Raw genomic sequence first — 139,147 nt, 5'->3', positions numbered from 1 at the left:
TTTTAGCCCTTCAAACTTAATTTTCTTCATATAAAACCATACATAATTTTTTTACTCAAAGAAAACCTAGTGACCAGGATCCACATAAGCGAATTCATTAATTTCATATGACTTCACACATTTTACATTTTTCACATGTCTAAAATACCCGTATTACATATTTGATGTAGACAATTAGAGAGTAAATGATTCTGTAATAATAAAAAACAAGACATTAATGTTAAAAATTTATTGCATATTAATTTTTTAGAAAGGCTTTAAATTTTCATAAAATTATTCGATTAAGTTTTTATTAGAACACCGTAATTCATTATCTGCATGCACATTAATTTACCTACAACAATAATACCATGGGTGTAATATAATATCTTAGTTTTACAATGATGCAAAATAATGTTTATACCGAAAACAAAACGTGCCTAACATGTGTACTAATACATGGAAAATAATTTACCTATATTAAGAAGAAATGTAGTTTGATGCATAGTATTAAAAATACTATGTTACACCCATGTTTATACAACAATAAAACGTGCCTAACATATCTAACAATACATGGAAAATAATTTACCTACAAGTTAGAGAAATGTTATTTGGTTGGTTGTGGTATAAATTTTTGTAATAATTGGAAAAATTAAATATAACTAGTTGTAGTGTAATTTCTTTTAATATAATTAGAACAAATTAATTTACCTACCTACTATTTGAAATGTTCATTTCCAATGATGCAAAATGTTCATTACCTAACTACGAATTAATTTCCAATAATTTACCTAAAACAATTATACCATGGGTGTAGTGTAATATCTTTCTTTACAATGATACAAAATATTGTATGTACCAACAACAAAACATGCCTAACATAAGTAATTGTACATGAAAAATAATTTACCTATAACAAAAGAAATGCAGTTTGACGTATAAAATCAACAATATTATGTTCCACTCATGTTTATACAACAATAAAACGTGTCTAACATATATAATAATACATAGAAAACAATTTACCTACAAGTTAGAGTAATCTTATTTGATTCAAAATATATAATATAGGTGTAGTATTTTTTTTTAAATAATTGGAACAAACTAATTTACCAACCAATTAATATGGATAAAATTGCTACAAAGTATATCACAAAAAAAAAAAACTACTTTTATAGTTTGACATAGATACAATTAATGCAAACAGTTTGTACATTTTATTTCACTTTTTTCTACTACTTTTAATTTGGCATAAATTTAGGAATTTGAAAAAGGGACCATAAAGTATGAGTGGCATGGGTGTAAATAAATTGTATTAATAGGTCAATAGTGTTCCCATATGTTTGCAAATTTTAAATTTGAGTTTAAACTGGATCTTTAAAGACAGAAAAATTTTTATCTAGAAATAATGAGTTGCAAGGGTCAAAATCTAACCTGCACTTTTTATCAAACCTACACATTTGAAAAATAGTCTTTCATTTGACTAAATGTTTTAACCGCTCCTTATTCAGATGTGTAACTTAAATGTGCATTAGAGAAAACCTTATCTCAACGCCAGTTGCTCTCACTCACGTGCCCAATTAAATGTGTATATTAAAGCTTAATGAGCCCACATGATCGCGAGGAAAGAGGCAAAAACTAAAGGTTGATGGGCCCGACCCGATGTTGTTCTCAAAGGTTTCACCACCCGACCCACAAATAATAATAAGAAGAATATCATAATTTCAGAATCAAATATCTGCCAATATGCAAAAGTGACTGTCTAGTGGAACGAAACACAAGCAAAACACGAATTTATTGCTTTTTCCCCATAAAAAATTCGAGAAGTAACTGAATTATCCTACCATTTTTTGTTTGGATTTTCTTGATACCTTTCGTATTTGTACAAAATGTTTAAAAACTTATAATTCACACTGCATGTCTTGAATTTGATTTCTATTACTGATGAATCACTTGATGATCGCTAAAGAGATTGAAATACCTCTGTGAGCAATTCCAATTCTCGAAATGGTAGACTGCCGTGGCAAAGCGACTAGTTGGTATTTAAAAAAAAATAATATTAATGTTAATAACTAACGACATGTCAGTAATGAAAGCGAAACATATTTCAAATTTGAAATCCAATAGATAATAGGGGAGTAAGTGGCCCAACTCCCCTAATTTTTTGATGTGCGAATCTCTTCACATCATGATATTAGATCTTGATACCGTCTACGTGTGAGCCTAAGGATTGTACGTGCCCAATGTCACTTTATTTGTATTGTGAACGTGTTTGACTTAACCAACCACATTATTCAACTTGAAGTCTTGAACAGACCACCGGTATCTGAAGCCATGAATTGGAAACTTCAAATATTGAGCTCAAGGCCACTATCCCACCTGTAAGCAAGCATCTAACAGGATCTATGTCAAATTGTATCCGAAATAGTCTTACATCGATTATACCAGGCAATGACAGACGAGATAAAATTTGAACGTCGCTATATAATTTGTTTGTGTTGTCCAGGTGTTTTATTTTGAGTGCCACTGTGAGAATGTAGAGGATTTTGCAACATCCAAAATAGGTCAGGCGATTTCTTGCACGATCGGTTAATTTGACATGAAAATAACAAGTTTCAAGTCAATTTGTAAATGAGCTGAATCGTTATCGGGTCACATATTAAGAACTCGTTAACAAGTCGGGTCGTTATAAGGTCATCCGATAAGATATCATTTGCAAGATCTAGACACTAGACATGACAATTTCTTGCATGATTTGTTAACCCGATATGAAATAACACGGCCCTTAACAAATTGGGTCGTTATTGGCTCATTTGTCAAGAACCTGTTAAGGTAACGGGTTTGACATGACACAACCCTTTAAGATAACATGTATGACATAAAAAAGACACGACATACAATGCCCGTTTGCCAGGTCTATCCGAAAGTTAAGAAATCTTGTATGAAAAGAGTTGCACTACTTCCCTCACTGCTAACTAAAGAGGTCTATAACTGAGTTCATCCTCTGCATTAATTGAAAAAAGAAAAAGAAAAAAAAAACTAGGCACGTTACAATGAGTGATATTGGTTTCATAAGGAGGAGAGATATTTTAGTGTGCTCACAACAAAGGCACATACACTATATGTCATCATGCAAGTAGAGGGACATTTGGAAAAAAAATAAAAAATCCTTCCCTCCACTTGTATAATTACAAAAGACGCACTGCTTATGTTTAGTTCTGCATACATTGAAATATCTCTCCATGAGGAGGGGACCTGGAACTTCAATGAGCTTTAAAGTTGGGAGTACTTTCTTGTTCATAGTTTTTGGTTTTAGACAATGCCCAAGTCCCAGTCTGCGTCCCCCCTCTGCATGCTGGCTATGTTTCAACTAAATAATTTAGTGAGTTTTTGGCTGGTGGAACATGTCAACTATCAACCAAGACATCGAAAATCAATACAAAACGATGATAATTCACCCCAAATTATTAATTAGGAAAAGAAAATAATAAATCATCCGAAAAAAAATACTTTGACTCCTACACTTAAGTCGTGAAGAGATTAATTGTACGTATAATTAATAATGGTGATGTAAGGAGTTAACCAAAGTTAGTTCGACTACAGGTAATTGGCAAGCACGATAGCTGAGATGTGTAACTTGTAGCCAACCCGAGAACTGAAACGAGGGACATGGTTAATATTTCTTTCTCGGGTGTGCTATAATTCTAAGCGACATATCTGTTGATAGAGCCTTCTAAGCGACATATCTGTTGACAGAGCCTTCTATATGGTTTACGTAGAATTATGATTCCCTTGTATTACTCTGTGTATAGATTACAATAGTAAGGGAATAAAGTTGATAAAGCCAAGATTGATGTTATTGCCAATATGTCCCCCCCCCCCCCATATTGTAAAAGGTGTGAGATCATTTCTTGAGCATGCAGGATTCTACAGATGATTCATCAAGGATTTCTCCAACAAGTTGAAGATGCTTTTGACCACTGCACCAATCATCGCCGCACCTGATTGGAGCCTACTTTCGAAATGATGTGTATGCATCATATTATGCTATTAGAGCAGTTCATGAACAACAAAAAAAACAAGTTTCCGCAAGTAATTTAAACTGATCATGTTGCCTTGAAGTATTTGTTGTCTAAGACTGATGCAAAACCAAGGTTAATTCGTTGGTTCTTCTACTTCAAGCATTCAATTTAGAGATTAATGATAAGAAAGGTAGTGCGAACGTGGTGGGTGATCATTTATCATGATTAATTCTTCCAACTAAGTGAAAGCTTTCCAAATGAACAACTTTTTGCTGCCCATAGCCACCTTGGTTTTATGACATTGTGAATTATTTGCAAGGGGAGTTGTACATCCAGACTTAACGTTTCAGCAAAGGAAAAATTGTAAGGTTAACGTTCAAAATTGTAAGGTGTTAATACTTAATTAAATCGCTTGTGATGGGCTTAGGATATGGACCCAAAAATATAAGTGTTTCATCTCTCAAAACTGGTTTACATCCACTATATTGGTTATAATCTATTGACTTTAAGACTAAATAGTGCTCGGCTCATACAATCACTTTTTTCTCTCCTATTCATCTGACCTCCATATTGGAAGACTTCATCTATTTATATAGGCATCTCAGTCTTGGAGCCTCTTAAACTGGCATTTAATATGCCAACAACTTATACTAACTCACTAACACCTTTCCACCTACTCGGACCTTGGTTACTTTGCTCTGTCTCGCCGAGCACTATCGCGACTACCTTTATGTTTCTTCCTAGCTTTCTGTTGCTGACTGCGAGACACCATATAGCCCAAATGATACTCGAGTAGTTATGCCCTTAGAGACTTGTGCCACAAAGTTGTTAGTTTGCCCATATGTTCTATGCGGTCGGGCAACTCCTTTTTTATCTCGGCCACCTCGAGTGCTCGAGCCAACCTTCTATGACCCATTTGGGCCTTGGGCTCCTAGGTATTTCCTTTGGCTTGCGCCATTGGTTGGGCCTAAAAGTGCCCAACGTTAGCAAGTCTCACAACTCTTTGGTCAAAGGTTCATTCTTGGACATAGAGTTGTAATGCTCGGATCGGCAATGGTCGATCGGCTTGTGGCTTGTTGTCGTGCTAGTCGGCCTGTATTAGGCAACAGTTAAGAGACGGTTAAGTCCCTATTGAACGTGTAGCTGATAGGTGTTGCCTCGAGTACCGTGATGTCACTTCACGTCTCTTCGACCTAGATAAATAAATGAATTATCACACGTTGCTATCTTTGCATCCATGCATTTCGTTATCAACAACTGAGATCATACGTTCAGGGCTATATAAACCCTTGTTTTGATTGATTTTCTTCCACAACTTCTCCAATGATATGAAGTGCTATTTCCTCAAGACTTCTTTATTTGACGTTGTTTTTCAAGTAAGATTTCCTCTTCTCACGCTCTTTGCATTTCGTAAATTATAGAAATCACTTTATTCTGTTTGCTAACTTTAGTAGTAGAATTTTCTGTTTTCGGTATCCGCCAATGTACTCTTATGCAGGTGAGACTAACTCTGATACCCTTGATGGTAGGGTTGAGTAGGTTACAATGACAATTAGGTCATGTGGTTTCATAATTTTCTACCATACCGAAAAACAGCTTGCTTCGGCTTATCATTAAGCTCGAGCGCTTGCACCTTAAATTGTAATGATTCCTCATCTTTCCAATTCTGAGATAGTGACACTACTTGTGGACATCCAAGTGTGTGCGCTATGTCGACTGCCTCAGGCTTGAAAAGTGACGAATGCAAAACGTACGACTATGAACAGTCAGCTGGTGATGACACGACCATCTTTACCTACCAAGTCAGCTCTTCTGAGACGTTCGATATACCTTTGATCGGGTCATCCATTATTCCTCCGCATCAGCCACACACTTGACCACCAATAGTGGACTTAATGAATTCTCCTATGTCATTTGTAACTAGGAAGGGTTTACCTTTGGCTATAGTGAATAAGAGCAATATGTCGACCATGTAACCCTCAGCAAGATGAGAGATGAAGGCTTTCCTAATGCATCCGAGTGCTACGTATTACAAGTCCCCTAGGTTCGGTCGCAGGTGCCTAAAAGACGTTCTTCTTCCAGCACCGACTCCCACTATAACACTCGTGATCACAGTGCCGATCATACCCCCAACATCATGAGTCAACTGCTGTTAGAATAGCTCGGGTGTTCAGCTTAGTAATCATGGTTTTCCTCATTGGTTGGTTTAGTGCACCCCCTAAAGAGCTAACATGAGCAAATCATCGGGAAATTGCTCGGCTACAAATGAGCCAGAAGCCCCGGTTCCTAAAAGACTGGTGGTCAACGGCTCTGCTCATCTGAGAATGGAAGGGTCGGGTCCGACCACTATAACAGTAGTTCACTCGAAGGATACCTTTCCCGAAGAGATCTCGGCTCCTTCTTGAAGATTTGCAAGGGGATCATTCGCGGAGCGAGCTTTGTATATGATATCTGAGGGGAATACCCATGAGCAAGTAGTTCTTGCCTTTGATATGCAGACTGGAGTAAGTTATTCTTCAAATTTCACTTCCCTATGCTACGAAACGTCTTTTCTTGGTTAATTTTCAGTATTTTTCCTGTGCAGGCTTTCTTTGATCAGTATTGGGGGCTCCGACAATTAAAGAAGGTCGTACCCAGTGCACAAGGCTTCCGCTTTACGCAGGATCTGGGAGAGGTGAATGTCGGCTAGCCTTACCCCCATTTATGAAGAGGTTGCTCCCAAGTCTCGAACCCGAGACCTACCGCTCATGGGCGAAGGCACTTGCCATCACACCAACATGCAGATCTTCCAAATTTTGGCGCCGTTGCCGGGGATTAGCAACTTTGCTAATCTCCCGTTCTTTTTATTTAGGAGTAATTAGGTTTTCATCCTTATTTTTACTACTCTATTGATTAAAACTTTATTACTTTTCAATTTTTGATCAAGGTCCATTGTATTAATAATATCATTAATTATTTCAATAATAAAATATTTTTTATTTCTAAATATATTCATTTAATATTAAAAATGTTACAATTAGTATATTTATATTTATGGCTAAATTTTTTATCATATATTTTTATTTTTAGTTTGTACCCATTTTTAATTTGCAACCCTTTTTTAATTTGTACCAATTTTCCTTTCAGTTTTAATTTGTACCCATATATTAATTTCTTTTTGTGCCCATATTTTTTAAAGTTTTATTTGTATTGTACCCATATTTTTTTATTTATGTGTACCCATTTTTATTTTTGCTAAATGTACCCATTTTGAAGAATGTACCCATGTTTTGATACAATAATTTTTTGGTTATTTTTTATGAATGTACCCATGTTTACACACACACACACACAATAGTATATTTATATTTTAATATTTTTAATCCCACAAATTATGGTTTTTTATTTAAAATCTCATTACTATAAACAACTATAAATTTTAATTTTTAATTTAAAAAATATAGTAACGTACATAGAAATAAATTATCAATTAATTTTAGGGACTTGGATCAAAAATTGAAAATCAACAAGGTTTCAGTCAAAGACTGTTCATAACTAGGGACCGCATCCAAAGTCTCCCTTTTATTTATTTGTTATTTTCGTTTGTTTTCTATTGCAGATTGCTAACTTGTTTTGTTTCTTTGTTTTTAGGTACTAGAGCATGACTCGAAGTTCCAAACCTGTTCGTGAGCATATTTTGGACTTCGACGACGATTTTGAGAGAACTTTGAGAAGAAGGAGGAACCAACAAGAGTCCAACCCACCTAGCCCGGAATCTGACCTTGAAGAACAAGTTCTAGAAGAAGAGGAGGATCCCACGGCACAAGTGGGTGAAGGAGAGCAAGGCATGGCCATGGATAACCGTACACTCAAGGAGCTGTCCGCCTCGGGTTTGGATAATGCCGCACCATTGTGTATCCAATATCCCATGGCTGCCCAAGGTAAAACCGAAGAGTTCGAGCTAAAGTCAAGTTTGCTCCACCACATTCCAAAGTTCCATGGGCTGTCCATGGAGGATCCGAACAAACATTTGAAAGAATTTGAAGTGGTGTGCTCAAGTATGACTCCGGTTAACGTTGACGGAAGTATTTTAAAGATGAAGGCTTTTCCATTCTCTTTAATGGACAAGGCCAAGGATTGGTTATACGAGTTGGCTCCCGGAACAGTTACGTCTTGGGAGAGTATGAAGAGGGCGTTTCTAGAGAAGTTTTTCCCAACTTCTCGCATCATTCTTCTTCGTAAAAAAATAAGTGGAATTCAACAAGATGAAGGTGAGTCTTTTCCTACATATTATGAACGATTTAAATCACTTGTTGCTTCTTGTCCACAGCATCAGATGAAAGAGGAGTTGCTTTTGCAATACTTCTACGAAGGGCTCCTACCACTAGAACGTCAAATGCTCGATGCTTCGGCGGGTGGAGCATTGGTGGACAAAACGCCCATTGCTGCAAAAATCTTGATTGCTAATCGAGCGTTGAACGCTCAACAGTACGAGGGTGTAGGCCAAAGAGGACCCCCACGGCAACAAGTTCATGAGGTAAGTTCCACATCCAATATTCAATCTCAGTTAGCTAATCTTACTTCTATTGTTTCACAGATGGCCGAGGGATTGAAGATTCAAGGACCCTTGGTGTGTGGCGTATGTTCTATCCAAGGACATGTTTTCGAAAAGTGTCCTTAACTCATCGAGAATGGTGGATGTGAGAGTGCTAATGCCATTGGGTTTCAAAGCCAAAATCAGCCAAGACATTATCCATACTCCAACACGTATAATCCGGGGTGGAGAGACCATCCAAACTTCAAATGGAGAGAGCCACAACAAGCCCAACCACAAGGAGGCTTTAGGCAACAACCCCCGGGTTTCTACACCAAACCATACGCACCCCCTCAAGTCCAACCACAATCTGCCCCAAATACTTCAGGTAATGCTTTGGATAATGATACACTTGTTAAGTTACTAACCACTTTGACTAATGGGCAGGAAAATCAAAACAAAAGGGTGGACCAACTAGAGAAACAAATGGGACAGATTGCCGAGGTTGTTGGGCAGATTAGAGACCAAGGAAGGCTTCCTAGTTCTACCATTCCAAATCCAAAAGGAGGGTTTGAATCAGCCAAATCAATCACCTTAAGAAGTGGTAAGGAAGTTGGGGCAGATTCTTCATCAAAAACAGGTCATAACGAGGATGAAATTTTGCAAATGGAAGAGGAGGAATCAAGGCCACCCATGGCAAAGGTGGTTCCACCTTTGCCGCAGGCTCCTAGTGCTCCAAATCTGTCCAATTCATCCAATAAAGGTAAGAATGTGTCAAATTCGGTTTCTACTAATGTTGTGCCTTCGAATGCTCATTTTCCTAGAAGGTTTGTGCAAACAAAGAAGGAAGAAGCTGAAAAGGACATCCTTGAGACACTTAGGAAAGTTCAAGTCAACATACCCTTGTTGGATGCCATTAAGCAAGTCCCAAGATACGCTAAGTTTTTAAAGGAGCTATGCACCACTAGGAAGAGGATTTCAACCAAGGAGGTTGTGAAGGTAGGTGAAAATGTCTCCGCCATCTTGCAACGTAAACTACCCCCCAAATGCAAAGATCCGGGTAGCTTTACAATTCCGTGCGTCATTGGTAACACTCGTTTCAAATCTGCCATGCTAGATTTAGGAGCTTCTATAAATGTTATGCCATACTCCATTTATGTATCTATGAACTTAGGTGAGTTGAAACATGATGGTGTAATCATACAATTGGCCGATAGATCTAACGCTTATCCAAAAGGAGTGTTGGAAGACGTTTTGGTGCAGGTTGATCATTTAGTCTTCCCAGCAGATTTTTATGTGCTCGAAATGGATGAATCGGATCATGCTCCTTCATTGCCCATCCTCCTTGGAAGGCCATTCATGAAGACGGCCCGGACGAAGATTGACGTGTATAGTGGAACGTTGTCCATGGAATTTGATGGGGAAGTTGTTAATTTTAATCTTTCTGATTCCATTAAGTACCCTAGTGAGGACCATTCATGTTTCTCTATTGATATACTTGACTCTTTAGCGCAGGGATATCTTGAAGATTTGAATGACGATGCGCTTGAAAAAGTCATTACACGAGGAATGGAACTCACAACCAAGGGGGCAGATTCTAGTGTAACCCACGGCATACATGGACTAGGCCATGCCGTGCCTCCTAATGATGAAATTTTTGAGTTGGTTGCTGCCCTTGAGTCACTACCTAAGCATGGTGGTAAGTCTCCTAACTTTGATTCCATTCCAATTTCGATTAACAAGTTGCTTCCATCCATCGTTTAGGCACCCATACTTGATCTCAAACCCCTACCAAGCCATTTGAAGTACATCTTTTTGGGGGAAAACGAGACACTACCTGCCATCATCTCCTCATCCCTTACGGCACAAGAGGAGGAGAAGCTAGTGCGTGTGTTGAAGGAATTCAAATCTGCCCTAGGATGGACATTGGCCGATATTAAAGGTATAAGCCCTACGACTTGTATGCATCACATATTTCTTGAGGAGGGGGCCAAACCAACTAGAGAGGCTCAACGCCGTCTTAACCCTCCGATGATGGAAGTGGTGAAAAAGGAGATAATCAAACTTCTAGATTGTGGGGTGATTTATCCCATCTCCGATAGTCGTTGGGTTTCACCTATCCAATGTGTGCCCAAGAAATCTGGAGTGACGGTTGTCGAGAATGCGGAGAATGAGCTTGTGCCCACCCAAATTCAAACCGGTTGGCGAGTGTGCATTGATTATAGGAAGCTAAATGCAACCACAAGGAAAGATCACTTCCCATTACCGTTCCTAGATCAAATGCTCGAAAGGTTAGCAGGTCATTCCTTTTATTGCTTTCTTGATGGATACTCTGGTTATAATCAAATTGTTATTGCCCCGGATGATCAAGAAAAGACCACTTTTACTTGTCCCTTTGGAACGTTTGCATATCAACGCATGCCATTCGGTTTGTGCAACGCTCCTGCCACGTTTCAAAGTTGTATGGTTAGCATCTTTTCTGATTATGTTGAGAGGATTATTGAGATATTCATGGATGATTTTAGTGTGTTTGGTAATTCCTTTGATAATTGCTTGGATAATCTCACTTTAATCTTGAAACGTTGTGTTGAAACAAACCTTGTGTTAAATTGGGAGAAATGCCATTTTATGGTTAAACAAGGTATTGTTTTGGGTCATATAATCTCTGAACGTGGAATTGAAGTTGATAAGTCTAAAATAGATCTTGTACGCTACTTACCCTCTCCCACTTCGGTGAGAGAGGTTCGTTTTTTCCTTGGTCATGCAGGATTCTACCGACGATTTATCAAGGACTTTTCCAAGATTGCACAACCCCTATGCCGTCTCCTACAAAAGGAAGTGCCTTTCGAGTTCAACGAGGCGTGTGAGCAAGCATTCAACCATCTCAAGGGCCTTCTCATCACGGCACCCATCATAACTCCCCCGGATTGGTCCATTCCCTTTGAATTGATGTGTGATGCATCAGATTATGCACTTGGCGCTGTTTTGGGTCAAAGAAAAAATAAACAGCCACATGTTATTTATTATGCTTCACGCACTTTGAATGATGCTCAGTTGAATTATTCTACAACCGAAAAAGAACTTTTGGCGGTTGTATTTGCTTTAGATAAATTTAGATCATATCTAATTGGTACTAAAGTCATTGTTTTCACTGACCATGCAGCCTTGAAGTACTTGTTCACCAAGAAAGAAGCTAAACCTAGACTCATTCGTTGGATGCTTCTACTTCAAGAGTTTGACATCGAAATCAAGGACAAGAAGGGGAGTGACAATGTTGTTGCCGACCACCTAAGCAGATTGGTGCGTGAGGAAGAGGTTCTTCCCATCTTCGAAACGTTTCCAGATGAACAACTCTTGTCCATTCAGGTAAGTGCTCCTTGGTACGAAGATTTGGTGAATTACTTGGTGACTAAACAAGTTCCTAGCACCCTAAACAAATTCCAACGTGATAAACTTAAAAAGGATGCTAGATTTTATGTTTGGGATGACCCATACTTGTGGAAATAATGTTCAGATCAGGTTGTAAGAAGATGTGTGCATGAATCAGATTTTCACTCAATTTTAAGTTTTTGTCACACATATGCATGTGGGGGTCACTTTGGCACCCAAATGACGGCTTTTAAGGTTCTTGAATGTGGTTTTTATTGGCCTACTTTGTTTAAAGATGCTAGAACCTTTTTGTTTAACATGTGATCGATGCCAAAGGACAGGTAATATTGGCCAAAAAGATCAAATGCCGCAGGTACCCATCTTTGTTGTTGAAATCTTTGATGTTTGGGGTATCGATTTTATGGGTCATTTTCCTTCATCTTTTGGTTTCACTTACATATTACTTGCCGTTGATTATATTTCCAAGTGGGTGGAAGCGAAAGCCACTCGAACTAACGATTCTAAAGTTGTGGCAGATTTTGTGAAAACTAATATCTTTTCTAGGTTTGGGATGCCTAGGGTGCTAATCAGTGATGGAGGGTCTCATTTTTGCAACCGTACCATTGAGGCATTACTCAAGAAGTACCATGTGACGCATAAGGTCTCCACACCTTACCACCCCCAAACCAATGGCCAAGCCGAGGTGTCGAATCGTGAGATCAAACAGATTTTGGAGAAGACCGTTGGGCCAAATAGAAAAGATTGGAGCTTACTGTTGGATGATGCATTATGGGCGTATCGAACGGCTTACAAAACCCCTATTGGTATGTCTCATTTTCGCCTTGTGTATGGCAAGCCTTGCCATTTTCCCGTGGAATTAGAACATAGAGCTCATTGGGCCATCAAGACTTTCAATTTGAATGTGGACCAAGCTGGAATTCATCGAAAGCTTCAATTGAGTGTGTTGATGCACAAAATCAGCGAAGACTTTGGTACAACAGAAAGTGTCAGGTTTTGTGACCTTCGCTTGGTTGCTTCGGTCACTAGTGAGGATAAGTACGTAAATGAATAGAGACAGAGAAGCAAACACAGGATGTACGTGGTTCACCCAGATTGGCTACGTCCACGGAGTAGAGGAGTTCTCATTAATTGTGAAGGGTTTACACAAATACATAGGTTCAAGCTCTGGTTTAGTGAGTTCTAGTGAATAGTTTAGTACAAAATGACATTAGAGATTGTTGTGGGAGAATGATCCCTATTTATAGAAGAGAGTTTCTAGTTTTGTTCTAATATTGACACATGTCGTGTTGTGATTGGCTTCTGATGTTGACACGTGTCGTGCTGTGATTGGCTTCTGATGTCGACACGTGTCGCATTGTGATTGGCCTTCTGGTTGAAGGGAAACTCTTCTGGGTCCTTGACGGTATAACGTTGACCGGTGCTCAGTAGTTTCGGGATTAGTCAAGTATGGTACAAACAGTGCTCCCCTAAGTTCCCGAATGAGGGAAGCTCCTCGGTTGGGGACTTGCAAGATCCAAGCCGCTGAGTAATCACGAAACTTCTAAGTACCGAGGTGTGGTATCGTCTTCACTTGCCTTATCTTTCTCATAGGTAGATGTGGCATCTTCTCTGGAAGTACGCTTCCTCCATCCAGGGGTGGTATCTTTAACCGATGAAGATGCACAAGGTAATATATCAATTTCACTTGAAGCTTACTTGTAGTTTCGGGCTTGGTCAAGTGCGATACAAACCCTATAGTAGGAGTCCCCCAAGTCGCCGAGCTAGGAGATCTGCCGAAAGAGGTGACAGACAAGGTAAGCAGTCAAACTTCCAAGTAAGCAACACAGGATCAGAGGTTTGACTTCGGCTTCCGGTTGATTGTTCTCCTTCTCCTTGTCTCTCATTCAACTGCCAGGATAAGGAGAAGCAAATGGATAAGAGATGATATGAGATACTTTTGCTTTTGAAGAAGTAACTTTCCACAGGCTTATTCTTGAACTGTGCTGGAGGGTTTTCTGGTGCCCGAGTATAAGGCCGACTCAAGAATTTGAGGGTCAAAACAAGTCCATCAAATCTAGAGTACGTTCGACCTTGATGATATGGGATACTTTTGCTGTTGACGGAATAATGAATGTGGTATGGAAAGGTGTCGTGCTGTAGTGATCTGTTTCAGCTCACCGTTGAACCTTCTGCTTCAATCTTTTGCATGGCAGAAGTGGTGTGCAACCTTTGCATTTAAATGGTCCTTCAGAACATTCCTTCATAGTGACTCATCCACGCTTGGCAGCTTCAGTGTAAAGAGCCAATATCTGATCAACTGTCATGAGGTATTTGCCGGTGGAATTCGTGACCTTGACAGCAGTTGAGGATGAGTACTCGAGAGCAATGCTAAGTAAGCAACCAGGCAAAGGCTCCAGGCAGTCAGTTCCAAATTGGAGGTTTGATTTCAGGTTCCGACTGACTGCTCTCTTTCTCCTTGTCCTGCATGTGTGGACAAGGACAAAGACAAAGACAGGGAGAAAGCATGATATGGGATACTCTTGCTTTCGACCCTGATGATATGAGATACTCTTGTTCTTGGTGTGGCTTATTTGCTGAGGTATTATCGGGGGGAAATAAAGCTGAGTATTTCGAGAGGTTATGTTGAGGGTGCCTTCTCGAATGCGAGAAAGGGTTAAGCATTTTTGCAGGTTTGCCTGTCCGTTGAGGAGGGAGGTCAATGTATATAGGGATTTCCCAATAACAAGTAGTAATGCTATTCCTTTACCCTTCTTGGTCACAGCAATGTAGTGGGAGCTGCCAGCTTCACATGTTTTAATTTTGTCAGAGCACTTTGAAAAAGTGGTATGTGGTATCTGGAAAGCTGATGTTACGTGTGAAGATTACAGACAAGCTTTATCTAAGGAAATCTGGCTCTCGAAGTTCTGAGAGTTGTGCCTCTTCGGTTTTCGAACAAGCAATCCCGTCGAGGATCTGACTCTCGAGATTCGGAAAGCGGTGCTACTCCGGTTTTTGAGAAAGTAATTATGTTGGGAGTCTTTTCTCGAATGTGAGTAAAGGTTGGACGTTCTTGCCAACCTGTCTTGCCGCAAAACACGGAGGTCGACACACATAGGGACTTTCCAGTTGTCAAGCAGTGGTGCTGTTCCTTTACCCTTATGGGTAATAGTAGGGTAGCTGGAACTTCGAAATTCTCGTGCCTAAACTTTGTCAGAGATCTTTGACAAAGTTATATGTGGTACCCGAGGAGTTGATGGTGCATATGGAGAGCGGTGATTGAACAGTAAGATTCACGTGCTTTCTACTTCACCAGAAATCTTCGACAGATTACCCGTAATTTCTGCAAAGCTGAGTGCGCATGTGACAGGTGCTGACGAGGCTGAAAAAGCAGGTGCTTCTTCGATTTCTGAGATCGGCCCTCGTGGTCTCTGAGCAGCCCAGCTTTTGAGAAAGCAAACGCCTCTTCGATTTCTGAAGCTCCGTCGAGTGCAGATTTTTATAGAGGCTGGCATTAAGTTCCACAGCACACTTGAATCTCTACCAGTAGAAGCTCATTTCTTGCACTTCTAAGATCTTGATTTGTCTGACCTCTTCCCTCTTCAACACATTTGAAAATGTCTGGACCCTCTGACCGTCGTTTTGACTTGAACCTTGGAGAAGAGACAGCCACGCATTCTCCAGACAACATATGGCGCCCATCCTTCATATCCCCTACTGGTCCTCTTACCGTTGGGGATTCTGTGATGAAGAATGATATGACCGCTGCAGTGGTGGCCAGGAACCTTCTCACTCCCAAAGATAACAGACTACTTTCCAAACGGTCTGATGAGTTGGCTGTTAAGGACTCTCTGGCTCTTAGTGTTCAGTGTGCAGGTTCTGTGTCTAATATGGCCCAACGCCTATTTGCTAGAACCCGCCAAGTTGAATCATTGGCTGCTGAAGTGATGAGTCTCAAACAGGAGATTAGAGGGCTCAAGCATGAGAATAAGCAGTTGCACCGGCTCGCCCATGACTATGCTACAAACATGAAGAGGAAGCTTGACCAGATGAAGGAATCTGATGGTAAGGTTTTACTTCATCATCAGCGGTTTGTGGGTTTGTTCCAAAGGCATTTATTGCCTTCGTCCTCTGGGGCTGTACCTGGTAATGAAGCTTCAAATGATGAACCTCCAATGCCTCCTCCTTCTGGGGTTTTGTCAAGTACTGAGGCTCCGGATAACCACCCTCCGGTGCTTTCTCTTTCTGGGGCTCTACCGACTGCTGAGACTTCCCCTAAGCAACCTTTGTGAAGACTCCCTTTTGTTTGTTTATTTTGACTCATGTATATGTACATATTTGTGGCTTATCGAAAATATTAATAAATAAGCTTTGCTTCATTTCAACATATTATGTTAAATACACCAAAGCCTTCTTCATAAAGTTCTTTGAATTTTTGCTTTTGTTGAAACCTGTATTGTTGAAGCTTTGTGAGTGAAGCATGTAGTTTGAGGTAGTGTTCCCTTAATTTCCCGAGTGAGGAAAACTTCTCGGTTGGAGACTTGAAAAATCCAAGTCACTGAGTGGTTGTGAGACTGCTGAGTATCAAGGTGCAGTAGCATATGGTGGGAGTCCCCCAAGTCTTCAGGCGAAGAGAGTTGCCGAATGAGGTGTCTCGCGTGTTACTAATTTGTCAAAGTAACGAATCCTTGTTTCGATGTCACACATTCGTATATGCTTTATCTAAAAATATTTCCAACTTTTGTGTGTTTGATGCTGCATGCTATTGACTAGACAAGATCAAGTGCAATTAGTAGCTTTTCTCTCTTTTTCATCTTTTCTTTGGTGGAATTGCTTTTCGTTTCCACTAATCAGCCTGAGTGGATGCAAGATAACACCATTCTCTATAGCTCAGATTGCAAAGTCGTCTTCATGAAAGTTGTTCCTTATCTTGTGAACTACAACATATCCAAATTTGAGATCCATCGGAGTAGTACAACTTCAGAAATTCAAGTATGATGAGTAACTGTTCATCAATGTTCTGTTAATCCGTCAGACTTGTTGTGAGCTTCGAAACTCCATTTTCTCTTGTTCAGATCAACATACTTTCTTCATGGAAGTTGTTCCTCATCATCTCTTCCATAACATATCAAAAATTCAGAACAAACTAACGGTTGAATATTTCCAGATCTTCGAAACACCGCAGCAGCTTTGAAGCTTGCAGAAATCTGACCGTCATGTTTGGAGCTTCAACACTCTAACTTCCGTCACTCAAATAGAAAAATTTCCTTCGTGAAAGTTGTTCATCTGCTCAAGAACTATAAGATGTCCAAAATTCAGCTCCACTGGAATTAGCTTCGCACTATCTTGATGAAGAGTGTGTGAAGCTTTTATGTGTTTTGGTGTTGAAATTTGGTATTGTAGGTGAAGCTTTGGGGTTGAAGCTTGATAGGTGAAGCTTTGGTGTTGAAGCTTTATAGGTGAAGCTTTGTGTTTGAAGCTTTATAGGTGAAGCTTTGGGGTTGAAGCTTGATAGGTGAAGCTTTGTGTTTGAAGCTTTATAGGTGAAGCTTTGGTGTTGAAGCTTGATAGGTGAAGCTTTGTGTTGAAGCTTTATAGGTGAAGCTTTGGGGTTGAAGCTTTATAGGTGAAGCTTTTGTTGGCACCATAAATTGATTGTGCTTCGCACTATCTTGATGAACATAGTGCGAAGCTTGGGAGATTGATACTTGTCCTCCATTGATGAAGATTTTGTTGGCACCATAAATTGATTGTGCTTCGCACTATCTTGATGAACATAGTGCGAAGCTTTGGAGATTGATACTTGTCCTCCATTGATGAAGCTTTTGTTGGCACCATAAATTGATTGTGCTTCGCACTATCTTGATGAACATAGTGCGAAGCTTTGGAGATTTATACTTATCCTCCATTGATGAAGATTTTGTTGGCACCATAAATTGATTGTGCTTCGCACTATCTTGATGAACATAGTGCGAAGCTTTGGAGATTGATACTTGTCCTCCATTGATGAAGCTTTTGTTGGCACCATAAATTGATTGTGCTTCGCACTATCTTGATGAACATAGTACGAAGCTTTTGAGATTGATATTTGTCCTCCATTGATGAAGCTTTTGTTGAATTTCCCAATTTCCAATTTCCTCTTTTTTTTTTTTTTTTTTTTGGGAAAACTAGAAATTTGAAAATGTGGGAGAGACAACGTATACAAATTTTGCTTCCATACTGTTAAGTGAGAGATTGTGATGCAAGCCACATCTTGTAGTAGTCGAAGGTTTGGATGAACCATATAAATTGAATTTGCTTCGAACAGTCTTGATCAAAAGCGTTTGAAGCGTTCTATGAGTTGTAGTGTTTGCATTGTTACAGAGGAGAAATGTCTGAAGCAGATGCAAGAGGGCTGAAGAGCTTGATCTTCGTATACCATGCATTGAAGCCATTGTTGGCTTGCAATAAGACTTTGTTGGTGACTATAGCTCTTGTTAGGCATAAGTGCTCCCCTAGTTGAGTTGTAAAGCTTGATGGTTTTTGATTATTTGTGAATGCTAGGAGTTCACATGTACAAGTTGTACCACTCGTCTTCTGGTTAATGGAATGAATGGTAGGTTGCTTTCATCACGTGGTTGGTGGTACGAATGTGAATTCCTTAATCACCTTTCATCACATTTCATCACCTGGTTGGTGACATGAAGGAGAGTACGTGTTGTACATTTCATCACCTGGTTGGTGGCATGAAGATGAGTTCCTTCTTCACCTGATTGGTGATAAGGGTGGCAAGTTTCCAAATAATATTAGAGTACGGGTTGTACATTTCATCACCTAGTTGGTGGTACGAAGGTGAGTTCCTTCATCACCTAGTTGGTGAGAATAAGGGCAAGGTGTCGAGGCACATTGTGGCAAATGTCGAATGACACAAAGTGTGTTGAACCCTTTCGAAGCACAGTTGGCTTATGTATGGATGTGTTGGAATGTATGATGTTTATGCATGAATGTGTTGGAATGTATGATGTTTATGTATGAATGTATTGGAATGTATGATGTTTATGTATGAATGTGTTGGAATGTATGATGTTTATGTATGAATGTGTTGGAATGTATGAATGTGTTGGAATGTATGATGTAGATCCTTTGTATAGTCTTATTGACACATACTTAGATTTTGTTTTGTATTGGAAACATTTGCGTTGAAGCTTCAACACTTGAGTGTTTCATTGCTCAGAATGGAAAAGAGTTTATGGCCGAGTTGGCTAAATCACCTCTTTATTGAATTCATACCAAATGGTCTTTGTTACATAGGATGCCGAACGGCTGTAGCTTAACACTTGTACAATGTGAGTCTTATTTGTAATAGTACTTCAAGTGGTCAGCATTCCATAGATGGCCAAGGGTCTTGCCGTCGGAGTTTCTGAGCTTGTAGGAGCCAGGGCGACTGATGCCGACGACCTCGAACGGTCCGTCCCAGTTAGGACTGAGTGTTCCTTCACTCGGGACTCTATCACAGAGTAATCTTTTCTTCAGTACCCAGTCTCCCACTTTGAAAGAGCGAGGTTTGACCCTTGAGTCGTAGTAGTTGGAGATGCGCTGCTTGTAGGCGACATTCCTCAGGTGAGCCTGATTTCTGTGTTCCTCGACTAGATCCAGGTTGAGGGTGAGTTGCTTGTCGTTCTCACTCTGTATGTAGTTCTGGATTCGGTATGTTGCTTGCTCAAGCTCAACTGGGACAACTGCTTCTGTACCAAAAGCAAGTGAGAATTGAGTTTCTCCTGTGGAAGTCCGATATGAAGTGCGGTATGACCAAAGGACTTGGGGTACGAATTCTGGCCAACAACCTTTAGCTTTGTCCAAGCTAGTTTTCAGAGTGCGCTTGATTATTTTGTTAACGGCCTCGACTTGTCCGTTAGACTGAGGATGGGCTGGAGAGGCAAAACATAAGTTGATGTTGAACTTAGAGCAGAACATCTTGAACTTCTTGTTGTCGAACTGCCGCCCATTGTCCGTGACTATCGCATTGGGAATGCCGAATCTGCAGAGGATGTTCTTCCATACGAATTCTTCTATTTTTCCCTCAGTAATGGTTGCCAAGGGTTCTACTTCAGCCCACTTTGTGAAGTAGTCAACTGCAACGATTGCATAGCGGACCTTGCCTTTCCCTGCAGGCATTGGGCCGATCAAATCAAGTCCCCATTGGGCGAAGGGCCAAGGGCTGATCATAGGAGTGAGCGGCTCGGGAGGGGAGTGAGGGATAGTTGCGTAGCGTTGACACTTATCACATGAGCGAGATATTCTGATGGCATCTTGGTGGAGTGTTGGCCAATAGTATCCTTGGCGAAAAGTCTTGTGAGCTAGGGATCGAGACCCAGCATGATCTCCGCAGACTCCTTCATGTATTTCCCGAAGGACAATTTCCGCCTCCGCAGGTGTAAGGCATCTTAGGTATGGCAGGGTGAAACCGCGCTTGTAGAGTTGGTCATTAATGATCAGGTAGCGGGCAGACTTGTATCGAATCTGCTTAGCTTGGACTTTGTCAATTGGGAGGGTGCCATGAGCAAGGAATTTATAAATTGGGGTGATCCAACTATCTTCTTGTTGTAAATTGTACACCTCCGCGACCATGGTGCTTGGTTCTGCCAACAATTCGACATGAATTTTTCTCCCAATCTTGTCTTCCACTGCCGAGGCGAGGCGAGCCAAAGCGTCTGCATGACTGTTTGCCGCTCGAGGAACTTGGGTGATCTGGTAGTGGAAGTGCTTGAGCAAAAGTCGCGTTTGCGCAAGATATGCTGCCATGGAGCTATCCTTAGCATCAAAGTTGTTTGTGACTTGGTTGACCACTAATTGGGAGTCACTGAAGATATCAATTCGTTTAACCCCAAGGTGTTTGGCCAAACGCAAGCCTGCTAGAAGGGCTTCGTATTCGGCCTCGTTGTTCGATGCCTTGAATTTGAAACGAAGAGCGTATTCCATCGCCACTTTGTCGGGGGTAGTGAGGACTAATCCTGCTCCGCAGCCCTGTTGGTTGGATGAGCCATCAACATACAGACTCCATGCTGGGGTCGTTGATTCTACTTTCTGAGCTTCCGATGGTAATGAAGCTACTGCTTCAGGTGTAGAAGCAATGTCAACAGGATATGTGAAGTCGGCGATGAAATCTGCTACTGCTTGACCTTTTTCGGCTGGTTTTGGTTGGTAGGAGATGTCAAACTCACCCAATGCTATCGCCCATTTGATCATTCGTCCAAACGTGTCAGGACTCTGGAGTATCTGTCGAAGAGGGTGATTGGTAAGCACGATGATGGCGTGTGCTTGGAAATAAGGGCGAAGTTTCCGAGCAGACATAACCAATGCTAGAGCTAATTTCTCAATGTTGGAGTATCGTGTCTCCGCATCTTGTAGGGCTTTGCTAGCGTAGTAGACGGGCCGTTCGACACCACTGTCCATTCGAATAAGAACAGAACTGACTGCTGAAGCCGAAACCGATAGATAGATGATGAGAGTGTCACCAACTTCTGGTTTGGAGAGCAGAGGGGCTTTACTCATGTACTCTTTGAGGTTCCTGAATGCCTTGGCACATTCCTCCGTCCATGTAATGTACTTCTTATTTCCCTTGAGTGCTTTGAAGAAAGGAGCACATCTGTCTGTGGCCTTAGAGATGAATCTGGTTAAGGCTGCCACCTTGCCAGTAAGGCTTTGGATGTCTTTTGAAGTTATTGGCTCTTTCATGTCGAGGATTGCTTTGATCTTTTCAGGGTTAGCTTCAATGCCTCGTTGGCTAATCATGAAGCCTAAGAATTTGCCAGAGCCCACGCCGAAGGCACATTTGTTGGGGTTCAACCTCATTCGATACCTCTTTAGAATGGTGAAAGTTTCAGATAGGTTGGTGATGTGTTGGTCAGCATGTTTGCTTTTGACTAGCATATCATCAACGTAAACTTCCATGTTTTTCCCAATTTGTTCGGCGAACATTGAATTGACCAGTCTCTGATAAGTTGCTCCTGCATTCTTTAGGCCGAAAGGCATGACTTTATAGCAATATAGTCCCCTGTCAGTAGTGAAGGCCGTGTGTTCTTGGTCTGAGGGGTTCATGAGGATTTGGTTGTATCCTGAATAAGCGTCCATGAAGCTCAAGAGCTCACACCCTGCCGTAGAGTCTATAAGTCTATCAATGAGAGGAAGGGGGAAACTATCATTCGGGCATCCTTTGTTTAGGTCGGTGTAGTCGACACACATTCTCCACAAGACCTTTTGAAGCAGGAGACTTTCCTTGGTCGGATTTTTCTTAACAAGGACAACATTTGCTACCCATGTTGGGTAATTGACTTCACGGACGAAGCTTATGTCCTTGAGTTTTTCAACTTCTGCTTTCATCGCCTCGTATTGTTCAACATCATAAGATCTTCGCTTCTGTTTTACTGGTTTGGTCTTGGGATCAATACTCAAGTGGTGACAGATGATATCGGGAGAGATACCCGGCATATCTTTATATGACCAAGCGAAGACCTCGGCGTTCTCTTGCAAAAAGGAGATCAGCGACAACCGAAGGGGTGGTGACAAAGTGGTGCCAATATTCACCATGCAGTCTAGATGGTCTTTGGAGATAGAGATCTTCTCTAACTCTTCAGCGGGTTATGCTTGCTGGGTGAATGAGTCATCTCGAGGGTCGTCGGGTTAACTGTTGCCATCCTGAAGACCCGAGTTGGATTCATCTGGACTGGTCTTTACGACTTGGTTATGTATAAAGAGAGTCTCCTTGGGGACAGGCAGGTGTTGTTGTTTGACTGAAGTGTTGTAACATGATCGAGCACTAAGTTGATCTCCCCTGATGTACCCATTGCCGAAAGGGGTTGGAAACTTCATCAACAACATATGTGTGGATACCATGGCCTTGAGATCATTGATGCCTGTGCGCCCAAAGATGACATTGTATGCCGTCGGGCAGTTGACCACTAGGAAGTTAGTGGTAATAGTAGATGTGTAGGGGCCTGTACCAATGGTGAAGGGTAAGTGTATACTCCCTAAAGGTTGCACGATATCGCCAGAGAAGCTTATCAGAGGAGAAATCGAGCGATCGAGCAAGTGTTCAGCTACATTAAGTGCCTTGAAAGCTTCAACAAACATGATATTGACTGAAGCACCTGTGTCTATCAGGATTCGTTTCACATCAAAATTTGCTATGTGAGCTTCCACGATCAGCGGGTCATTGTGAGGGTAGATGATACCTCTTTCTTCCTCAGGGTAGAAACATATTGGATCCCAATTAGGCTTTTGATACTTGCCTCCTCTGATGTCTTCCACGTGAAACACTTGATGGCCAGGTCTCAAAGTTCGTTCACTGCTTTTCATGGCCCTATTGGAAGATTCAGACATGGGTGTGCCGCCGCTTATGGAATATATCACATTCACCTGGCGTTGGTTACGGTTATCCCTTGGAGGGTGAAGGAGGAACTGATCAATTTTTCCTTCACGTGCCAAAGCTTCAATATGGTCATGGAGGATAATGCACTTCTCACTATCATGGCCATTATACTCGTGGTAGCAGCAAAACATGCCCGTGTTCTTCGTGGACTTGTAATCTGGCTGTTTTGGCTTTGGCTTTGGTATCAGGTGAGCTATACTGGGGTAGATGGCAGCACATGTAGCATTCAAAGAGGTGTATGTCTCATACCTCGGGGTAGGGCCTGTCTTGACACGTGATTGGCCCACTGCGTTGACTGCCTGGGGGCGGGCATTATTGTGACGATATCCTGAGTTATCGCGATAGTGCCCCTTGTTCTTTTTATTAAAATGAGATTGGTGAGGATGGAAGTCCTTCCTTTTGCCCTGAGATTGATATGTCTGCTGACTTGGCGAAGCATTAAATGAGGCAGGGGGTGTGCTGCTACCATTTGGAAGGTTGAGGTCTTTTCATTCGGTTGGATCTGGCCTCCACTCCCTACTTGCTGATAAGGGGTGACTGTAGGGGGTTTCCCTTGATATGTCCTTGCCTCGGCGGAGGCATGGTTGTAAGCTTGTGTCATCACCTCAGAGTAAGTTTTCCAAGTGTTGGCATTGATCATGTACTTGAAGAAACAGTCACGTAAGCCTGCAGTGAAAGCCTTGAGGACGGTCTTGTCATCTGCCTCAGCGCAGCGAGAATACTCATGGCTGAAGAGGCCAGCGTACTTTCGTAATGACTCGTCCGGCTTCTGGTGAATAGTGTACAAGTCATCTGCGGAATGCAAGCGATCGGTCTGGAAGATGTGTTGAGAGACAAACAGCTTTCTCAACTCTTCAAATGAGTCTACTGTCTCAGGTGGAAGACGGCAATACCAGTTTAAAGCTCCGCCAGAGAGGGTGGAGGGGAAGAGAAGGCACCGTTCTTCGTCGGTGTGTCCCCGGTATACCATGGTGGACTCAAAGAGGTTAAGGTGTTCAATCGGGTCTTCCCTTCCAGTATAGAGCTGTAAGTCAAGCTTCTGCTTTGTCTTCGCTTGGAGGGGAGTGTTGAGGATCCTTCTTGTGAGAGGGCCAGGCCTGGGTTGGTTCCAGTCAGGTATCTCGGCTTGACGTTCAGCCTTAAGCTTGTTTACTTCCTTAAGGAGCTGCAGGACAAGGGGGTCCTGAGTGGAGTCGTGCACCACTGAAGTTTTCTTCTTTAAGTCCCCATCACCTCTTGGAAGTAGGAAAGTTTGATCAAGATAGCGTGATCTTTCTCTGGACTCGCCACACTGACTTCTAGAGTAAGTATGTCGGAATGTTTCCGAGTCCCCAGTACCTTCATATTCTTCTGGGACTTGTTGCCCCTTATCTAGATTGGCGGCTGGCCTGGGTCGTGGAAGAGGACCGAGTCTTTCAGAAACCCTTGGGTCATTGATATTCGAGCTTATGTGGATGGGATTCTCTCGATGTTGCTTTAGGAAGTCTCGACAATCGCGATAGACAGCTTTTGATCCTTCCACATCCTCTGTGAGGAGGTGTTTTCCTCTACTTCTCCTGCTTCGGGTTGAAGCAGCTGGGTTGAGAGAAGTCTCATGTTGATTATCACATTGATGTGTAGCTCGATCCCTATCAGGGATGTCCGTGTCGGATATCGGCGACCCTCCGTGTTGGGGGGCATTCAGTTGATTGTTGACCTCGACAGGGGCGACGAGCTTGTGTGTTTGAGCCTGCCTAGCCTCGTGAAGCATCTCGAAAAGTTTTTCATATTATTCCTGGAGGACTTCATTCTTCATCGCTATCTTGTTGTTCTGAACCTCTAGCTCATCGACTTTAGCTTGAAGAGTAACTCTATTTCCTTCCTGCTTTCGTTGCTTCATACTAGGTCCAGCAGGGGTGTCATTCTGTGTGCTGTGGCTTCTTTCGCTCCCCATATCGGCGAGAGATGCTTGGCCAAAAGAAAGTGTACGAGCGGTGGAAACCAGCTTGACAAAGTTGAAGAGAGTGGGAATAAGTGTCGTTTCCCACAGACGGCGCCAAATGTTGATGCACAAAATCAGCGAAGACTTTGGTACAACAGAAAGTGTCAGGTTTTGTGACCTTCGCTTGGTTGCTTCGGTCACTAGTGAGGATAAATACGTAAATGAATAGAGACAGAGAAGCAAACATAGGATGTACGTGGTTCACCCAGATTGGCTACGTCCACGGAGTAGAGGAGTTCTCATTAATTGTGAAGGGTTTACACAAATACATAGGTTCAAGCTCTGGTTTAGTGAGTTCTAGTGAATAGTTTATTACAAAATGACATTAGAGATTGTTGTGGGAGAATGATCCCTATTTATAGAAGAGAGTTTCTAGTTTTGTTCTAATATTGACACATGTCGTGTTGTGATTGGCTTCTGATGTTGACACGTGTCGTGCTGTGATTGGCTTCTGATGTCGACACGTGTCGCATTGTGATTGGCCTTCTGGTTGAAGGGAAACTCTTCTGGGTCCTTGACGGTATAACGTTGACCGGTGCTCAGTAGTTTCAGGATTAGTCAAGTATGGTACAAACAGAGTGAACTTGAGGAGATAAGGCATGAAGCTTATGAGAATGCTAGAATTTACAAAGAGAAGACCACGGCATTCCATGATAAGATGCTTAGAGGCAAGACTTTCGAAATTGGGCAGAAAGTGTTGTTGTTCAACTCCCGTCTTCGTCTATTCCCTGGTAAGTTACGTTCCAAGTGGGTTGGCCCGTTTGTTATTACTAATCTTTTTGTGCATGGTGCAGTCCAAATTAGGAGCTTGAGAACCGGGCAAGAATTCAAGGTGAATGGACATCGCTTGAAGCCGTACTACGAGAACTTTGTGGAGCATGTTGTGGAGGAGATCCCACTGCATGCCGTGGGTTCCAAGGAGGAGTGAAGGTGTTCTTCGTCCGGCTGCAAGACGTAAAAGAATGCGCTACGTGGGAGGCAACCCATGCATACAACAAAGGAAGCCCTAGGAATCACTCAAATTCCAGATTTGCGTTCCTAAAACCCTTCTCTTTGTTGTTGTTTATAATCTGCCAGTTTATTTGTTTACTTGCTGTTTGTGTGTTTAATTTTATTTGGTGTGATTTTATGCTTGAAACATTGAGGACAATGTTTGATTTAAGTGTGGGGGGGTAACTAAGTGTTTTTTATGCAAATTCGTGGGATTGTACCACCCATTACTTAGAGACTTGTTCCTTGCTGTTTTTACGTGTTTTTAAGCAGTTTTGGTGTGTTTTAGAGTGTGTTAACATAAAACTCCGAAAATCACATAAAAATTTGAAAAAAAAAAAGTGTTTTGAAAAAGCCTAAAAAGAGTGTTTTGAGTCGTTTTTGTGTGTTTGTGTCTAGGGTACCTTCCAACACAATGACGAGGATTCGGTTTGTAATTGCATGGCTGTTAAAGAAAGTTATTAACATGATGAAAGTTTGAATTACTCTTTGCTTATGCTTGGTTGTGGTTATAGCTTATGAATTCACATGCAATCACAAAGGATAAAAATTAGTTTTTGTAACATGCTTGAAGGAAGAAACTCAAACAAACGCTACAACCTTGTGAGACTTGAGCCTAAACGTTTATTTGGAGAGTTATAATCTGTGCATTATTGTTTTCTAAGTCGTTGCATGATCTCATTATTCCTTGCTTGGTTGCTACTTAGAAGGTGTTTCATCATTTAGTTCCAAATGCTAGAACTCATGCCCATTTCATTCAAAGCATGTTATTGATTTGCATAACACATATTCAAGATGAAGTTGTGTAGTTACCACCACCTTAGCCAAAAAGCCGTGAATCCCCTATGTCATTATGTTTTGTAGGTTTTAACCTCATTGAGTCTTGTTTAGCCTTTTCTTTGTTAACCCACATTAACCTCACCTAGCCTAGATTATGACCATCCTTACCCTTGTTCTTGAAGCATAGTAAAGCATGATTCAAATTGAATTCCTTTTGATTTATATATGGCAGAAAACAAGTGTGGGGGAAAGGTTTCAATTTGGGTATTTTGGGTGCCATAGAACACGGCAAGAAAAGAAAAGAAGAAAAAAAATGAAATTCGTGGAAAGAGAAAAAGAAAAAGAAAAAGTGTGTGGAAAGAATGAAAAAGAGTTGAAAATATGTGAAAAAGAGTCCCAAAGTATTGTTTGTTGAAGAAAGGGTCCAAAACTTTGAATTCGGCCCTTAATATTGCTTGAATCTTCCCCTTATGTCTAAAAGTGATTTCTGCATTCTAAAGTGAATTCTAAGTCTTGATTTCATTACTTTGCTTACTATTGCTTTAAGAACGTTTGTTTTCCCTTACCTTTCTTTGTTAACCAACACCCCAAGCCCCGTTACAACCTTTGACTTCAATCTTGAGTGTTATGTGTTTCAATTTGTGGAGTTTGAATTTGGTATGAGCATATGGTGTCACTGGTTCTCGCATCTAAGTAGTAGCATTCCATTCATGAGATCATATCTTAACATGCTTATTAACTCCAGAAATTGCGTTCTTTGTTATACATATATGTGAGTGTTCGTTTCCATATCTACATCAATCTTCTCACATATAACTAGTATAGGGTGTGTAGTTAGAAAATCTGAGTGAAAATTGAGTGCATATCTTGTAAGGAATTGAGTGATTTCTCTAAGGCATGTTACTACATCAAAAACATTGTTTTAATTGCTTAAATGTGAACTAGTAAGTAGTGACTATGATTAAGCATGTGCTTAAGTGTAAAGATGACTAAAATCTGTGGGGAATAACGATTTTTAACATGTCATGTGCATTGGAAATCCCTGAGGCAATTGTTGGAAGGTTTAGGTTATGTTTTATTTTGTTTCGTTTTATTTCTTTGTTTTGCTCGAGGACTAGCAAAAGCTAAGTGTGGGGGAATTTGATAGGAGCATATTTATGCGACTTAATTGGCTTGTTCTCGTGCATTTATGTTATGTTTCGTTAGCTATTTTAGTGTTTAAAGTTACTTTTGTGTGTTTTCAGATTCCAAAGTCGAAGTGTGCAAAATGATGTAATTTGGAGCCTTTTGGAGCAAAAGGAATGGATGAATTGAAGACTTGAAGAAATTAGGATTCCTAATCAACCAAGGATTCCTAATCAACGAAGGATTCCTAATCAATGAAGGATTCCTAATTGACGAAGGATTCCTAATTGAAGATGGATTCCTAATCACATGAGGATTCCTAGAAGAACAAGGATTCCTACTCCAACAAGGATTCCTACTTGAAGTAGGAAAGTTAAGCCAAAGTTTCTTATTTTGGTTTGACCTTTCCTAATCCTAATTGTCCCTATGTTCCAACAACTTTGAAGGCCTTTTAAGCATTCTAGGACACAAATTACACATTCCTTGCATAATCCTCATTAGTGCCGCACCTTTCCCACCTTCCCTCTTCCTTGCCGTGCAAGGGAGGGAGTTGTTTCCTGTTTCCTTGCTTGTAAACACCTTCCTAATCTGTTTTAGGTTAGTGCCGCACCTTTTGGCTAATTTCCCTTAAGTTTCTGATTTAATTTCCTATTTCTAGAAGCTTTTGACTTAATTTCTGTTTACCAAAATAGTCTAGGGTTTTTAATTTCCTAATCCCTTTAAATAAACATCTTTGTGCAGCCACAAAAATCCCCATTCATCCAGAAAATAATCATTCACGCCAGAAACAATTCTCCATCTTCAACAGCCCCATTCCTTCACCATTCACCCAAATTTTTGCCACAAAACCACCCTAGCCGCACCACCCATCAACCCTAAACACTTCCATACATCCTCCATCCATTCTACATCATTCAAATACCCAAGAATCTGCCCATAGTCCCTGTGCCGCAGCAAAGGAGAGGAAGAAGAAGTACTTGAAGTTTCTAGCCGTTCAACATCGAATCGTTGGAATATTTAGGTGTTCTCTTTCTTATATTTAGAATGTATGAATCTGTTTTCCTTTGTTTTGTGAACATGAGGAACTAAGCCTTTTGGCTAGGGGGTTATTCAATACCATGATTATGCTTGCAAGATGAATTGATTACGTCTAATTGTTATTTCATGAATCGTGAATGCAATTCGCTTAACCGTTTGATTGATGACTTATTTTTGTGTGTTAATTAAGATGGCCAACTTAGTTTTCATGAAGGAATTTGAAGCTAAAACATAAGGAAGTTTCACCTAATAGTTACAACTTTATGTTTGCAAGTAATGGAGGTCGCTTATAAACGATCGCGTTAAGTGAATTCTTGGCAAACGTTTCATGCTTTTCATAGTAACAATTGCCTCGTCAATGCTTATAGTTTTCATGAAGCTTAATGATCTTTGATTGTATCTTTATTGTGCTTTTCACGTAAGGAACTTTTAGAGAATGTTTTGAGTTGTTGCATGTGCATTCCCATCCAATTCACTAATTTTAGGAAAACTTGAAGGTTAAAAAAGTGCTATCACAGTTAACCTAGGGCGTTGAGATTCATAATTCATTGAAAGAAACAATTGGAAATCAAAGTTGAATGCAAGTGTATCATGTGTGGAGAAGAACCCTCTAGTTAATCTATCACCCATCAATTTACTTAACTTTGTCTTAAAATCTGTTTACTTTGTTCTTGCTTTGTTTTAATTAATTTCGTCCAAAATCAACCCCACCATATTTCTTTGAGTCATATTACTTAGAACTTGTCTTAGAATATGTTTTTAGGTGTTTTAGGTCATTAGGAAACCAAAATTCGTCCAAGTTGTGTTAGAGTCCCAAAACTGCCCAGAAAGTGGTTTTTAGGCAGTTTTGAGTGTTTGGTTGCTGTTTTGATTCTTTTGGTTCGTTTTAGTGTTTTAGAATTTAGTTTTGCATTCTTTGAGTCTAGTTACGTATTTTAAACTTTGTTTTACAGATTTGAGTCAGTTTAGAGTGTTTTAGCAATCCCTCCTAATCCCCGGTTTAAGAACGATCCCTACTTATCCATACTACAATTGTCAACAAGAGGGTTAATTTGTGTGTTTAGTTAATTTACGCACCGGTTTAAGAATGGCACCAAAATTTGATGCGTAAAATAACTAAACACACAAATTAACCCTCTTGTTGACAATTGTAGTATGGATAAGTAGGGATCGTTCTTAAACCGGGGATTAGGAGGGATTGCTAAAACACTCTAAACTGACTCAAATCTGTAAAACAAAGTTTAAAATACGAAACTAGACTCAAAGAATGCAAAACTAAACTCTAAAACACTAAAACGAACCAAAAGAATCAAAACAGCAACCAAACACTCAAAATTGCCTAAAAACCACTTTCTGGGCAGTTTTGGGACTCTAACACAAATTGGACGAATTTTGGTTTCCTAATGACCGAAAACACCTAAAAACAAATTCTAAGACAAGTTCTAAGTAATATGACTCAAAGAAATAAGGTGGGTTTGATTTTGGACGAAATTAATTAAAACAAAGCAAGAACAAAGTAAACAGATTTTAAGACAAAGTTAAGTAAATTGATGGGTGATAGATCAACTAGAGGGTTCTTCTCCACACATGATACACTTGCATTCAACTTTGATTTCCAATTGTTTCTTTCAATGAATTATGAATCTCAACGCCCTAGGTTAACTGTGATAACACTTTTTTAACCTTCAAGTTTTCCTAAAATTAGTGAATTGGATGGGAATGCACATGCAACAACTCAAAACATTCTCTAAAAGTTCCTTACGTGAAAAGCACAATAAAGATACAATCAAAGATCATTAAGCTTCATGAAAACTATAAGCATTGACAAGACAATTGTTACTATGAAAAGTATGAAACGTTTGCCAAGAATTCACTTAACGCGATCGTTTATAAGCGACCTCCACTACTTTCAAACATAAAGTTGTAACTATTAGGTGAAACTTCCTTATGTTTTAGCTTCAAATTCCTGCATGAAAACTAAGTTGGCCATCTTAATTAACACACAAAAATAAGTCATCAATCAAACGGTTAAGCAAATTGCATTCACAATTCATGAAATAACAATTAGACGTAATCAATTCATCTTGCAAGCATAATCATGGTATTGAATAACCCCCTAGCCAAAAGGCTTAGTTCCTCATGTTCACAAAACAAAGGAAAACAGATTCATACATTCTAAATATAAGAAAGAGAACACCTAAATATTCCAATGATTCGATGTTGAACGGCTAGAAACTTAAAGTATTTGTTCTTCCTCTCCTTTGCTGCGGCACATGGACTATGGGCAGGTTCTTGGGTATTTGGATGATGTAGAATGGATGGAGGATGTATGGAAGTGTTTAGGGTTGATGGGTGGTGCGGCTAGGGTGGTTTTGTGGCAGAAATTTGGGTGAATGGTGAAGGAATGGGGCTGTTGAAGGTGGTGTTCAGTTTCTGGCGTGAATGATTATTTTCTAGATGAATGGGGATGTTTGTGGCTGCACAAACATGTTTATTTAAAGGGATTAGGAAATTAAAAACCCTAGGCTAATTAGGTAAACAGAAATTTAAGTCAAAAGCTTCTAGAAATAGGAAACAAAAGCAGAAAATTAAAGGAAAGGGCAAGGGAAATTCGGCTAGGGTTTAAAACACAAAAGGAAGGTGTTTTAAAGCTTAGAATCAGGAAATAACCCTCTCCCTTGCACGGCAAGGAAGAGGAAATACCAATGGGGGTGCGGCAAGGGTTCAAAAGGTGCAAGAGATGTGTATTTGATGTCCTAGAATGCTTAGGAAGTCTTCATAATTGCTGGAACTTTTAGGGACATTTAGGAAAAATCAAACCAAAGTAGGAAACTTTGGCTTAACTTTCCTATTTCAAGTAGGAATCCTTGTTGGAGTAGGAATCCTTGTTCTTCTAGGAATCCTCATGTGATTAGGAATCCATCTTCCATTAGGAATCCTTCTTGGAGTAGGAATCCTTCGTCGATTATGAATCCTTCTTCAATTAGGAATCCTTCTTCAATTAGGAATCCTTCGTTGATTAGGAATCCTAACTTCTTCAAGTCTTCAATTCATCCATTCCTTTTGCTCCAAAAGGCTCCAAATTACATCATTTTGCACACTTCGGCTTTGGAATCTGAAAACACACAAAAGTAACTTTAAACACTAAAATAGCTAACGAAACATAACATAAATGCACGAGAACAAGCCAATTAAGTCGCATAAATATGCTCCTATCAAATTCCCCCACACTTAGCTTTTGCTAGTCCTCGAGCAAAACAAAGAAATAAAACAAAACAAAACAAATAAAACACAACCTAAACCTTCCAACATTTGCCTCAGGGATTTCCAATGCACATGACATGTTAAAAATCGTTATTCCCCACAGATTTTAGTCATCTTTACACTTAAGCACATACTTAATCATAGTTACCACTTACTAGTTCACAATTAATCAATTAAAACAATGTTTTTGATGTAGTAACATGCCTTAGAGAAATCACTCAATTCCTTACAAGATATGCACTCAATTTTCACTCAGATTTTCTAACTACACACCCTATACTAGTTATATGTGAGAAGATTGATGTAGATATAGAAACGAACGCTCACATATATGTATAACAAAGAACGCAATTTCTGGAGTTAATAAACATATTTAGATATGATCTCATGAATGGAATGCTACTACTTAGACGCGAGAACCAGTGACACCATATGCTCATACCAAATTCAAACTCCACAAATTGAAACACATAACACTCAAGATTGAAGTTCAAGGTTGTAACGGGGCTTGGGGTATTGGCTAACAAAGAAAGGTAAGGGAAAACAAACGTTCTTAAAGCAATAGCAAGCAAAGTAATGAAATTGAAACTTAGAATTCACTTAGATTGCAGAAATCAACTTTTAAACACGAAGGGAGGATTCAAGCAATATTTAGGGCCGAATTCAAAGTTTTGGATCCCTTTCTTCAACAAACAATACTTTGGGACTCTTTTTCACATCTTTTCAACTCCTTTTCATTCTTTTCACACACTTTTTCTTTTTCTTTTTCTTTTTCCACGAATTTCATTTTTTTTTTCTTTTCTTTTCTTGCCGTGTTCTATGGCACCCAAAATACCCAAATTGAAACCTTTCCCCCACACTTGTTTTCTGCCATATATAAATCAAAAGGAATTCAATTTGAATTATGCTTTACTATGCTTTAAGAACAAGGGTAAGGATGGTCCTAATCTAGGCTAGGTGAGGGTAATGTGGGTTAACAAAGAAAAGGCTAAACAAGGCTCAATGGGGTTAAAACCTACAAAACATAATGACATAGGGGAATCACGGCTCTTTGGTTATGGTGGTGGTCACTACACAACTTTATCTTGAATATGTGTTATGCAAATCAATAACATGCTTTGAATGAAATGGGCATGAGTTCTAGCATTTGGAACTAAATGATGAAATGCCTTCTAAGTAGTAACCAAGCAAGGAATAATGAGATCATGCAACGACTTAGAAAACAATAATGCACAGATTTTAATTCTCCAAATAAATGTTTAGGCTCAAGTCTCACAAGGTTGTAGCGTTTGTTTGAGTTCATTCCTTCAAGCATGTTACAAAAACTAATTTTTATCCTTTGTGATTGCATGTGAATTCATAAGCTATAACCACAACCAAGCATAACCAAATAGTAATTCAAACTTTCATCATGTTAATAACTTTCTTTAACAGCCATGCAATTACAAACCGAATCCTCATCATTGTGTTGGAAGGTACCCTAGACACAAACACACAAAAACGACTCAAAACACTCTTTTTAGGCTTTTCAAAACACTTTTTTTTTTCAAATTTTTATGTGATTTTCGGAGTTTTATGTTAACACACACTAAAACACACCAAAACTGCTTAAAAACACTTAAAAACAGCAAGGAACAAGTCTCTAAGTAATGGGTGATAAATTTTTATGTGATTTTCGGAGTTTTATGTTAACACACACTAAAACACACCAAAACTGCTTAAAAATACTTAAAAACAACAATGAACAAGTCTCTAAGTAATGGGTGATAAAATCCCACGAATTTGCATAAAAAACACTTAGTTACGCCCCCACACTTAAATCAAACATTGTCCTCAATGTTTCAAGCATAAAATCACACTAAACAAAATTAAACATACAAACAGCAACTTAATCAACTAAACTGGGCAGATTAGAAACAACAACAAAGAGAAGGGTTTTAGGAACGCAAATCTGGAATTGGAGTGCTCTCTAGGTTTTCCTTTGTCGAATGCATGGGTTGCCTCCCAAGTAGCGCTTTATTTTACGTCTTGCAGCCGGACGATGCCTCATTGATCAACCTTCATGGGAACCCATGGCATAGTGGGTTGTCTCCTCCACATCATGTTCTACAAGGCTCTCATACATTGCATCCTTGAACGGAAATGGATAGTGATGTTTGTTGATGGGTGCGTTATGTTGCCTAAGGTTCACGTTCATGCTCCCATCATCGGGGATTTGCTTGGGTAGCTGCACCAAAGAAGGGAACCACCTATCAACTTTAATGGGAATTGGAATTGGATTAGGTGGCTTACCTATGTGATGTGATGAAGTGGCAGCAATGTGAACATTCTTCCCCATGGTGCTTTCGGCCAATTTGAGCATTGTGAGGGCAGTGGCCGTATAGTCCTTGTACTCCACTCCAATTCCTTCGTCTTGCATGGTTGTTGATGCATCCTTTGTGCTTGGTGCTGAACGGTCCAGTCCTATCTTTTCAATTTTATAAATGGCACAACAAGAATGAACAACATTAGGAGTCTCAATGGATTCAGAAATTTTAAAACTAATCATGTCACCACCAAATGCCATAGTGACTAATCCTTTGGCCACATCAATCTTTGTTTGAGCCGTTTTCATGAATGGCCTTCCAAGGAGGATTGGCAATGAAGGGGCATAGTCTGATTCATCCATTTCGAGGACATAGAAATCCACCGGGAAGATTAAATGATCAACCTGCACTAAAACGTCTTCCAAAACTCCATTTGGATAAGCGTTAGATCTATCGGCCAATTGTATGATTACACCATCATTTTTCAATGCTCCTAAGTTCATAGATGCATAAATGGAATATGGCATAACATTTATAGAAGCACCTAAATCAAGCATGGCAGATTTGAAATAGGAATTACCAATGACACATGGAATTGTGAAGCTACCCGGATCTTTACATTTTAGTGGTAGCTTTCTTTGCAACATTGCGGAGACATTCTCGCTTACATGTACCACTTCTTTCTCCCGGGCACGTTTCTTTGTTGTACAAAGCTTCTTTAAACACTTGGCATACTTCGGGATTTGCTTTATGGCATCAAGGAGGGGAATGTTGACATGCACATTTCTAAACGTCTCTAGAACATCTTTTTCTTCCTCTTCATTCTTGGATTGCAAAAATCTGCTAGGAAAGGGGACATTCAAAGGAAAAACATTAGTAGGAATTGAATTTAACACATTCTTACCCTTATTGGACAGATTTGACCGTTTAGGGGCCATGGGCACTTACGGCAAAGGTACTTCCACCTTTACCATGGGTTGATTTGATTCCTCCTCTTCCATTTGCATCATTTCATCCTCTTTGTGACCTGTTTTTTATGAAGAACCTGCCCCAACCTCCTTACCACTTCTTAGGGTGATTGCTTTGGCTGATTCAAACCCTCCTTTTGGATTTGGAATGGTAGAACTAGGAAGCCTTCCTTGGTCTCTAATCTGCCCAACAACTTCGGCAATCTGCCCCATTTGTTTCTCTAGTTGGTCCACCCTTTTGTTTTGATTTTCTTGCCCCTGAGTCAAAGTGCTTAGTAACTTAACAAGTGTATCATTATCCAAAGCATTACCTGAAGTATTTGGGGCAGATTGTGGTTGGATTTAAGGGGGTGCGTATGGTTTGGTGTAGAAGCCCGGGGGTTGTTGCCTAAAGCCTCCTTGTGGTTGGGATTGTTGTGGCTCTCTCAATTTGAAGTTTGGATGGTCTCTCCACCCCGGATTATACTTGTTGGAGTATGGATCATGTCTTGGCTGATTTTGGCTTTGAAACCCAATGGCATTAGCGCTCTCCCATCCACCATTCTCGATGAGTTGATGACACTTTTCAGAAACAAGTCATTGGATAGAACATACGCCACACACCAAGGGTCCTTGAATCTTCATTCCCTCGGCCATCTGTGAAACAAGAGAAGTAAGATTAGCTAACTGAGATTGAATATTGGATGTGGAACTTACCTCATGAACTTGTTGCCGTGGGGGTCCTCTTTGGCCTACACCCTTGTATTGTTGAGCGTTCAACGCTCGATTAGTAATCAAGATTTTTGCAGCCATGGGCGTTTTGTCCACCAATGCTTCACCCGCCGAAGCATCGAGCATTTGACGTTCTAGTGGTAGGAGCCCTTCGTAGAAGTATTGCAAAAGCAATTCCTCCTTCATCTGATGCTGTGGACAAGAAGCAACAAGTGATTTAAATCGTTCATAATATGTAGGAAAAGACTCACATTCATCTTGTTGAATTCCACTTATTTTTTTACGAAGAAGAATGATGCGAGAAGTTGGGAAAAACTTCTCCAGAAACGCCCTCTTCATACTCTCCCAAGACGTAATTGTTCTGGGAGCCAACTCGTATAACCAATCCTTGGCCTTGTCCACTAAAGAGAATGGAAAAGCCTTCATCTTTAAGATACTTCCGTCAACGTTAACCGGAGTCATACTTGAGCACACCACTTCAAATTCTTTCAAATGTTTGTTCGGATCCTCCATGGACAGCCCATGGAACTTTGGAATGTGGTGGAGCAAACTTGACTTTAGCTCGAACTCTTCGGTTTTACCTTGGGCAGCCATGGGATATTGGATACACAATGGTGCGGCATTATCCAAACCCGAGGCGGAAAGCTCCTTGAGTGTACGGTTGTCCATGGCCATGCCTTGCTCTTGTTCACCCTCTGGTGCCGTGGGATCCTCCCCTTCTTCTAGAACTTGTTCTTCAAGGTCAGGTTCCGGGCTAGGTGGGTTAGACCCTTGTTAGTTCTTCATTCTTCTCAAAGTTCGCTCGAAATCGTCGTCGAAGTCCAAAATATGCTCACGAACAGGTTTGGAACTTCGAGTCATGCACTAGTACCTAAAAACAAAAAAAAATAAAACAAGTTAGCAATCTGCAATAGAAAACAAACGAAAATAACAAATAAACAAAAAGAATGATGGATTAGCAAAGTTGCTAATCCCCGGCAACGATTTTGAGAGAACTTTGAGAAGAAGGAGGAACCAACAAGAGTCCAACCCACCTAGCCCGGAACCTGACCTTGAAGAACAAGTTCTAGAAGAAGAGGAGGATCCCACGACACAAGTGGGTGAAGGAGAGCAAGGCATGGCCATGGACAACCGTACACTCAATGAGCTGTCCGCCTCGGGTTTGGATAATGCCGCACCATTGTGTATCCAATATCCCATGGCTGCCCAAGGTAAAACCGAAGAGTTCGAGCTAAAGTCAAGTTTGTTCCACCACATTCCAAAGTTTCATGGGCTGTCCATGGAGGATCCGAACAAACATTTGAAAGAATTTGAAGTGGTGTGCTCAAGTATGACTCCGGTTAACGTTGACGGAAGTATTTTAAAGATGAAGGCTTTTCCATTCTCTTTAATGGACAAGGCCAAGGATTGGTTATACGAGTTGGCTCCCGGAACAGTTACGTCTTGGGAGAGTATGAAGAGGGCGTTTCTGGAGAAGTTTTTCCCAACTTCTCGCATCATTCTTCTTCGTAAAAAAATAAGTGGAATTCAACAAGATGAAGGTGAGTCTTTTCCTACATATTATGAACGATTTAAATCACTTGTTGCTTCTTGTCCACAGCATCAGATGAAGGATGAGTTGCTTTTGCAATACTTCTATGAAGAGCTCCTACCACTAGAACGTCAAATGCTCGATGCTTCGGCGAGTGAAGCATTGGTGGACAAAACGCCCATTGCTGCAAAAATCTTGATTGCTAATCGAGCGTTGAACGCTCAACAGTACGAGGGTGTAGGCCAAAGAGGACCCCCACGGCAACAAGTTCATGAGGTAAGTTCCACATCCAATATTCAATATCAGTTAGCTAATCTTACTTCTATTGTTTCACAGATGGCCGAGGGATTGAAGATTCAAGGACCCTTGGTGTGTGGCGTATGTTCTATCCAAGGACATGTTTCCGAAAAGTGTCATTAACTCATCGAGAATGGTGGATGGGAGAGTGCTAATGCCATTGGGTTTCAAAGCAAAAATCAGCCAAGACATTATCCATACTCCAACACGTATAATCCGGGGTGGAGAGACCATCCAAACTTCAAATAGAGAGAGCCACAACAAGCCCAACCATAAGGAGGCTTTAGGCAACAACCCCCGGGTTTCTACACCAAACCATACGCACCCCCTCAAGTCCAACCACAATCTGCCCCAAATACTTCAGGTAATGCTTTGGATAATGATACACTTGTTAAGTTACTAACCACTTTGACTAATGGGCAGGAAAATCAAAACAAAAGGGTGGACCAACTAGAGAAACAAATGGGGCAGATTGCCAAGGTTGTTGGGCAGATTAGAGACCAAGGAAGGCTTCTTAGTTCTACCATTCCAAATCCAAAATGAGGGTTTGAATCAGCCAAAGCAATCACCTTAAGAAGTGGTAAGGAAGTTGGGGCAGATTCTTCATCAAAAACAGGTCATAACGAGGATGAAATTTTGCAAATGGAAGAGGAGGAATCAAGGCCACCCACGGCAAAGGTGGTTCCACCTTTGCCGCAGGCTCCTAGTGCTCCAAATCTGTCCAATTCATCCAATAAAGGTAAGAATGTGTCAAATTCGGTTTCTACTAATGTTGTGCCTTCGAATGCTCATTTTCCTAGCAGGTTTGTGCAAACAAAGAAGGAAGAAGCTGAAAATGACATCCTTGAGACACTTAGGAAAGTTCAAGTCAACATACCCTTGTTGGATGCCATTAAGCAAGTCCCGAGATACGCTAAGTTTTTAAAGGAGCTATGCACCACTAGGAAGAGGATTTCAACCAAGGAGGTTGTGAAGGTAGGTGAAAATGTCTCCGCCATCTTGCAACGTAAACTACCCCCCAAATGCAAAGATCCGGGTAGCTTTACAATTCCGTGCGTCATTGGTAACACTCGTTTCAAATCTGCCATGCTAGATTTAAGAGCTTCTATAAATGTTATGCCATACTCCATTTATGTATCTATGAACTTAGGTGAGTTGAAACATGATGGTGTAATCATACAATTGGCCGATAGATCTAACGCTTATCCAAAATGAGTGTTGGAAGACGTTTTGGTGCAGGTTGATCATTTAGTCTTCCCAGCAGATTTTTATGTGCTCGAAATGGATGAATCGGATCATGCTCCTTCATTGCCCATCCTCCTTGGAAGGCCATTCATGAAGACGGCCCGGACGAAGATTGACGTGTATATTGGAACGTTGTCCATGGAATTTGATGGGGAAGTTGTTAATTTTAATCTTTCTGATTCCATTAAGTACCCTAGTGAGGACCATTCATGTTTCTCTATTGATATACTTGACTCTTTGGCGCAGGGATATCTTGAAGATTTGAATGACGATGCGCTTGAAAAAGTCATTACACGAGGAATGGAACTCACAACCAAGGGGGCAGATTCTAGTGTAACCCACGGCATACATGGATTAGGCCATGCCGTGCCTCCTAGTGATGAAATTTTTGAGTTGGTTGCTGCCCTTGAGTCACTACCTAAGCATGGTGGTAAGTTTCCTAACTTTGATTCCATTCCAATTTCGACTAACAAGTTGCTTCCATCCATCGTTCAGGCACCCATACTTGATCTCAAACCCCTACCAAGCCATTTGAAGTACATCTTTTTGGGGGAAAACGAGACACTACCTGCCATCATCTCCTCATCCCTCACGGCACAAGAGGAGGAGAAGCTAGTGCGTGTGTTGAAGGAATTCAAATCTGCCCTAGGATGGACATTGGCCGATATTAAAGGTATAAGCCCTACGATTTGTATGCATCACATATTTCTTGAGGAGGGGGCCAAACCAACTAGAGAGGCTCAACGCCGTCTTAACCCTCTGATGATGGAAGTGGTGAAAAAGGAGATAATCAAACTTCTAGATTGTGGGGTGATTTATCCCATCTCCGATAGTCGTTGGGTTTCACCTATCCAATGTGTGCCCAAGAAATCTGGAGTGACGGTTGTCGAGAATGCGGAGAATGAGCTTGTGCCCACCCGAATTCAAACCAGTTGGCGAGTGTGCATTAATTATAGGAAGCTAAATGCAACCACAAGGAAAGATCACTTCCCATTACCGTTCCTAGATCAAATGCTCGAAAGGTTAGCAGGTCATTCCTTTTATTGCTTTCTTGATGGATACTCCGGTTATAATCAAATTGTTATTGCCCCGGATGATCAAGAAAAGACCACTTTTACTTGTCCCTTTGGAACGTTTGCATATCGACGCATGCCAAAATACTAGATGCTCCGTTTTATGACGAAGATTATTACATACGTAATTCTAGCAGCTCGGAATCATCGCAGAGCCAAAATACTTTCAAACCTCCCGAACCTCGAGATCAGCGTTGGTATACATATCACTCTTCGAAATGCGTCTACATTGCACTGTCCAAATCCCAGAAACGTCGGCACCAAAGAATAGATTGCATGGCCCGCCAACGGGCAGCCCAAGAAACTTCGGTCCCTAAATGACGGTCGAAGGAAACAGTTGCCAATGACGATGAACGACCATCTCCAACGATTATGACAGAGCTAGTTCAAGGGAAACAACTGGTCAATCGAGATGTCAAAACCACATTTGATGAGGCTGATAAACGAATCAAACTTCTTCTTCGGCCTGGGGAAATGAAAGCACGCTTCGAGCATTTCAGGCAATAAGCTGAAAGCAAACTGCCCCCGCCAACCACACAAAAACCTTTGATCAAAATTCGACGAAATTTACATCCACCATTCCTCGGGGAGGCCTTGGAATATATGCGAGCGTTTCATAAAAAAATTCGGCCAACAATCTATATGGTTTGCCAAAAGCATGTCAAGATATAATCGATTTCGTCCTAACTTACCCGGATACCGAGCGAATCATTCAGAAGACCTCAGACCCAGGATTGAAAGCTAGGTTCCAGCATATACGAGAAGCTCGAGTCCTTGGCTTTGAAGTCGACCCATACACTGATATCGATGCAGCCGACCTTCCTTTCTCAATGGAGAACCTTCAGTTTTTACGATACCACTTCGAAGTCTTTTCGGCTGTTTCTCTCTTCGGCCTTACGACCGATGAAATAACACGAGTCGCACAGTTGGATGCCTATCTAGACACCAGGGATGCCCGTATAATGTACCAAGAGCAAGCTCGTATCCTGGCACCAATCCCAAGCATAATTCCGATTTCAGACACAACTGAGGCACCTACGCAGAACCAACAGGCTGCCGAAAAGACACCGCGGGAACAAACCATTGAAGAAGGAGCAGATGAGTCTCTTAGTACAACTCTAACGGAAGCAGATGCCGCAATCGGTGATCAGGAAAGAGAAGAGGCTGAGGAAGATGATCGTAACCCGATGGGCCCGTCGGTCCTAGATAACATGGAAATCAATATGGTCCATGTTTTGCCCGCTGATTTTCAATTGAGCACAGCTCAACCGAATTTCCTCGATGGCGACGTAGTTGCCGAGGAAGCCGGTCACTTTGATTTTGTAACTGTTAGTGAAGTCGAGTCGACAACAAAAGATGACAACCTCAAGGTAGCTTTGGCCGAATTGTTTCCTCGCTCATCATCGGCCAAACTTCATAATTTGAAGCCATTGTATGTAACGGCCCATATCGAAGGGTATCCAGTCTCCAAAGTTTTTGTCGACTGTGGAGCCACTGTCAATATCATGCATGTAAACGTCATGAAGGCATTACGTCGCTCCAAGGACGAACTTATTCCTTCTGGGATCACAATGACCAGTTTCGTCGGAGACAAATCCCAAACCAAAGAGGTGTTTCCTTTAACGGTAAACATTACCGGTCGTAATCACATGACCGCCTTTTTCATTGTCGATTCCAAGATTGAGTATAATGCACTGCTCGGTCGAGACTAGATTCATCAAACCAGCTGTATTCCTTCATCATTATATCAAGTGCTCGTCTTTTGGGACGGCAAATCGGTCATTGTTCACCCGGCCGATAGCCAACCCTTCGAAGCTAACATGATCCAAGCATGGTATTATGATAACCATGTCGGCTACATCACACTACAAGGTTTCAATGATGAAGGACGACCGACTCGGATTTCTGTTTAGAAAGCTATCGAGGTTGGCGCCGAAACTGTCCACCAGGATTCGGCGAGACTCGGGTTAGCTAACTTCATCCCCGACCCTGATGTTTGACACCGATCGGGAAAAACGTCGGGCCGCGATTTCATCTACCATGGAATGACTGCTGGCTCATTGGTATACTATATCTAAGCAACCAAATTCAGACGTTAACCTCGTAGAGTTCCTCGTCGAATGAGATAATGGTCCTGTCTTATCTCTTGACAAAGTTCAAGCTGCCCCGGCCGAGCTCGAAGGCAATCGGCCCCAAGTCAAGGACCCATTGGAAGAAATTAATGTTGGGACGGCCGATGATCCATGACCTTTATTTATTAGTGCTTTGCTTCCCCAACGTATGAAAACTGAACTTCGTGCCCTACTTGAGGAATTCAAAGATTGTTTTGCTTGGAGCTACCACGAGATGCCTGGCTTAGATCGCACTCTTGTCGAGCATGAGTTACGTATTAAACCTGGGTGTAAACCCTTCCGTTAACCACTTTGAAGATTCTCGATCGAAGTGCAACTCGGCATCAAGGATGAACTGGTTCGTCTCTTGAAAACAGGTTTCATTTGCATAGCTCGATATGTTGAATGGTTGGCCAATATCGTTCATGTTTTAAAGAAAAGTGGTGCATTACTCATTTGCATCGACTTCAGAAATCTGAATCTGGCAACTCCCAAAGATGAGTATACGATGCCGATTTTGGATTTGTTAATCGACGCTGCGGCAAATCATGCGACCTTATCTTTTATGGATGGACATGCCGGGTACAACCAAATTTTCATTACCAAAGCCGATGTGCACAAGACTGCTTTTCGCTGCCCGGGGGCACTCGGCACATACGAATGGGTTGTCATGCCATTCGGCCTCAAGAACGCCAGTGTCACGTACCAATGAGCAATGAACACCATATTTCATGATTTAATTGGAACCATTGTCGAAGTCTACATCGACGATGTTGTAATCAAGTCTAAACGCCAGCAAACACATCTGGATGATCTCCGACAGGCATTTCTCCGCATACGTCAACACAACCTCAAAATGAATCCTGCCAAATGTGCTTTCGGTGTGTTAGCTGGTAACTTTCTCAGTTTCCTCGTGTATCACCGTGTGATTGAAATGGATGAAAATAAAGCACGCGCCGTCATCAATGCCCCACCCCCGACGACGAAGAAACAACTACAGTCCTTACTCGGTAAGATAAATTTTCTCTGTCGATTTATAGCTAACTCGGCGGGTAAAATGAGAGCATTCTCTACGCTATTAAAACTCAATGACTTAGATAAATTTGAGTGGAAAGACGAGCATCAGGCGGTGTTTACGCAAATTAAAGTCTCCCTCACGACATCACCTGTCCTCGTCCCACCTCGACGCGGTAAGCCTATTAAGTTATATATCTCGGCGGCCGAAGAGTCCATCGGCTGCCTCCTCGCGCAAGACAACGACTCCGGTCGAGAGCAGGCTATTTTTTATCTGAGTCGAAATCTCAACCAACCAGAGATCAATTATTTTGCCGTCGAGAAGCTTTGCCTCGCTTTATTTTTCATCGCATCAAAACTTAGGCATTACATGCTCCCATCGGTCACCCAGGTCATTGCCCAGACCGACGTCATCCACTACATGCTCACTCGGCCAATAGTAAAAGGTCGAATTGGGAAATGGACAATGGCGCTATCCGAATTCAGCTTACAATACGTGCCCCAGAAAGCTGTTAAAGGCCAGGCACTGACTGATTTCCTTGCTCAACACCCTTCCCCATATGATTTTGGGGGCAACGACGTCGAAATCGGCATGGTTGACACGCGCGATAACTACTGGACGATGTACTTTGATGGCTCAAGTACTTCATCTTCGTCTGGCGTGGGAGTCGTCATTCAATCCCCAAACCACGATCGTTGGTATTTTTCGCTCAAGCTGGATTTTGATTGCACAAATAATCAGGCCGAATACGAAGCCCTTATCATCGGCCTTGAAATCCTTCACGACTTGCGAGCGACCCGTGCCCTTATCCTCGGCGATTCCGAACTTGTGATTAACCAACTTAATGGTTCTTTTCGATGCATGAGTTGTACCCTGGCACCCTACCATATGGTTGCCAGCTATTTGGCCGAATCCTTCGACGGTATTACATTTAAACATATTTCCTGGATTCATAATACCGCCGCAGACGAGTTGGCTTAAATCACCTCCAGGGCACAACTCCTGGGGGGCAAGCTAGGCTGAGAAATACCCGTGTTACGACAGCTCCAGCGCACAAATTAAAGTCCTCCGACGCGACAACGTGATACGCACAAGAGTCATGTCCTTACCTTCGTTGTTAGACCGACAAGACCTTATAGATGTTTGCGCTGTCGAGGCAATACCAGATGATTGGAGAAAGCCCAATATGCAGTATCTTAACAATCCCAATGGCAAACACGATCACAAAACAAGAGTTCATGCCACAAACTATGTCATGTATCAAAACGAGTTATACCGAAAAGGCGATGATGGTTTACTACTGCTATGCCTCGGCCCCCAAGAGAATGCTCATGCAATCACAAAAGTTCATGAAGGGGTTTGTGGAGCTCATCAGTTTGGACGTAAAATGCGATGGTTGCTTCGACGACACGACTATTTTTGGCCAAGAATACTAAATGATTGTATCGAGTTCGCACGAGGGTGCATACAATGTCAGATTCACGGTCCTATACAAAGGGTCCCGGCCGAATCATTACATTTAGTCACTAAACCATGGCCGTTTAGAAGATGGGCCATGGACGTAATCGACAAAATCACACCATCCTCCGGGGTCGCTAAGCACGCATGGATACTGGTAGCAACCGATTACTTCACTAAATGGGTCGAAGCAAAATCATATGCCGAGCTAACGTCTAAAGAAGTTTGCGACTTTGTGGAAGAACACATTGTGACCAGATTCGGCGTACCAGAAACGATCATAACTGACAATGACACAATCTTCACAGCCGAGAGGTTTAAAGAGTATACGGCAAGATTAAAATTTGGCTTGAACAGTCTACACCGTATTATCCATAAGCAAATGGGCAGGCCGAGGCAAGTAACAAAGTGTTGATCGGCATTTTAGAGAAAATAATAAAGGAAAGGCTTGGCATGTGGCATTTAAAGTTAAATGAGGCTTTATGGGCATATCGAACATCGCTTAGATCGACGACAGGGACAACCCCATATGCACTAACCTCCGGACATGATGCAATGTTACCAGTCGAGTTAAGCATAAATTCGTTGCGAATAATTGAACAAAGTAGTTTGTTTAGTGCCGAATATAATCAGTCCATGAGACAGGAGTTAGAAGATTTGGAAGAAGCACGACTTGATGCTTATAACTTGCTGATGGCATAAAAACAAATTACCGAGCGAGCCTATAATAAAAAGGTCCGACAGAAAACATTTGGCGAGGGAGAGTTGGTTTGGCAAACGGTGTTGCCTGTAGGACTTAAAGACCCCAGGTTCGGCAAATGGTCGCCAAATTGGGAAGGGCCATTTGTTGTACATAAAGTATACGACAAGGGGGCATATCATCTTAGAGACCGGATTGGCTTAGATCACAAATTGCCAATAAATGGGAAGTTTTTGAAAAAGTACTATCCGGTCACATGGGAAATGTGGGAATAGAAATTCAGTTCATTAAGATCGATAAAAGAATACACAGATTAAGTAGGTCGATCAGTTTACATCTAAATAAATTCAGGGCGAAGAAGGAAGAAGAGTGCCAAGAAGGGCATTCAGCTCCAACCACCGCACCTCGCCCATGATAACCTTGGCCTGCCGGTTCTTCTTGCCCATCTTCAATTGCTAGATTCGTTTCGCGCTCACCGCATACTCGGTTAAACAATCTTTGTTGCCCGACTCAAAGTCCTTCGCAAGCTCAGAAGCAATAATCGACCTTCGTTTTGCCAATTCAGCTATTTGACGGTCGAGGTCGGCCAAGGCTTCTCCTTTAGCCTTTAGAGCATCGATCTTCGGTCGTAGAGCGTTTTGGACGGCTATGGCCGTTTTTAGATCTTGTTCAGCCTTCAGAGCGTTCTCGAGGACACTAAAGGTTTCCCGAACGCGCTCCAAGGCGGACGACGCCTAAACGATAGCCTCGACGTTCATTTGACCATCGGCTCCGAGATCGTTCAGGCATACACCCAACAAATCAAGACATTTGCGCTCAAGGACTTGTGATGACGAGAGAGACAAGATTTCTTGCAACCGAACTAGAGCAGTTAAATCAGCAGGTTCAGTTGAGGTGGCCGAAGGACCAGCCGCTCCGGTAGTGCTTGATAAGAGAGCTTTGAACTCGACTTCCCATGAAGGCTGCACACAAAAATCAATTTAAGCTCAAAGACATCACGAAAAAGATAGCAAGAAGGTTTTGTTTTAAACCTGCCGAGAGGAGACTTCGGCCATATCTTCAGGTTCATTGCTCGAACCTAAAGAACTTAAGGGCTGAGCCTAGTGTCTTAGACTGCTCCTCAGTTCACGCGGTCGATGGAGGTTATCTACGTTCGATGGCCACTGAGGCGGCCAAGAAATATAGATAACACCCTTCGGCGCGTAGAATTTTTGATGAAAAGAGTGGGCAGGCACTTGACATTTAATATTTTCCTGGTTTAGAGCTATAAGACAGAAAAGTACGAAGGTCGATGTGGCTTCTTGGGGAGGAATGGTGAAGTCCTGGTCCTGTGGATGAACGGGCGTTTCCGTCGTCGCTTCTGGCTCTACGACAGGTCATTTGCCACGATTGGCTGCAGAATGGCCGATTTGGACAGTTGCCTTGGACGCAGGGGGAGGTTGACTGCGGGGTTGAGGACGACCCACCAGCGAAATCTCGTCACTCCCATCACTCTCCTCTGGTTCGACGACAGGTCGTTTGCCACAGTCGGCCGCAGAAGGGCCGACTTAGACAGCTGCCTCAGACACAGGAGAAGGTTGATTGCATGGTTGGAGGCGACCTGCCAGCGGAATCTCGTCGCTCCCGTCGCTCTCTTCTAGAACGATTGCCGCGTGTTTTGGATTTTTAGAGGGAGTTCTCTCGGCCAAGGGGGCCGCCTCTTTCACGATAGGTGCAGCGGCCAACCCCTAAACAACAAAGGGCTCGACCAATGGAGCAGTCCTTGGCCCGATCATGACTGGAGGGTCAGGACGAGCTTTGGGAGCCTGATTCTTCAGGGATGGCTGCACGATCGTCGATATGCGTATAGCTGGGGCGGAATGAGAAACGTCGGGAGTGGCCGTTCCTGACGTTTGGCTAGAGATGACGTGAATTTCTCGTTGCCCTTTGTTTGCCAATTTCTTGATGCGTTTTGTAGGACGAGAGACTGCGGCGGTCGTCTCAGTCTCATGTCGGGGTCGTTTGCTCAGCTAGGAAGAGGGGATTGCTTTTTTCTTGGCTGCAATTGCAGCCACCACTGTTACCTTTTTCGACGCTCGGCCGCCTGAGAATTGAAAGCCGAGTCAATAACAATAAGGATATATATATATATCTAAATATATAAAGCAAGCTATATATACCTTGGGTAACCTCTTTGGGTCGGGTAGCAGAAGCCTTGTGGGGACGATCGTCGAAAATCTTTTTAATGACATCTTCGACCGATGCGCTGAAGAAGCTATGAGTATATTCTTCTCACCAATCGCCGAAGGTATAGGTGCTAAGGGATTTTGGAGTGACCGGTCGAAGACGAAATTTTCAGCATCGCTCTTGGAATTCTTTTTTGGCGTCGTGGCATTCATTCTCTGAAGAACCGGGTTCGCGTCCACGGCTTAAAACAGACCGTGAAGAGAGAAGGGGGACCGGGCAACCTCGGAGGTAGCCAAGCTGTCGAGCGAGGAAGTTGGGATGACACACCTCCCAACCCGCTCGGCGACCATCGCAGCCGAGGGGTAGGTCGTGGGTAAGCACGAAGGACCCCCAAGATTGACGAAGGTCAGCATCATCATCCGCGCCCCACGTTGATGTAGGAAGCCTGATCGACGAAGGGTATTCTTGATGACGACAGATCAAGAACTCGTCATTAGAAAGATTGTCGAGAGCGAAAAGGTATCTGAATACCTCTTCAGCTTGGTGAGGGGGTGTTGGCCGAGAAGCCAGCTGAGGGTCGAGCGCTTCCGTAGGTGAGAAATCGGTAATCTCTGGCCGAAAAGGTGCAAAGTAAACTTGAAGCCAGAATTGAAATATCCAGAGGGGACCGCTCTGGTACGGGTCGATCTTGTGTTGGGTCGTCTCGGCCAAGCATTGTAGGAGATGGGCGAGAATGGCCGGGTTGAGTGCCAGAGTGTGATCGCTAGCTAGGGTTTCGACCACTGGCATGTTCTCGACCAGACACTTATTGGATTTGGTACAACAGATAAATTTGTTGTACCAAATGGAGATAGAAGAGGAAGGCCTCGTGTTCTCATTCTTGTAGAGCCTCTTCTCTTTGGCCAGGAAAATAGAGATAAAGGGTGTTATAGTTGAAGAAGTTCTTGTGAAGTTTGTGAACCTCTTCTTTTGAGGGTGCTTGGCCTTCACCACTCAGCGTTTCAAGGGCCCATTTGTCAAAAAACACCTTCAAGTCAAGGTTCGACGGGTACCCAAAGAGGGCGGCATTGACTGGAATTCCAGTCGGGAAAGTCCCCAGGATGACAGTAATGTCAATGATGATGGGACCTATGGGGCCGAGAGGGAGGACCATGGTGTTGATGGCTAAACACCAGAAGCATAAGGCCGCTAGGAGGAGCTCTTGGTCCAGGATGACTTCCATGAATGAGAGGTGAATGCGTTGTAAATGCCTAGGGCTTTCCATTGCTCACCGAAGAGTTTTTCCATTCGTACGACCCAAGTTGCCCAGGCTGTAGTGGTCGAGGGCCATGAACCTTGAGGCCTTGCCAAGTCCCACTTTGCCCATTCAAACCCTTGCAGCAAGGGTGATATGCAGTGCTTTTTGAGAAGTCCAATGATGGTTGGTGGTACTGCCGCTTTGAAGAGAGGACCCATGATTTGATAAGGGGTGCTTATGTCACTTTCAAAACGTATAGTTTTGATCGAACTTCGATCAATAATTTTTTGGCATTGGTCACATTCCTTGGAAAGCTTAGAGAAATGGTCATCCCAAGATAACATTGTAAGATGAAGGGCAATCTATACTTATGAACCTGGTCGTTAGGTTAACCTTTCTAGGATGAACCCTGATCTCTTCAACCAGGTGTACTAGAATGTCACCTAACACTATAAGGGTGTTTGGGCCCAAAATATTAGTTTGGGCCGAGTATAGAATTATTCTCGGCCCGGAAGGTACATTACTACTATAAATACAAGGCGATGTGCAGCGTGAGAGCCCCCTCAAATTCAACATACAACTGCCTTGCGCAAACTCTCTCAACAACTTTGAGATTTTTATTTTCTCTTTTCGCTGACACATCTTCCGTTGGCATCAACAGCACTGTGAAAGCAACCGGTGACATCTTCAGTCGGCATAAATAGCTCTGTCGCCGTAAAATCAGCCGATCTCGCAGTATCTTCCGTTGGCATCAACAGCACTGCGACGAGGACGATTGGTTACCTATCCAAGTCTCGATCGAGAAGGATTTCTGGATCCTTATCGATTGAGGTCATCTCGTTAGCCTTCTCGGTGAAGCGAAGTGTTACAGCCTACTGAGCTCGGCGCATTGCACGCTGAGTTATTTTATGATTGGATACTCTTAAATAAGATTCAGAGTTCGGCATTCAGACGGCCGAACCACGTTCATTATTAAGACTCATATCTGCTTTGAGTATTTGTGCCCTTACACTTTGGTGTCGATTCGGCGTGAGTTTACTTTGACGAATACCATCACTGTGACCGAATCCAACGACGACGATTCGCGAACTTCGTAAGAATAGTACCCTTGTCTTTAGGTTCGAGAACTTAAGAGGTTGAGACACGTTCCTTCCTCGGTTGCAATCGCGAGACGCAGAAGTCAGCCGCACACCTAACGCAACATCAACAAATTTACTTCTCGACGGAGCTTGGTCGACGAGTTGGCACGCCCTGCATTCACCGAAGGACGTAGTTAGCTTATACATTACTTGGCCTGCGTGCCACGTAGGTTGGTAGTTTTTAGGGTCAACAAAGGGGTTCCACGTTTTCGCACAAGAGATCCCTATTGTAACGTCCTGAAAAGTTAATTCGGAAGCCAAATCCTAAGGTAGGCCCAAATAATTCTTGGTTAATAAATAGACTCTTAACCACCATAAATTAAATTCATCCTATTATGACTCTAACCATCTTGTTAGACTGCCTACGTACCCTGCGAAAGGATCAAGCCGTTTGTAGTTCACATTATGCTTCCAGAACAATATACTAAAATTTCATCAAGATCCAACGGTCGAATCTCCGCCAATCAAGAATCAAGTGGCGGTTGACATTTTATTTTACAAACTTACAAATCCAATTCAGGAAGATCCGTTCATTGGATTCCCGATCTGTAAGATCCCAAGGTCCTCAAATATTACGTATTATAAGATCTCAAAGTTTGGTGACGATCCAACGGTCGGATCGTCGATTCCTAAATTAATCTAGCACTGTATCATAGTAAATTTAGGTTCAAATGATCAATCTACATCATATGATTATCAAATATAAAATTAAGACATCTAATTTGGCTTAAAATAATATTGACGGCCCTCTGGCCATGCGCCGCAGGTGGCAGTCGGCCGTCCCGACTTGCCGGAAAATTTAACTATTTAAAAAAATCACCAAATTTTACAGGCAAGTAGGTCTCAATAAGGGGAACAAGTTTCATACCTGTGGCCAAGTCCAATTTGTCCGGGAAAAGCCTCAAATCGCCATGAACTCGCCGAAACCTTAAAATTTGGGTAGTTGTCGATTTGCCACCAAAATGAACTCCGACGCCTCATCCAAGGCTTGGGCCTTGTTCCTAGGGTTGAGGGAAGTCTTTTGGTGGTGAAGACGATGGGATACCCTTGGGTTTTGAGCATTCGATTTGTGAATTTGGGTTAGAAACCTAGAAATCTAACACCACAGGAATGTTGGGCATATGATTATCAAATATAAAATTAAGACATCTAATTTGGCTTAAAATAATATTGACGGCCCTCTGGCCATGCGCCGCAGGTGGCAGTCGGCCGTCCCGACTTGCCGGAAAATTTAACTATTTAAAAAAATCACCAAATTTTACAGGCAAGTAGGTCTCAATAAGGGGAACAAGTTTCATACCTGTGGCCAAGTCCAATTTGTCCGGGAAAAGCCTCAAATCGCCATGAACTCGCCGAAACCTTAAAATTTGGGTAGTTGTCGATTTGCCACCAAAATGAACTCCGACGCCTCATCCAAGGCTTGGGCCTTGTTCCTAGGGTTGAGGGAAGTCTTTTGGTGGTGAAGACGATGGGATACCCTTGGGTTTTGAGCATTCGATTTGTGAATTTGGGTTAGAAACCTAGAAATCTAACACCACAGGAATGTTGGGCTTGATGAGAGCTTTCCATAAACACCGGAATCACCTCAAACTGAGGTTGGACAAAGAAGTTAGGATCGGGTTAAGGAACCGGGTTGGGTGGATGAACCAGGTTGGCCAGTTTCCTCTTTCTCCCTTCCCTCATTTCCCTCCTTGCTTTCCCTTCTGATTTGTCCTTCCCCTTCTTATTTTCTCTCCCGTATCCCTTATTTCCTCTCTCTTTTGCTGCCACCTAGCAGCGTCCAACCTTTTTTTTATTCTTCGCCAACAACGAAAACATCTCTAATTTCTTCGTTATAACTCCATTTCACGAACGGTTTTCGCCTACGCGTACATAGGATCGAACTCTATCTAAATATGTCAGGAAATATGACTACGTCCTCATAAAATTACGTTTAATCAACTAGGCGCATTTTCTACTTATCGATAAATTTTCTAAATTTTCATATATTTTAAATTTTCTAGGGTATTACACCTATTGACCCCTAATTGATCAAATGTCAAGAGGAATATGACATTTACAGAGCTACCATTGTTGACAAAGACTCGCGTAACCTTACCGGTGGTTATCTCTATTGAGATGACCGGGGGGTCATTATTTGGTTGTAGAATTTGAATCCATTTCTTGATTAAACACGACCGGCTCTTTTGACAATCTTTCTAGCTTCGAGGTTGGCCTACCTTTCTGACTAAGTAGTATTGTGAAACTGCCTGGCACAACGCTTGGGTATAAACCCTCATGATAGTGAAGATTGTGAGGCCCAAAATACCATATTCCCGGAGTGATGATAACATACACTCACTCCTTGGGGCTAAACCCTTGACGTACCCTTTCAACCACACCAAGTGTCAGATTGTGCCTACTAGCATGGCTGTGCCTTCCACCCATGATGAGGAAGAGACAAATTGTCCTTCCCTGATGTGGCATACGTACGTCAGAATGGTTCATTTGTTGGTCTTCAATGTCCTCGACAACTCAAAGGAATGTCGAATGACATGGACCAACTCCGCAAGGTCATGGTGACTCATTAACCAAAGTTAGATACTTAGAACCCCAGAAATACATTATAGCAATTTCCTCTTAAACTTTCCTAACTTAATCATCGGAGCCTCCACGCCAAGAACCACCTCTTGGTGCTTGGACTCATGGTATTTACTTGTTTGGCATACGACAATGCGTCGACACCCCATATGGCATGCTTGAGAAAAGGATCCCAATTACCCTCACAACACTGCTGGGATCCCAGTACTGGTATTGGATACCTAAACACCTTCGAAGGTTTGGCTCCAATGTCGTTCCCAACTTATGTTCCAGCCTCAGCAACCGTAGAAGCTCCTTCCCGAGCGAGGAAAGCCCTCCCATCCCTAGTCATGTAGTCCCGGGGTGCGCAGAGCCAAACCTGGGCCCCCTGTCAACCCAAGACGACTGAACTTTAACCTCAATGACCTAAGCCAAGTACAGTTAGAGGGTGGTAGTAGACATGCTACGAGGATGACCATTTCTCCTATGCCTTGGCATAGGGCCCCACCGGACAAATTCACATATTGTCATACAAGAACGTCATTGCCTTGTACAACCATAATGACTCCTTGATGTGCAAAATGTTCCCTTCCACATTTGAGGGGAAAACCATAAAGTGGTATGCGGGGCTCCTATCTCAATGTATAAGGAGGTATTCCTGATTCGCCAAAATGACGATGAGACCCTCAAGGACTACATCAAGCGATTTCGCACTGAATACGCGAAGGTAGATAGACCCGATGATAAAAAAGAGACTACATCACTTTCGCTTTCTAGCTCAAAATGGACTCTCCACCGAGTTTTAGCTTAATAGAAAGCTCCATAAACCCAAATATGAGTACATCACCATCATAGAGTGCTTCGACAAGGCAATTGAAATAGTCGAGTAGGACAAAGAGTATAGGCAGAATGGAAAGTCGTCCAAGTTAGGCCCCACCTCAAGACTACAGTCGATGGACAGAAAACCAAGCAAACCCCGGTAGAAACGCAAAGGAGGCAAGAACAGGCACCCAAGGCACGCGGATCCCTCGGACCCACACGCAAGGAACCTCGTAGGGATTTACCCTCTTTCACCTTGCTAAATTGTTCCCTCAACAACGTCTTGAATGAGATTAAGGAGAATACTTCCCTCATAATCTCGTTCAAGACGTTGTTGAAGAAAGTATTTAGCAGGGTGAAATAAGAAAAATCCGAACCCAAACTACCTGCGAGGGTAAAGAAAGACTTATCATATGAGGCTTGCTGCGTGGTTCCGAGTGATACACATGCCTTGGGTGCCTATTCTTACCTCACTTACGTTCATACCGGGGTTCACTTGTTTTTCTGTTTGTCGGTTGCGGTCTTGGGATAGGGCCTGGCTTGGATGGCTTTTCATTCCGCCTATACTCCTCGTCTCACGCAATTATTTCTTCCGCTTTGTCAAAGCACTCTGCGAGGGTGATGTACTCATATTTGGGCTAATGAAGCTTCGTACTGACTCGAACTCAATGAGTAGTCCATTTTTAATGCGGTGATGACTATGAGATCATCTAGTCTATCTACCTCTGCGTAGTTAGTGTAGAATCACTTAATCTAGTCCCTGAGGCTTTCATCGTCCCTTTGGCTGATCAGGAATAAGGTATCCACTCCACGTTTTACCTCTTTATATGCGGATAAGGCTTTCATGAACTCATCACTCAGAGTTTTAAAATCTGTGATGGATCCAGATATGAGCTCTGCATACCACTTCATTGTGTATTCTTAATGTGGAAAGGAACATTTTGCACATCAAGGAGTTACCATGGTTGTACAAGGCCATGATGTTTCGGTATGACATTATAAGGCTCAAGGGGTCGGAGTCTCCCTTGAAATACCTTACTGAGGTTATGTGAATTTGTTCGACGATGCTTCCTATGCCAAGCTGTTGGAGATAGGGTCATCCTCGTAGCATGACTGGGTACTACCTTCTGATGGTACATTGCTCTGGCCATTAAGGTCGAAGTTCAGTCGCCTCGGGTTGATAAAAGGGCCCTGGTTTAGCTCTGCGTGCCATGGAAATGCATGACTGATGGTGGCTCCATAGTGGCCTCCGTTGTTCAAGAAGGTGTTTCTATAGTTATTGGGGTTGGAACAAGAGTTGGGAACGACATTGGAGCCGAACCTTACAAGGTGTTCATATTTCCCATGTCGGTAACTGGGATCTCAACAGCGTCGTGAGGGTAATTGGGATCCCTTGCTCGAGGAGGTGTTTCTATGGTTGTTGGGGATGCGTCAAACGTTTTCCACTTCGAAGCTTATTTTCTCAAGCATGCCTCGAATAGGGTCTAGCAGTGTTTGCAGTGTTAAAGGGGTGTCGACGCTTGGCCTTCTGCTGCTAACGCATGAGGTGTGTGATCGATGCATGGCCTTCTATAAACCTTTGGGCCTTGGGCTCCTAGGTATTTTCTTAGGCCTGCGCCATTGCCCTAGATTAGATCATTTGAAGTGTATTCCAAAAGATAAGCAAGAAAGTGTTTTGAAGTTTGCCCATCACTATAAGTGTGAACACTTTGGGTCGAAGATGACATCAGCAAAGATTTTGCAAAGTGGGTTGTTTTGGCCTTCACTTTTCAGCGATGCAAACAATTGGTGTCAAGCTTGTAATTGTTATCAACGAGTGGTCAACCAGTCCAAGTGGAATGAGATGACGCAACTGGGTATTCTTGTTGTTGAATTACTCCCATGATCCCATGAGAACCAATACATTCTTGTGGTTGTGGAATACGTTTCTAAGTGGGTTGAGGTAATTTCAGGACCTTGAGGGTCAGTGGTCTTCGATTTCCTCTAACATACAATTTTTTCGCGTTTCGGTATTCCGGTATTCCAAGAGCTTTTATCTACCGCACTTCTTGAATAATCCCTTTACTGCATTCCTTGCAAAATATGGGATCACCCATCTTGTAGCCATTATAGGTTGAAGCCTTCAACATATAGATAAAACGCGTCCTAGAGAAAACAGTCAGCTCCACTTACAAAGACTGGAGTCTGAAATTAAACAATGCTCTATGAGAGTACAGAACAACATATAAAACTCTGATTAGGATGTCTCCCTTTCAGCTCGTTTATGGGAAAACATGGCATGTACCCGCTCGTTTATGGAGCTAGAGCAGAAGGCATATTGGGCTATTAAACAGCTAAATTTTGCCTATGATTTGTGGGTGCTAACCGTAAATTGTAGTTTAACGAGCTGGACGAAATACATAATGAGGTTGAAGTCCTGCTGGAACGGGCCATACCGGCTTATTAACATCTATCCTCATGGGGTTGTCGACATTATTAATGAGTAAAGTGGTAACACATTCAAGGTGAATGATCACAAGATGAAACCATACTTGGATTCATCCTACGATAGCGCACGCGAGTTAGTGGCTCTGAAGGAATAAGTGATTTGACCACCGAACTTCTACTACGTCTAGCTATAAACGTTAACTAAAGCGCTTGAAAAAAATTTGACCACCAATTTTCTAACCCTAACTTGAAAAAAATCCAAAACATATGTTTTTCTTTCAGTAATACTAGTTTAAAGTTTTGTATTTTCAACTTTCTATCTTGTTTCGTGTGTACAAATTGTTAGATGTGAAAATCCTTGTTTGCAATAAAATTCTTGTTTGCTGTGTGTTTTTAATTCGAAAAAAGCATTTATTTTGTTGGATAAAATTCTCATCTTTTCAAAACAAATTCAAACTTCTATTGTGAAAATAAACCGGCTTTTGATTGAAAAACTTTGGACTTTCGTAGGTTGCAATTAAGACGTACAAGGCGGCCCCCCTATCTCATCTTAAGACGTGTAAGGAAAATAAAGTAAAACTGGATCCTGCATCCAGCAGCAATTCATTCATATCGTAGAAAATTTAAGCAGTTCAAAGCAATCGAATTTCACGCAAAGGACAGTCAAAGCAGACAAGCATGTATATGATCCTAGCCTATCATTGAATTGCTAAGTCTCTAAGGTCATTCCTAATCTGGTTTATCTAGCAGTTAAGTCCTATGCATGTTTCTAAGCACAGTCATAGCAAGCAGCAGTTATAAAATGGGTATTTAGAAATCATACCAGGACAATTCTGATGAAGCTTCTGCATGTGGACCGATTCACTCCACTCAAATCACTCCCACCCCATGAATCAACTACTTCATTGTAACGTCTCTATTGTTCTTGTTTAAAAGTTCATGTTCAATACCTAGACATCCAGAAACAACCAATTACAATCAAAGAGAGAAGGAAAGTTAGAAAATAATCGTGAGTGATCAAATATAAAAGGGCTCACTTGGCAGCTGAATGGTGTTTAGAACTGCAGGGTCCGGAAAGGGATTCATTGTGAGCTTGGCTTCATCAGACAAGGCAAGGCAGTATGCTCTCCAAAACTGGAAGGACTGACATGGAGAACCTTCTTGAGTTCCGGTGCTACTCTCACCAATCAACTATGAATCTCCCTCGACGGAAAAACTCAATTGAAATTCACAATGTAACAGTTCCATTGAAAAAGTTCCCAATTTTTATTAACAAATTAAAGATTAAAAAAGCCAAGAATTGCAGAAATTACCCACCTTTGCCGCTCAAGTCACCGTCCAACAGGTTCCGTGGTTTAAGTATAAAAATGTGAAGAACCTCGTAAGCTTGTTTACGAGATCGTAGAATTACTTGTGATAGTTTGTTTCCGAGAAGTATTATAGAAGCAGCATTTGAAGCTGAAGGGCAATCCCAACGTCTGCAACTGCAGCAGCAATTCTTCATAGTTGAAAGATGCAATACCAGAAACTGCGGGTTTTCCTTCTGTAAGGTTGAGGTTCAGATTGAGATTTCAGATTCACATATAAAAGAGCTTGAAAACCAGTTTATGTGTGTGATCATGATGTTCTGCAATGTAAATCTACCTTATCTAAAGCAATCTAATCTACACCGGCTAAGCGTTCAAGCACATCTGCTCCTCTCACAAGGAGCCCTTGCCTTGCTCCTGCTCATTTTTCAGTGCAGTAAAAGTAAAATCAGAACCTTCCAGAACTACATTAATGTCATAACGAGTCATAATTGTAAGCATGTTCGAAGGGGCCAGCAACTAAGTGCAGCTTTCCTTCGAATAAGCTGTCACATTCAAAAGCTTTTGGTATATGAGGAACAATATGCAACATCAAAGAAAATTTTAGGTGGTGCACAAGGGCAAGAAACAACCTGCAAAAGAAACATACGTACTTGTTTGAAAAAACATTAAGGACAGGTTTTCCATATGAGATGTATTCTCCAAAAAGCAGAAATACGTCAAGTAATTGGCAGATAGTTCGGAGTGCAATGAAACAATACTGGGGTTGCTAAATACAATGAAGAGGCAAGCGCCTTTGTATTTTAAGAGCAGTGCTACCGGCACCAAAATAAACCCAAATTCTACATGTAACCGGAATTCACAGTATAATTGGTGACGCCTGACTCGCGTCTGATACCAACTCCCACATATTTGGTGACTGAAATTTGGGAAAACAATGGTGCCTCTAGTATGCTTTGCAAAACTGGAGGGACCATCTGACATGGAGAACCTTCTTGAGTTCCGTTCGACGTGCTACTCTCACCAATCAACTCAGAATCTCCCTCGACGGAACAACTCAATTGAAATTCACAATGTAACAGTTCAATTGAAAGAGTTCCCAATTTTTATTACAAAATTAGAGTTTAAAAAAGCCAATAATTGCAGATGTAATCGTCTCCAGGGCTTTAACTCAAGTAAAAGAGGGATGAAATCGAATCAGAAAATTTCCCACTTCAACATTTTCTTCGACCGGAAATAAAATTCAAATTATAAGAAGCAGTAATAATCGAATCTGAACCTCAAATTTAACATTTATTGTAATTCAAAAAAATTAAAAGGGGGGGGAATTGAATAAAATAGAACAAAAACACAGACCTGCTTCAGAGGTCGAAGAGGGCTTGGAGTCGAGATCTGGAATGAGGTCTTTGCAGTTCCGGGGGAACATTTCCGCCGTTTGATCTGATTAAAGCGGAAACATTCGTGACTATTACACCGCTCGCTCAACGATTTAACAGAAATTTAATAACAAAACAAGAAATAATTGGAGAGAGAGAGAGAGAGTACCTTCCATGGATTCGGATCACAGCAAGAATGCGAGTTCTAGAGAGAGAGAGAGAGTTGTGAATTTTAGACGAAGATCAGAGAGAGAGAGAGAGAGAGAGAGAGAGTTTATATAGACCGGAGGGATTGTGAGGGGAGGGTTGTGATTGAATTGAAGTTTGAATTGGGTGAATCTGAGCCGTCGGTTTAAATGGAATGTAGCAGGGAGCTCTTTCTTTCTAACGGCTATAAAAAAATTCTCTGTGGACCACTTCGAAATGGCCCAATAGGCCCAGTCAGTGAGAATCCCACTCCAGAGTAAAAAGGGCAAAAACTAAAAGTTGATGGGCCCGACCGAGAAATTTACTCAATTATCCTACCATTTTTTGCATGGATTTTTCTTGATATCAATACCTTTTTGTAATTGTACAAAATGTTTAAAAACCTACACCTCCTCTTAATTATGCCCTTTTTATATATATATATATATATATATATATATATATATATATAAATTTATTGTTATTAACGAGAATGGGAAGGGTTCGAAATTATTACAATAATCTTGAAAGGAAAAGTTTTGAACGCTGGATACATGGGTAGAAACTTAACATCCTATTCACAAGGATATTAGATAACATCAAATAAAAGGAAGGACAACTCTGCTGGAAATCGAATCTTAATCATGCCCCTTAATGCTTCTTTTATTTATTTGGTCTAATGAATAAAAATGAAAAAAGTGAGTGTGACAACTAAATGAATGTATAAATAACTAACGGCATGTCAGTATTGAAAGTGAAGTAAGATAAAGTTTCAAAATCGAGATTCGATACATAACAGGGGAGTAGTCCAACTCTCCTAACTTTTGGATGTGCGAAACTCTCCACATTATAATATTAGATCTTGGTTCCGCCTGAGTGTGAACCTAACGTTTATTTGTGTTCAAAATAGTCCTAGATCACTTATAATAGGCAACATGTTTCACGAGATAAAATTCAAACATCGCTCTATAGATTATTTGTGTCGTCCAAGTGTTTTATTTTGCGTTCCGCTACAAGTGAGAATATCGAGAGTGTTCCAACATCCGAGAGTTAAGAAATCTTGTATGAAAAGAGCTGCCCTACTTCCTCCATTGCCAACTAAAGAGGCCTCCAACTGAGTTCATCCTCTCGATAAATCGAAAAAAAAAAAAAAACAGGAAAAAAGAACTGGGCATGTTACAGTGAGTGATACTGGTTTCATAGGGCCGGAGAGGACCTGGATCGTCAGTGAGCTTCAAAGTTGGGAGTACTTTCTTGTTCGTAGTTTTTGGTTTAGACAATGTCCGAGTCCAGTCTACGTCCCCCCCTGCATGCCGGCTATGCTTCGACTAAATCATTTAGTGAGTTTTTGGCTGGTGGAACATGTCAACTATGAACCAGGACATGAAAAAATAATGCAAAACGATGATACTTCACCACAAATTACTAATTCGGAAAAGAAATAATAAATCATATACCCCGTCGTGAGGAAAAAAGCATCTGCCACCAGGTGAATTAATTTCAGTATCGATACACTTTACAGTCTCGCCGTAGCGGTTAATGGTTGGACTCCTTAAAATTGTTAAAAAGTTAGCCCAACCATCAACCGCTATGTCACATGGTCTACAAAAGGTAGTCTAAAAATGGTTGAGTTCAGATTGGGTGCAGAAATCATAGGCAGGTGAAGACATTAGCGGCTCACAATTTTGCGGCGGTGTTGCCGGGAGATTTGGTGGTGGGGCTTGTGGTGGCGAACGGCATCTCCAACTTCTTGAACTTGTACAACACTCTTTTGGTCGTTAGGCTTGTCCTCGCCTGGTTCCCCAACTCCCCTCCTGCCATTGTTGCACCCCTCAGGTATTGTCATGATTTGATTTTGGTTATCAATGTTCGATATTTTACTTGAACAAACTGTGAATTAGGATCCCAGAATTCTACTTTTCGTAATTTACAGTCTGACAACATAATATAACTAATTGTCAGGGTAAAAAAACATCGAAATGATTATGATGTGGACGTGGATATGATGTGCAGCACGATAAGTGATCCGTACTTGAACATATTTCGGGGTTTAATCCCACCACTTGGAGGCACATTGGATCTCTCTCCCATTCTGGCATTCCTGGTTTTGAATGCCTTGACAAGCACAGCTGCCGCTCTACCGGCGGAGCTTCCATCGTCACCGGCGTCAGGAGCTTCCCAACAACTCGTTGCTTCCCCCTACTGGAATTACCAACCTCTCTACACCTCAGAAGAAATGGTTGACGAGGCTCCAGGGCAGCAACAACAACACCACGAAGAGCTCCGGCGGTGTCAGTTAGGTTTACACTGTATTCTCTTGCAATATCGAGTACCAAACACTAATCTTCCGGCTAGTCCCTTGTTTGTTTTGTACTTGGCTGAGATTGAAGAAATTTTTTGCCTGGCATAAAGATAGTGGTTCTATTGATGCTTTCATTTGTTGCTTACTATAAATAGTGTGGAGTAATGAACTTGTTCGTCTTGAGGAATATCCAGTGAGACCGTTTCCTGGCCAACGAGTACACAGCTCCCCGAGAGGTTGACGCCGGTTGATATCGTCTGTCGAGCTTCTGCTTATTGGCGGGCTATAAGAGAATGACAGAGTTAATTCTGAAAGATGCCTTTGTAAGGCCTTAGGTGTAGGCCTTGAGGCTCAAAATCAAAATTAACTTTAAGTACCCAGGCGTGCCACTGCCATCTTTAGCATGACAGATGTAAAACCAATGTTAAGTTTTATTATATATATATATATATATGTCCGAGAGACCAAGTTAGTTATGAAAGGTGCCTTTGTGGGGCCTTAGGTGTAGGCCTTGAGGCTTCCCGTCAAAACTAACCATATACTTAAACATATATTAGTTGTTTCATTGTTGCAGAAGTATCACAACCGTTATACTTTAATCGCCCGAGCCCGCAGAGCAGAACAAACTTAGATAGGTGCCTTTATCGGGCCTTAGATATAGGCCTTGAGGCTTCCTATCATAATTAATTCTATACTCAAGCGTTCTGTAGCAATCATGATATAACAGAAGTAAAACTAGAAAATAGGCCAATTACTTGCGACCTAAGTAACTTCAGACTTTTTGTTATCAAGGATTGTCGTGGATGGGTTAAGTCCACATAGGATTCTTTTTTTATGCCTTGAGACCAATGACTTTTAATTGATCAATCTTGTCTGCCCGAATGGTTAGAACTTAGAAGTCTTTTAGTCATAAACTGGCTAGAAATAACTTGGATGCAGATGGAAATATACATCATATTACTAGATTTATGAATGAAAGACAAAAACAAAGGAGGTCGGGCAAGGTTTCACTTTGTTAGGCAAGGCTGATCGTCTTGCAACTTCCTCTCTTTGTGATTTACAAAGGGTTTGAATGCTAGAAGGGGAGATTGGAAGATGAGTTTACATGAGGGAATCGATACTACAACAATATTTAAACAGGGTAGCAGAGCTTTTACAAAGGCTTTCTGGTGAAGGTTGATCCCGAAAGAGATGAAGGCTTGGGGGCTGACTACAGCTTCGTGAAGGCAAATTTGGTTTGAGCAGAGTTTGTGATTGTATTTGTTTGTTTGATTGAGTGTATTTGTCTCTGATTTTTCTTCCTCCTTTTATAGAAGATTTGGCTTGGCTACCTGCAGTATTGATTTTGCCCGAATGCATTTGAAGGGCAGTGATTCATCAACTTTTCACTTGTACTGCCATTGTAAAGTACTTTCTTCTGGGCTTCGGCTGGGCCTTGGACTCTTCCTCCTTCTGGACCTTCTTTTGGGCTAACCCCCTTTTAACCCAAAGTTCAAGTTTTATCCCAAACAGAACTTGAGGAGGGAAACCTACTTGTAACCGAGACGCCATTATGGCGCTATCGTCAACCAATCAAACATGGTCATGTGAATGTAGTTTAAGCACACGACGGTGCTTGATTGATGTGGAATACCATCACAATGACATCATCATAAGAAAGATGATGCAGATAAAAAGCCATGCCAAGAGAAAAGTTTGAACTGTGAAGTCCCCCCTCTCTTCTTTGTTGGGTTTATTCATTAGACCTAAGTTGATTTTGGTAGTTTTGCCTGTACCTGTATTCCTTCTCTTGATAAATTAATCAACTTTAGTAATATTTTCAAGGGAATCTTAACGAAACACTCATGATACTATTCACTTTTAACATTAAGGACATTTTTACTCTAAAAAGTCACTCTTGATACTATTCACTTACAACACATTTTTGTCATTTTTGTTAAAACTCAAAGTTTTCAAGCCCTTTTCACACTACTACAAAAGAGGCTATCACAGGCGGTGTAAAAATCGACAAGAAACCCCAATTACTGTCGGATTTTTACCAAAAATCCGACATCAAATCTTGCAATGTCGGATAGGGGAACCGACACCATTGCTAGTGTCACGAAAAGGGTATCGACGTCGGTTAGTCCCCTTAATCCGCCACGAAGAAGGAAAGCAATATAAAATAAAAAAGGACAGTAGCATCAGTTAAAAATGACATCAAGGCTCAGGTCAGATAAAGGCGACATTAAATACTGACAATGAATGTCGGATGGAGACACCACCTAATAATTTGATAATAAAATAACAATTATATTGTCGTCCATAAGCGACACCACAAACCATTAATAATAAAAATAAAAATAAAGTCTGTCTCAGTTTTTAACTGCTTCGTTCCATCTCCTAACAGACCGAAATCACTAGCTCCTGAACAATTGCTTACACATTCTAGTTATCTAATGCACATAAACCAAACACAATTTATAATTACTTGATTAAATTAAAAAATGGAAGAATTGAAATTTATAAAAAAATAAAACAATAAAATAAAAAAGATGAAGCTTAATTACCCCAAGTGAAAAGCAACCCATCTGAGGCAGCAAAGGCGGTATGCTAGCGGTCACAAGCAATGTCTAGCCACCGTCAATTAGCCCTCGTCGGGCACCCAAAAAGCTTCGGAGAGCTGCTTCGGGATCTTCAACTGCTACTTCTTCCCATTCTGACCCGTCTGCTCGGACTTGCTATATCTCCACAAGTAAATCGCCCTCTTCGTCGGAATGCTCATAAGCCGGTTGCGACCCAGAAGCTCATCAATGTCCATTTCCATAAATTCCCTTCACAAACTAAACCACAAAGTTTCAAGTCAACATTTGACACAAAATTAACAAATTTTAATCCAATTGAAGGAGAAAGTTGGGAGCTTTACAAAATGGGTTATGTGTTTGGTTACCGAGGAAATAGAAGAGTGGTGAATTGGGATTTTATCGGTAGCCAACCTAAGAGGGGGAGAGAGCGAGAGAGAGAGAGAGAGTGGTGGAGATACTTGAGGACTCAATGTGGACGAGGAAGAAAGAAGCAAGAAAATTGAAAAAATTTCTCATGATTTAGGGAGGGGGAGTTTTGCAGTTACTAGCTAATGGGACGAGATAAACCAATAAATAAAATTTGAACTTTCCTTTTATTTTGAGAAGTGTGCCGAAGTGTTGTGAAATTTTTAAATTTCAAAGATGTTTGAAATTTTGCAAAATTCTTGTCCCACGCCTTCTCTAAATTTTGTAGTTAAGTGTGTGTGATTTCACCACTTCCTTTATAAAAATAATTATTAGTGTCGGCTGCAACTGACACTAGGTTTTAAAATATTTAAATATAATTATTAGTGTCGTTAGAAGTGACACGATTCTTTTTTTAATTGACACTAACTTTATGTTGGTCGAAAGCGACACGGTTTTCTTTTCATACGACACCACTATTTAAAAACAGTCTATGCCAGTTATAAGCGACATAAACCGTTTATGTCGGTTATACCCAACATTAATTCCAACACCATGTAAGGAGGGTGTCGGAAATGTCTTATTCGCTAGTATATTATATAAAACCGACACAATAAGCCACTTTTGTAGTAGTGTCATTAGTTTTCCTTATTTTCAACTAGGCCGAAGATTTTAATGCTCGTCCTTTAGCCTATTGCATGTTTCTGAGCGTGCAGAAAAAATATAAAATATTCAATTTAGAGTGCAAATAATTAAAATATGAATATCAAATTTGCTACCATTTTAACGATTTTTTAAGAAAGCTGAGGTTTCACCATAAAATCAATTGGCATATCGTGAGGAGCAGAACTACTTATAAGCACATGCAAGGCCCCTCATTTTCTCGATGTGGGTTTGGTATTCTCAATACACACCCATACGTGTAGCGAATTTTCAAGCCTATCATGTGGACAACACGAATCGGGAGGCGTAGGGTACGTGTGATCGCTAGTCTTCACACGCGGACAACTTGCTCTGATACCATAAAGAAAGTTGAGGTTCTATCATAAAATCAATTGGCAACGTGGGGAATAGCTCAACTACTTATAAGCACATTGAAGATTCCTCATTTTTCTGATATGGAATTGATACTCTCAACAGATTCAACTCAGTAAGACGAGAGTGAAAAATTCATGGGAAGCATGTGGAATCCGATTCCAAATTATTATTCAGCCACAGCCAGTACAAATTATTCATAAATTTTTGTTAATGGAGAATAATCTTTCCCACTCTATCTTGCACTTGAGCCTTCATGTTTATCTTTCCCACTCTATCTTGCACTTGAGCCTTCATGTTTAAGCTGCTAACTTCTACTCTTTCAAAAAGCATCCAAGTCAGAAAACAGCAGGTGGTTTCTCCTGCCGCTCCTGTGTTGGTAGCTTAAAATGGAGCTCGGAGCTACGAGGAGGACGAGCAGGTTTTCGTCATACGATAAGCTGGTGGCGATAGGGTTGGCCCTTCTAGCCGTGCTTTCTCCTCTCTATATCGACCGAAGAACTATAGATGATTCAGAGCTTGATCCAGATGAGCCCATCAACTTTGCTTCTTGGCTGCCTCTTCTTCTCTTGGTGTTGATCTTGGCCATTGCTTTGTCGCTTTACTTAGACCGAAGCTTTTCCAGGTTTGATCCTTATTGGATTCACAGAGTTGGCGGTTCTTCGTGTGGTATAACGATAATTCTCATGGTTCTGGCTTTGATTTTGAAGTGTAAATCTTCCATTAGGAACTGGGAGCCTTAAGCTCAAATCGTTTGCAGTACTTGTTCGTTTCGCTGTGTAATTTTCTCATCGTTGTACCGAACAAAGTTCATGTATCTGCTTATATAAATAAGAGTAAGCAGCTTCTTATCTCCATTATCTTTCCAATCGTACCAAATTAGGAAAACATTTGAACCGAACAGATCGTTCATTGTTCATATGTAATATGGAACAAATGCTTCTAGCCAGCCATTAGCCAATAATGTACTAGTTTACAACTGAAGAAAATGAATGCCATTGATCGCGCCGTTAGACTCTACAGACAACAAATGCGATAGACAAAACTCAAATTACAACAAATCAAAAGGGTCCCCAAAATTAAGTAGAAAACAAATCCAGCTTTTTTCATAAAAAACATGATCATGATCACAATCCAAAGGCATACGACATTGCAATCAGAGCCGTGGTGAAAAATGGCCACAGACGACTGCTTCTAGACCAATCATTGGCACCACTGGCTGGGTGATTAGATTCACTGCAATCGTCATTAGCACCACTAAAGCATCCGGGCCTTGTTATTTTAGCCTCACCTCCCTCTGTTACAAAGGTGCTGTTAGTTTTTCCGCTGCTGAACAACACGCACCAGAAATACGGAGCTCCACCATCACTGCCACTCGCAGCAGCTCCCACTTCAGTGTGGTTCTTATCGTAGAGAATGTCCAAGGCCTTGCTGTTTTCAATCAAAATTTTCGAAAATGCATCGTCAGCGTGGACATATTTGGACTGGCAGCCAATTAAACGACCAGTGATTGGAGCTAGGGTTGAGGTTTGAACACCACAGTTGGGAGCAAATGTTTCGGCAAATGCAGAATCAGGAGGCTTCTTGGCGTTGGACCCTCCTACAGCATCGCAGTCACCTTGGTACGCTTTTATGTACTGCAGGGCAATGCACGCCAAACCCTGGTTGTCGTAGAGGGATGATGCTTTGTGTGCAGTTCTGTTGCTGTTAATTATATCAACTAGCTTATCCGCCGGGTTATTAGTAACTTTGACTGCAATTTTCATCCATGGTCTCATAAGTAGGAGTTTATAAGTTTTTGTGAGCCGCAAATACAATAATACCGACACAATGAATAACCATTAAGGAGAAATGTTTTGATCCTTACAAGAATACACTATCCGAGAGCATGTAACTGATAAAGTCAAACAGAACCCCAATGAAGCGAAAAACTGAACCCAATGAAGCAAAACCGAACCCTAATGGAGCGAAAACTGCACCCAATGCAGCTAAAAAAATGAATCCAATGAAGCAAAACAACTGAACCTAACAAGAGTTGTGGTGAAAAGCGGGAAGCGAAAAACTAAACCATGTAGATTCTAAAATGTATCGAATTCGTATAAGCACAGCATCAAATTAGGGGGAAAATGAATCACCTTAGGATGTAAAAGGTCCAACGCCAAATTTAGAAATCAAAATCTGGCAATGTTATTAGTTGCATTGCATCCCAACTCACAGGCCACCTCTTAAATCTAATCTGCTGTTTTGGTCCCCAGAAAACAAACCTTCAACGGAAGAAAATATTGTAATTGGTTCAAACCCACCCTTTTCTTTTATTCGAGCGATACTCAAATCCAATCAAAATTACGAGAAGGGTGATTCGAACTTGGGTGCATAGTGGAGATCACACCGCTCTACCCAACTTGGCTATGCTAAAATTCAAGCATACCCTTAAACATAAAAAAATCCAAGATCCATAATTGTAAGCTCTGATCTTTGACCCAAAGATCCAAGTCCACAACAAACTCTCAACCAATAAATTCAGACTTTTATGGAAATGCAGAGATGAAAAGTTCATCCACATTTGAGAAAGTACATCAAAGACGAGACATTCGTAGTTCAAACTAAAGAAACAGAAACCCAACAACCTTAAAGCAGCAGATCCAACAATTAGTATCAGTACCAATTAGACATATATGTTCCAAATCTAAGACAGGCATCACAAAGTTCCAACATTTTGTACTTGCATTGTTCTCTTGCAATAAAATATATGCAGAAAGATGGAAACTTTGAATATATTTTTATTGCAGGACTTGATGGGGACTTACTTTGGGTGCCAGCTGAAGCTGAAACGATGAGTACAGAAGCTACAAGAAAGAGAAACCATGTACTGTTTGCCGCCATCGTTGCTGAAGCTCGGGAGAGAGAGAGAGAGAATAAGGGGAGGAGAGGATGAGTAAGGAATGCGCCGGCTTCACTTCGGGTCCGGGATTTACTAGAACTGGACAGCTATTATTTGCTGGGCAGGCAGGACCCTTTATTCTTAATTTTTTTTTTTTAATTTGATTAATTTTTTTATAAATTTGATTAATTTTATAAAGAAAGAAAGGAGAAAACTTGTGTTTGTGGGCCTTGTGGGGATGCTGTAGGCCACCAACCGGGTCATCGAATTCAATCCGTGTTTCGGGCTCGTTTAGAAGTCTTTTAAAATATGTAAAAACTCTTTTAGTAAAAATATTTTTAGGACTAATTATTGGTAAATATGTAAGTAAATTTAAAAAAAAAAAAACACTTAACGTGCATCTTGTAAGATGCTCATACGAAGTGTTTTTGAAACCCAAAAATATTTCTCTAAAAACACTTTCAATCATTTTAAAAACACTTTTAAATGAACTATTGGACAATGGATAAATGTTCCTTCAAAGTTCAGCCCCTTCACATTTGATGCCAATCATTGGCAGTTTGGTACACAACATGGCTTAACTGAATGTTGCTATGCAGTTATTGACAGTTAAGACATTGATGATTGTGGTGGCCTAGGGAGAGAATATAAGAGCATTTAATTACAGAGGTTGGTTAGTTAATTAGTTGTTAGACTTTTCAGCCAAGATATCTATGAGATTATCATAACTTTTTATTTTGATATTTGGTAATGAAAATCGAAAGAAGTAGTCCTTAGTTCATCATTCGTTAAGTGGAGGGGTCATTTCGTGAAAATCGATAGAAGTGATAATTTCGTAAAAAAATATGTCAATATTCTTGTTAAGAGGAAGGGTTAGTTTGACTAAAGCACCCTTAAAAAAACATGGTCATGCGACAAATAACGAGGATACTAATAAATTTTTACGAAATGACAAAAATGATTTATGATGGACAAACTTAACTTAAAACCACTTCTATCAATTTTCATTATTAGGGACCAACTCAAATGTACAAACGGATAAAACTCGCAGAGTTCTTTACATCTAATCTGTTTAAGACAGCTTTGGTGGCATGGCCACACTGAGCGGCACTGCGCACGTTAGCACCTAGGGCCGGCCCTAAGAAAATGGGGGCCTTAGGCGAGCCTTCGAGTGGGGGTCCTAAAGTTCTTACCCAACTCATTGTACATTTATATGTATAAAAAAATGTTTCACTAAATACATGAAAAAGTTCATTTCTACATAAAAAATCATTAGAATTCATATCCAAAGAAAAAAGATATGCAAACATTACTTAAATATTATACGTCTCGTGTTTTTAGACGCAAATGTATTAATTAAGTTTACATAATCTAACTTTTCAACCAATTCTTTTTCAATTGACAAAATAGCTAACCTATTCAATCTTTCTTGTGACATAGTTGATCGAAGATACGATTTAATCAACTTTAATTTTGAGAAACTTCTTTCTGCAGAGGCAACTGTAACTGGTATGGTTAACAAAATACGATAAGCAACCCATGCATTCGGGAAACAACCATGCATTCGGGAAACAACCATGCATTCGGGAATCAACTCAATATTCTGTAAACAACAAATTGACAAAGAAACAAACTAAAATTCAAATTTTACCCACTACCCAACACAAAAGTTTGATACAAATGACACAACACAAAACGAGGCGCATAAAAAATACGGTAAAATTCAACATTGAAAATTCGAATTATCTTGAACCAAAACTAGTTAGGAAGCAAAAGTAACCAACCTTGTTAAGTGCACCCATAATCCATTTATCTTCTTGAAGGGATTTAACCACTTTATTAAGTGCATCCACAAGTTCGAATTTTATAACTGCAATATAGACACTTGACAAGTGAATACTTTGATTTCACATAAGCAATATGCATTAAAATAAACAAATCATAAACCCTAGAATCGAAAATCCTAATTATATTTACAAACACAACGCTCACAAATTAAATTATAGAAAAAGAAGCAGAAGAGAAGAGGGGCATTGATCGGGTACTTGACCTCTATAAACGGAGTGAGAAAGAACCGATTCGCAAGCGCAGACTTGCTACCAGTATGTTGTGCGTTAAATTCCCAAAAAACAGTTGAATTGTTGCTAAAGTTTCACCCCACCCAAGACACTTTGTACTCCAAGTTTCAAGACAATTATATGATTTTATATTTAAATATTTTATTAAATTCAAACTCTAAAAATATATTTATATATATATTATATATATATATTATATATACACACACATATTTAAAAAGAAATATTTTGGACCCTCCCCCACCCAAAACGTTGCACGGCAAGTTCCAAAAAAATATTTATAATTTCATATTTAGATATTTTACTCAAACGACAAAATTATATATATAAATATATATAGAAAATTATGATTGGAACTCCAAAATTCTTATTATACATTACAAACTTTCTATATTTAGAAAGAAAAATACACTTGTGAAGAGTGTATGATGAGATTTTTAGAATGTCAATAACACTTCCCTATATATAAAAAAAATTAAAAAATTTGGGAGCCCCCCGAAGTGGGGCCCTAGGCTGGCGCCTAGTCTGGCTACCCTTCATCTCCTCAACTGTCCCTCTCTCATAGCCCGTAAAGCTCGCCGCAGCGTCGAAAAACTCGCGGCTGCGGCGAGTAAGGCGCGCATCGCCACCATCGAATTGGCGGGAGATTTGTCTCCATCTTCTGTCTTTGCCGTCTCTAATTTGCTCCTTGTCCCTAACCGTACGCCTCGTAGATCCTTATTATCTGTTTGGCAGGAAAGAAAATTAAACATTTTCTAATCAAAACTTAAACTTGTATTGTTGGGTTTAATGCAGATGCTGTTGCCGGCAGCGGATTCGATAAGTATGTGATAAGGTCGTTGCAATTTACTTTATTTAATTAGTGCTTGGCTATTATTGCATCATCTTTCGGATGCTTTAAGCTTTAGCTTTGGGAGGGGGCTAAAAGCGCCTTTTGAAAGGCGCAACTGATTGCTTTTGGTTGAAAAATTTAGAAGAAAGAAGTATTTTGATTTTTAACAAAAAGTTGAACTTGTTTATTAGAAAAGCAGTTTTGTAGCTTATAAGCATAAGTGCTTTTTAGAGAAGCCATTCCAAACGAGTCTCAACATGACCATTTCAGAATACATGATGTACACTTGTGGTCACAAATGCTTTTGATAGAAGTGTTTTTGTTAGAATTACAGTCTTCTCTTTTTTTTCAACCCAAGTGCTTCTAGCTATAGAAAGCTATTTTATGACCTAAAAGTACTTTTAAATTTTTCCGCTACAGGCTGAAAAAGGGTTTTACCCCATGGAATGCCTAAATATGATAAACTCAGGAAAAAACTCGACCCTCTCGAGGCTTATGTATCGCCAGTCATATTAACCCAATTACAAATCAAGGACTTTGGTAATATCCTTTGCTTTTGCTTTCCTTGATCGTCAATTTCTCTCTTGTAATTTTCGACGATTTATTGTTACTTTATCCGAACGCAATGACATTCTAAGATTCATACAGCCAATCTCACTTAATGGAATAAGATTTTGTTGTTGGTGTATCGTCACTTCGTTAAAGTGGTAGAAATTTGTTGTAATGTTTCAACAACTGCAGAGAAATCTCTGGAAGGTGACCAACCCCAGTTTGCTACTTGCCGGTCTCTGCTGCGTTCAGGCCCGGCAGCGTCACTTCGCGTAAATATTCGAGCTGTAAGTTGAGAGGTTTCCTGGAGTAGCATCAGTCTACATGCTTTATGTAAGTTGGCAGTTTTTTGTGTACATTATGAATTCCTAAGAGCTTCGGAAATGTTTACCGGAACTATAGGTGGTGCGGTATGCTTCAGACGATGATGGCAATGGGAAAACCGCTTCAAGCGATGTTGATCAATGTCTCAGGTACCATCACTGTCCCGGCGAAAACATGGCTCTTCTGAACTGGATACAAGAGAGCAGTAACAAGCTTATGACCGATGTCAATCTTGAGACCCGGATTTTTTGAGTTTTGAAGGGCCTTGGAGGAGCTGGATTCTTTGCTTTGGCACGCAACGAGGAATGAACGAGCTCCGGTCAGTTCTATGAAGGCACAGATTGATACTGCCCTTAATGCACTGGACAGGTGAATCTTTATCTTCATCTCCTTTCGTATACACAACAAAGCTACAATTTCTGATAACCGTCTTCTTTGCAGCCTCCTCAAAACTGTACCTTCAGTAGTGCTAGCAAGGGGAAGATCGCGGCCGATTCCTACAGGAACTCGTTAGAAAATGCAGATCTTGATATTTCAGACCCGGACCTGAAGCAATTGGAATCAATACTGTAAACTCATGAGCTATGAAAATCTTCCAACACATACCTGATTTGTATATTTTTCGCCCGCATGTCGAAGCATCTCTCGTACAAGAAGACCTGAAACCAAATCCTTCCAAGACGATCATCAAAGTGTTTTTCATGATGGACCTGAAGCAAACTGGTCAGCAAAACATTTACATCGACTACATACATCTTTTGAAATTACGGTAAAGAAATGGCGAATCCTTATGAAAATTCCAGGAAATCGAAAACAGGAACTAAGGAAAATTAATCCAGAAAAACAATTTATTGTATACATAAAGGCAGTACCAAATTCAGTACCCTATACACACAGAATTCAAATGGTCTAGAATTCCACTCGTCACGGAAAAATCAAATTCAAGACGAACACTAGGTCAACATAAAAGCAAACATTACTCATTGTATGGATTACATATGAAGCCTATGTCTGCTACCTATATAATACCTAAATTAAATACAAGCACAATATGATTTACATACAAATTCTGGGATGGACGACCAAATCTGCTTGCTGGACTAAAAGCCGAGTCAAATAAGCCCCGCGGAAGAAAAGATGCATTTCTTGCTATAATCAAGACTGTTGCAGGCTGCTGAATATGCGCTTCAAATTAGGGCATGCAGCACGTAATCTCCCCATGCTCGTCGGGCTTATCTGTCAATCACCATAAAAGACAGTATTAGGTTGTATTATAAGAGGCAGGTTTTCTTACAACGATATAGCGGGGGAGTGTAGAAGATTGTACTAACCTTGGGACAAAAACGAACATCAAGAGTCTCCAGCATGCTACATTTCGATATGGCAGCTTCCACCACTGTTTCATCGATGTTGCAAGACTAATACAAAATCCCAGCAAGAAAATGAAATTAGGGACCAGCAGTAAACTAAATTAAAATGATTTTATAGAAAGCAAAAAATATATTAAAAAAGTCTAAATGCATGTCACTTAAAAAAATAAATAAATCCCAGGTTCCATGCCTTTCAACATTTTGTTGGTATGGTCAAACATGAATTTTACATGGAGTTAAATATATTTTTTTAAGGTGATAATCCGTATAAATATAACAACATAAGAGGCAGAATGCGTACCTGAAGAAAGAGAATAGTCAATTTCGGACAGTCAAGCTTCAAAACTTCCAAAGAAGTACAATTGCTGAATAAAAAGACAGAAATGTTAGTGGCAAGACAAAACATCATGAAAATCTAGAACTAAATATACAAAGAGATGTTCAAACTAAATAAACGAATTACCTCAAATTAAGAAAGCAGAGGTTGAAACAAGCAACATCAACGTCCTTTAAATTTGCAGAAAGAGAAAGGTTTAAAGATGACATGTGGAAACAACGTGCTGCTGGTGGAATGACAACTTTCCTAATATTTGGACAACCTACACAGTTGAGGTTCTGCAGTAACCGGATTGGCTGCTCAATTGGCACCTGGACATTCTCAGGTAAAAACATGCCAGATAGGGAAGGTTGCCCGGCACTGCTACCCCAATTCAGGTCATGCATGTTCACACAGCCATTCAAGCTCACATGAGTCAAGTGCATACAAAAAGAAAGAAGCTCCTCGATAGCAGACTGACAGAGGGTTCCATAAGACAAATCCAGTTCTTGGAGAGCTGGAAGAGCCCCATCCTTGTAAAGAGGCTCCAATGATGAGTCAGATAAGTACTTGCAGGCTTGTAACTTCAACACCTGGGAAAAGATAAGAAAAGATACGATCCAAAAAATCATGTCAAAAAATCTGCCCAAGATTCTTCTAATTTTAGTTCAAATAAAGAAACATCCACATTCTGCTCAAAGTACATGAAATATCAATATCCTATGGTAGGAGGATCACCATGCTAAATTTAACAACAAATCAACAAAGTATGAGCTGTAAAAATCACCTTAAGTTTCATACAAGACTCGAAAACTGGCTTCAAGTTTGTCAAGAAAGTGTAGGACAAATCAAGCAGAATCAAATTTGGAAGCCAGCGCAATGAGTAGAGTCCATCAGAACCAACAGAGGGGCATGACATTAGAATTAAAGACTCTATCATTGGGCATGAAGCAGCTGTTGCAGACAAGCAATCGTCCCTAAGCTGACTGCATGTGCAAATTATGAGCGATTTGAGTTTAATTGAGACTGAAACAGTAGGGATCATAGCAGGCTGGTAGGTAAAGTACTAAAAAGTAATGAAAATAACCTGCAAAAGGAAGCGTCTAGAGATGTTAATAGTGGACAATTGATGGATGCTTCAGCTAACACACCACATCCCTTCAACTCCAGCAGCACCATATTTGGCGCTTCGATACTGAGCACATTCAATTTGGGACATATTCCCAAATTTAGTGACCTAAGACCAACCTGAAGAAAGGAATGAAAAGATTCAGTTTTCTATTGACTGCTTAATGTCAGAATTGACATGTAGTGAAAAAAGTGTGATAAGAGTCTGCGCATCTCATGGCTTTATATAAGAGCAACATAATTCACATTGTAAAACTCATAAATTATCATAAAATCTTTTTACTTTACAATCATTCTCACTTACTGGACAAAATGCTGCTCTTTCAAGATGATCACAACCATCTAAAGAAACTTGTTCAAGATAGGGGCAAGTCAGTTCGAGAGATGTAATTGCCCGGCAACCAACAAGTGAGAGGCTGACTAAAGAAGTGCTACAGAATCGAACCGCGGTTAAGCTCTGGGTGAAGTAAGAGATTATGTCAGCCAAAGGAAGTATACATAAGATCAGCCAGCAGATAAGATCAGCCAGCAGATATCTCAATTGACCAAACAAGTAATTAAGAATGAGTTCAACCCTCCCTGAATAACAGTCCAAGTATCAGGGAACAAATAATAATCAAAGAGTTTTTCACAACCCCCAATATGCTTCAGGGGAATGACCAACAGGTCATGCATTTATTGACAACATGGTTTAAACTCACAAGTTTATTGCATCAATTTACAGAGTCACATAAGAATACATAAATAATTCCAAACGGCAAAATTTATCCCATCCCATAAGCTAGCGTAATCAAATCTCAAACAGTATTAACTCAGGTAATGAGAAGAGATAAATTGACAAACCTCACAGTTTTCAAGAACTAACGTTTTGAGCAAAGGACACCCACCACCATCGCTGAAAACATCACATATAGAATTTGTTAAAGATTCACAATCTGTAAGGTCCACTTCTTGCAAACTTTGGCATTGCAGTGCCAGCGTGGTTAAGCTCTCTTGCTTTTGCAATGCTAGTTTCTGCAAATTCCAAAGACCACTTGTTCAGATTTCATGTGTCTAATAAAATCAACACTAAAAGAATATAAATGGTTCTTCAAAAGACTTACCTGAAGTGAATTTGAAGTGATGTTGATACGATGGAGCACAGGACAGTTAGAGACCATTATTGATGACAGCATGATGCATCGTAGATTCAAATCAGCAAATCTGCAGAAGAAACATGCAAGGTGAAAATTTTATAAACAAATAAGAGAAATTCTCCTCTCCAATTGGGAAGCTCTCCACCGGGGGGGGTGTGTTGGGTACTGGAAGAACATGAGCTTACTTGCGACAATGTACTAGTCTAATATTCTGCAAGCGTGGAAGGTCCAAGTTCACAGCGGTAAGTAGACTGCAATTGTCAAGCTCCAAAACCTACAATGAGTAATAATCAGATTAATATGTTTAAAGGCATTCAATGAGACAGACAAACAATACTGATATTTGAGACCAGATTCATACCTCAAGCATGTAACTATGAGATATTGCAACCATTGAAGCCGAGGTGATGCCCTCACAACTGTGAAGCTTAAGAACTGTCAACATTGGCAGTCTTACAGACTTCAAAACAAAAACAAGGCACAGAAGCATGTCAAATAAAATAAAACAAATATTGGTACTAAAAAAAGGATGGCGAAAACCACTACAAACTAACCTCAAGAGATATATTTGGACAGTACGACGCATTGAGAACATGGAGATTAGCACAAGCAAGAGCAATCTCACGTAGAGTTTCATCAGTAACACATGAACAATTTGACATATCCAATGACTCTAATTGAGGACATGAGATTGCCGCTGAACGAATTGCAGCATCTGAAAGCTTGTGGCAAGAGCCTATATCAAGATCATGCAAAAGAGGGCTATTAAGAACAGCCTGCGCCATGTTACTGCGTTTCAATGACAGAGTTTCAAGTTGAGGACACCTGCAAAAAATCCGATTTAGCACAAAAATGTAGCCAAGTAGACAGCATGTGACAATTCAATTTTAATTAAAAAAAAAAAAAAAAAAACACCTGATGGATATCCGCATAACACGACATTTTGTTAATTGAAGCTGACGCAGTCTATCATGGTTTATAGGTATCTCCTGGATACCATTACCAAGAGTAGCATCATTGATGATCAAACTTTTCAACATTTGACAGTCTGCCAAGGAATGGAAAAAGATGTCCCCTAGTTGCCCTTTCCCTAGGGTTAAAACCTCGAGATTCCTAAGAAAAAAAAAACAAAAATGTAAGTTACTTGAACTGAAAACTATATCAAAGAATAAATACAATAGCATAAATATTTAGAAAAGCAATTTACCTCAATGAAGAGAGAGCTTTCATAACAAGCGAGTGAATAGCAGGGGTACCAGAAATATTCAATTCTGTGGCATTGGGATACCGCCAACATATGTCCTCAACTGTAATTCCATATAAAATGAGTGATAAGCATACAATTTGACATGTTAAAAAAATAATTTTTTATTTTAACTTTTCTGATTCAGTTATATAATATCAAATTGACCCCATATAGTATTTTTAGTCAAAGAATAAATTTAGACTTTTATTAAAATTTACACTTTCACTAAAATTTACAAATGGAAACTAAAATATTATGAACTCAACAAACACATTATCCATGCCTCATAAACTCTGAGTAATAATAACCAACCAACTTTTAATCTAATAAATGAATATTTCCCAAATGCATTATCCATATCATTAGCCATGTCCGAACACAAGCAGTAAAAATTACATACAGAAAACCTACCAAAATATGAAAAAGAAAAACACATAAGTGACCACTGGTACAAATTCTCTACTTACTTGGGCAGTTAGCACAAATAAATCTTCAATTTTTATACTTACTACCAGTATACCACAAAAATAAAGTAGAACTCACATTGCTCCACAGATATACTTCGATTCTCAAAATTCAGACACCTCCAGAAATCTTCATGAGCACTAGCAGATCGCCACTGCCTACAGACTATTGCAGCTCGGCAAAGATTAATGTGGTCCAAGAAAGAGAAAACCTGAGAATCAGGAGAAAATGACATTTATAATAAACAAATTTAGGACCAAAACTGATAATAGCCCTTCATTATATGCAATATACGCAAGGCAATGCTTACCATATGTAATAGGTCATCTGTAAGATCCATCCGAACTTCTAAATCTTCTGTTTTTGAGGTGCCACTATGATCACCGTCATCATCCTTACCACTGCCAGAATCAAAGGGGCCCTCCTCACAGCCAATATTAGGAGTAGTATTTTGAAAAAATGTCTCGCTCTTATATGGAATGAAAGAGCTCTCATTTATTCTGTAGTCTCTTTCTGCAGATGAACTGGAATTTCCAGCACCTGAAGCCATAGCCATTGCATAGTGGAAATCACTGCAAGAAATAATGTCGCAGACAATCATGAGTATCGTTATTCCCAGCTGAAAAATATTATAATGGAACCAAATAATAGATATAGCATATACTCATTAGGGTAATGTTATCTATTCCCAGCAGAAAATAAAATTATACTGAAACCAAATAATCTAAAACATATAAACCCCTAAACTATTCGTAATGAAACAAAAAAGTTAAATCTTTCAGCCCCAACTAACTACTAAGGTGAAAATTTTGGTAACCAATGGCAAATTATCTAAAATCTACCAATCGATCAAAACTAAGGAGCTACAGTGAGAAACTCACTGATTAAAGGATTGAACTTTGGCTCGCTTATGGTGCGAATCGTGATCACTGCCATTGTCTGCAGCCGAGCTACTCTCGCCCTCGGAAATCCAAGGGTTCCCAATCGAGGCCCTCAACGACGCAAGAGCACCAACACAAACAGACTCATCCCACTGAGCGCCACCACCACGCATTGCCTCAACCATCCCTTCGAACAATACCAGATGGTCATTACGGCCGCGCTCATTCCCCACCAGCCCCAAACTCTGAGCATTGCCGTCAATTTCGTCGCCATTTCCGATGGCGCCCTCCGAATTGCCGTCATTTCCAAAATCCCCCTCCTTCATGATCGCCTCCGCCTCGCTATCGTCCTCTTCTGGTTCGTCTCCTTGGGTGAAGCATAGGCAGTACCAAATCTTCATGCACTCGAAAGAGCAAACCTCTCGGGACCTCCGCAAACCTAGGCCGCGATCCGACGCATCTTCATCCCCCTTCCGGCTCCTCCTCCGAAATTAAAACCCTAATTGGCGCAGAAATGACAGAAACGGCTCGCGAAACCCTAGAAATTTGAGGACCACCGATTCGAATTTTTTTTTCAAAATTCTTTGTTATTCGATACGAATTGATCGATATCTACATGAATATACAGAATGGAATTGGGAACTTGAGAGGAAGACAGAGAATTCAGCAGATCAGATTGGGGATCCTCCTGAAAGTGCTTATTTGTGGTGAGGTGCTTTTTTGTACCCTCGAAAGCGCTTTTGAAAATAATCTCTCTGTGTGTTTGTTTTTCTACTTGAAAATGAAACAGCAAGTCTTGCAATAAGAGTGTCTTTCCTTAAAAGAATAAATGATTAACAAAAATATTTATATTACAAACGGTCCGGCGCCGTTTTGATTTTTCTACATATTTTTTTCTTTCTTATTTTATTTTTCTCTTTCCCTTTTTGCCATTGGTTGTTTTCTTAATTTTTGTGTTTCTATTTTATATGGTCAATTTCTTGATTTTATATTTTTTTTTCCCACCATGCTCCTTGCATTTCTAAAAGACTCACTAATATCCAATCTAAGGATTGCAATTTAACCTGTCAAACTCTATTGCATATAACTCTAATTATAAAAATACTAAAAAACTTTAACCAAAATTATAATTAATACGACTAAGCGCATTAGTTTCAACCTTTAGAAAACGATGACCAGTCTCCTCACTAATATCCAACCTAAGGATTGCAATTTAACCCGTCAAACTCTATTTCCAACCTAAGATTACAATTTAACCAGTCAAACTCGATTCTCATAGGTAATTGATATGAACAATTTAGTTTTGGGGATTAAATTTCGAACATTTTTTTTTATAGTTAATCGTCGGGCAAATTTTTCGATTTCAAGTTGTATTATGGTTATTGATAGAATTGTTCGTTCTTCTCGGAGAAAAAATAATAATAATTTATTTTTGGAAATCTATATATTATGTCATGATTTTCCCTCCTAAAAGAAAAATCATGGAAAGCATATTTGTTCTTTGTTTTTTCTTTTTGGTCATAACATAGAAAGCATATTGGTTGGGTCAAAATAATCTGGTCGCATTTAATGAGCATGATTATGAATGTCTAACTAAAAAGAAGAATATGTCAACACAATGTCTTTATTATATCCTAAAATGGAAAAATGAGAAAAATAAAAATTATATGCTAAATTTTACAGTTTTCCATCTACACTTCTCATCTCGAACTCAATTCACTACAACAACTAGTTTTTAGCGATATTTCGCTTCTGGTATCTTAAATTCAATTACCGCTCTCTATTTACTTAGAAAACAATAATCTCAAAACAATTTTGGTACAAATATTCGTATAATTGTTGTAGTATAATTACTCAGACAAACTTGATGAAAATCAATAAAGTTAGAAAAAACCATCAAAATAAAAAAATCGGATTTTTGTGAGAGTAATTCGACAACAACGTGACACGACTGCCCAGTCTGCTGTACTCAAGTTTTTATCTTTTAACTTTGAGGAAACAAAGTTAGATTAATTTCAACTTTCATAATTAAGAATGATTAGGCATTTTACCCATATGGGAAACCTTGGACTTTAGACAGAGTGGTCAAATTGCAAATAGGGGGAACATGTAGGCCCCAATGGACACAATCAATGGTGACAAAAAGATGTTGAAAAATCCACAAAAGTCCATAAAATCTTGACCCAAATCTTTAACATAAAAATGGTGGACAACATTGGACTGCCCACTAACGGCTCAAATTTTCAAATATAATTTGAATCCTCCAAAAACCCAAGCCCTCACTAGGTTAAAATTACAAAACAGGCCTCACATAAAAAGCCCAAATATTTGATGGTGGGCTTGATCCAATACTTAAATTAGCTACAAGATGGAAGAATTAATTGTGGCTAATAGAAATTAAGATGTCAAATACATGCGATAATTTCACGTGCTTAAAGGTTATCTACTATCTTGGTTCAATTGTCAATGATTTTTCCTTTTGGACTTTAACTTTGGGAAGAGGCGTACAAATCCATGCAAGGAGCCGCCGTAATATCAAAGACCGAACATTAGGCTTTCAGGGTTAACGTAACTAGTGATGATCTAGCCACTTAATACTACGGTTTTGTGGTATTTTTCATCATTTGTAAGTGAGAGATCTTATGTTCGAATCGTGAATGGTGAATTCGATACCAAATTAGGCTGTCCATTGTGTGTGGCTTCCGAACTCCATCTCCCCTTAATATATCGTTGTATTTTAAAAAAAAAAAAAAATAGTGATGATCTATATCAAAATCGTAAGATTTTCAAAATCTTTACGTGTTGCCAACTGATTCTCAGTTGAACATTCAATTTTGACATGCATCTATATCGAAATTCTAAGATCTTCGAAATCTTTATGTGTTGTCGATTGATTTTTGATTGAACGTTTAATTTTAACATGCATGAAGACTGATAGTATAAAAATTAAATCACACATGTGACAGACTGAAGAGATCCTTCACATGTATGGAGGCTTGTTGAGAGGCTCCGTATTGAGGATGGAAGACTTGTATTTAGTTCTTTTTCCATCTTAAGTATCTTCTTCACTTATTTTTCAATCATTTTAAGTTAGACACTTGTTAAAGTTTTAAGGATGGTAGTGCCTTATGACTGATTGACATTGATATTATCTCAAATTAACAGGTGGTAAATTAATAATTGTGATCATATCTTATACAAAAAGTATCAATAAATAAAACTATCCATTTTATGACACTACTACATAAAAGTGTTTTTTTTGAGGAAATTTTATTCGTCGGGCAAAGAGGAATTTTGTCATGCTAAAGTTTGTGACAAAGGTATTCATCGTGTTAAGATTTTAAGGGATGAAGCTCTTTCGTCGCGAGAACTTTAAGGAGACGACAATGTTCTATCGCGTTAAGGTTTAGGGGAAGACATCTCTTTGTTACAAAATTCTTTCCACGACGAAATTTGTCCTATCATATTTGGTTTTCAAGTATTTTTTGTTTTTTTATTTATAAACGTTTCGTCACCCATAATTTTAAGCGATGAATCATGTACTAACGTTGAATTTTAGGAGACAACTTCATTTCGTCGGACAAAACTTTTTTTCTAATTATTATTATTTTTTACTTCAACAATACTCACAATCTAACATGCAAAACAAAGATTAGCACTTGGAATGGTTAGATTCCCTTCCATCGTAACAAAATAAAAGTAAACAGCCAAATATTTAGCTCATCGATCCGTGCATGGTTTAGATTCCAACGTAACATGTTACCTTTCCATGCTTTAATTTTCCAATATTTACAGCCTTTTGCATGGTTCACACTTCAAACCTTCCAACGTAACATGTTACCACAATAATTTATTGATTTTAATGCATGGTTTGAGCTTTGCTATGCAAAACGCAGAGTACTTTCAGGTTCGCCGGAGGTAAATAGTAAAAGTAAAACACGTGATTTCATTTGCATGGCACGTTTACAAAGGACGTATACGATGCTTTTTGCATGGCAATTTAATTGACCGAGGCTGTTCTTCCTCTAATCACATATTCGATTGTAGCTTACAAGAAATCATGATCTTATAATTGCCTTCTAAAGCCAGATACGGGGCCACCCGCGCCCCAACTTTTCTCTACTTTTCATGGAAAAAACAAGATAAAAAGGAAAAAGGAAAAATAAGGGGAGAAGAAGGAAAAGTAGGGAATAAAAAGAGAAAACCAAGATAGATTTGATTTTCCTAGAAACCAAACAAACCAAAGCGAAGCTCGAGGTTTGGTAAGTAAGAACCAAATCGATTGGGAGAAAAAGTGGAAGCTTTTATAATGCATGAAAAGAGAATCTGATGCCCTAACTACACGCCTAATTAGCAACACTTACCTTTTTTTTTCATCTCTTTTTTGTTGAAACGAAAGAGAAGTGGCACTTTGGACAAGTTGAAGTCAAATCATCTCCAGCTGAACATCAAGGACCAGTTTAGATTATCCTATATAGGACATAATTAAATTGGATTAAATTGAATGGTTCAATATAATTAATTTAATTCAGCCTGTGCATTAGGGTTTAAGGTTTTAAACTTCAAAAGGGAGCAAAGGCAAATCTAAAGCAAAAGAAGAAAAGGAGATGGACTTATCACGGAGAGACTCTTAGTTATTCTTGATTTTGTTTATGTGATTAGAGAGATAAACACAATCAAATATATATAACTGGTTTTAAGGTAAAATCTCACATTATCATGATATTTTACAAAAAGCGTCAATGTCATGAATAATTGAGTTAACCACAATAATATCGTACATAACCGTTCACAATAAAGATGTGTATTTGATTATTAGATAGATGCTCTCCCTATCGTGGCACAATAAACACAAGTACGACATTATTAAAAAAAGTAGAGTAGAAAAAATCATAAGAGAAGCAAGGTCCACAAAAGGTTGGGAAGTAGTACGCCCGGTTCACCAGGTTCTACCATTGCGAGGCCCAATCATACTCAAAAGAAGAGTTTGATCCTGGCTCAGAAGGAACGCTAGCGATATGCTTAACACATGCAAGTCAAACGTTGTTTTCGGGGAGCTGGGCAGAAGGAAAGTGGTTTAGATAACTGTTTTGGCAGTGTCATGGATAATTGAGTGAACCAAAGTGATGACCTTGTCCACACTTCAATATAGGAGCATGATGGTCATATCATTGACTAGTTAATAATACTTCCATCCATTTCTTTTGGCAGTATTTTTCATCCAATTATTTTGGTTTTAAGGCAGAATCTCACATTATCACAACATTCATGATAAACACATACCAAAAGCGTCAACGTCATGAATAATTGAGTTCACCACAATGAAATCGTATATATAATAAAGATGTATTTTTTGTTATTGGACAGACTCTCTCCTTATCGTGGCACGATAAACATAAATACAACATCAGTGTCATGGATAATTGAATGAACCAAAAGTGATGATCCTGGCCACTTTTCAATATACGAGCATGATGGTCAAATCATTGAATAGTTGATAATACTTCCATCCATTTCTTTTGGCAATATTTTCATCTACAAAGAAACAAATTGAAAGATGACCAAATTTTTTTGCTCAAAACTATTTCTTTACATTAAATTGCTCCAACAGATTCTTTGTCGATTGTCGATTGACAACAAGGGTACTGACCCACCAGTAGAAACTAATTACGCCAATAAGAAAAAAGAAAAATAGATGACAACAAAATTACATTGGACTGAACCATCGACAATGACTATTTATTCAACTAAAGCTAGGGTTGAGGAACCCTCGAGAAGATTTTCTGTCCAGGAGCAAGGATGGCCATTGGATCGAAGCACTTCTTCCGCTCCACGAATCTCGACCATTGATCACTTCCGAAATGTCGCTTCCAATCCTCCTGGGATCGATAGTGAGGCAGATAAAGCTTGAAATCGAACCCTTTTCTGGTGCAGTATTGTATTATTTCTTGGTTTTGGGCCACCAGATTCTCGGCGGAGGGGCCTTTTGGGTATGGTGGAGTGAAGCGTAGCAATGCCACTATGTAGAAGATTTCGCTTTCCGGTAGCACCACAGATGTACGAGTATCCCACCTGTTCACACGTAATTAAGTGTTAATTAATAATTAATCAAATCTAGTTGCATAATTCTACCAAACCAGAGGGTATTATTGTAAATTTAAAAAAATGGAGGATCAAATATAATTCCATTCGGAGAAATACCAAATTCTTTGTCGTTTCTGAAATGGCAAAAGATTTCTGGAATATAAAATATAATTTTCCATAAAAGTGGGAAAAAAAAAAACTCTCCGCATATGACCAATATGCCCTTGGCAGGCCCTTCCAGCACTTCCTGTCTGGCTAAAAATACGATAGCGCCAGCTTAAATTTACTGAACTACCCTTTTTCATCCTACTTTGGGTGGGGCCCACTGTATCTTTGTCCGGCCGGGCACGGTCATTCCTACGTTTGCTTATACGCTACCCAGCCCTCCACATGGCGTATATGGTAACTTCGAACACATGAGGGTCCGGATTTCCTACGGGTCCGGTGCAGAGTTCAAATGGTACAACAGTCATCAATCCTCCGATGGGGTCCCACTTGATGACCTTACAAGTAGAAAATATTTGACCTAATTTAACCACCATCCGATTTAAAATGTTTTCACCCTTAGTCAGCGTATCTAATTCGGAAAATGATGTCCATAATCTGTACCATCTTTTACAAGCACAAAATGAGGATAAAATGTCAACATTACATAGCATGCAAATAAAGCATAAATCTAGCAAAGTAGAAAGGTGCGAATATCACATACTTTTGATTGGTTTATACCAAAGTTAATGTGATCATCGAGGTAAGAAAAGTAAGAGAATGTATGACCATCTGATGTTAACACAGCTCGAAAAAGCATGTGTGTAAGTTTCAAATTAAGATTTAAAGTGATAAGGGAAGGTGGTACCTAAGACTTACTGATTGACACGTGTAGAGTTGAAGGTCAACAAAGAAACGCCGTCATATCAAAATAATAAAGAAAAAATTTTGGTAGGACAATCTCATCGCTTGAATGTTCGAACACTCCAACAAAAGAACAATCCCTTTCGTAAATGGATACGTCCAAGCTTAAACAGGTGTAACACAACAGGCACACGACATAACCCATTATGAAATTGACCTAATTAGCTTGATTTGGTTGTCCTACCGAATATTTTTTCCGCTAAAAATTGCAATGATCATAAATATAGAGAGGTGACGAGGGAAGGGAAAAACTTACTTGCTTCGCCGGAGAGGGTAGACAAGCATGGGCCCTCCGATCCCATCCTTGAGGATCTTCTTGAACACCGTCCGATCGAAATCAGCGATATCTGATTTCGACACGAACATGTTCAACCAAGGGTGAGGAGCGTCCCAAATTCCATTGGCCTTGGCGTGTTCCTCTGCGCGCTTCACACGCAATAAAAACTCGACGTAGCTGAGGTCCACTTGGAACTTCAACTCCTCAACGAATCCGAGGCCTCCAAGCAATCTGTTCACGCCCTGCCAAAAAAAAAAAAAGGTTTCAGCAAGTAAAGTCGAACAGCGAGGGCAATTGCGTCATTGCGCACCACACAAAGGACATACATTCATTATCTACAGATTTCAGAAAACGACGGCTTTTTGGCCATTTGCGGAACAGCGGGGACCATGCCGTGAGCAAAATCTCAATCATCGACGCCTACTGGTGCATTTTAATTACCATATTACCCCCGAATGAGTGTCATTTGGTAATTAAGAGCAACATCAAGGGCTTTTGTGATCAGCATCATGTCAGAAAATCCAAGGGAAGATAGTAAGATACACTACTGTCGTATTGTCAGTCTCAAGTTGAACCAAACGACGAACGAAAACACTTCCGAGAAAAAATGAATAAATATTATTTTATTTTTTTCAAATTTAGAAATTAGAAGAAAAATATGATGCCGAGGATCTCCCGATGAACGGATTTTCAAATTTCAACATCAATATATTGCGTTTCGGGTTCAAATCTTTCTTATTTTTTATTATAAGTTTCTAACAGAAGGTAGGAAAAAGAAACAGAGTGATGATGGCGAACGGGAATAAAGCCGTACTTCCATCGACAAGCTTTGTACACGTGTGAGACTGAGTACACTAGAAGGGGGGCTGTTTTGACTTTTTCACTGCCCCGGCGGGACGGTTTTGAGCATGACTTCCCATTTAACGAGAAAAATGATGAATAATGTTATTTTGTAAGTTATTAATTTTTTAATATACATATTTTATTATTTATTTAATGACGAGTAATGTATCATTTCCTCCGGGTCAAAATCCTCGCGGCAGCGGGCCCACTTAGGAACCACCTAGGTCAAAACTCAGTCATCACCGCATGGACCCCACAGATAAAACTGTACTTTCATGGGACCCCCAAAACCACGCCCATGACGCAAACTGCATTTTTTTTTTTTTGGTAAAAGACGCAAACTACGATTAAGCGCTATCTGATCAAAACTGCCAGAAATTGGGGGTGCAAAGTTGTTATTCTACAGCAAGAAGCAGGAGATAATTGTTGGTTATAGTTACCGTATCGACGGATGAGGGGCGGTCGGTGTTGCGGTAGTGATGAGCGAGTTCGAGGCAGTAGAGGATTGGCCCGGAGGTTCGGGGGAGATGGGCCGGGTCGAATGTCTCCTGCGGATCCAGCGGCACCGAGGGACGCCCGTCCGCCGGGTTGTCGCTGTTGACGAATGCGAAGCCTTCCACGTAGTCGAACGAGTCGCCGCCGTCGTCCTGCCTAGTCACCAGCAACTCGGCGTCCCGAGTGAAGTCGTCAAACTCGGTGTACACCAGCCTTATCCATCTTACCTAATCACATAATTAATTAAGCTTAATTACGCTCCGTAGATTTTAATGCAGCCATTTTTTTATAATTAATTTGGGAAACAAATTAAAAAATATACCGACCATGTCCGGGGCGGGTTGCAGAAGAACCTTAGCTTTGGTGATGATACCGAACTGACCGAGTCCGCCAAGTGCGCCGAAAAACAGCTCCGAGTTTTCCTTTTCGGAGCAGTTAAAAATTTCTCCCTTCCCCGTAACGACTTCTAACTCCGTAACGTTCGACGTTTGTGGACCGTAACGGAAAGCCTGACCGCTGACGCCCGCGTTGGATAACGTCCCGCCCACCGTCAAGCTCAAGTAATCAGTCCACGACCGCGGCGCCATCCCGTGCTCGGAAACGCACCGTTTCAGCACGTCTTCCCATAATGCCCCTCCCGACACGTCAGCGTAGACGGAACCGTCGCTGGCCCTCACAACCCGGAGATGCTCCCCCAACGAACGCATGTCCAGGACGAGGCCTCGATCCGCCATCGCCTGGCCGTTGATCGAGTGGCCGTTCCCCCGCGCCGCCACCGTCAGATTCGAGGACCTCGCCGCCTCCTTCACCACCCTCGCCACGTCGTCGGCGCCGGCCGGCCTGATGAAAGCCAGCGGCGGGAACGACTTCATTCCCCCGAAGTCTCTCCCGGCTTCGCCGCCAAAGTCGGCGACGGTGCCCTGGAGGCCCAGCGCCTTGGAGAGGCTCGAAACGCCGTCGTCGTGCCTCGATTCGGAGACGAAGCATTCCAGGTAAGCTATCATCTTTGCCGGAAAAATAACAGTAACAGAATATCTGAGGCGGTTAGGCTTCGATTCTCCCCTCTCTCTCACTCTCTCACTCTCTCTCTCTCTCTCTCTCTCTCTCTCTCTCTCTAGATAGCTTCGTTTATCCCGTGTCAGATAGTATAGAGAGAGAGCGGTAGTCTTTGCTTGCTTTGCTCTGTGTGGTGGTTACGGTTTGGAGTTTACGCTTAAATAGCGGCTGATCCTCGTGTGACCCTTCCTGAGGAATTAAAAATGATTTATTAATTAAATATTTGATATATTTATTAAATAATTAAGTGAATAATAAAATTAATGACGTCAGGAGGGATAGGTTCAACATCCAGTTTGACGTTGAGATCCAATCGACATGCTCTGTCTGCCACTTTCCACATAATATATATAAAATAAAAAATAAAAAAAGAATTTAGTTTTTGGAATATTTGTTTTGTTGGAAGCTTGTAGTGCATGATTACATGGTTTAAGTGGTTATTAGTGGAAATCCCCTTTCAAATGCCGTGTTTTGTTGTACCACTTGGGCTTGAGGAAGTAAGTTTAGGGTAATTAATTGTTGATTAAGATTGACGTTATGATGACACATCGGATTAAAAGTTTTGACGGAAAAGTTGAGGGATGTGTTCGCTTAACTTTACTCGTCTCTTGGATGATACATTAAGCACGTATTCGAGAGATTGTTTAAGGTTTCTAGAACACGGAGCACAGAGGCGGATGAAAATAGTGATTGGTGCTCTCATGATTATTTGGAGTTCGGAAAATTAACATTGGAACATTTCAAGGTTTAAATCGGTTGCAAATTAACATTGTGTAATGATATATGTCGTATGCGCTCAGTGGCGGATCCAGAAATCTTACCCCAAGGGGTCGCAGTGTAAAAGTTCAAATAAAAATTTAGGATGGAAAAACATATTGAAAATGAAATCATAGTACTTTCATTCATAATTCATAATGGAAACAATATTACAAACTATAATTGTCCACGACGAGGTTTCATATTTTGAAAACGAAGCATTATAGCTTCATTTTCAATACAAGCAAAAATATCTCTCTCAATATAAACAAGCAAGCTATCACTCAACCATTGATCTCCCATTTTGTTCCTAAGTGGACCCTTAACAATATTCATGACAGAAAATGCTCTCTCCACTGAAGCAGTTGCAACTGGTAAAACTAAAGACAATGTAATGAGCAAATATACATAATTGAATACTTGATGCATCCTTGTCTCCACCATTTTTTTTGCAAGATCACCAATCCCTTCCAATTGAGAGAAATCACTACTGGAACACACATAATGAATATAAATCTCAAGTTGATCTTCAAGTGCCAAACGATCTTCATCCGAAAAGTCTTGAGGATAAAATTGAGCAAGACGAAGTAACTTTGGTTTATCAAAAGCTACAAATGAATCTTTCGGACTCAAACATGTCATACAAATAAGCAACTCGGTATTTACCTCATTAAAGCGATCCTCTAACTCCGTAATTTGCTCATCAATGACATAAATAAAGAGCTCCACACGATAATGATGACGATTTGTCTTTATTGGAGCATAACGCCTTGACCTCCCTGGAAGTATAAATGCCTCTTCCATGTTAGGAACATCAATATGATGTTTTTCACAAAAAGAAGATACTTCATCAACCAATGCATCGAACCCATTATTCCTCATCCAATATAGCTTTTCCTTGCATGATTTCACTAAAGCCATTGCATTCACAATTTCTTGATCTTTCCTTTGCAATGCTTGTGACAAATCATTTGTGAGTCCCAATATGACTTTCATCAAGAAAAGGTGAAACACAAACTCAAAAGTAAGTATCACTCTCATTAACGTATTTGCTTCACCCGCACTTTCATTGGGATTATCATCAATAACCATTTGAAGCACATGAACCACGGATGAAAACATAGAAATGATGCTAATCAAGGTACCATAGTGTGAGTTCCATCGTGTGTCACCGGCACGTTTGAGACTTGTTTCTTGATTTAAGCCTCGCCCCGTTATAAGACAATCATTTTCAAAAGCTATCACAAGCTCTTCTTGAAGTTGCCCTCTAAGTGAATCACGCCGCTTACAAGATGCTCCAACATGATTAACCACATTATTAGCCGTTGCAAAAAAAGAGGCAATGTCTATATTATTCTTTGCTACGGCAACAAGAGCTAGTTGAAGTTGATGAGCAAAGCAATGAACATAATATGCACAAGGTTGTTCTCTCAATATCTTTGTTTTAAGGCCATTCAACTCACCTCTCATATTGCTAGCACCATCATAACCTTGTCCTCGTAGCTTGGAAATGCTCAAACCATAGCGAGAAAACAATGTGTCAATAGCATCCTTTAGTGAACTTGAAGTAGTGTCGGTAACATGTTGGATACCCACAAATCTTTCAATTACATGCCCGTTGTCATCCACATAACGCAACACCATAGCCATTTGCTCTTTCACAGACACATCACGTGCTTCATCCACCAATATTGAAAAGAATTTATCTTTTAGACCATCCATGATAGCATCAAGTGTTTCAAGGGCACATGAATTCACAATTTCTTTTTGAATGGAAGGAGCTAGTAATTTGAGATTCCCCGGAGCATTTTCCATCACAACTTCTCTAACTTTATCATTATTATCTGCAAGGAATTGCAATAACTCCAAGTAATTTCCCCTATTGCTTGAAGTGGCACTTTCATCATGGCCACGAAAAGGAAGACCTTGTCGCAATAAAAACTTAGTGCACTTGATTGAAGCAATCAAGCATGTGCGATAAGCCTTACGAGTTTGGTCAGAGTGTTTGCTCACTGCCGTTTCAATATGTGTAGCTTGATTCATCAAATTTGTAGCAGCTTCTCTAGCCTTATTATGAACACTCCCAACCGGTCCAACATGCATCTTAAATCTTTCTCTCCCTTTCTTCCAATTCTTAAATCCATCTCCAGTGAAAGCTTCACTACCCACTTGTTCAAAATTGGTTTTAAAGAGATAGCAATAGAGACAAAATGCCGCATCTTTAGATACACTATACTCCAACCAATCAAACTCATCAAACCATTGGGGAATGAAGCGTCGATTAATTCCCGACATATTAGTTATTGGGAAATTATGACCTCTAGGTTGACAAGGTCCTTTTTGTAGATATAATCTTCGGACCTCATCTCTCATATTAGCGTCATAATCTATTATTCGAGTTCTTAATCCAGGATCCGCTTGAAGATTACCCAAAACATCATCTAACTGACTTTGTCTTGAACTTGGAGTTCTTGAACTACCAACAGTATTTGAACTATCAACATTATTCGAACTACCCGAACCCGATGATGACTTTCTCTTAAAAAACCGTTCCATAATAATGCTTGCTACATATACAAAATATTCAAAATAAATACTCACAATATAAACAAACCATAAACATAATCAAAATAAATATGAATTGGATTTTCAATTAAATTAAATATCTCATCTTGCATTCTAATTTCTACATATACAAAATAATGAAAATAAAAACTCACAATATAAACAAACCATCAATATAATCAAAATAAATATGAATTGAATTTCAATTAAATTAAATATATTCTACATATACAAAATATTCAAAATAAATACTCACAATATAAACAAACCATAAACATAATCAAAATAAATATGAATTGGATTTTCAATTAAATTAAATATCTCATCTTGCATTCTACATATACAAAATAATGAAAATAAAAAATCACAATATAAACAAACCATCAATAAAAACAAACCAATAAAAACTCACAATATAAACAAATCATCAATATAAACAAACCATCAATAAAAACTCACAATAAAAACTCACAAGATAAATATGAATTGAATTTCAATTAATTAAATATATTCTACATATACAAAATATTCAAAATAAATACTCACATCACAATATAAAAACCAAGGGAGGAGATGGAGTTGGAGCCGCCAGCAGAGGAGGGAGGAGATGGAGTTGGAGCCGCCAGCAGAGGAGGGAGGAGATGGAGTTCACGTTGGGGGCGGCAGCAGCTATGGAGGAGAGGAGTTGAGGATTTGGGGGGATTGAGTTAGGGTTGAAGGATGAAAATTTGGGGCTTTTAATTGTATAGGGATCGGGTAGGAAGGGCTGGGATGGGGAGGGACACGGTGGGAATTTTTTTTTTTTTTTTTTTTTTTTCGGCCTGGCCCAAAACGACGTCGTTTTGGCCAGGTCATTTAAAAAAATTTCCTGGGCCAAAACGACGTCGTTTTGCCCAGGTTTTTTCAAAATCAAAACTGGCGCACGGCGCCTTCGTCTTCTTCGTTCGTCCTCCTGCCCAGAAAACCGACGACTCCAACGGCAACGGGGTCGCACCAGGGGTCGCCCCACCATCTCCAAGGGGTCTCGAAGGTTGCTTCCATGGCTTCCAAGGGGTCGCACGACCCCAATGACCCCACTGTGGATCCGCCACTGTACGCGCTTACATTTCAAATATACCGAAAAATTGGTTGCTCATCATCTAGTAAGACGCTTGTGGCGAAAAAACTTTATGTCTCCGTTTGTAGTTGTTGGTTTTCTTTTTCAACAAATTTTTGTCCTCCTATTTGCTTTACCAAAAAAAAAAAATAATAATAATTTGGTAAGAGAAAATTCTGGTTTATATCGTTACCTACAAAAATTCCGGTTGCAAAATTAATGAGAGGGTTGTTGTTATTTAATGATGCATGCATGTCACATGCAGGTTTTAATTATTCGTCTATTTTGGACAGCTAGTTATTATTTACACGATGGTTGAATGTGTTTTGTTATTACTCAAATTGTGTAATTTGTTACTAACTTTTATATTTTATTGCTAGTTTCGAATATATTTTGAGGAAAACTAATGAAAAGAGTTTGAAAACTTTGAGTTTTAACGATAAGGACAGAATAAAGGGTAAAGTGAATAGTATCATGATTGACTTTTTAGTGTAAAAATATGGTTTTTCGTTAAATTAAATAGTACCAGGAGCTTTTCGTTAAAGTTCCCTCTATTTTGTTCATTGTTTTTATATAAAACATACTCATTTTTTGACAAACAATATTATTTATACTAAGGGGTAGAGCGAGGAGTTTTAACAAACAATATTAAATATACTAAGGCAGACAACGTGAGGTTTAGTCTCACAATGAGCTAGCAATAATATGATTCAAATTCGCATTTAGTGAGAATCGAACATAAACATACTTATATACAATTATATATTTAACATGGATAGCCATATTAGTGTTCCACAATTTGAGCAAAACAAATACTAGTGTACCACAAATTATTTGAATCTATACTAAATATATACCAAATATTTAGAAAAAATAAACAATAAATTACATGTACAAAAAAAAATTGAGAGTGTTCAAAAACTTGCAAACTGTATTCAAATTATGTTATAAAATTTCCAAGAAAACTCCAATTCAAAAATTTATGAAAATTCTGAAATTGAAGATTGTGTTCAATTTTCAATTTTGAAGTTTCGAATAAAAAATTAAAAACGTGGTTTCCGAGCCAATCCTTTTGGAAAAACAGCCCTAGTTGTAGCAGTAGAAAACAAGCATAATTAACAATCATCTTTGATACGTACAATTACAAACTTTCTATTTTTTTGGTCTGCGAAACTACACACTCATATGTGACATCCAATGATGAAAAGCACAAATTGTTTAATGCTTTTTTTTTTTAATTTTTTAATTTTTTTTAAGAATGTGTAAAAGTTGTATGGTTACATATATATATATATATATAAAGTAAGGAATCGGAAAACTTAGAAATAGAGGAGAATCTGATCAACTAGGACCATCTCGAGTTGATTTCGAATTTTCAGGTATTGTATTACAAATCTTAAGGAAAACCAATAATTTTACGATACCATATGCATTAGCAAGAACAAGGACATGATTGTAGGGCAATTAGCTATAATTAATTATCAGTTTTTAACATTTAGTGCATTAGCAAGCACAAGGACATGATTGTAGGGCAATTAGCTATAATTAATTATCAGTTTTTAACATTTAGTTGCACAAATGATCAATTTTTACTATGTCATCACTACATTGTCGTTGGGTTGTCGTTGTCTCATCTTATTGTTGTCGATATATGATCTATATGTGTCGTCGTTTGTAAAAAGTGATCATTTCTGCAACCAACCAAATTAATGTAAAAAAATGATAGTTTCAGCTAATTGTCCATGATTGTAACATTCATATTTTAGTAGACAAGCATAAAACTCAAAGATAAAAATTGTTCAAATTCTTATTCAATGCTAACACAATTGGCGTTCGATAAGTGAGGCATTTTCAGTTTATTTAGTTAGGGGAAATAGTTTATTTATCTAAGGTTGCAGCCAAAATGTCAACTTTTCTCTTATTTAATTAACTTAAGAATCTATTATTTTTGAATTTAAGACTCTATATATTGCGAAAGGAAAACAGAAAGTCTGACTTGGTTCTATATCTAGGACTCTAGGCAGATGGTACAGACATTTGATGAGTTCAAGTCCATGAGCCAATATTATATTAACCTAACTAATTAAGCATTGCTAGTCATATTTAATTGCTTAATTATTTTATTTTTTATTCAATTGTTGACATTAGATATTTATACACATATATCTTCCAATATAGTTAACAAAAGCACCACGCGTATCTGAATGCTTGTACACTTCGACGGCTTTTTTTTTTTTTTAAAGAAAGTTTAGTGGAGGTGAGGCTACTTTACCTCAAAGGCAGGGAATACTACAAGTCTTTTTGGAACTTACAGATGGGGTCTTAATCCTTTTTTTTATTTTTTTTATTTTTTACAAATCGGAATTGCATGCAACGAGACTTGAACATAAGTCTTGATCTAGCAAAGTGAACAATCCATACCAACTCAAATAACCCTGATTAGCTGCACTTCGACGGCTTTGGCTATAACCTAACTATTTTATGACGAAGTAGTAGTTGTCGAACGAAGATTTTATTAGGTGAGTTTCATTTGTTAGTTAATTAATAACAAATAAATAAAATAAGACTAATTGATCAACCTGAAAAAATAAGTGTAGTTGAAATGGTATTTCATATGACTAAGTAATTAAAATAGAAGAAAGATTTATTTACTTTTGTTGGAATAATAGAAGAAATATTTAGGTTTTCAGAGAAGGGGCTACATAAACTTGCCATGGTCCAACTTCCACATGGCTTCTTGTAATTGGCTCACAAAAGTTTTAAATTTTAATATAGCTATACTAGAAAATAATTAATAAATGTGTTATTAGCCAGCTAAGAATTTTTTAAACTAGCTCGTCACTTGGTATAGGAGATTTCAAGTTCGGCTCATACATATGTGAAAATAATATATATTTTTAATAAACTCGATACTTAGTTGTGGTGAAATCTTGTCGTGTGTAAAATAAAATCAAACTCTTTAGCTTTTTTTTTTTTTTTAAACAAAAGCACCATTCGAATCTCATAATCACCAGGTGAACTTATTTTTCAGAAGGGAAAAAAAAAAAAGGCTGAATATGAAACAAATGCTTTATGCATATGTTGTGACCAGGCACTTTGTAAGACTTCAATATATAAAAAAAAATGTTAATTAAGTCAACACAGCTTATGTTATAATTCCATTATTCTATAGTTTGAATATTCTATTCGGAATCTATGGTGGATCTAGAAGTCTAACCTCATGGGGTTTTAATGTAAAAGATTCAAGCCCCTGCAGAGTTCAATTTTTTTTCAAACTGTTTTTATTGAGGAATTTTGTCGAGCATCTGGTGGGCATTTCGTTATCTTTCGAATTCTATAGACAATTTTTACGGTATGATGTAAAGCCCTACGTACCAAGGCGTGCTGCCAAGGCTTGTCCCAATGGCTGTTGAGCATCACTTGTCAATGCATGTCAAATTCTGCCTAAGGGGCATTTCATTGAACTGTTTGTTGACATGCTCAGGTCCCATACCAGATGGCCATAGGGTCCCTTGGCAACCTTCTTCCTATATCTTCCAACTTCCGTAGGGTGCTGGGACCATGAGGACCCCCTGGATTCGCCCCTGGCTACAGTATACATATTCTACCATAATTCTACCAGACCACTTGTCGTGGTTTATGTATAATTAATTGTTTATGAACCTACTTTTTCTTTCCTTTTAATTTGGCATATGAAGCAACGCTTGTAACAAAATCACAGGCCGGAAGGTACGGAGTCGTTGAGATATGTAGTTGGGCATGCGCAGTCATACATTGTACCCGTAATAACCGATTATATGATATGTTCATGCTGCTGAAACATAAAAAGTCAATTTGACAAAAAATAAAGAAATAAAAACATTAAAAGTCAAAACAATAATTACCAAAAGTCAACCAAATTAAGAAATAGTGAAGTATATTAGACTGTTTATCGCGCGATAATGATACCTGAACTGAAGTGCAGTAGACTAATTAGAAGCAAATTAATCCTTTTTTTTTTTGGGGTAAAAAAGTAGACTTTATTAGATACGAATAGAAATGTTTACATCTTCTGCTAAAATATTAAATAAAAATTTCAAACCCAAAGCATCCCACTGGAAAACACCTGCTAAAACATGCGGTATTAGTGGAGTTATCAAATAAAGGTCAAATATTATTTTTTATTTCTTTAAAAAAAGGATCAGCTCGTGGCTTCGCCACGATACTCTCTTTTGAGGTCGGGAAGACTCGAGAGATATTTCAATTTCCCTCTGGCCACAACATGTCATTCATTAGCGCAAGTAATCGAACCTAGAATCTATTGTATGAAATACGGTCTAAAATTTGTCTCCAACCACTGAGTTACTCTATGTTGGTTCAAATATTATTTTTATGAAAGAAATACTTATTTTGTAAATTAATATGCCAAATGTCAAACTGACATGTACTCTGGTACTAAACTATATAGCGATCACGTTGATCATTTGTTTTATACAAGTCACCGGATTGACATTGTTTTCTGAGTTAGTTAATTCCATATATTGTTGTGTTGTCAAACCCTAAGTTTAACGATCTATTTTTCTATATATTAGGAGTCAATCACATGATCTAGTCAGAAGATTTTACAAGCTCAGCGTGCAAATAATTGACAATTGTTTAATCGAGTTCTGTACTACAAGGTATATAGTTAGTTTTATACATTAAAAAGTACTAATATGATAATATTAGTCGACATTTATATGAATGTTAGTTCTGTTCGTTTTTGCCTGTTCAACAAGTATATTGTATGAATGAACAAGATCAGCTTGATCATGCACAAGTATATATATGCGGCGGAGCTTTGCATATAATTGACAATTGTTTGTTCGAGTTCTATACTACAAGTTATATAGCTAGTTTTATACCCATGCATTTCGGGTGCTCTGTAGGGTGTTGTTGGGTCCAATATTCTAGTGATTAAGATGTTGAGTTTCGGGTTCAAAACTACTCATTCCCTAAATTATTATAATAATTTCAAACTCTAGCTCTCCCTTTAATAATAGTAGATTTGCACTCCAATTTTTTTACTGTGCACTCCGAACTTTCTAAATTTAAAAACAAAAATACATTTGAAAGGAGAGGAAGATATATGTCGCACACCTGTATGAATGTTAGTTCTGATCGTTTCTGCTTGTTCAACAAGTATAAGTATGAATGACCAAGATCAGCTTGATCATGCACGAGTACAGCATTTTATTTCGCACCACACTTGAAAACCCTTTCTGCGATATGAAAACTGCCACAATTTGCATTCTTGCCCATAAGGCAAAACCAAAGTGCGAATCCGAGGCATAACTAATTAAATTTTCTAACAATAGAATAACCAGAAAAGGGGTAATGTTGTCATGCAATCTCAGTCCGGACTCTGATGTGTACTCTTATTCATTTAAACTGTCCCGGATTAAGTTTTTTCTCTTTCAGTTGTAATCTTTGTAAGAGTATTCTAATATTCTAGTGTGGAGCACATGACGTAGTCTATGGGTGATATATTCGGTTTAATGATATTGGTTTGGAAGCAATCCTATTGGTCAAATTATGAAAATTGGTTTCGTGTTTATTAGTGTGATGGTGGTAGTTAATTATCTCTGATTATAATAGTGCATATCCCCATCTAATGTGTACACTGATGAAAAACACGTATTAGGGTGCATATCCCCATTTAATGTGCAAGCAAGGTTAGATAGAAAACCTAATTGTTGCACCCTATACCAGCGTTGGGGAAAAATTAACCCCGCCCTAGGCACACGAGTAAAAAATAAAAGTCAAAATAAAAACAAACTTCTCTTGTAAAAAAATAACTCCAAAATCTTTACTGGGTGTACAGAAATAAATCAAATCCTTAAATCTCTCCATTAACACAACCCCAGCTTGTCTAGCACTTGCCTTGCCAAATAACTCATTTGAAAAATAAAAGGATGAGGGTGGGCAACAACCACCGTTGCCCAATGAGTAAAATATGTAGTATGTTAGTCAAGCGTGTTGTTTTACTCATACTATAATAAAGTATAATTATATCAAAGTCTTCATCACATATCATGCCATATCACATCGTCTCTTCACATGTTGGTTATCTTTGATAATATGTAGCTCACAACGTGACCACTAAATTGGCCGTTCTAAATTAATGTTCCCTTGTGGCATCCATTTATCCCTCAGATAACCCACTAAAATTCTCATGCTCCATGAACACCTCAAGTAATTCTACATAAAATGTATACATACGCATCAAAAGCAATTACACGAAATCAAACATGCTGAACTTGAAAATAGAGAGATATTTAGAAATAAAGTAAAATCCACAATAACTTGTGGTTTCGAAAAATAAAAAGCTTTAGGGCACCTTACTTAAGCCACTCATGCACCTTGATAATCAGAACCTTGATAAAACCTTAGCAAGACAACTATCTACCAAATCCCACCAAAACAACCAATTACTTTCTCTCTTTTCTTTCTTTTCCCTTCTCCTCATCCTCTACGCAAGCACCCTGCATGCATTGCATACTTCCTCAAAAGCTTTGCGTGTAGTAAAGCATGGAGCCTTTAGTACAAGAATGACGACAAAACAACACATTCTGTAGGATGAAATGTTGGCAAGCACATCTATAATCTGAATATGGATAAAAGTTTGCCTAATATACCACGGCTCATGCCCTGACTCACTTACACATCCCATTTGCATGTAACTTTATTGCCACCTCCTAACTTAATCATCTAGCAAGCTAAGCACATAACTTAGTCATCTCCATGCAATATACACATAGTGCTAATCTACATTATTCCAACTCAAAAGCTCAGTAATCATCAGGTATGATGTGTCTCTAACTTGGTTAAAAACATGCTTACTAAGCACTTAGGGTTCATCCTAGTAAAATCAATATACACAAATACACACTAAAAATATGGGATCTCACACTAATTTTCTCCACATACACGGCTCGTCTACAAATCTCTCAAGATAGAGATTGTAGATGACATTTGATGGTTACTTAGAATGATATATAATTGACGTATTCCGCAAATCGTTTGTAAAAATTATGAAGTTCAAGATCTTAGGTCATGAATTAGGTCTTACGCCTTTACCTAATTTTAAGTTTACAATTCTTTTATCATCAACATATATTATTGATTTTTTTTTTCCCAAAAGAAAGTTGGAAAGAGAATTGTTGTTTACAGCTTAAAGAAAAAGGTTATGCGATTATATAAGTGAAGAACTTAACCTAGGTAATTATTTTGGATGTTTATGTGTTGGTTTGTCGTTTATTGCTCCACTTTTTTCTTGAAAAACAAAATATGGGCCATTGGTAAACCTCTTCGTTTCAATCATCATTCATTCGATAACTAAAATTCAACATTTTGTTCTTAAAAAATAAAGGATCGGACCTTATGGTTGAAAGATTATCAATGTGTGGGAATTTGGCACATGTCATATGTTATTATACAAGTAGAGGGAAACTTGAAGAAAAAAAAAAATTTATCCACTGACGAGGTACTAACTATTTCAAGTAACTCCAACAAAAAGATATATTAGAAAATGGTACATTAATTGGGTAAAGCTTTTGATTGATCACTAATCTAACCCTACTCGATGAAAATGAAATAAAGGGGTTCTTTTTCGATAGAACCAAGGTTTTTGTCATTGCGTTTACTTTGAAAACTTTGAAGTGCGTTTCCATGAAAATGAAAACACAGGGTTTATTATTTGGTCCTAAAGTGCAAAAGGAGAAATCAAGTTTTTTTTGTTCTCATTTGCTATATGATTAAAGTGCGTGACTATTTTATATAGCAACTTGTTTGTCGTGACGGTTCACTTTGTGTCAGTTATGATTGTAATTGAGTTGTATGCAACCATGCAAATGGCGGGGACAACTTAACAACTTTTTGGTTTCTAATCTTTAGCACATTATACGTGTAGAGACGAGAGATTTGTAGAAATAGTCGAGATATATTTCGGGATAGTAGAATCTCGATGATAAGAGGGACATGTAGTAGTGGATGCCAGTGATATATATCATTGGGTGGGGGGGGGGGGGGTGTTACAAACTTCTAAGTACATGACTTCACTCTCAGTCTATAGGTATACTCTATATGTTCTAAATCATTTGAGAACAAAAATTCCTAGAAATCCTCTAGTCTATAAATAGTTTCGCCACTATAGATATGCACCATATAACTTATAATTTTTAATCTTTAACTATCGTATGATATGTATTGAGATGAGTGATTTTTAAATACTATTGATAGATATCTACATTACCCAACAAAATATATATGTAAAACGAGAAGGACATGCATCAAAAGTCAGAAGATTTATATGATCTTAACTACCCTGGTCCAAGATCTCACAAAACATTGATGACAATAACTAGTAAAACTTGGCTAGATACGGACACAGGTTATACTCTTTCCTATGAAGCTGGAAACACTTGGACTTGGTCAACATAAAAACTAGCTTAATTAGCTATACGTAGTAACGGTCATAAACTGCCACATTTGCAATCTAATCCTCGATTTTCCTTTCGTAATATCTTACGTCTAAAACTTGTCTATTTCTTTGATTAAATAATGTCCCAGATTTGCTATGGATTCTGGGCATCTTCCACTTGAACATTTACCCTTATATTAGTCCAAAAGTTGATTTGTTTTTTACTAGTTGTTATATGCCACCAATGACTAATTAAGTTCTTAATTGCATGATTAAGACTCGTTAATCAAAGGCGGTAGTATTTTATTTAATTTCAAACCTTATCTGAAATCTTAGTTTCTTTCTCTGATGTGAACTCTCAAGGAAAGGGTTTAAATTGAAGTGTTAAACTTACTTATTGATCGAACTAACATACTGTTCAATATAATTAACGAGTTATATTTGTTTGTAGTATACATACTCTATCAAACACGTATACACCAAATCAAGTTTGAGAGTGCGTATAATTTGATATTTATTTGAAACCCATGAATGATTAATATTGCAAAGTCAATTTGCTCATACATGCACATACCTGATCCTTATTCATTTTCAATAGCCAATTAGTTGAGGAGAAGTTTCATATATACTTTTAAAAAAAGATATTGTGGTGCGTGGGATTTGATATTGTGATAGTATGCTCTCATACCGGGAAGGAAGTTGACTTCCATTCAAAAACCAATTCGCAATACATGGATCATAGCTTATACAATGTCTCAATTAATTCCCCGCGATATGAGATTTGCACTCAACAATTCAACTCGAGCACCAGTCTACTAATTATATTGACTAGATCAACATATAGCTTTACGGTTATTATCTTGTCCAATCTTTTTGCGTGATACAAAGCTTGAAATTGGCAGCATATGAGATAGCTATGGTTATGAAAAGTTGAAAACAATGAAGTTGGTTTCGGACAATGTTAAACAATTAGTTATAATCCAAGTCCTTTCTTGTGGAACATATAAACTTATCTGCAGAAATGTTGAAAATTTGGATGAATCAAGTTTCTTTGACCAATTTTTAACGAAAGTTTTCTTAATATATCCTTTTGGAAGGATCATCTTATGGGATATAAACCACTAGCTACTTGATATATTGGAAAGTCAAGAAAAATATATGATTTTGAATATCTGCAGCAGATCTTGCAGTTGGAATGAATGGCAGTTGAGAATCTCTGTACTATGTCAAACTCTTCACGAAGCCGATCATAAGGAAGCAAAATCAGATCTTGCTTCCATAAGCAATATGGTTTTCTTCACATTTGATGATGCATGTTTACAAATTAATTATTATATATCTTGTAATCTCTTGGATTGCAACTTGGTGGCTAACTGTGTTTTCTCAATAAGTTAGTTAATAATAATTAATTCGGGCTAAAGGCTGCTCGAGTATCATTTAGCCTGTTAAGTTTCGGCTCGTGTCGAAAATGATTGTTTGATGAGCACAAGGAGGGAGCTATAGCTAGGTTACATTGTTCTAGAAAACTTGTATATTGTCTAAATATTTTGGAACATGTCACACTAGTATTACTTACTAATCAAGTAAACTGTTGCATGAGATTTGATATAGATTCTAAACTTTTGATTCGAACAGAAAGACTGAGGTTTAGGGATGAAAATGAAGGCATATATATATATATATATATATATACCAACCTTGAAAAATCAGAAACCCTAGTTGCAGAGTTGTTACGTCCAATATATTTTTCTGCAGAAACTTTGGAAAGAGTTCCTTTTCAAATTTGATGAACTAAGTTGATTAATTTGACTAATTTGGAGATCTTCTATATGATATCTTTCCACTATTGGATACGTTGCAGTGATCTTGCAAGTTGCAGTTGAATATATGGCAGCTGATATATATATATACGTAAAACGAGAAGGACATGCATCAAAAGTCGAAGATTTATATGATCTTAACTACCTGGTCCAAGATCTCACGGACCATTGATAGCAATAACTAGTAAAACTTGGCTAGATAATGACAAAGGATACTCTTTCCTACGAAGCTGGAAACGCTTGGACTTGGTCAACATAAAAACTAGCTTAATTAGCTATACCTAGTAACGGTCATAAACTGCCACAGTTGCAATCTAATCCTCGATTTCCTTTCGTATTATCTTACGTCTAACACTTGTCTAATTCTTTGCTTAAATCATGTCCCAGATTTGCTATGGATTCTGGTCATATTCCACTTGAATATTTACCCTTATATTAGTCCAAAATTTGATTTGTTTTTTACTAGTTGTTATATGCCACCAATAAGACTAATTAAGTTCTTAATTTCATTATTAAGACTCATTAATCAAAACCTTATCTGAAATCTTAGTTTCTTTCTCTGAAGTGAAATATCAAAGAATTAAAGGGTTTAAACTGAAGTGTTAAACTTACTTATCGAACTAACATATTGTTCAATATAATTAACCTTCAGATATATTTGTCTGTAGTATATATACTCTATCCAACGTACGTATACACCAAATCAAGTTTGAGAGTGCGTATTTGATATTTATTTGAAACCCATGAATGATTCATATTGCAAAGTCAATTTGCTTATACATGCACATATTTGATCATCATTCATTTTCAATAGCTAATTAGACGAGGAGTAGTTTCATAATTCAATAATCAGAATATACTTTAAAAAAAAAGATATTGTGGTGCGTGGGATTTGATATTGTGATAGCATGCTCTCATACCGGGAAGGAATTGAAGTTGGCTTCCACTCAAAAACCAATTCGCAATACATGGATCATAGCTTATACAATGTCTCAATTAATTCCCCGATATGAGATTCACACTTAACAATTCAATGTCGAGCACCAGTCTACTAATTATAGACTAGTAGTATCTTGTCCAATCTTTTTGCGTGATACAAAGCTTGAAATTGGCGGCATATGAGATAGCTATAGTTATGAAAAGTTGAAAACAATGAAGTTGGTGTCGGACAATGTCAAACAATTAGTTATAATCCAAGTCCTTCTTGTGGAACATATAAACTTATCTGCAGAAATCTTGAAAATTTGGATGAATCAAGTTACTTTGACCAATTTTTAACGAAAGTTTTCTTAATATATCCTTTTGGAAGGATCATCTTATGGGATATAAACCACTAGCTACTTGATATTTGAAAGTCAAGAAAAATATATGATTTTGAACATCTGCAGCAGATCTTGCAGTTGAATAATGAATGGCAGCTGAGAATCTCTGTACTATGACAAACTCTTCACGAAGCCGATCATGAGGAAGCAAATCAGATCTTGCTTCCAGAAGCAATATGATTTTCTTCACATTTGATGATGCATGTTTACAAATTAATTATTATATATCTTGTAATCTCTTGGATTGCAACTTGGTGGCTAACTGTGTTTTCTCAATAAGTTAGTTAATAATAATTAATTCGGGCTTAAAGTCTGCTCGAGTATCATTTAGCCTGTTGATTTTCGGCTCGTGTCGAAAATGATTGTTTGATGAGCACAAGGAGGGAGCTATAGCTAGGTTATGTTGTTCTAGAAAACTTGTATATTGTCTAAATATTTTGGAACATGTCACACTAGTATTACTTACTAATCAAGTAAACTATTGCATGAGATTTGATATAGATTCTAAACTTTTGATTCGAACAGAAAGACTGAGGTTTAGGGATGAAAATGAAAGCATATATATATATATATATATATATCTACCAACCTTGAAAAATCAGAAACCCTAGTTGCAGAGTTGTTACTGTTGGAAGTTCATATCAAATACAGTACCCGAAAGTAGTGGAACACTTTTCAGAAATTGTTGGAACACTTTTCAAAATGTGGTAAAACTATTTTTAGAAAAGCTGCATGTGTGTGCATCAAAAGGTGATGCATGTGTGAAAGGGTGCAAAGATGGTAAACACCATCATTGATTGCATGTGTGTGTGTACATTTTTATTAAAAAGTACTTGAGTGGTTTGTAACTTTTGCATGTATAATTAAGCCTATTGTAAGGCTTTAGAAAAACCCATCCGAATTCTCATTCCATCAAATTCCCATTTCCATTTAAGCTTGTAAGCTTTCTTATTCCATCAGTTTGTAAACTGTTTTTAGATATATCAAAGTGTTTGCTTGTTTGCCGTGCAGTTTGTCCAACACAAAAAGTTTGCTTCTTCATTTATTTTGTTTCTTTGTCCAATTGTATTGAGAGTGATAGTGAGAGGTGTGATAAAGTTAGAAAACTTATCACCCAAATATTTTTGGTATTGAGTTAGTAAACTTTGAGAATACCAACAATTGGTATCAGAGCCAAATTACCTTTCTGGCAAGTGCAGTAGCTATGGCATCTAACTTAGTGCAGCTCCAGGTTCCCACATTGAAGAAAGAAAATTATGAAAGATGGTGCATCCAGTTCAAAGCATTGTTTGGATCACAGGACTTATGGGAAGTTGTCAATAATGGGTATGATGAACCCACTACTGAGCAAGAAGCTGCCTACACTGCAGATCAAAGAAATACTCTTAAGGACTTATGAAAGAAGGACAAGAAGGCGCTGTATCTTTTATATCAAGAATTAGAAGATTCAACATTTGAGAAGATTGCAGAAGCAACAACCAACAAGCAAGCTGGGGACACTTTGAGCACAATTTACCAAGGAGTAGATCGAGTAAAAAGAGTTCGACTTCAATCATTAAGAGCAGATTTTGAGGCTGCTCATGTAAAAGAAGGAGAAAACATTTCAAACTACTACTCTCGACTACTTATAATTGTGAATCAAATGAAAAGGAATGGCGATAGGCTTGACGATGTTCGTGTCATGGAGAAAATCCTTCGGTCACTCACATCCAACTTTGAGCATGTGGTGACTGCCATTGAGGAATCCAAGAATTTGGAGACGATGACTGCAGAGGAACTGCTAGGATCCCTCCTAGTTCATGAACAACGCATTCAGAAGAATGCAAACCCCACAACGCTAGAGCAAGCTTTGGAGTCAAAGTTGAATATTGACAAACCAAATGGAGGTCGTAGACAATGGAATTCACGTCGTGGAAGCTCATCCAACTGTAGCCGAGGAAGAGGTTGAGGCTATGCATAAAACCGAGGTCAATCTCAAGAGTGGAGATCTACTCAAGGAAAGGCGCATATCCAGTGTCACAGTTGCATGCAATATGGACATTGTTTGTACCATACTTGACCAATCCCGAAACTACCGAGCACCGGCCAACGCTATACTGTCAAGGACCCAGAAGAGTTCCCCTCCGACCAGGAGGCCAATCACTACTCGACACGTGTCAAGATTAGAAGCCAATCAGAGCGCAGCACGTGTCGACATCAAGAACCAATCATAACATGACACATGTCAATGTGACAAAGCTACAAGTTTTTCTATAAATAGGGGTCATTCCCCCACAATATTGCCTAATGCCATTTGTGTTAAATCATTCACAAGAACTCACTAAATTGAGAGCTTGATCCTTTGTACTTGTGTAAGCCCTTCACTACTAATAAGAACTCCTCTACTCCGTGGACGTAGCCAATCTGGGTGAACCATGTACATCCTGTGTTTGCTTTTCTGTCTCTATTCATTTACGTACTTATCCTCACTAGTGACCGAAGCAACCAAGCGAAGGTCATAAAACCTGACACTTTCTGTTGTACCAAAGTCTTCGCTGATTTTGTGCATCAACATTTGGCGCCGTCTGTGGGAACGACACTTATTCCTACTCTCTTCAGCTGTGTCAAGCTGGTTTCTATCATTCGTACACTTTCTTTTGACCAGGCATCCCTCTCCAACATGGGAAGCGAAGGAAGCCACAGCACACAGAATGACACCCCCCTTGCACATAGTGCGAAGCAACGAAAGAAGGAAGGAAAACGAGTTCTTCTTCAAGCTAAAGTCGATGAGTTGGAAGCTCAGAACAACAAGATAGCAATGAGGAATGAGGTCCTCCAGGAGCAATATGAGAAGCTCTTCGAGACACTCCACGAAGGTAGGCAAGCTCAGACACGCGAGCTTGTTGCCCCCGTGGAAGTCAACCATCAACTGGGTGCCCTCCAACATGGAGGGTCACATGCATTCGACATAGATATCCCTGATAGGGAACAGATTACCCCTCGACTTGATAATCAACATGAGGCTTCTCTTAACCCAGTTGCTTCGACCCGAACCATGAGAAGTGGAGGGAGACACCTCTTTGCTGAAGGGGCAGAAGGATCGAAAGCCGTCTTTCACGATTGTCGGGATTTCCTGAAGCAACGTCGAGAGAATTCCATCCATATAAGCTTAAAGATTAATGACCCAAGGATTTCTGAGAGACTCGGTCCCCTGCCACGACCCAAGCCGGCCACCAATTTGGGGAAGGGGCAACAAGTCCTAGAGAGACATGAGGGTACAGGGGACTCAGAGGTGTTCCGACAGACATACCCTGGAAGCCAGTACAGCGAGTCTAGGGAAAAATCACATGCCCTTGATCAAACCTTCCTAATTCCAATAGGAGATGGAGATTTACGAAAGAAAGCTCCAGTGACACATAACTCCGCTCAGGACCCCCTTGTCCTACAACTTCTTGAGGAAGTAAACAAGTTGAAGGCTGAACGTCAGGCTGAAATACCTGACTGGAACCAACCCAGGCCTGGCCTTCTTACAAGGAGGATCCTCAACACCCCCCTTCAAGCAAAGACAAAGCAAAAGCTTGGCTTGCAACTTTATACTGGAAAAGAGGACCCGATTGAGCACCTTAACCTCTTTGAGTCCACCATGGCATACCGGATGCACACCGACGAAGAGCGATGTCTTCTCTTCCCCTCCACCCTCTCTAGTGGAGCTCTAAATTGGTATTGTCGTCTTACACCTGAGACGGTAGACTCATTTGAGGAATTGAGGAAACTATTTGTTTCCCAACACATTTTCCAAACCGATCACTTGCACTCTGCAGATGACTTGTACACTATCCGCCAGAAGCCAGACGAGTCATTACGTATGTATGCTGGCCGCTTCAGCCATGAATACTCCCGGTGTGCCGAGGCAGACGACAAGACTGCCCTCAAAGCCTTCACGGCAGGCCTACGTGATTGTTTCTTTAAATACATGATCAATGCCAATACTTGGAAGACTTACTCTGAGGTGATGGCGCAGGCTTATAACCATGCCTCCGCCGAGGCAAAGACATATCATGAGAAACCCCCTACAACCATCCTTTATCAACAAGTGGGAGGTGGAAGCCAGACTCACCTAAATGAGAAGACCTCGACTTTCCAAACAGCAGTGGCACCTCCCCATGCCTTGCATAATGCTTCACCGAATCAACAGACATATCAATTTCAAGGCAAGAGGAAGGATTTCCATCCTCACCACTCTCCTTTCAGTAAAAAGAGTAAGGGACACTATCCCGATAACCAAGGGTATCGCCACAATAACGCTCGCCCCCAGGCAGTCAATGCAGTGGGTCAAACCCGCGTCAAGATACCCCCTACCCCAAGGTATGAGACATACACGCCCTTGAATGCCACATGCGCGGCCATTTACCCCAGCATAGCTCACCTGATACCAAAGCCAAAGCCGAGGCACCCAGATTACACGCCCCCGAATAACGCGGGCATGTTTTGTTGCTACCATGAGCATAACGGCCATGATAGCGAGAAATGTATCATCCTCCGTGATCGTATTGAAGCTTTGGCACGAGAAGGAAAAATTGATCAATTCCTTCTTCACCCTCAAAGGGATAACCGTAACCAACGCCAGGTGAATGTCATATATTCCATAAGCGGCGGCACACCCATATCTGAATCTTCCAATAGGGCCATGAAAAACAGTGAACGAAGTCTGAGGCCTGGTAACCAAGTGTTTCACGTGGAAGACATCAGGGGAGGGAAGTATCAAAAACCTAACTGGGATCCGATATGTTTCTACCCTGAGGAAGAAAGAGGCATCATCTACCCTCATAACGACCCATTGATCGTGGAAGCTCACATAGCCAACTTTGATGTTCGACGAATCCTCGTAGACACAGGGGCTTCGGTCAATATCATGTTTGCCGAAGCTTTCAGGGCACTCAGTGTAGCTGAACACTTGCTCGATCGCTCGATTTCTCCTCTGATAAGCTTCTCCGGTGATATCGTGCAACCCTTAGGGAGCATACATTTACCCTTTACTATTGGTACAGGCCCTTACACGGCTACTATTACCACTAACTTCCTAGTGGTTGACTGCCCAACGGCATACAATGTCATCTTTGGGCGCACAGGCATCAATGATCTCAAGGCTATGGTATCCACGCATATGCTGTTGATGAAATTTCCAACCCCCCATGGCAACGGCTACATCAGAGGAGATCAGCTTAGTGCACGATCATGTTACAACACTTCAGTTAAGCAACAACACTTGCCCGGACCCAAGGAAACCCTGTCTGTACATGACCAAGTCACAAAGACCAGCCTAGATGAAGCGAACTTGGATCTTCCTGATAGCAACAATCAACCCGATGATCCTCGAGATGACTCTTTCACCCAGCAAGCCCAACCTGCTGAAGAGTTGGAGAAGGTACCTATCTCAAGAGATCATCCAGACCGCATGGTGAATATTGGCACCACATTGTCACCACCCCTTCGGTTAGCATTGATATCTTTTTTGAAAGAGAACACTGAAGTCTTCGCCTGGTCATACGAGGACATGCCAGGCATCTCTCCCGATGTCATCTGTCATCGTTTGAGTATTGACCCCAAGATCAAGCCGGTGAGACAGAAGCGAAGATCTTATGACGTTGAACGATACGAGGCAATGAAAGCAGAAGTTGAAAAACTCAAAGGCATAGGCTTTGTCCGCGAAGTCAATTACCCGACATGGGTAGCAAATGTGGTCCTTGTTAGGAAAAATCCGACCAAAGAAAGTCTTTCGCTTCAAAAGGTCTTGTGGAGGATGTGTGTTGACTACACCGACCTAAACAAAGGGTGTCCGAAAGATAGTTTCCCTCTTCCTCTTATTGACAGGCTTATAGACTCTACGGCAGGGTGTGAGCTCTTGAGCTTTATGGACGCTTATTCAGGATACAACCAAATCCTCATGAACCCCTCAGACCAAGAACACACGGCCTTCACTACTGACAGGGGACTATATTGCTATAAAGTCATGCCTTTCGGCCTAAAGAATGCAGGAGCAACTTATCAGAGACTGGTCAATTCAATGTTCGCCGAACAAATTGGGAAGAACATGGAAGTTTACGTTGATGATATGCTAGTCAAAAGCAAACATGCTGACCAACACATCACCAACCTATCTGAAACTTTCACCATTCTAAAGAGGTATCGAATGAGGTTGAACCCCAACAAATGTGCCTTCGGCGTGGGCTCTGGCAAATTCTTAGGCTTCATGATTAGCCAACGAGGCATTGAAGCTAACCCTGAAAAGATCAAAGCAATCCTCGACATGAAAGAGCCAATAACTTCAAAAGACATCCAAAGCCTTACTGGCAAGGTGGCAGCCTTAACCAGATTCATCTCTAAGGCCATAGACAGATGTGCTCCTTTCTTCAAAGCACTCAAGGGAAATAAGAAGTACATTACATGGACGGAGGAATGTGCCAAGGCATTCAAAAACCTCAAGGAGTACATGAGTAAAGCCCCTCTACTCTCCAAGCCCGAGGTAGGAGACATTCTCATTATCTACCTATCGGTATCAGCTTCAGCCGTAAGTTCCGTTCTCATTCGAAAGGATGGGAATATTGAGCGACCTGTCTACTACGCTAGCAAAGCCTTACAAGATGCGGAGACACGGTACTCTAACATTGAGAAATTGGCTCTGGCATTGGTCATGTCTGCTCGAAAACTCCGCCCTTACTTCCAAGCGCACTCCATCATCGTGCTTACCAATTATCCTCTTCGACAGATACTCCAAAGTCCTGACACTTCAGGACGAATGATCAAATGGGCAATAGCGTTGGGTGAGTTTGACATCTCCTACCAACCAAAGCCAGCTGAGAAGGGCCAAGCAATGGCAGACTTCATTACCGACTTCACATATCCGGTTGACATTGCTTCTACACCTGAAGCAGTGGCTTCATTACCCCCGGAAGCTTAGAAGATAGAACCAACAACCCCAGCATGGAGTCTGTATGTTGATGGCTCATCCAACCAACAGGGCTGTGGAGCGGGACTAGTCTTGACTACACCCGACAAAGTAGCAATGGAGTATGCTATTCGTTTCAAATTCAAGGCATCAAATAATGAGGCCGAGTATGAAGCCCTTCTAGCAGGATTACGTTTGGCCAAACACCTCGGGGTTAAACAAATTGATATTTTCAGTGACTCCCAATTGGTGGTCAACCAGGTTACCAACAACTTTGATGCTAAGGACAGCTCCATGGCAGCATATCTTGCGCAAACACAACTTTTGCTCAAGCACTTCCACTACCAGATCACCCAAGTTCCTCGAGCGGCAAACAGTCATGCAGACGCCCTGGCTCGCCTCGCCTCGGCTGTGGAAGACAAGATTGGAAGAAAAATTCATGTCGAACTGTTGGCAACACCAAGCACCATGGCCGCAGAAGTATGCAACTTACAACAGGGGGATAGTTGGATCACCCCGATCTATAATTTCCTTGCTCATGGCACCCTCCCAAATGATAAAGTCCAGGCTAAGCAAATTCGATACAAGTCTACCCGCTACCTGATCATCAATGATCAACTCTATAAGCGAGGTTTTAGCCTGCCATACTTAAGGTGTCTTACGCCTGCCGAGGCGGAAATCGTCCTTCGGGAAATACATGAGGGAGTCTGTGGAGATCATGCTGGATCTCGGTCCCTAGCACACAAGACTTTTCGCCAAGGATATTACTGGCCAACACTCCACCAGGATGCCATCAAAGTATCCCGCTCATGTGACAAATGTCAACGATATGCAACTATTCCTCATTCCCCTCCAGAGCCTCTTACTCCTATGATCAGCCCTTGGCCCTTCGCCCAGTGGGGACTTGATTTGATCGGCCCAATGCCGGCAGGGAAGGGCAAAGTCTGTTACGCAGTCGTTGCAGTGGACTACTTCACAAAGTGGGCCGAAGTAGAACCCTTGGCAACCATTACTGAGGCAAAGATAGAAGACTTCGTGTGGAAGAACATCCTTTGTAGATTCGGCATTCCTAATGCGATAGTCACTGACAATGGGCGACAGTTTGACAACAAGAAGTTCAGGTTGTTCTACTCTAAGTTCAACATCAACTTATGTTTTGCCTCTCCAGCTCATCCCCAGTCTAATGGACAAGTTGAGGCCATCAACAAAATAATCAAGCGCACTTTGAAAACCAGCTTGGACAAAGCTAAAGGCTGTTGGCCAGAATTTGTACCCCAAGTTCTTTGGTCATATCGCACTTCATATCGGACTTCAACAGGAGAAACTCCATTCTCACTTGCCTTTGGCACAGATGCGGTTGTCCCTGTTGAGCTCGAGCAAGCAACATTCCGAGTCCAGAACTACATTCAAAGTGAAAATGACAAACAACTCACCATCAACTTGGATTTAGTCGAGGAACACAGAAACCAAGCTCACTTGAGGAATGTCGCCTACAAGCAGCGCATCTCCAACTATTATGACTCTAGGGTCAAGCCTCGTTCTTTCAAAATAGGAGACTGGGTCTTAAAGAAAAGATTACTCTGCGATAGAGTCCCGAGTGAATGCACACTTAGTCCAAACTGGGATGGACCGTATGAAGTCATTGGCATCAGTCGCCCTGGCTCTTACACACTTAGAAGCTCCGATGGCAAGACCCTTGGCCATCCATGGAACGCTGATCACTTGAAGTACTACTACAAATAGACTCACGATGTACAAGTGTTGAGCTATAGCCGTTTGGCATCCTATGTAATGAAGGCCATTTGGCAATGAATTCAATAAAGAGGTAATTTAGCCAACTCAGCCCTCACTCTTTTACATTCATAGCAAGCGATGCCGGAACCCTTCTCAATCAGAAAGCAATCCGTCTTCCACAATCACTACAAAACAAGCAAATGAAGACCGTTTCAAGCGCCAAAAAAAAAAAAAAAAAAAAAAAAACAGCTTCATCCAAAAAGCTTCACCCGAAAAGCTTCACCTCCAAAGCTTCACCTAAAAAGCTTCACCCAAAAAGCTTCACCCAAAAAGCTTCACCTCCAAAGCTTCACCCACAAAGCTTCACCTAAAAAGCTTCACCCACAAAGCTTCACCTAAAAAGCTTCACCCGAAAAGCTTCACTTAAAAAAGCTTCACCTACAAAGCTTCACCTAAAAAATCTTCACCTAGAAAGCTCCCTCTACATACTTTCACCATCAAAGCTTCACCATCAAAGCTTCATCTACAAAGCTTCATCTACAAAGCTTCACCATCAAAGCTTCACCTAGAAAGCTTCAACACCAAAGCTTCACCTACAAAGTTTCAACACAAAACCTTGCTCCAAATAAACAAATTTTGTTCACAAAACCCAAGATGCCCTTGAACTTGTACAAAAACACTTGGGTAAACATAAACATTTTTTGTTTTACACCCACAAGGGCCCAAAATTTTCCTTCTTATTTATTCACTTATATATGTTCCCAAACATATTATAATAGATCCAACAACAAGCCAAAGTCCCAAGTTTCATAATGGACAAAAGTACAAGCAATTCATCAATAATGAAGGTGCTACAAAAATTGGAATTTGCCCCAAAATAGAAAATCCAACCCAAGAGACTCTTTCTCTCTCTCCCTCTTCCGCCTCCTTTCATCTATCAAATTTCTGCAACCTCTTCTCTTCTCCAATGGAGCTGAATTTTGGACACCCTATAGTTCTTGAGCATATGAACAACTTTCAAGAAGGAACCATTTCTGTTTGAGCGACGGAAATTATAGTGTTGAAGCTCCAAACATGATAGTCGGCTTCTTGCAGATTTCGAAGCTGTTGTGATGTTTCGAAGATCTGGAAATATTTAACCGTTAGTTCATCCTGAATTTTTGATATGTTATGAAAGAGTCGATGAGGAAAAACTTCAATGAAGAAAGCATACCGATCTGAACACGAGAAAATGGAGTTTCGAAGCTCACAACAAATCTGACGGGTTGACAGAAAAATAATAACCAGTCATTCATCATACCTGGATTTCTGGAGTTATACTGCTCCGAGGGATCTCAAATTTGGATATGTTGTAGTTCACAAGCTGAGGAACAACTTCAATGAAGAAAGCATGCTGATCTGAGCAAGAGAAAATAGAGTTTCAAAGCTCACAACAAATCTGACGGGTTGACAGACAAATGATAAACAGTCACTCATCATACCTGGATTTCTGGAGTTATACTGCTCCGAGGGACCTCAAATTTGGATATGTTGTAGTTCACAAGTTAAGGAACAACTTCGATGAAGAAAGTATGTTGATCTGAACAAGAGAAAATGGAGTTTCGAAGCTCACAACAAGTCTGACGGATTAACAGAACATTGATGAACAGTTACTCATCATACTTGAATTTCTGAAGTTGTACTACTCCGATGGATCTCAAATTTCGATATGTTGTAGTTCACAAGATAAGGAAAAACTTTCATGAAGACGACTTTGCAATCTGAGCTATAGAGAAAGGTGTTATCTTGCATCCACTCAGGCTGATTAGTGGAAACGAAAAACAATTCCACCAAAGAAAAGATGAAAAAGAGAGAAAAGCTACTAATTGCACTTGATCTTGTCTAGTCAATAGCATGCAGCATCAAACACACAAAAGTTGGAAATATTTTTAGATAAAGCATATACGAATGTGTGACATCGAAACAAGAATTCGTTACTTTGACAAATTAGTAACACGCGAGACACCTCATTCGGCAACTCTCTTCGCCTGAAGACTTGGGGGACTCCCACCATATGCTACTGCACCTTGATACTCGGCAGTCTCACAACCACTCAGTGACTTGGATTTTTCAAGTCTCCAACCGAGAAGTTTTCCTCACTCGGGAAATTAAGGGAACACTACCTCAAACTACATGCTTCACTCACAAAGCTTCAACAATACAGGTTTCAACAAAAGCAAAAATTCAAAGAACTTTATGAAGAAGGCTTTGGTGTATTTAATACAATATGTTGAAATGAAGCAAAGCTTATTTATTAATATTTTCGATAAGCCACAAATATGTACATATACATGAGTCAAAATAAACAAACAAAAGGGAGCCTTCACAAAGGTTGCTTAGGGGAAGTCTCAGCAGTCGGTAGAGCCCCAGAAAGAGAAAGCACCGGAGGGTGGTTATCCGGAGCCTCAGTACTTGACAAAACCCCAGAAGGAGGAGGCATTGGAGGTTCATCATTTGAAGCTTCATTACCAGGTACAGCCCCAGAGGACGAAGGCAATAAATGTCTTTGGAACAAACCCACAAACCGCTGATGATCAAGTAAAACCTTACCATCAGATTCCTTCATCTGGTCAAGCTTCCTCTTCATGTTTGTAGCATAGTCATGGGCGAGCCGGTGCAACTGCTTATTCTCATGCTTGAGCCCTCTAATCTCCTGTTTGAGACTCATCACTTCAGCAGCCAATGATTCAACTTGGCGGGTTCTAGCAAATAGGCGTTGGGCCATATTAGACACAGAACCTGCACACTGAACACTAAGAGCCAGAGAGTCCTTAACAGCCAACTCATCAGACCGTTTGGAAAGTAGTCTGTTATCTTTGGGAGTGAGAAGGTTCCTGGCCACCACTGCAGCGGTCATATCATTCTTCATCACAGAATCCCCAACGGTAAGAGGACCAGTAGGGGATATGAAGGATGGGCGCCATATGTTGTCTGGAGAAGGCGTGGCTGTCTCTTCTCCAAGGTTCAAGTCAAAACGACGGTCGGAGGGTCCAGACATTTTCAAATGTGTTGAAGAGGGAAGAGGTTAGACAAATCAAGATCTTAGAAGTGCAAGAAATGAGCTTCTACTGGTAGAGATTCAAGTGTGCTGTGGAACTTAATGCCAGCCTCTATAAAAATCTGCACTCGACGGAGCTTCAGAAATCGAAGAGGCGTTTGCTTTCTCAAAAGCTGGGCTGCTCAGAGACCACGAGGGCCGATCTCAGAAATCGAAGAAGCACCTGCTTTTTCAGCCTCGTCAGCACCTGTCACATGCACACTCAGCTTTGCGGAAATTACGGGCAATCTGTCGAAGATTTCTGGTGAAGTAGAAAGCACGTGAATCTTACTGTTCAATCACCGCTCTCCATATGCACCATCAACTCCTCGGGTACCACATATAATTTTGTCAAAGATCTCTGACAAAGTTTAGGCACGAGAATTTCGAAGTTCCAGCCACCCTACTATTACCCATAAGGGTAAAGGAACAGCACCACTGCTTGACAACTGGAAAGTCCCTATGTGTGTCGACCTCCGTGTTTTGCGGCAAGACAGGTTGGCAAGAACGTCCAACCTTTACTCACATTCGAGAAAAGACTCCCAACATAATTACTTTCTCAAAAACCGGAGTAGCACCGCTTTCCGAATCTCGAGAGTCAGATCCTCGACGGGATTGCTTGTTCGAAAACCGAAGAGGCACAACTCTCAGAACTTCGAGAGCCAGATTTCCTTAGATAAAGCTTGTCTGTAATCTTCACACGTAACATCAGCTTTCCAGATACCACATACCACTTTTTCAAAGTGCTCTGACAAAATTAAAACACGTGAAGCTGGCAGCTCCCACTACATTGCTGTGACCAAGAAGGGTAAAGGAATAGCATTACTACTTGTTATTGGGAAATCCCTATATACATTGACCTCCCTCCTCAACGGACAGGCAAACCTGCAAAAATGCTCAACCCTTTCTCGCATTCGAAAAGGCACCCTCAACATAACCTCTCGAAATACTCAGCTTTATTTCCCCCCGATAATACCTCAGCAAATAAGCCACACCAAGAACAAGAGTATCTCATATCATCAGGGTCGAAAGCAAGAGTATCCCATATCATGCTTTCTCCATGTCTTTGTCTTTGTCCTTGTCCACATCTGCAGGACAAGGAGAAAGAGAGCAGTCAGTCGGAACCTGAAATCAAACCTCCAATTTGGAACTGACTGCCTGGAGCCTTTGCCTGGTTGCTTACTTAGCATTGCTCTCGAGTACTCATCCTCAACTGCTGTCAAGGTCACGAATTCCACCGGCAAATACCTCATGACAGTTGATCAGATATTGGCTCTTTACACTGAAGCTGCCAAGCGTGGATGAGTCACTATGAAGGAATGTTCTGAAGGACCATTTAAATGCAAAGGTTGCACACCACTTCTGCCATGCAAAAGATTGAAGCAGAAGGTTCAACGGTGAGCTGAAACAGATCACTACAGCACGACACCTTTCCATACCACATTCATTATTCCATCAACAGCAAAAGTATCCCATATCATCAAGGTCGAACGTACTCTAGATTTGATGGACTTGTTTTGACCCTCAAATTTTTGAGTCGGCCTTATACTCTGAAGGGCACCAGAAAACCCTCCAGCACAGTTCAAGAATAAGCCTGTGGAAAGTTACTTCTTCAAAAGCAAAAGTATCTCATATCATCTCTTATCCATTTGCTTCTCCTTATCCTGGCAGTTGAATGAGAGACAATGAGAAGGAGAACAATCAACCGGAAGCCGAAGTCAAACATCTGATCCTGGGTTGCTTACTTGGAAGTTTGACTGCTTACCTTGTCTGTCACCTCTTTCGGCAGATCTCCTAGCTCAACGACTTGGGGGACTCCTACTATAGGGTTTGTATCACACTTGACTAAGCCCGAAACTACAACTAAGCTTCAAGTGAAATTGATACATTACCTTGTGCGTCAACATCAGCTAAATACACCATTCCCGGATGGAGGAAAGGTACTTCCAGAGAAGGGCAGATGAAGATCAGACCACACTTCGGTACTTAGAAGTTTCGTGATTACTCAAGGGATTGGATCTTGCAAGTCCCCAACCGAGGAGTTTCCCTCACTCGGGAACTTAGGGGAGCACTGTTTGTACCATACTTGACCAATCCCGAAACTACCGAGCACCGGCCAACGCTATACTGTCAAGGACACAGAAGAGTTCCCCTCCGACCAGGAGGCCAATCACTACTCGACACGTGTCAAGATTAGAAGCCAATCAGAGCGCAGCACGTGTCGACATCAAGAACCAATCATAACATGACACATGTCAATGTGACAAAGCTACAAGTTTTCCTATAAATAGGGGTCATTCCCCCACAATATTGCCTAATGCCATTTGTGTTAAATCATTCACAAGAACTCACTAAATTGAGAGCTTGATCCTTTGTACTTATGTAAGCCCTTCACTACTAATAAGAACTCCTCTACTCCGTGGACGTAGCCAATCTGGGTGAACCACGTACATCCTGTGTTTGCTTCTCTGTCTCTATTCATTTACGTACTTATCCTCACTAGTGACCGAAGCAACCAAGCGAAGGTCATAAAACCTGACACTTTCTGTTGTACCAAAGTCTTCGCTGATTTTGTGCATCAACAGACATTATGCCAATGAATGTTCATATAAAAATGGTGAGCATGTCAACATAGCAGAATCAAGTGGAAATGCTGGTGAGGAATTTACAGTCTTACTAGCACACCATGATATCAGTAGCCAACAAGATGTTTGGTATTTGGACTCTGGTGCAAGCAACCACATGTGTGGAAAGAAAGAGTTTTTTTGCCGAACTCAAAGATGGGCCTTATGGATCTGTGAGTCTTGGTGACTCCTCAAAGTTACCAGTTGAAGGCAAAGGAAAGATCAAAATCATCCAGAGGATGGTAGAGAAGAATACATCTCCGATACCTACAACATACCAGGTATGAAGAGCAACATTCTGAGCATTGGTCAACTGCTCCAGAAAGGGTATGTTATACATATAGAGAATATGCTTCTCACTCTCATGAATGCAAGGAGAAAGCTTATTGCACGTGTTCAAATGTCAAAGAATTGAATGTTCCCGTTGAAGTTGAACATAAAGATTGGAAGCTGCAACATTGGTGTGATGGAAGATGAGTCATGGAAATAGCATATTCGGTTTGGCCATCTTCATTTCAATGGCCTAAAGTTATTGTCAAGTGGAGAAATGGTTCGTGGTCTATCCCAGATTGAAGCCACACACCAAGTATGTGAAGGTTGTGTGCTTGGAAAACAAGCACGACTATCGTTCCCTGTTGGTGATACATGGAGAGCAAAAACACCACTACAGTTAGTGCACACGGATATATGCGGTCCATTAGATCCTATGTCCTATGAAGGTAATAGGTATTTTATTACCTCCATTGATGATTTTAGTAGGAAGACTTGAGTTTATTTTCTCAAAGAGAAGTCGGCTGCCTTAAGAGTCTTCAAGGAGTTTAAGGCATTCACAGAAGCTGAAAGTAACCATAAGCTTGTGGCTGTGAGATCAGATAGAGGTGGAGAGTACACTTCTAATGCTTTCCAAGCATATTGCAAGGAGCAAGGAATTAGGCATCAACTGACTGCTGCATATACCCCACAGCAAAATGGGATAGCCGAAAGAAAGAATCGAACCATCATTGACATGACAAGGTCTATGGTTAAAGAGAAGAATTTTCCAAAAGAATTGTGGCCATAAGCTGTAGCTTGTTCAATTTATTTGTTGAATCGATGTCCAACAAAGAGTGTCAAGAGGATGACACCACAAGAGGCTTAGAGTGGATACAAGCTAAATGTTGCACACCTAAGATTTTTGGGTGTGTTGCATATGCTCAAGTTCCAGAAGCCAAGAGGATGAAGCTTGATGATCAAGGTGAAAAATGTGTGTTTGTGGCCTATAGTGAAGAGTCCAAGGCATACAAACTCTACAACCCACTAACTGGCAAACTAGTGGTTAGTAGAGATGTCATCTTCAGTGAGGAAGATGCATGGAAGTGGAACAATAAAGAAGTCAGTAAAGAGAATATCATCTCCACTGATTTTGAAGAACCAGAAGTTGTACCACCTGTCAGGCAACAGCCTGCTCAAACAATCACAACAACTCCATTGCACATACATGCAAGGAGTGGCCCTACATCCAGTGAAGAAAACAGCTCCTCAACTCCAGTGAGGCTAAGAAGTCTCACTGAGATATATGAACAAGAAGAAGAAGAATAAGAAACCAACCTTTTCTGCTTGTATGCAGACCATGAGCCTCTCTCATTCAATGAATCTGTGGAAGAAGATCGTTGGAGAATAGCCATGGAGGAAGAAATCCATGCCATCGAGAAGAATGACACTTGGGAGTTGACAAAGCTCTCACCAAATCAGAAGGCTATTAGTGTCAAGTGGGTGTATAAGATCAAACGCACTGCAGATGAGAGTGTGGATCGGTACAAATCAAGGCTTGTAGCAAAGGGCTACAAACAGAAGTATGTAGTGGACTATGATGAAGTCTATGCTCCAGTTGCAAGACTTGACACGGTAAGATTGCTAATCTCTCTTGCCGCTCATCATAAATGGAAAATTTATCAACTAGATGTCAAGTCAGCCTTCCTTAATGGAGTATTTAAGGAAGAAGTGTATGTGGAACAATCAAAAGGCTTCTAAGTACAAGGAGAAGAAGAAAATGTGTATCATTTGAAGAAGGCTTTGTATGGCCTCAAGCAAGCACCACGAGCTTGGAACTCAAAGATTGATAACTACCTTCACCAAAATGGATTTCAGAAATGTCCATACGAGCATTCTCATTACATGAAGAATGGTACAAAATGGGAGTTCTTAATTATTTGTCTCTATGTAGATGACTTGTTGTTTACAGGAAACAATGAAGCAATGTTCCGTGAGTTCAAGCAATCCATATTCAGTGAATTTAAGATGACTAGCAATGGATTAATGTCATACTTTCTTGGCATAAAGGTGAAGCAAGAAAGTGATGGTATCTGCATCTCTCAACAAAAGTACATGAGAGATATATTGGAGAAATTCAATATGGACAAGTGCAATATTGTCAACACTCCAGTTGCAACTGGATTGAAGCTGTCCAATGAAGGAAAATGTGAGTTTGTAAACTCAACCGCGTATAAAAGCTTGGTTGGAAGCCTAAGGTACCTTACAATCACAAGACCTGATATAGTTTATGGTGTTGGACTCGTGAGTCGGTACATGGAAACACCAAGGGAGTCTCATTGGCTGGCCGCTAAGAGAATTTTGAGGTACATAAGAGGTACTCTAAACTATGGTCTGTTTTATAATTTTGGTGAAGATGCAAAATTATTTGGTTATTCAGATAGTGATTGGGGAGGTGACCAAGATGAAAGGAAAAACACAACTGGCTATGTGTTTTTTTCTAGGATCAACATCTTTCTCATGGACTTCAAAGAAGCAATCAATTATTGCTTTGTTATCGTGTGAAGCCGAATACATTGTTGTAGCCTCAACTGTGTGTGAGGCAATTTGGTTAAGAAATCTGTTGAAGTCGGTGTGTCATCCACAAGTGGAATCAACTGTGATTCATGTGGATAACATCTCAGCTATCAAGCTTGCTAGGAATCCAGTCCAACATGGAAGGAGCAAGCCTATTGATACCAGGTTCTATTTTCTAAGGGACCATGTGAAGCAAAAGACAATTGAACTTGTCTATTATCACACGAAGGAACAAGTAGCTGACATCTTCACAAAGCCACGACCAGTTGAATCATTTCGGTTGCTGCGTGAAATGCTAGGCATGAAGGTATTTTGATTTGAGGGGGCGTGTTGGAAGTTCAAATCAAATACAGTAGCCGAAGGTAGTGGAACACTTTTCAGAAATTGTTGGAACACTTTTCAGAAAAGTGGTGAAACTATTTTTAGAAAAGCTGCATGTGTGTGCATCAAAAGGTGGTGCATGTGTGAAAGGGTGTAAAGATGGTAAACACCATCATTGATTGCATGTGTGTGTGTATTTTTTTATTAAAAAGCACTTGAGTGGTTTGTAACTTTTGCATGTATAATTAAGCCTCTTGTAAGGCTTTAGAAAAACCCATCCGAATTCCCATTCCATCAGAATCCTTTTTCCATTTAAGCTTGTAAGCTTTCTTATTCCATCAGTTTGTAAACTATTTTTAGATATATCAAAGTGTTTGCTTGTTTGACGTGCAGTTTGTCCAACACAAAAAGTTTGCTTCTTCATTTATTTTGTTTCTTTGTCCAATTGTATTGAGAGTGATAGTGAGGGGTGTGATAAAGTTAGAAAACTTATCACCCAAATATTTTTGGTATTAAGTTAGTAAACTTTGAGAATACCAACAGTTACGTCCAATATATTTTTCTGCATAAACTTTGGAAAGAGTTCCTTTTCAAATTTGATGAACTAAATTAATTAGACTAATTTGGAGATCTCCTATATGATATCTTTGTTGGAAAATATTAGTATTTTGGTTTATTTGAATGTTTGGTTTTCTGGGCTTAGCCCATTAGCATTAGGGTTTCGGTTTCTTACCTTTTAGGATTAGGGTTAGTTTATTATAAGTAGCATGCTTGTTATTCGGTCGAGAACAAGTTAGTCACGATGTAGCCTCTTGGGATTTTGTAGCCGTTTCGACATTTTTGTTTGTTTAATAATATTCCTATTATTTTGTAATCTAGGTTATCAGGCACTTTGATATTCAACTATGTTTCCACTATTTGATACGTTGCAGTGATCTTGCAAGTTGCAGTTGAATATATGGCATCTGCAAAAACAGATTTTGCTTGCATAAGCAAATGGATGGATTTTCGTTGTGGTTGATGATGCTTACAAGTAACAAGTTATTTTCCTGTTCTTTTGGATAATAACTAGATGGCGGACTAAAGGCTTTGACAATCAAAGGCTATTGAGTTAGAACGGCAGAAGAAAATAGGTAGTTAAACTTATTTAATTGTCAAAGTCTTCACCAGTACTGCCGTGACTTTTTAAAAACGAAAGACTATTGTTTTTCACGATATTCTGAACTGCTATAATCTGAACAGATAGCGAGATCAAGAATTACTGGAACCTCTCATTAACTTGAGCAAAAAGATGAAGCAAAACAGAGCAGTTTCGGAAACAGAGCAAGAGTCGTCTGAGCGTAAGAATATCAAAAGCAATGGAGGTGAATGGTTTGACAATTGGAAGAGAAGATGCCTTCAATCGTGAGAACTTCATGTCCAACTCCAATGGCGACAAAAGCGACGAAGGGTCTCTGAATTTGGAGTGGTTGAACAAATTCCTTGAAATGGATGAGAGTTGGTTTACTTTGCAGGACATTTGAGCATTGTTTTTATTTATATTCTTTTCGGGGTTTCTGATACTTGTTAATTTGTTATTAGTCCATTTGTAAGGGTTTTTTTCGTCGCTAATTCTGGGAAAAATCCCACTTCATGTTTGTTCCTTTACTACGTAATAATTTCAGTTGAGGTTTATTTTCCTGGATTTGCTGTAAATTCATATCCAATACATTATCCACATTATTTACTTGATCAAATTCGATACCCTTTCTCTGATTCTCCTTCGCTAAAAGAGAAGTGACTTTCATATTCTGATTTATTTTCGTGCACACCTCTAAAGAGCCTTAAATTTTAATAAATCAAAAGAAATTCAATAGACAAAAATAATGAAAGAAGTGCAGAAAATTAAAATGAGACCAATACCCGATAAATAAAATAGTTTTGGACTTAATTTGAAACTAGTTTTATTATAAGAAATGGTAGCGATTTTTAAACTCCACCTTATGCACTCGATATTAAATATTTTACAATCTTTTATGCACTCAAATTTACATGAATATCCAACCTTTATTCAAATCTACTTATTGGGCACCAATTTCAGCATCTTAAATCCTATGCTGTATGACTGGGGTTCCATGGTGTGGCTGCACAGTAATATACATAACAGGACCATGAATGTATGAGGGAGAGAGCTCAACAGTAAAATGTTGAAGAATCATAATCGGAGCCATCTTTGCTTTTATCACAGAAAAACCATGCGCAACTCCTTCAGCAAATCTCTCTGGCTTGAACTCCTCAACATCTCCACCCCGATATTTTGGATCAGTGTGAAGAATCAGAGTAGGAAACACAAATCTACCACAGCAGCTGGGATGGAAAGCCCTCCTATATTGGTTTTCTGGAAGGTGTGCCTATACATAAGTAGCACAGGTGAATACAACAACAACAAAGCCTTTTTCCACTAAGTGGGGTCGGCTATATGAATCCTAGAACGCCATTGAGCTCGGTTTTGTGTCATGTCCTCCGTTAGATCCAAGTACTTTAAGTCTTTTCTTAGGGTCTCTTCCAAAGTTTTCCTAGGTCTTCCTCTACCCCTTCGGCCCTGAACCTCTGTCCCGTGGTCACATCTTCGAACCGGAGCGTCAGTAGGCCTTCTTTGCACATGTCCAAACCACCGTAACCGATTTTCCCTCCTATTTCCTTCAATTTCGGCTACTCCTACTTTACCTCGGATATCCTCATTCCTAATCTTATCCTTTCTCGTGTGCCCACACATCCAACGAAGCATCCTCATCTCCACTACACCTACGTGTTGATGCTTCACCGCCCAACATTCTATGCCATATAGCATTGCCGGCCTATAAAATTTTCCCTTGAGCTTCAGTGGCCTACGACGGTCACACAACACGCCGGATGCACTCTTCCACTTCATCTATCCAGTTTGTATTCTATGGGTGAGATCTCCATCAAATTCTCCGTTCTTTTGCAAGATAGATCATAGGTAGCGAAAATGGTCGCTCTTTGGTATTTCCTGATCTCTGATCCTCACCCTTAACTCATTTTGACCTCCGTTTGCACTGAACTTGCACTCCATATATTCTGTCTTTGATCGGCTTAGGCGAGGACCTTTAGATTCCAACACTTCTCTCCAAAGGTTAAGCTTCGCGTTTACCCCAAAGAATATCATCTTAAATATTAAGTTTGTGATCTTCGCTAGATTGCTCCGGTCATTAGTGTGGATAAGTATGTAAATGGATAGAGACAGGAAGCAAACACAAGATGTACGTGGTTCACCCAGATTGGCTACTTCCACGGAGTAAAGGAGTTCTCATTAATTGTGAAGGGTTTACACAGTATATAGGTTCAAGCTCTCCTTTAGTGAGTACAAGTGAATGATTTAGTACAAATAACATTAGGAAATATTGTGGAAGAATGATCTCGTAATCATGAAACTTTTAAGTACCGAAGTGTGGTATCATCTTCACTTGCCTTATCTGTCTCATAGGTAGATGTGGCATCTTCTTTGGAAGTACTCTTCCTCCCTCCAAGGGTGGTATCTTTAACTGGTGGAGATGCACAAGGTAATGTATCAATTTCACTTGACGCTTACTTGTAGTTTCAGGCTTGGTCAAGCGCGATACAAACCATGTAGTAGGAGTCCCCCAAGTCGCCGAGCTAGGGGATCTGCTGAAAGAGGTGACAGACAAGGTAAGCAATCAGAGCTCCAAGCAATCAGTCCCAGATCAGAAGTTTGATTTCGAGTTCCGGCTGATTGTTATCCTTCTCCTTATCTTGCAGGTAGCATGAAGGATAAAGAGAAGAAAATGAGAAAATGTGATATGAGATACTTTTGCTTTTGAAGAAGTAACTTTCCACAGGCTTATTCTTGAACTGGGCTGGAGGGTTTTCTTGTTTCCGCCAGAGTATAAGGCCGACTGAAGAATTTGAGGGTCAAAACAAGTCCATCAAATCTAGAGTATGTTCGACCCTGCTGATATGGGATACTTTTGCTGTTAACAAAGTAGTGGATGTATCGGCACGTGATCTATTGCGCTTGTCTCCACATGCTTCCTTGTATCCTTCTCACTTGCCCTATTTGTTCCTCAGGCAGATGTGGTATCTTCTCGGGAAGCATAAGATGTTGAAGATGAGTACTCGAGAGCAATGGGGTTCCAGGCAGCCAGTTCCGGACTGGAAGCTTGATTCCAAGTGCTGACTGATTGCTCTCTTTCTCCTTGTCTTGCAGGTAAGAACAAGGCCAAAGGAAAAGACAGGGAAAAAGCATGATATGTGATACTCTTGCTTTTAACCCTGATGATATGAAATATTCTTGCTCTAGTGTAGCTTGTTTGCAAAGGTATTCTAGGGGGGAAAGAAAGCTGAGTATTTCGAGAGGCTTCGTTGGGAGTGCCCTCTCAGATATGAGGAAGGGTTGAGCATTTTTGCAGGTCTGCCTGTCCGTTGAGGATGGAGGTCGACATATATAGGAGTCTCCCTAACAAGGAGTAATACTATTCTTTTACCCTGCTTGGTCATAGCACGGTAGTGGGAGCTGCCAGCTTCACGTGTTTTAACTCTGTCAGAGCATTTTGAAAAAGTGGTCTGTGGTATCTGGAAAGCTGATGTTACGTGTGAAGATTACAGACAAGCTTTATCCAATGAGATCTGGCTCTCGAAGTTGAGAAAGCGGTGTGAGGAATACAGACAAGCTTTATCTAAGGGGCTCTCGAAGTTGAGAAAGCGGTGCCTCTTCGGTTTTCGAACAAGCAATCCTGTCGGGGATCTGTCTCTCGAGATTCGGAGAACGGTGCCTCTTCGATTTTTGAGAAAGCAATCTTGCTAGGAGTCTGGCTCTCGAGATTCGGAGAGCGGTGTCTCGTCGCTTTTTGAGAAAGTAATCATGTTGGGAGTCTGGCTCTCGAGATTCGGAGGACGGTGCCTCTTCGATCTTGAAGCAAGCAATCTTGTTGGGAGTGTTTTCTCGAATGTGAGTAAAGGTTAGGCCTGTTTGCTAGTCTATCTTGCCACGGAGCACCGAGGTTGACCCACAGGGACTTTCCAATTATCCAGCAATGATCCTATTCCTTTACCTTTGTGGGTAATAATATGGTAGCTAGACCTTCAAAATTTATGTGTCTAAACTTTGTTAGTGCTGTTTCTTTGCTATTCTTTTACCCTTCTTGGTCATAGCGATGTAATGGGAGCTGCAAGCTTCACGTGTCTAAACTTTGTCAGATATTTTTGGGAAAGTTATCTGTGGTACCCGTGAGCTGATGTTGCGTGTGGAAAGTGAATGATTGAACAGTAACATTCACGTGCTTTCTACTTCACTAGAAATCTTCGACAGAATGCCCGTAATTTCCTCAAAGTTGAGTGTGCATGTGACAGGTGCTGACAAGGCTGAAAAAGTAGGTGCCTTTTCGATTTCTGAGATCGGCCCTCGTGGTCTCTGAGCAGCCCAGCTTTTGAGAAAGCAAGCGCCTCTTCGATTTCTGCAATCGACCTTCGTGGTCTTTGAGCAGCCCAGCTTTTGAGAAAGCAAATGCCTCTTCGATTCCTGAGATCGGCCCTCGTGGTCTCTGAGCAGCCCAGCTTTTGAGAAAGCAAACGCCTTTTCGATTTCTGAGTAGGCGCCTCTTCGATTTCTGAAGCTCAATCGAGTGCGGATTTTTATAGAGGCTGGTATTAAGTTCCAAAGCACACTTGAATCTCCACCAGTAGAAGTTCCATTCTTGCATTTCCAAGATCTTGATTTGTCCGACCTCTTTTTTCTTTAACACCTTTGAAAATGTCTGGCCCCTCCGACCGTCGTTTTGACTTGAACCTTGTTGAAGAGGCAGCCACGCCTTCTCCAGACAACATATGGCGCCCATCATTCTTATCCCCTACTGGTCTCTTACCGTTGGGGATTCCGTGATGAAGAATGATATGACCGCTACGGTAGTGGCCAGGAACCTTCTCACTCCCAAAGATAACAGACTACTTTCCAAACGGTCTGATGAGTTGGCTGTTAAGGATTCTCTGGCTCTCAGTGTTCAGTGTGCAGGTTCTGTGTCTAATACGGCCCAACGCCTATTTGCTCGAACCCGCCAAGTTGAATCATTGGCGGCTGAAGTGATGAGTCTCAAATAGGAGATTAGAGGGCTCAAGCATGAGAATAAACAGTTGCACCGGCTCGCTCATGACTATGCTACAAACATGAAGATGAAGCTTGACCAGATGAAGGAATCTGATGGTCAGATTTTACATGATCATCAGAGGTTTGTGGGTTTGTTCCAAAGGCATTTATTGCCTTCGTCTTCTGAGGCTGGACCGCGTAATGAAGCTCCAAATGATCAACCTCCGATGCCTCCTCCTTCTAGGGTGCTGTCCAGTACTGAGGCTCCGAATGATCCCCCTCCGGTGCCTTCTCTTTCTGGGGCTCTGCCGACTGCTGAGACTTCTCCTAAGCAACATTTGTGAAGGCTCCTTCTTGTTTGTTTATTTTGACTCGTGTAGATGTACATATTTGTAACTTCTTAGAGATATCAATAAATAAGTTTTGTTTCATTTCAACGTATTGTGTTAAATACACCAAAGCCTTCTTCACTAAGTTCTTTGAATTTTTCTTTTGTTGAAGCTTTGTGAGTGGAGCATGTAGGTTGAGGTAGTGTTCCCTTAATTTCCCGAGTGGGGAAAACTTCTCGATTTGAGACTTGAAAAATCCAAGTCACTGAGTCGGGTCGGCTATATGAATCTTAGAACGCCATTATGCTCGATCCTGTGTCATGTCCTTCGTTAGATCCAAGTACTCTAAGTCTTTTCTTAGAGTCTCTTCCAAAGTTTTCCTAGGTCTTCCTCTACCCCTTCGGCCCTGAACCTCTGTCCCGTAGTCGCATCTTCTAATCGGAGCGTCAGTAGGCCTTCTTTACACATGTCCAAACCACCGTAACCGATTTTCTCTCAGTTTTCCTTCAATTTCGGCTACTCCTACTTTACCTCGGATATCCTCATTCCTAATCTTATCCTTTCTCGTGTGCCCACACATCCAACGAAGCATCCTCATCTCCGCTACACCCATTTTGGGTACGTGTTGGTGCTTCACCGCCCAACATTCTGTGCCATACAGCATCGCCGGCCTTATTGCCATCCTATAAAATTTTCCTTTAAGCTTCAGTGGCATACGACGATCACACAACACGCCGGATGCACTCTTCCACTTCATCCATCCAGCTTGTATTCTATGGTTGAGATCTCCATCTAATTCTCCGTTCTTTTGCAAGATAGATCCTAGGTAGCGAAAACGGTCGCTCAACCTAAAAACTTCATTCAGTATCATCAAACCTGCGAAAAAGGTGATGGGGTAACGAAGCAAGACATTTGCATTCAGTATCATCAAACCTGCGAAAAAAGTGATCGGGTAACCAAGTTTGTAATAGAGACTACATGCGTATAGCATAATGTCAAGCTCAATTTAGCAACTAGTTTTACTATAACTAAAAGGATGTGACAACTGCACAAAAATGTTGACAACGAACATCGAGTGATATTAAATCGCATATGGCCAGACACGGATCCATGCACATGCTAATCTGGAAAAGTTAGCTTAGGTGACTTCGAAATTCTGGGATTATTTAGGTAAAACTCCTTCAGCAAATTTCTCTGGATTGAATTCATCAATGTTTTCACCCCAATATATTGGACAATAGTGAAGAAACATAGTCAGCACCACAAATTCAAACCCCAGCTGGGATTTGGAAATGCCTCCTACATTGGTTGTGTTTTGGGTGTGCCTGTATAGAGCGGGTATTACCTTAGAACTTCCTTTAATATCATCGACACTTGCACACAACAAAAAATCCGGTTAATGAATTGGGTTTAAATTGCTGTTCATATTCACTTATCACATTGTTAACCACGTGTGTAACATTAAAGATGATGATTTTTTTTTTGTTTTGTTATAGCAAGTAATTGTGGTACATGTAACATTAAGCAGGAAGCGATTTACAATTTTGATGTAATTTAGGGCAACTAAATCAGGTGTGTTCTTTCCACACAGACGTAAGACATCTTCTTTTGCTTTTTCTTGCCAACTTGGATGAGCTTGAGGGGGGAATGTTAGAGTGTAGAGGATAATATTATTAGATTGTTGCCATGTGTCAATATATAGAATAGCCATGTGTCACAAGTGTATTGGCGATTCTTGAGTTAGCTATCTGTGGTTGTATTTATATAGACAAATCTTGTAATAATTGTTGATATAATGAAAATACAGTTTTCCCTCTCTACTTTCTCTCTCTTCGAGCTCTCTATCTTGGTTTCCATTTCTGCAACCATAGCTCAATCTTACTGTTATCAATCCTCAATTATCATGCTATTTTGCTCTTGTTCTTTACATTGTAATAGTAAACTCATCAAATAATTTGCACCCACTTCACCATTTCCATGGTTGCTTGCTCTTTTTTGCTGATCATACCCCTTAATATTGCTTTGATTTCGTTGTCCAAGTTGTACCTCATCCTGTTCTTTTTAGTGGGTATGAATTTGTACCGAGAGAGAAAACTAACTAGGACTAAGAAATGTTCATGAAATTTAAACTCAAAACATGCTTTAATAAAGCGAAAACCGAATGCCACTAGCCAAGTAGTAATGTGCAAATAAAAAGTACATAATAAAGTATTGTTGGTTTTAATAAGTGCGTCGCAGTATACCTTTTGCCTGAAAAGTACTAAAACAATTCGCTTTTTTGGAGCTCAAATACTTTCTTCTCTTCGTAGTTGCTTCCATAGGCTGTTCTGGCTATAACATCACCAGCAAAGTTTTGAAATTCAGGAGCTATATCTAGTTCACATTTTCCTTCATGTCCGACTAAACTTTCCAATCTATTAATCAGACCAGAACAACTGGTTCACCATCCCCTGTAAGTTTTTTTTATCCATAAACCAGAAAGTAGGTAGTTATTCGATTAATTAGTATAAGGCTATGACTGAAGAAAGTTGAGGTTTCAACGTAAATTCAATTGACAATATGAAGAGTGCAACCTCTCATAAGTCCTTGCATAGCTTAGTCCCTCACCCATGTGAGACTTTGTATCACATTCTCACACACCTCCTCAGTATGTGTGGTAGATTTTTAAGCCTAATACGTGGACAACACAAACGGGTTGACATGAAGCACGTGTGACCGTTAGGCTTCACACGTGGGTAGGGCCGGTCTTGAGATTTTTGAGGCCTGGGGCAATACCAAAAAAAGTGCTCTAGTATAACTCCACATCGGAAAAAAAAGAAGAAAAAAAAGAAAGAAACTCAATTGTTTTAGTGTTCATATTTGTTCATGCCGATGTAACTTTTCTTTGATAAAACGATCGCAGGATGTGAGGGATTATGCTAAGCAACAAGATGGGTTGGCCATAATTTGGTATCTAACTTGTCATTTAAAAAACTCAAACCTAAGACCTCTCACTTATAAGTGACGAAAAAATAGATTTCACATCTAGGTCATAACATTACACTTTGGTTTGTAATTAGATAAGGGTACACAAATATTTCACAAGCAAAAATCAATTAAAGTATGACATGTGTTTTTGTATAAAACTTATAATTATCGGGATAATTTTCTAATTTACTGTCCCTTGGGGCCTCATAAGAATTGTCATATTTTTCGCTCTCTAATTTTTATATATAATGTTATAAACAATGAATGAACCAAAAAAATTATTGAAAAACCAAATACCACATATATGTTATTAAAAATATAACTCATTTTTCTTGGATAAGAAAGAAAAGTAACCCTAAACCCTAACATTATATTGAAACAGAACATCATTGTTAAAGAAAAAAAGAAAATTAATGAAAATGACTTAAAAACTTTGAGTTTTAACGATAAGAACAAAATAAAGGGAAAAATGAATAGTACCAGAATTGACTTTTTAGTGAATAATATCAGGAGTTTTTCGTTAAAATTCCCAAAAGAAAAAGGCCCTCATTTTGATCTGAACTTGGGTGGCTACTATTATTATTATTATTTGCCGAAGGGTGGTAATTAATTGAAATGAATTTGTAAAAACCACTTTCGTCAAAGGCACATATAGAAATATAGCTACTTATTTAAACCAAAGATGAAATAAATGCATAAAAAATTAGGCAGTTTTGAGTCTCGAACCCGTGTTCATTTCCATTGCAAGAAAACAGCGAAACACTAATGCAAATGACAACTTATGACAAATATCCAATTTTATATTTTTATACACTTACTGGACATAGCATTATGATAATAGAAATTAAATTTTTTTGTGCCCCCAATTTTTTGAGGCCCTGTGTGGTCGCCCTGGCTGCCCTAGGCTAGGGTCGGGCCTACACGTGGAGCAACCTGCTATGATGGAGAAAGTTTCAAAGAATAAAAAGTTCTTCCGTTTTGACCCACGACAGCAAATTAAAGCCGGCTTTGAAGACAAGTGTTTTTTTTTTTTTAACATATGATATTATATACACTAAGAGAAAAGGAGTAGGCCTAGCCTCCTAATGGACTAGCAATAATATGGTTCAAACTCATATTTGGCGATAATACCTCCCACTTACAAGTAAAGAAGAATACTATTAGACAGTAGTACTAAGTGGTTGAAGACAAGTGTTTAAGACAAAAGGGATGACAATTTATGTATGTATGTTTAAGACACAAGCTTGGGGTATGACCTAGCTTGGGGTTTCACACCTTCCCCATCTCCCCTTTTATCAGTTAAATTTGGTTGCGAACGCCATTTGCAGTTAAAGCTTCGGTTGTTCTTGCTTAGTGGCGTCCAAGATTTAAACACACGATTTCAGATGGAAGGATACAAATCTCTAAACCCTGAGTTGCAACTTACATTAACTTGAAAATAAAGATAAAGATAGAAAAAATGATGAACAGAACAGCGATGCAAAGTGGGTGTATATCTGCTACTTGTCATCCAAGGTGCTTCTAAGGAGGAGATTTTTACACACGATTTTTAGCCTCTTATCAGTATGTTTTATCTTTAGTCATTAAATTAAATAAATCAAATAACATGAGAAAAATAAAGTGTCTTTATCATTTTTATTTTTTATTTTGGTGAAATTTTAAAAATTACAAAGTTTAATTTATTAAAATCTTTCCTCATTAGGGATTGTACCCTAGAGTTATTGGAAAATTATTTCAATTTCACATTTTGATTTTCGAATGTCATTAACAACTTCATTGTTGAATGAGTTTTGTACAGTAGGACTCGTTTGAGAGCGATTATGGGCAAACCGAAACCACTTGTAGAGTATGTAGTAAAAAATGAAGCTCCACATGAGAATTAATCAATTAAAAGTGAGTTGTTTCGATAGCAAATCACTAATGAATAAAATCAGTTCTACAAAAAGAAACCACCTTTAAAATGAGGTAAAAGATTTTCTTCATCCATGTATACTTTCTTCATGACATCACGTGTAAATCATGAGAAATTTTTTAGTGTGTCAAGAAAATAACCAAATTCACTAAATGTTATAATACAATTGGATGAATTTTTTTTTTAAATTTCAAACTAATTGTATTATGCCACTTATTGTAGCGGCCCATATTTCCGAAACATTGAAATTTTTTTTGTTAATTATATTTATACGTCATATATAATTCAAGTAGCATGAAAATAATACGATAACAGTATAACCTTGTCATGACTAAACGAGAGCCGACTATTGTCGCCAAGGTTTCGACAATCACTTTTTGACACGTCTACCAGCGATCCTACAATTGTCAAACTGACACTTGCAAACTTTGGATACTGGCCGTTGGATGGGATATGAAATCACGACCGGTCATTAGACTTAATCTTTAGAGACAAGTCGACAGCATGGCCGGTGTACTCTCCTGTTCACGTGCCACATACATCGTATGCTTCCAAATGGACGTCACTCTCCAACACGTGTCACTGTGGGCCCCCATCAGATTGCCTACCGTCCGTTCCCTTTCGAGTAATGCTATTTATATCATGTTTTTGTACCATATTTTCATACCACCTTAAGTGGCATTTGATGTGGACAGCCACATCATTTGAATTAATTAGATTTTTAAATTTAGTTCATTATTTAATAAACTAATAATTAAGAAAAACTAGTTAATTAAATGATGATTATGGTATACGATGAGTCTTTCTTCTTCATTTCCTTGGGTTTTGCAAATTTTTCAAATGATATGGCTGTCCACATCAAATGTCACCTAAGATGATATAGAAATATGATATAAAAACATGATATGAATAACATTACTCTTCCCTTTCAGCTCTTTACTACCATCGCACGTGTTGCTACGTGACTATGTCATCCATCAGGAGTATCGAGGAACAAAAGAAATGGATCATCTCCTAATCCTAACGAACCAAGTCCAAGAATCCGAGCATTGAAATTTGATCTAACGGCTACAAATAGGGACCCACTTTAAAAATAATAACTTTAGCTGTTTGATCAAATTTTAACGGTCCGGATCTCCGTCCTTGGTGGATTAGGAGGAAGAAATCCAAGAATGATCTCTCTTCAAGAAGCAAATTTCCTCCGGAGAACATTTCATGATTTATATTTTTATTGAATTATAAAAAAAAATTCGAAATGCAGTTGGTTGAAGATAATTGCTCTACTCACAGATAGTGCCATAACACATACGGACTGGATTCAAAATTGGCGACAAAGAATCTAATGGGGTTAATTGAGTCACATATAGCCTTCTAAGTATTTAAAAGTCAGGAAACGTGCTACAACATATGCCTAACTTGATTTAAATTTGACGATAAAGATGTGTTCAAATGTCTAATTGAGTAACAAATAGCATTCAACGCATGACGAACATGTGTCAAACAGTGTTTAAAAAGTCAGGTGATGCATAATGACTTGATTTAAAGTGATCGTTAGCGATGAGCGTAACTTTACTATTGTCAGAACAAACATTCTGTGCATGCCAAACGCGTGCCGAAGAAACTAAACCGGAGAATTCTTTCATCACATTGTTAACAAAAACATCGACAATGTTGTTAGTTTCTTTCCTATTTATATTAATTTATATAAATTTATATAAAGCAAATCAAAATAGCTATTTTGTTCAAACAACCCAAAAGAACATTGTCAAATTCCAAAACAAATATTTCGAAAAAAGAAACAAAGAACGATAATATGACTAGACGAACTCTCGGAGCTCCACAATCTTATCCTTCCCTACTCTCACTCTCTGAACCTTTCAAAAGATCTTTCTGTTAAGATTTGTTTTTCCAATAAGAAGAAGAAGAAGAAGAAGAACCCTACTTTCCCCTGCTGCAAATATTTCAAATTTACAGCGACAAAAACATTTTTATTTTCTGTTTTCGATTTGGAGAAAAAAAGATATGCAGTCGAATTTTGAAACAGCAGAGATTGGTAACCAACAATTCATGGATTCTAGTTCATCAGTTTTACCAATCTTCAATCCTCAGAAGCAAAACCAGAACCATTTCCTTCAACAGTTTCATCAGCAGCAGCCGTTTAGTCATCTCAGTCAAATAGCTCAACCGATTCCGATTACCCACGACCTGTTTCAACGACAGAATCATCTCCAGTTCCAAGCATTGCTGCAGCAGCAGCAGGAAGAACAGCAGGAAGAAAGCAGGCTGCCATGGCAGCCGAGCCCTCTAAGTTTCAAGCTTGGTCTCAGTGAAAACACTGGACCACATAACTTAGGATTCAAAAATTGGCAAACCCAAGAATATTATGGGATTATAAGAGAACCCATGTGGTAAATTTTGTTGATATTGCAGAAATTTACGTGCTTTTTTGTTGTACTTGTTCTGTGTTCTCTCTGTTTTTCATGCTGACCTTGTTTTTACCCCCCACGTGTTTGTGTTAATGCAGCAGTTGGAAGCCTCTTGACACGGTAGTCCCCGACACAACAAACAACAGGCAGAGGCAGGAAGAAGGGGAGAGATGCAGAGACTTGGAGGAAAAACACAGGCTTTATGGTGAGCTTGAAGCAATCTATAACCTTGCAAAGATGGGGGAGGGTAACCAGAATCAAACTGGCTCTGGCTCTGCTCTCACCGGCGAAAACTGCCCGAAAAATGTGGGATTTCCTGTGGTTTTTGGTGATTCTAATGGCCTCAATGCTGCTCCAGCTGATACATTTAGGGTGGATAACAGATCGGAAGACTCCATTGGAGAAGAGGTGTCGGTGACGAAGATTCAGAAGAGGAAGAGGAAGAGGAAAATGAAGGAGCAATTAAGTTCAATGACTAGGTTTTTTGAGAACTTGGTGAAGCAGGTTGTGGATCACCAAGAGAATCTTCATAAGAAGTATTTGGAAGTGATTGAAAAAATGGAAAAAGAGAGAAGGGAGAGAGAAGAAGCATGGAGATGTCAAGCGGAGGAGAACCATAAGAGAGAAGCCATTGCCAAACTCCATGAGCAGGCGATAGCTTCAAGCAGAGAAGCTCTCATTGTTTCATACATTGAGAAAATCACTGGCCAAAGAGTCAACCTTCCTCCTAGGAAAACCCCATTGTTGTTGCAGCCCGATAATTTAAGCGAGCCTGAAACCGCAGAGGAATTGACACCCTCCAAAGCTGAACACACAAATAGCAGATGGCCTCAAAATGAAGTCGAGGCTTTGATTCTAGTGCGCAGTAGTGTAGAGTCGAAATTTGCGGAACAGGGGTCAAAAGGGCATGTTTGGGAAGAGGTGAGTGCTTTAATGGCTTCAATGGGCTATCAGAAAAGTGCCAGAAGGTGCAAGCAAAAGTGGGAGAACATCAACAAGTACTTTAGGAAAACCAAAGACGCTGCGAAAAAGCGTCCTCTTCAGTCGAAAACTTGTTCTTATTTTAGTCAATTGGGTCAGCTGTACTCAAAAACACCGACCGCCCCGTCATCTTCATCTTCGGTTAGCATGGATGTTAGCATTCAAAGGCAAGGTTATTCGGAGCTTTTAGAAGCCTTTATTGCAGGAAGAGAGACGGGAGTTACACATAATCTGCCAAATGGGAATTTTGAAAGCTCCGAAATGGGTTTGAGTAGGTTGGATTTCAATGGCATTGGTGATGGTAAAGTAGAACATATGCAAGGAGAATCTAGGAAGGAGAAGGAAAACGATGAGGATGACGAAAACATGGATGAAAGAGAAGACACGGATGGTGATGATTCTGATGAATAAGGTAGAGCATAGCCATCGGACTGAACTAGGAAGGTACGCCACTTAATCATAGGCTGTAGTTCTTTTGTTAGCCTTGGAATTTTGATGTGTTTTTGGCTATTTGCTTGAGTTTCAAGCATTTTTTTAGTAGTGTTTGTTGCTGACAGAGTTTGAAGTTGAATTAAATTTTCCTTTTTGGATATAACATATTGATTAATATTGGAAAATGTTGGTTATGTCTGCTTATGCATCGAACTAATAATTCGTGTTCATGTATATATTTACTCATTTTAGCTTTAATTAGGTCATTGTGCAATGAAAATGACAAGTAACCACAACGATCTCTCTGTTTACAAAATCAGTAAATACTAAAAAGAGCGTTCCATTTACGGCAAAACCCAAAAGACCTATCCTGTAAGCTATCTCCCGGAAAAAGGACGTATAGTTTAGAAACTAAACCAAGAAAGCCTAGGAAAATTTGCCCTTTGTACCACCAAACACAAATGATATTTGCCATACATGGGAAATATTGGATGAAGGATGCATGGTAAGCAAACATACTAGGCCATTTTAGTTGATATCGACACTCAAAGGAAAAGAATCAAGAACCCAAAGAAACTTCAGGGCAGATAAAAGTCGTAAGCTTCCCAATCATTTAGCAACTCCTCCAAATGCAAAGGAGCTTCGGTGGTTGGGGTTGACATTAATGACCCATTTCTACAGCTATTCATGCAATCAACAATCTTCATATTCAGTTCACAAAGCTTTGTAAAGTCAGTATGGAGAAACTCAGATATGCTAAGTTGCCCTTCATTGAGATCCGTTATGAAGTTCCGCGGCATATCACTGTCACTAGTTTTACGTAAGAATCCATTATGGCAATCTGATTCTGCTTCTGTATTCTTTTCTTCAATTCCATTGTTTGTTGGTCTGACTTCTTCTTTGGAAAAATGCGAATCGGTCTCTACTGATGACGCAGCCTCTGCAGCCAAGTCTTCGGTGGTTTTCCTCTTATTTCTAGACCTTTCTGATTGGTTTTCTTGTGCGTTCTTCCTTAAGATAGAGTTCCAGTAGTTCTTGATCTCATTGTCTGTACGACCTGGAAGCCTTCCAGCTATCAATGACCATCTACATGTACCGAGAACTATGAAACACCCATAACTAGGACATACTACTTAACGAAGCTTACAAGGTTTACGTAACAATAAGTACCTGTTGCCTAATAGTTTGTGGAGTCTGACGATCAGGTCTTCTTCTTCTTGTGTAATGTTGCCTCTCTTGATATCAGGCCTCAGATAATTCAACCACCTAAGCCTACAACTCTTCCCACATCTCTTCAGACCTGCACCGAATAATGCATATTTCATAAACATTCATGCGTTGTAACTAAGAAGAAGCTCGTACGTAGAATCGAAGCCAACTCACCTGCTTCCCTCGATAGTTTCTCCCATCTCCCTTCGCCGTGCTCTCTGACATAATCGAGCAGAATTTGGTCTTCAGCATCAGTCCAAGCTCCTCTGCGCAGTCCATCCTTCTCACAACGGGAGCTTCTTCCCATTTCTGACTCACTTGATTCTGTCTCTCCTCTTTTCTTTCAGAACTGCACGTTATCGCGCCATTGTCTTTGGAAGTGAACGATTTTATATACAAGGTTCTGTTGTTTAGTCCAATATTATTATAAGAAGACATAGAAATCTGTTGGTTTGTTGTTTAATCTAATATTAATATAAGAAGACTTTGAAATATGTTGGTTTAGTTGTTTAATCCAATATTATTATATGAAGACTTAAAAATTTGTGAATAATTTGTTAATCAACTTTTTAACAGATTGGTTAGGATCAAAATTAAAGAATTGAACCGACAGAAAAAATGGTATCAGATTTTTTAGTTTTCGTGTGTGAAATGATGTGTTCAATCCAACGGTTAAAAAGAAAAAGGGGAAATGTATGAGGTCAAAGGGGAGGTGCAAAAATCTCTCATGTATTAACTTGTGATGAGCGGATGAACATGAATGACTTTTTAACGCTAAAAGTACCGAGCAGTGTTTGTTTGTGTCCAAATTTTCTTCTAGGCCGCCCGCTCCGACCGAAAAGAGGGAAGCTGTGATCAATTGCAAAACTATTGATATGGTGGTGGTTTTTCAGTTGGAGTGATGTGTTACCTAGGTTATGACAGGTACGGATTTTGCTTAACTAATCACTAGTTAATGATATCATAGAACTTGGTTGTATTGTTAATTACCTTAATTAGTTGTCAATTGCACCC

General features: G+C 39.9%; 8 protein-coding genes, 2 long non-coding RNA genes and 1 pseudogene across 14 annotated transcripts; 2 read left to right on the top strand and 9 right to left on the bottom strand.

The window, feature by feature from the left end:
• Positions 1–50,187: 50,187 nt before the first annotated feature.
• On the bottom strand, positions 50,188–59,205 carry LOC126633325 (uncharacterized). 3 transcript variants are annotated; one of them, XR_007627020.1, is made up of 6 exons: positions 59,083–59,205; positions 58,894–58,977; positions 57,875–57,954; positions 57,268–57,773; positions 57,054–57,180; positions 50,188–50,537 (listed from the first exon to the last, which is right to left on the bottom strand). It is a non-coding gene; the product is annotated as an uncharacterized LOC126633325 (long non-coding RNA). The 3 variants fall into 3 exon arrangements; XR_007627021.1 differs by lacking the exon at positions 50,188–50,537 and having other exon boundaries at positions 56,800–57,180; positions 57,268–57,373; positions 57,548–57,773; XR_007627019.1 differs by lacking the exon at positions 50,188–50,537 and having other exon boundaries at positions 56,800–57,180.
• Positions 59,206–59,788: 583 nt separating this feature from the next.
• Positions 59,789–61,399, top strand: LOC126632637 (ylmG homolog protein 2, chloroplastic-like; annotated as a pseudogene).
• A 4,885-nt stretch (positions 61,400–66,284) lies between these two features.
• LOC126631898 (uncharacterized) lies at positions 66,285–68,410 on the bottom strand. Its single transcript, XM_050302095.1, has 2 exons — positions 68,213–68,410; positions 66,285–67,158 (listed from the first exon to the last, which is right to left on the bottom strand). Exons 1-2 carry the CDS (start codon positions 68,286–68,288, stop codon positions 66,533–66,535), a joined length of 702 nt encoding a protein of 233 aa, XP_050158052.1. The 5' UTR covers positions 68,289–68,410; the 3' UTR covers positions 66,285–66,532.
• A 3,025-nt stretch (positions 68,411–71,435) lies between these two features.
• On the bottom strand, positions 71,436–72,824 carry LOC126631899 (uncharacterized). 2 transcript variants are annotated; one of them, XM_050302096.1, is made up of 2 exons: positions 72,676–72,824; positions 71,436–72,538 (listed from the first exon to the last, which is right to left on the bottom strand). In XM_050302096.1, the coding sequence occupies exons 1-2, from the start codon at positions 72,822–72,824 to the stop codon at positions 72,193–72,195; spliced, it is 495 nt and encodes a 164-aa protein (XP_050158053.1). In that variant the 3' UTR covers positions 71,436–72,192. The 2 variants fall into 2 exon arrangements, with proteins under 2 accessions (XP_050158053.1, XP_050158054.1); XM_050302097.1 differs by having other exon boundaries at positions 71,436–72,566; positions 72,676–72,792.
• A 75-nt stretch (positions 72,825–72,899) lies between these two features.
• LOC126631879 (F-box/LRR-repeat protein 15-like) lies at positions 72,900–79,408 on the bottom strand. The gene is made up of 17 exons (XM_050302075.1): positions 78,612–79,408; positions 78,041–78,302; positions 77,809–77,941; positions 77,227–77,326; positions 76,935–77,132; positions 76,574–76,844; positions 76,381–76,479; positions 76,205–76,293; positions 75,987–76,086; positions 75,727–75,897; positions 75,188–75,340; positions 74,843–75,003; positions 74,543–74,741; positions 73,903–74,348; positions 73,741–73,804; positions 73,401–73,487; positions 72,900–73,305 (listed from the first exon to the last, which is right to left on the bottom strand). Exons 1-17 carry the CDS (start codon positions 79,010–79,012, stop codon positions 73,225–73,227), a joined length of 3,015 nt encoding a protein of 1,004 aa, XP_050158032.1. The 5' UTR covers positions 79,013–79,408; the 3' UTR covers positions 72,900–73,224.
• A 4,753-nt stretch (positions 79,409–84,161) lies between these two features.
• On the bottom strand, positions 84,162–88,421 carry LOC126631883 (cytokinin dehydrogenase 7-like). The gene is made up of 4 exons (XM_050302080.1): positions 87,546–88,421; positions 87,165–87,446; positions 85,861–86,123; positions 84,162–84,683 (listed from the first exon to the last, which is right to left on the bottom strand). Exons 1-4 carry the CDS (start codon positions 88,221–88,223, stop codon positions 84,365–84,367), a joined length of 1,542 nt encoding a protein of 513 aa, XP_050158037.1. The 5' UTR covers positions 88,224–88,421; the 3' UTR covers positions 84,162–84,364.
• Positions 88,422–89,150: 729 nt separating this feature from the next.
• LOC126631894 (uncharacterized) lies at positions 89,151–90,542 on the bottom strand. The gene is made up of 2 exons (XM_050302090.1): positions 89,698–90,542; positions 89,151–89,518 (listed from the first exon to the last, which is right to left on the bottom strand). Exons 1-2 carry the CDS (start codon positions 90,499–90,501, stop codon positions 89,516–89,518), a joined length of 807 nt encoding a protein of 268 aa, XP_050158047.1. The 5' UTR covers positions 90,502–90,542; the 3' UTR covers positions 89,151–89,515.
• Positions 90,543–113,652: 23,110 nt separating this feature from the next.
• On the bottom strand, positions 113,653–114,653 carry LOC126631904 (uncharacterized). Its single transcript, XR_007626491.1, has 3 exons — positions 114,415–114,653; positions 114,234–114,331; positions 113,653–114,058 (listed from the first exon to the last, which is right to left on the bottom strand). It is a non-coding gene; the product is annotated as an uncharacterized LOC126631904 (long non-coding RNA).
• Positions 114,654–115,281: 628 nt separating this feature from the next.
• LOC126631900 (uncharacterized) lies at positions 115,282–135,897 on the bottom strand. The gene is made up of 2 exons (XM_050302098.1): positions 135,893–135,897; positions 115,282–115,711 (listed from the first exon to the last, which is right to left on the bottom strand). Exon 2 carries the CDS (start codon positions 115,695–115,697, stop codon positions 115,296–115,298), a length of 402 nt encoding a protein of 133 aa, XP_050158055.1. The 5' UTR covers positions 115,698–115,711; positions 135,893–135,897; the 3' UTR covers positions 115,282–115,295.
• Positions 134,777–137,109, top strand: LOC126631882 (trihelix transcription factor DF1-like). Of its 2 annotated transcripts, none has more exons than XM_050302079.1 (2): positions 134,777–135,493; positions 135,613–137,109. In XM_050302079.1, the coding sequence occupies exons 1-2, from the start codon at positions 135,108–135,110 to the stop codon at positions 136,901–136,903; spliced, it is 1,677 nt and encodes a 558-aa protein (XP_050158036.1). In that variant the 5' UTR covers positions 134,777–135,107; the 3' UTR covers positions 136,904–137,109. The 2 variants fall into 2 exon arrangements, with proteins under 2 accessions (XP_050158036.1, XP_050158035.1); XM_050302078.1 differs by having other exon boundaries at positions 134,788–135,493; positions 135,610–137,109.
• Positions 137,110–137,502: 393 nt separating this feature from the next.
• On the bottom strand, positions 137,503–138,440 carry LOC126632636 (transcription factor MYB8-like). Its single transcript, XM_050303082.1, has 3 exons — positions 138,308–138,440; positions 138,095–138,224; positions 137,503–138,010 (listed from the first exon to the last, which is right to left on the bottom strand). The coding sequence occupies exons 1-3, from the start codon at positions 138,438–138,440 to the stop codon at positions 137,503–137,505; spliced, it is 771 nt and encodes a 256-aa protein (XP_050159039.1).
• Positions 138,441–139,147: the final 707 nt, after the last annotated feature.

Source organism: Malus sylvestris, chromosome 8, assembly GCF_916048215.2.
Source record: "Malus sylvestris chromosome 8, drMalSylv7.2, whole genome shotgun sequence".
Lineage (NCBI taxonomy): Eukaryota > Viridiplantae > Streptophyta > Magnoliopsida > Rosales > Rosaceae > Malus > Malus sylvestris.
This window is presented reverse-complemented; position numbering and strand designations above follow the sequence as displayed.

Coding starts and splice junctions, on each gene's coding strand:
- LOC126631898 (XM_050302095.1), bottom strand. CDS start 68,288: ATGGCGGCAAACAGTACATGGTTTCTCTTTCTTGTAGCTTCTGTACTC. Junction 67,159..68,212: donor AGCTTCAGCTGGCACCCAAA/GTAAGTCCCCAT, acceptor TGAAAATTGCAG/TCAAAGTTACTAATAACCCG.
- LOC126631899 (XM_050302096.1), bottom strand. CDS start 72,824: ATGTATGTAGTCGATGTAAATGTTTTGCTGACCAGTTTGCTTCAGGTC. Junction 72,539..72,675: donor GCGAAAAATATACAAATCAG/GTATGTGTTGGA, acceptor TCCCCTTGCTAG/CACTACTGAAGGTACAGTTT.
- LOC126631879 (XM_050302075.1), bottom strand. CDS start 79,012: ATGAAGATTTGGTACTGCCTATGCTTCACCCAAGGAGACGAACCAGAA. Junction 74,742..74,842: donor CTAGACGCTTCCTTTTGCAG/GTTATTTTCATT, acceptor TTGCACATGCAG/TCAGCTTAGGGACGATTGCT. Junction 74,349..74,542: donor AGTCTTGTATGAAACTTAAG/GTGATTTTTACA, acceptor ATCTTTTCCCAG/GTGTTGAAGTTACAAGCCTG.
- LOC126631883 (XM_050302080.1), bottom strand. CDS start 88,223: ATGATAGCTTACCTGGAATGCTTCGTCTCCGAATCGAGGCACGACGAC. Junction 87,447..87,545: donor TGCAACCCGCCCCGGACATG/GTCGGTATATTT, acceptor TTATGTGATTAG/GTAAGATGGATAAGGCTGGT. Junction 86,124..87,164: donor GCCCCTCATCCGTCGATACG/GTAACTATAACC, acceptor TTTTTTTGGCAG/GGCGTGAACAGATTGCTTGG.
- LOC126631894 (XM_050302090.1), bottom strand. CDS start 90,501: ATGAGAGGTGAGTTGAATGGCCTTAAAACAAAGATATTGAGAGAACAA.
- LOC126631900 (XM_050302098.1), bottom strand. CDS start 115,697: ATGGCCCAACGCCTATTTGCTAGAACCCGCCAAGTTGAATCATTGGCT.
- LOC126631882 (XM_050302078.1), top strand. CDS start 135,108: ATGCAGTCGAATTTTGAAACAGCAGAGATTGGTAACCAACAATTCATG. Junction 135,494..135,609: donor ATTATAAGAGAACCCATGTG/GTAAATTTTGTT, acceptor GTGTTAATGCAG/CAGTTGGAAGCCTCTTGACA.
- LOC126632636 (XM_050303082.1), bottom strand. CDS start 138,440: ATGGGAAGAAGCTCCCGTTGTGAGAAGGATGGACTGCGCAGAGGAGCT. Junction 138,225..138,307: donor GAAACTATCGAGGGAAGCAG/GTGAGTTGGCTT, acceptor TATTCGGTGCAG/GTCTGAAGAGATGTGGGAAG. Junction 138,011..138,094: donor CACAAACTATTAGGCAACAG/GTACTTATTGTT, acceptor CGGTACATGTAG/ATGGTCATTGATAGCTGGAA.